A 104,539-nucleotide genomic window follows, 5' to 3' on the forward strand; every position below is an offset into this window, starting at 1 on the left:
GTTATGACTTTGCATACTCAATGTGAGAAAGAATAAATAAATGCGTTAAGTGCAAATCTATTAATTGCACAGCGGCTCAGCTAGATTCCTGGTGTTACACTGGGAAAAGTTGTTAAATTTGATGTCCAGGAGCTGCCAGAGTCATTTCACAGAGAGAAGGTGAATTCACCTGGATTTCCAAGGTAGGTAACCCCCTGCACGAAGCTGGAGGAGGTGACCGAACAGAGCAGGAAACGTTGCCCATCGAGGATCCTTTCTTCTGAGGGCTCTTAAACCTCGGACATGCGCTCGCATGTGCGTGTTCGAGTGATTTTATCACTCTGTTGGAGCAGGACTGTAGAGGCCTGGCCTCAGAATAAATCCACGCACGCTCCAGAAGCTCCGTTAGCATCCCCAGCACGGGGCCGAGACCCGGCGTGCCCCAGCAGGCTGGACCAGTGACCCTGCGGCGCTTCGCGCTGCCGTCTGCCAGATTTTATAACACTCGTGCCTCGTACAGCTGCTGTTCATCTCCAAAGCGCTCTGTGAGCATTAATTATGCCTAAAACGGTGTTTGAGAGGCCCTCACGGTTTGCCCAGAGCCTTGAGATGACCTCCGAAGGCGAATGGGAGTTTTCTGTGCGAAGGGCCTGGTTTCAGACCCGTTATCTGACCCGAGCCATCGCCTCCTCCACGGCACGAGAGGAGCCGAGCCACGGCACGAACCCAGGGACCTGCGGAGGTGGAGAGCGTAAAGACACTCGGGGCTTGTTTTCCAGGCGGAAAATCTCACCTTAGCCTCACCCTCCCCATTTGCAGCGGAGGGGAAGCAGCCTCAAAATCGGACCTTTCTTTTCTTGTGGCTTCTGGCTCCCGTCTGGCAGCAGAAAGGCCGGGGGCTCGACCTGGGGCTGTGTTTTTTCCAGTGGGTTTGGGCAGCGGGTGATGAACGCCACGGAAAAGACGTGGGGCCAGGCAGAGCACCGTCCCCCTGTCCCCTCCCCACGTCCCAGAGCCCGGAGGATGCTGCAACAGCCCCGCTGCAAGAACTTGATTCAGCATTAAAATGTCTTTTTGAGGAGGAAAAGACAGGGTTTGGCTTCGGTCTGGCTGCACGTGGAGGAGCCCTCCCAGGCTGGGGTATTGCAGAGGGCGTTTGCAGAGGGGTTCATCTCTCCTGGGGTCATGCAAGAACGATTTCGGGAGGGCTCGCTGGGTGCCACACGTGTTCGTGCCACGGTGACAGCCGTTACTGGAGGCATTGCAGATTTTTCCATGATTAGGGATGACAAACGAGGTGAGCAGGCTCCTGCAGACAGGCAGAGCGGCTGGGTGCTGGGGGCAGCGCGGGAGCAAGCCTGCACAAACCTGTCCCAGCCCCGGGGGGAGCGCAGCCCTCAAGGAACCTCCTCGTTTCCTGTGAATTCTGCAGATTTCAGCCAAGGAAAGTCTCTGAGAGAAGAACCAAGGAAAAACGTCATCCCTGCTGGTAAGGGCAAGCGTTAATCTCCTGACGCTATGGACTGTACGGGAGGTGGGGATGCCGTGGAATGAGCGCAGGGAGAAAGTGTTCACCCTGGCTGGAGACGTGGGAGCTTTATCCAGGGGTCTCAGAGCTGGCACCCAGGCTGCAGCCCCTGCAGGTGGGAAGGGAGAGGGTTTGCTGCTCGTTCCCTTGGGGCAGTGGCTATGGGGTCAGCAGAAAGCCCCGGCCAGCCGAGCTTCTGCCCACGACTCTTTGACTGCTCTGTTTGCTTCGGATCGCTACCCATTTCTTTCTTTTTACACCCATCTTCCAGCAGAAGGAAGGGCAGGAACGGAAAGAGGGCTGTAACGCCACTTGGGTAGTCTCAGAATGCCTCGTGCCCATTTGCTGCTCATCCTCACAGCACCTTTGGGAGCAGAGACAACGTTCACATGCCCATTTCACAGCACCAGGCACTCAGCACTGCAGAAAAAGAAATCCTTCGTGGTGCTGGAGAGAAAATACACACGGATGGGAGTTGCGCAGATTCAATTTCGTTGCGGTGAGCTCGAGAAGGTGCATTCGGCCTTATTTTTATGCTCATGCGCGACTTGGAGTGACTAATTGCTGAGAACTCCCTCCTCCTGTACGTCTGCGGATGCAGTGATTTCAAAGCACAGCGACTGGAGCCACTGCCGGAGGGCACAGGAGATGAAAACAACTCCTGCTGCCTCCAAATGGCCCCACACGTGTTCCTCGCCTATAGCAACAGACACTATTTGTCCCGGAATAATACATCACCTGTGTATTTAATCTTTCACCCAGGGATGTAAATGGTTTTTCAGTGAAGCTGGAGCTGAGGGATCCCCACACAGCCCAGCCTGGCGGCACTGGGAGGGAAGGGAGCTGGACTGGGACTGTGCTCCCCAGCAAACTACGGCTGCAGGGGATGCTGAGAAGGGACGTGGAGGTGGAGCCCTTCATTTCGAGGCTGTTTTGGACATTTTATATTGTGGATACCTGCCCTGAGCTCGGTGCCAGAGAAGGTGGTTTAAGTGTTGCTGGGTATTTCTACATGGCGCTGCGGATGGAGAAAGGGAAAACCTCAGAGAAATGCTCCCAAAAGGAGGGGTTGCCATGCCACGTGGGTCCTAGGGGCTGTGCTGGGACCACCTGCCGAGCAGAAAACCAGCTGCCAACAGTGCTTTCATGCTAAGATCTGTGGTGGGCTGTGGGTGGAAACATTTGGGAGCCACCACCTCCAAGCCCACAGGGACCCCAGACATCTCCTGCCCAGCAGGGACCAGCCGCCCCCAGCTCCGTGTGCCGGGCGCATCCATGGCAGGGCTCAGCGGTGCCGCCGGGGGCTTTTGGGGACGTCTCCCCCGGGTGCTGCACCATGGCCTCAGCACCTCCCCAGCCCGGCCGGAGATGCCGCGGGTTCTTTTGGGCCTTTTCACCTTCTCAGCTCCTGACTCCGTTCTCAGCCATCGCTACCTTCTCATCTCTGGCAGACAAAGAGAGGATCGCTGAGTTAGCTGTGTCACCAGGGAGAGCTTAAATACTGTGATTAAAAAATTCCTGTCCTCTCGCATAGCCTGCTCAGACGTGCAGGAAGAAACCCTGGCAATTAGACTCCCTGTGCACTGACAGCAGGACAGCAGAGCAGAAGTTCTTTTTTTCTTTTCTTTTCTTTCCTTTTTTTTTTTTTTTTTTTCCCTGGCTGTATGCATCTGTGATTTTAGAGCAGCTGGAAAAAAGGGCCTGTTTGATTTTCTTCATCATGCTAACCTTGGTTTGACGTCCTGATTGCCAAAGCATGATAAATGGAGCAGATTACCTAGAGATTCCCAAATATTTGCTTTTGAATTTATTTATTTATTTATTTATTTTTCCTGAGCCTCATTAAGGCATTAGAGCTTGCAGATTTTATCTATACTTTCTTCTTAGAGCAGAACAGTATTGACATATATTAATAGCCATTTTTTTTTTCATTTGAAATTAAAACCAGATAGATACTTCTCATGCTTTGCTTTCAAATCTTATTTTTAAAAATATTGATCAAGTGTATTTTGTTTTTCTTTTCTCCCAGCCCCGCTGTAAAGGGAAGTCACTAATGAAATGCTTTCAATCCTGGATTTTTGTGCATCACTGGGTGCAGTTTTGTAGATTTAGGGACAGGTTGTAGAAGGATATAATATAAAGATAAAAGAAGAAAGTGGTTTCCAACAGTAACAGGCAAGAAAGGAGATTTAATTTATATAATAATCTATATAACCTCTGCAATCAGGTGGAACAGAGCAGCTCAGACATGATAATATAGCCTGTGATGTGCCTGGGCGCATCTCTCAGTGCTAAATGCTGTTGAAAAATTTCATCCCCCAGGACTTAAGGACAAATGGCCAGAAATATCTCCTGGCTGCGAGCCCCCAGGCACATCCTGAGCTCCCTGCTCTCTGCGAGTGTGGCCGGGGCAGTGCCTGAGGATGACATTTGGGGGACATACAAAAGCCACCCCAACGTACCTGGCGCGGGTTCTGCTGCAGCCCAAAAAAGCCAGCCGCCTTCTGGGTGTTCGCGGTGTGCGTTCTCCTCTTCCTGCACCTGCCCCTGGTCCCACAGAGGTGGTGGGGCAGCGGGAAGATGCGATGAGAAGGTCTCCTTGTGCCACTCACCTGGGGTGGGAAAGTGGTGGGACTTGGAGCACGTCGGGGCGGTGTGATGGTGCGGGAGCTCTCCTCTGGGACCCTGGGGAAGGCGCTGGAGTAAATGGCCCGAGCTTCTCTGCTGCTGTCCTGTCCCGTTGTAGGAATGAGAACTTCTTCATGCAGCAGGGTGGGGACAGAGCATCCTTCGTGTGGCACCACACCGGCCCCAGCCATGCCGAGAGCACCACAGCTGGTGCGTGGTGGAGCCCCGTGCGCCCGCCCCAGCCCCACGCCGTGCGCGTGTCCCGCGGTGCTCCTCCACCTCCTCCTCCAGGCACCGTGACCCCAGGAGCTCTGCTGGCCTGGAAAGCAGCTCCTTTGGAAGGGTTTGCTGCAGTCCTCTCCAGACCCACTCAACGAGCTCTAATAATAACCAACTCCCTTTCTATTTATAAATGAGAACAGCAGCGAGGAGCGAGGCTCAGGCGGCTGGGGCCACCACAGCCCCTGCGCTCCTGCCCCGCGCCACCGGGCATGGGAAAAGGCACTTCCCTGGGTTGTTTCCTTTGGATAAACACTTTTTTTTTTTTTTTTTTTTTTTTTTGCTTCAGCCACTGGCAAAGCAGTGAGGGTGTGGGCATGCATTTGGGAGGGTGGGATTTAAGGAAAATGACAGAAGCACCTTTGTCCCCTAGGTGTGTCCCTCTGGCTGCAAATATTGGACCCTCAGGACCACCATGGCCCCTGGCATCGCAGCAGCTGGCAGGGCTCAAAGGGGAGGCAGGAGAGCCCTCCTCATTCCCTCTGCTGGCAGGGGGGGGTCTCAGGCTCCATCTGCACCCCCCCCTCCCCATCAGGGCTGGCACTGCTGGCGAGGTCTGGGCACGTACTGAGCAAACAAAACCCCTGGGGGAGGTTTGCCGTGCGGAAGAAGTGAACATCCCTGCTGGCGGTGGCTGCTGAAGCTCTGGGGGCACCAGCCATGTCCACAGCTTCTCTGGTCCAGCACTTGGAGCTCCCCCTTCCCACCCGCAGGGCCTCGCATCCACCAAAAGGCACTGGTGGGGAGCAGAGCAGCGCAGCGCAGAGCAGCGCAGCCCGGACTGCTCGCTCCTAGGAGAGGCAGCGGTGCCACCTCCAGCGCTTCAGCTAAGGGATGCAGCGTTACCGCCGGGTTGTCCTCAGACGCAGCCCAGTCCTTGCAACCCTTTTCACCTCTCCTCCTGCCCCTGCAGCCTGTGGAGCTGAGCGCTCCCCCCGTGCTGATGCTCGCACCCACAAGGCGAGGGTATCGCTGGCATCCTGGGAGATGCTCCTGGCTGGGAAATCAGGGTAGGAGGTGGTTGTGTGCCACTCCTAAATCTCTCTCAGACAGTGCATGAATCGGTCCTTCATTGCCCTCATTTCTCATTAGTGCTGCCTCCCTAACACAGCTGCCCTGTGGCGGGTGGCACACTCCGTTAGGGTCTGGGTGACAAAGCGATCCCAAAGCGAGCAGGCTGGGGAGGTTCCCTGGGGCAGCACGCTGCAGCAGGCCACCGGAGCACATCCTGACGGTGAGGACAGGGAGAGCCGCCCCTAGGGGATCCACTCACCCTGCGTGCCCAAGCAGACGGGTCCGCAGCATGCAGCCTGCACACCTGGGCGGGCGAGCAGCCGCCGGCACTCCGCGTTCAGCGGCGCCGCACGCACACGGAGGGACATTTCTTGCCAGAAGATGGCAGAACAGCCCCTTTTTCCCGCCCCAAGTCCCAGACCTTACCCCAAATCATCTCTCTTGCCGTGCGCACGGCGCGCGTGTAACCCAGCGCCGCTCCCCAGGCTCCGTCCCCCCGCCGCCGCTGGAGCGCCTCGCCCCTGCCCGTGGGCTCGGCCACGGGGGCTCGGGGCTCCAGGGGACACGGGGCGGGCTGGGAGCGGGGCCGGGGCGGCGGGGATGAGCTCCGAAGGGGCTCGGGACGGCTCCGCAGCCCTGCACCGCCGCCGCGTCCCCGGGAGGTGGCACAGCGCGAACGGAGGTGCTGGGGGCGGCCCGGGGCCGCGGCACCCCCGGGGCGCAGCCGAGGGATTCACGGGGGCAGTTCCAGGAAAGGAAAGGAAAGGCCCGCATCTCGTTTCTCGGAAGCCCATTGTGCAAAATTCTTCTACATGGAAAAAAAAAAAAAAAAAAAGAACAAAACCTATTTTGTTTTGAGGGAAGTGAAAAACTGAGCGCATTTCGCCCCGCTGCAAGCACGCAGCTGTCCGGACATCCACTGCCGGGGGTCCCAGCAGCCTTTCCCCCGTGAGCAGAGCCTCTGCTGACCCCTGCTCCTGCTCCTCTCATCTGCTGCCCTCGTTCCCTGCTCCCACAGCCCACCTGGCATTGTGCCCCTTCGGCTTTTACCAGCCCCCGTTAATAAACCACACGGTGCAGGACCAGGGGTGTCGGGGCTGAGCGAGGACAGCGCCTGGCCTCGGAGCCTCCCACCTCTGCGTCCGCTCACTCCCAGGCCGGACCAAACATCTTTTCCCTATGCTGTGCTCGTCTTCGCTTATGGGAGCACTTTTTAGGCACCTGCAGCTGAGGAGATGCAGCTGGGAATGGCAAGGCACTGTTTTTGTCTGACCATTGGCACCGTTCCCTTTCCAGGAAAGGCAGAACAGCGGAGGTACGATCAGGAGCTCAGTCATTTGGAGACCAGAAGAAAGATTTGTTTTCAGCCAAACACTGGCTGCAGAGCTTCTGCTGCAAACATTGCATTTCTAGTAAATTATTGACCATGTTTCACTCGGATGGATGATTTTGGAAGGCATTGATAGCATTGGCACACCGTATACTGTGCCGCTTAGCCCAAGCCCAGTTTGTAACCAAAAAAGGGCGATTTCTTCCCAGAAATTCATCCTTTCCTGATTTTCCCTTCTTGTGTTTTCACGTTAAAAAGTAATGAAACACTCCGTCGACAGCAGCTTAAAGGGGTCCCAAGAGACCAGGGACATCCCTCTGCCCCTCGTTGGGTCCTCTGAGGGCAGGAGCGCAAGGACAGGGCAGGCACCGGCTGCTCCCCGGCACCTAGGCTCAGGGGTGCCCTGGCCAGAGGAGCTTTAGCAGCTCCCCTGGGTGCCTTTGCCTTGAATTATTTTGGCCAGGCACCTTTTTAGTGCCAGCTAAATGTCTAGCTTTCTCAGCACCCTTGGGGCTGCAGGTAACTTCATGTCCTGCCCTCCAGCCTCAGACCGGAGGGGTCAGAGCAGGACACCCTCATGGATGGCACAAGGGGGTGACGCGGAGCCGTTGTCCCCTGTCCTTCCCACTCGGGGTCCCCAGCTGTGTGCCCTGTAACTGCTCCAGCTCGTCTTCCAAAATCTTCCAGGAACACCCCAGCACAGCGTGCGGCTGTGCTGTGGGTGCCAGATGTCAGATTGTGGCCTCGGAGGATCACAGAGTCATAAAACCATGGAACATCCCAAGAAGAGGGGGGGGGGGGGGCACAAGGATCATTGAGTCCAGCTCCCGGCTCCACACCTACAATTAATTTACTTTCAGGTTCAATTTAGGGAGGAATTTGAGGAGCTTCTTCCTTCGGGAAGAAGCTGCAGGCCGCCCTGCTGGGTGCAACCATTCACTCGTGGGAGCCCATTTCTTGCTTTTCGGTCTCTTATGACCAGCAAATACAAATCCTGGTGTGAGATGCAGAGGGGTGAGATGGGTTCCTCAGCTAGGGGTAGCATGGCTGTGCTGCAGAATGCTGCCGAGAGTCTTCTGTCCTACCCTGAGAGGAGAAGAATGCGGTGGTTTCAAGGCCAGTTATTTTTCAGATTAAAGCATAAAAAAAAAATTAGAAAAAAAATTCTTGCTTCTTTGTGTTCTTCTTTCTGAATTCCTACTTAGCATCCTGAAAGCCCTTCAGAGGATTTGCATTTAGAACATGAAATGAATTTCTCACAATGAGGCCAAAGAAAAGCGAGGCGCGTGGGTGGAAGGAGCTGTGGCCCCTGCCAGCAGCCAGCGCCAGCAAGTGGATGTCCTCAGCCGCCTCAGGTGAGGTCAAACCCAGCAGAGCTCTGCCTCGAGTCCTCCTCATGTCCCACAGCCCTTGCTTTGAGGTTAAAAAATAGATTTAAATAAATAACCATTTAAATAAATGGATGTTGGGACTGGTAACATAGGGGCAATTTCCAACAGCCCAGTGCAGACCTTGCCTCTCAGCCCATCTGTGGACACAGGACTTACTTAAATAGCTGAAGAAACTTAAAAAAGACCCTTATAACTCCATCCTTATGGCACCATCCTCCCTTCCTGGGTGAAGAACCGAGAGGAAGGAGCTATTCCTGCATGCCCCTAGCCCATGGGAAGTCTTTGCCTTTGGCGTCTGTGCCTCCAGCTCCCACTGAAATCCATCTGACAGTCCTCACCCGATCCCGGGCTTGCCCACAGACAAAATACTTGCAGGTCTAGATGACTTCTGATAATTTCAAATAGCCAAAATTAATTTGGAAAAGCAGAAGGGCCTGCGGGAGGGACGTATCCAGTCCCCGTGACCGCAGACCCCCAGGTGCTCAGCTCCTGCCCAGCCCCATCCCCTCCTCGCCCATCCACAGACCACTGCCCCATTTCTGTGTCAGGACACGGAGAGGCACACGGGCAGACAGACACTTCCATTCTGCCTGGAACACAAGTTCGTGAACTCCTGTTATCATTAAAGCACGATTTAATTAAAACATCATGCCTTACACAATCCTCTCCCTCTCCGCTCTTTTTTTTTTAAAAAAAACGTTTCCTGCGTTTTCCAGCTGGACAAGCTATCCCTCTGCCTGCTTTGAAGTAAATATTTTGTTGGGCTTGGCTGCTGTCGCAGCCACACATAGCCTTCTGCCTGATGTTTTATCCATCTGGTGCTGCAGGGCTGCAGAGCAGCTTCAGCCTGAAGCCTCGGAAGGGCGCAGGGATGCTGCGGGGAGTTAAGGAGCACCAAGGCAAGGGAAGGACTGGCCTTCTCGGCTTTCACGTGCACGCTAATTCATGCCTTAAAAATGAAATGCTCTCAGCGGTGCTGGTTTGGACATCCTGGCACTCGCTGGGGAGTGCACCCCAGGCCGGCTGAGCCGAGGACCCGCTGCAGCCCGTTCAGGGGGCAGCCATCCAAGCCCCGTTTCCTCTTTTGTCTCCGGTGAATGGAAAAAGCGGCTTGGCCTCTGCGATGTGGGGGCTGCCAGCATCTGCCTTGCCTCATTCCTCGTGCTGCAGGAACATCTGGCCCTGCGCGGGGCGGCCAGCTGCGGGCAGCTGTGCTGCACGGGAGGGGGCTGTGCTCACTGGGACAAAGCCTCCTGGGGGCTTCAGGGGCTTTTAATTTAATTTAATTTAATTTAATTTAATTTAATTTTATTATTCATTTTATTTTATTTTATTTTATTTTATTTTATTATTTTATTTTATTTTATTTTATTTATTTTATTTTATTTCATTTCATTTCATTTTATTTCATTTCATTTCATTTTCATTTTATTTCATTTCATTATTTCATTTCATTTTATTTCATTTCATTATTTCATTTCATTTCATTTCATTTCATTTCATTTCATTTCATTTCATTTCATTTCATTTCATTTATTTCATTTCATTTCAGTCTTTCTTTGCTTTATTTCATCTATATTTAGTTTTATTTTATCCACATTCTGTTTTCTTTATACTTCGTTTTACCAGGGATGCTCTGGAAACAGGATGTTCGATGCTCAGCCGAGCCATGAGGTCTGGAGACGTCCTGCAGGACACCAGCCCTTTGCGCAGCATCTCTCAGCCTTTACCCTCCTCCGCAGAAGTTTGGCTCACTGATATTGTGAAGCTTTCATTGCTGTTTCTCCTGAAGTTCCTTGAAATTTGAAAATTACCGGCCAGCACCACGTTTCTCACCTAACCCGAAGACGTGGGCCGCTCCTGGATGTCACTCGGGGGTGGCAGCGGCAGGGCGAGGTTTGAGGTTTGTCCCCAAGCCCCTCAGCTCAGGGCAGGGGAGGGAGCGAGGCGGGGGTGACCTCTGAAGGGAACGTTCAAGAAGCCCGCTCGCTTCTAGGAAATCGCGCTCTTGTCCTTTTTTTTTTTCCTGATGAAAATGCTAAGTGCTCATGAACTTTTCGAGCACTTTTGTTCGTTCCCCGCTGCCAGTTGAGCCCGGCTTTGTGCTGGGGACAGACCCCTTTTCTCCAAGCGCTGGCCGCGGCCCAGCTCCCGGAAATCTCGACGTGGTGCTGGCGATGGCACCGGCCCCGTCCCCCTTCCCTGGGGGCCCACATGAAGCCCCAGCCCCGACCAGCTCCCTGTGGGGTCTCTGTGGGTCTCTGCCCTTCTCCTTGTGCAGGAGAGGATGGAGCCAGCCCCAGCTGCTTGGCCTTCCCCTGGAAGCACCAAAGAGCACCCAGAGCAACCCGCCAGCCCCGTGCTACCAGGCAGGTTGGGGGCCGTTACTTAAAAAAAAACACCCAACTGTGCAAGTGCTTTTGGAAGGAACAGCCCCGGCTGGAGATGCTCCAAGGAAAGGAAAAGCCCAGTCCAGCCTCAGCAGTGCAGTTGCCCCAGGGAGATGTCACGCCTCGGTCCTTCCCTCTGCTTCCCTGGCTCCCCGTGCGCCCGGCTTCCCCTCGCCATCCCCCGGGGACGCTCTGGGCCAGGACTTGGGGCAGTTCGCTGGGATTTTGTTACTGTTTGCATCATTCAAAGGCCTCCAAACGGACCCTGTCTCCTGGCTGTGATGGAAAAGAGATTTCCTGGTTAAAGGAGTGAGGTCTGCGTGTAGGGACGGTGATACGGAGGGGAACAGCAAAGTGTGATATAAACTGCTGTGATACGGAGAGGGTCACTGCTTGCAGAGCCCAGAGCTCCCCACAGCCACAGAGATCCCCAGGGCACTAAACGAAACCCTTCCCTTTCACCGAGTTTGCATTTTCTGGAGCCGAGTGCAGGAGCAGGTGACCGAAATGCTTGGGGATTTGGCATACCCCATTTCCCAGGGGCGGGGAGTAAAAGCGAAGTGGTTGTGCAAGCGGGAGGGAACAAGGATCCCTCTGAGCGAGCGCCCCGAGCGCCAGGCGTGGTTTAGGGCTGGGTGTGCAACCTACACAGGCGGCGATCGCGACACAGCCACCAGATTATGTAAAGAAATTTGGATTCATATCTTCTACGAGGTTTTTAGCTCTAGCAAACGAGCTGAGTGCAGGCATAACGTGTGCCCAATTTTCTTTTCAGGAGGAAAATCCTCTCATTTGTCTTTACACCAGAGGAAATGAATCCTTCCAAAGAGCTGACTCATGGAATCGCTGATATGAAGAGCAGGAAGGGTTTGTTGGATCAGGCACGGGGATGTTGCATGTAAGAATTATATGTGATATATATTCAAACTCTTCTCAGGGCTGCCGTAGAGCACCACATCATTTCCCATGTCACGCCACTGAGACACTTCCCATTGCGTGAGAAGAGCACTTCCAAGTTTAGGGGCCTGCACTTTGCTTGCCCGCAACAAACCAGATCTGTTGGGTTTCGGAGGACAACTTGGGTGCTCCCAGGGTCGGCACCACTGCTCCTGCAAGGTCTGCCTGGCTCCTGACCTTGGCCATACACCGTTGCCCTCCTGGGACATCTGGAAACACCCAGGACACCCAGGGAAAGCCACCCCAGCCAAGCCCCTGGCAGTGCTGGGGTGCTGGTGGACCTGCACCAGTTTTGATTTGCGACATATTTATTGGCCATTACAGCAAAAAGCTAAAGCCATTAGCAGGTATAAGGTTGATTTTCAAGTGCAGAGCAGCTCTAGAAGGAAGTTCTATAGAGAACTGGCAGCAACTTTGCTTTCCAGAAAGACTAACAGCAGCTCCCATCCCTTCCCTTTCCAGAAACTCTGCAAATGTACCAGGACTTCCACTTTTCACGGACAATATTTCTGTGCTGCCGCCGTAACTCTCGGTGGGTTGCGAGCCTTAAATCCTTTCCTGCCAGAGGCTGTGCCAGAGGAGCTCGTCCCCCGTTAACGCTCTCATTTTCACACGCTGCTCCTGCCCTGTCCTCTGAAGTTTTTGCAGCTGGCAGCTCTTCAGCTTCCCCTCGGCTAGCACAAACTCACAGCGCGGGTCGTAACAAGCTGCTGACAGGAGGCTGCTGCTCCGGGGGCGCGAGGAATGCTCCGACCTCGACTGCAAAGCGGCCAAGGCGAGCGGTGACCCTGGGGGCAGCTGCTCGCAGGCTCAGGACCCCTGCCCAAGTGACGACAGCCCGTCGGGGGGATCCGGCCGCTGGCTGGGTGTGTGATGGTCCCTCGTGAGCAGCAGGGCAGATTTAGCAGATATTTCCCCTTCGCTCTCTTACTGCCCACCCGTTTGCTGATCCGGGACTTTCTGGCTGGAGGTCATTTCCACGAAGCACTCGGTGAAAACCCAGCTCCACTGCCGTGAGCTGAGCCCAAGTTCTGGCAGTCCTGAGCCCTGCCCAGGCTCAGCAGCAGCTCCTGCAGCATGCAGCTTCTCCATCCCCTGCCCTGCCAAAGCCCCTCAGCCCCACTGCAGCCACCTCCATCCCCAGGGGGAGGAGGTCGAGTGCGCTTAGCTGCTGCCGGGGGTCCACAGCAGTAATGACATATGAGGGTGTAGCTGCAGTTTCTACAGAGACATTTATTGGAAGGATATAAAAATACAGTGTAAATTTTAATAAGATGTATTTAAACGTGTCTCAGGCACAGTCCCACGCGTTGGTGGGAGACGAGCCCAGGAGATTGGCAGCGTGTCCGGACCCCCTGCTGCACCCAGATCCACCGAGCAAAGCAAAGCCTTGGTCCCCAGAGATGGGCCAGGACCCTTCTCTCTGCAAACCCTTCTGGCCCCTCTGCTCCCTCAGCCTCTGCTCTGAGCCGCTCCCTTTGACAAGAGCTCTCACAGCGGGCAGCATTTCATCAACCAGCCGTCAGAAATTCAGCCTGGGGCAGGGCTCGGTGCTGGCACCCGCAGAGTCCAGGTGAAACACCGTAAGAAATGCCCTTGGCAGAGCTCCTCCTCCTCCTGGTACACCAATAATGACAGTAAATACGTGCGATATCACACCACTTAGGTTAATACGGAGTAATGTGTAAATGAGCATCGTGGCTCTCTAACTGTCCTCCTGCTGCAGCTGTTTCCATTCAAAAGTCCCATCCAAAGCTAGATCAAAATTATCCTTCTCTTGCTCTCGGGAGAGTTCCAAAAACACCTGAAATGGGCAATATAAAGTTTGGATTACTTCTCAGGCCTAACCCTGTGATGCACTTTTGCAGGAGGTGCGGCTCCTGCAGTTTCTTGCCTCCTGCCTCAGCGCTGGCCCAGCCCTGGCTTTTGTTCCTGCTCACGCCTTTGCAGCACGTCCGTCACCTACCTGAGCCAAAGTGTTCAAAGAGAAGCTGTATTCCTCAAGGCTGAAGTTCTGCTTGGCTGTGGAGAAGTGGAAACAGAGCTGAAAATTACCAGTCGGTGCTCCACCTTTTCAAAAAGCCATCATGCCTTGCTCTTACCTTCCTCTAGCTTGGAGAAAGACTGGGACAGGGGCAGTGCGTCTTCCATTGGGACCTTGTAGACGAGCAAAGAGGGGAACCTGGGAGGAAAAGAAGAGGTGATTCCTGCTCTGTATTGACCATTGTCAATACATCTTTTTTTTTAAACCAAGAAAAATGCTTTTTTTCATGTCACACTATGAGCTGGACCAGTGGGTGTTTTATTGTGGGGACGGCAGCAGGGCTGGACTTGGTGACATTGTTGGACCAGATCCACACAGAGGGACTCTGACCCCTCTGCCTCTCTTCACCTGAAATCCTACGTTTGGACACCGCACTGGGCACAGTTTTGGGGAGGAGGCAATCCTGGAGCCTCTGTTCATCCCGTATTTATACTTACCGCTCCTGACGGGCTGCACTCGGGAAAATCCTCAAAATCTCAGCGTGGAGGAGATCCGTGCTCTCTGGGTCCTTGACTTTAATTTCCAGCAGGTAGCCTTTGCCAAACTTGCTCTTCAGGTACTGAATGGAGCCAATGCACCTGCAGGGAAGGAGCGAAGCATGATATAAGTGTGAAACCTTTGATGCCCTTCCCAAATTGTCCTGCAGTGGGGAGCACTTTGTAACGCCCATGGTGGTGGGCTCAGGAGGCTGAGGTTGGAGGGGAAGCCCCTGTTGGACCCAGGGGGGCTGAGAAATGTTTCCTGTCCCGGCCGTGCCACTGCCCACCGTAGCTGTCCGGCCACCAGGATGGCCACGCGGTCGCACACCGCCTCCGCCTCCTCCATGTAGTGCGTGGTCAGAACGGCCCCTGTCTCCTTGGTTTTCAGGGCAGCACGGATCATTTTCCTGAGGACACAGAAAAAGAAACACATAGAAGAAAACCCAACACTCCCTAGAAACGCCAGACCTTTTTTCTTAAACCTTTTTGCCCCTCCAAATGAGCCTACCCCTAAAACTAACATAAAAGGATATAAAAACTTTAGACTGATAGTACTTTGAAATAACGAGAACATTTTTTATTTTTGACTCAGTTACAATTATGGATTCTCCTAAACCCATATACAACCGTCCTAAAATCTACAACAAGGATAAATTCAAAAGCAACAGGGCTTCTCTTTCCTTGCTCATGCTTTAATTGGGGAGAACCAGGAAAAGAGAGATTCTGCTAAAACCACTGGCCCGAGACGAGCAGCACTAACCACAGATGAGGTAAAATGCCCTTTACCTAACCCTACGCATCTACATCTACCCACCAGACGCAGCGCTGCCCCTTGGGGTCCATGCCGGTCGATGGCTCGTCCAGGAGCAGCACCGTGGGGTTGCCCAGCGCACACATGGCGAAGCACAGCTGCAGAAGGGAAAGGGGTTGGGGTCAGGTCTGCTGCGGTCCCCAGCACCCTGTCTGCAAAGAGCTGCGGGCAACATCGCGTTGCTTATGGGCACCGAGCCACTGGCTTGTAGGAGACACAAACTTAGAAGACGCTGGGCGACTTCAGCCCACCATGGGATGCAATGCGATGCGCTCCCGGGGGCTGGGAGCACACGCAGGTCCCACTGCTCACAGAGGGCATTTTGCAGTGCTCAGCATAGGAACAAAAAATGCACCTTTCTGGTTATCCCGGCAGATAATTTTCTGGCTGATTTCTTTAAATAGTCTTGAAGCTCCAGAGCATTCACTATTCTGCGGGGAAAGGGAACAAAGGAAAAAAAAAAAACAACACATCAAAACCGATGTTTTTGTTATTCCCAATTGAATGCTCTAATCAGAGGTTTCCAAAACAATAAGAAAACAGAACTTTCTTCCCCTGGTTCTTGGCTCCTGTTTGTTTTCATAAAACATTTATTGTGTTGTAAAAATGTGAATGAATATTTGAAGCAGAGTGCACTGAATAGGCCACAAGCTCTTTTCTAAGAACAATCATTCGTGTCAACAGCATTATAAATCCACTCCACCTTGCCGGTGTCAGCTCAGCAGGCAGTACTTAAGCACCCTTCTTGTAGTGCCAAACAATAAAACCCGAGATTTTAGAAATGCTTCCTGCAGATAACGTACTTAAAAGGGACGTCAGCGGTAAATCTATCCCCACCAAACACACGCAGGCAAATTGGAGATTTTCTCATCCCGCTCACTTAATCGCAGCATTTAGCACAAAACCGCTTTTGCGGATTCGTTTCCCGAATTCCTTTCAAGGTTTCCCCTGGCTCACAGAGGTCTTAGACCTTCTGGTCCCCTCCCTGTGCTTTAGGACGGGGGATAAAACCTTGACCAAGACCTGGAACCACCCTGCCCCGTACCGGTTGACAGCAGCGGCCGTATCCTCCTTGCGCACTCCTTTCACGGCCGCGTAGACCTGGAGGTGCTGGTGCACGGTGAGGTCTGGCCAGAGCGGGTCCTCCTGTGGGCAGTGCCCCAGGTGGTCCTGCAGGCAGCACGTCGCTCCTTCTCGCCTCCGCAGCAGCACCTGCGCAACCGCGCCGCCCGTTTCACCTCGCCCAGCCTTGCCCGGACCCAGGTGTAGGGCTCGGAGGAGGGCTAGGGGGCTGCAACGGGACTCAGTGGGGAGAGAAACCCAAGGAGCAAAGGGCTGATTTTGCAGCCCTCGGCTACATGGCTCCTAAATATAGTCACGGTGAATTCGGGGAGATGCAAGCGGTTGTTAAAGCTAAAAGCGATTCACAATAATTTTTATTAATACATTATTTAATTTAATGGCACAAAGGGTTTGCTTAAAACCTTGATCCCTCATACTGCTTTGAAGAAAATCATTCAATAGCTAGCTGCAAGCTTTGCACTTGCACTTTTTGCGCACGTCTATCCCTTCTCTCCAGACTCCAGGTGCCTCCTACCTGCCCAGCAGTCGGTGTCGTCTCTCCAGCAATCATCTTGATAGCTGTGCTTTTACCAGCTCCGTTTGGCCCCAAAAGTCCTAATACTTCCCCTGAAATCAGGACAAAACATTTCTTAGTAATACTCACCATTTAACAAATGTATCAGGCCCAGTTTCATTAAAAAAAAAGAAAAAAAAAAGCTTAAAAGAGAGTATATGAATAGCAAAAATCAAATAAAATTAAACAGCTGTATAAATGTATGCTCTGAGAGTCCATAAATTACATTTCAACTCTATAGCCAATGTGAGTCTGAATGCTGCTCCCAGGTCACCCAGAAATTGCAGTGACTGCTGTAGAGGGGTTATGGCCTTTTAAATCAAAGGTAACTAATTGGATGCATCCACGTTGTTCATTACTGCATCAGCCACAGTGCAGGTGTGCCTGAACCATGGAGCAAACAGATTCTGCCTTTATGTCGTGGCTCAGATAACTGAGACTCTGCAGAGGATTATCTCTTTGGGTATGATCAGCATCCAAAACAGGGCGAGTAAAACAGTTCCAGTTCTCACCTTTATTAACACAAAAGGAGATATTTTTGGTGGCCATTTTCTTCTTCTTCTTGAAAACTGAACCTGCTTTCTTTGTTTTATATTCCTTGCACAGATTGCTGACGATAATAACTGATTTCTGAAAGCAAGCAGGAGGAAGAAAGATCAGTCTGTTATATTGGGGAGCATTAATCCTTCAGTAATATTTTTCCATTTTAGAAAAGCAAAACAACTTATAAAGATCTTTGAATTTGATTTGTAGTTCTCTGAGAATCTGAGGAATGCTCTTAAAAGATTTTTTCTCTATCCTGATGGGACCCACTCTGTCCCTTTGAGGGATGGATTTTCCCAGTGAGGAGTAATACAGCCAGAACATTGACTTGCCCTTATTAATCTTGTTATTTATTTATTTATTTTAATCAGAAGTCCTATTACTGATATCAAATAAAGAGGGAAGGACCACACTCGGTCTTACCTCCTCCTGACTAGCAGCTACCATGGCATTTCTCACTGCTGCTCTTTCAGCTTTAACATCTTCATCCTCCTCTTCTTGCTCCTCGAGATGCTGGTGGCTGCTCTCATTTCTCGGGGAAATTCTACAAACCCAACAGGTTCATCTTAGCATTTTAGTCTTTACCCTTGTTTTTCACCAACGCGTTTTGAATGGGCCAAGACTGGTTCAAGGTTTCTTGTGTTTTTTTTTTTTTTTTTCCTTCATTATTTTCTGCAGGGCTTTCTGTGTTGTATGGAGAAGCAGGCTGGTACCTCCTCACAGCACAGGCAGCACCAAGCGGAGACACTAAAAAGCTTGAGGGCTGTTTTATGCTATCATAACATTGTAGGATTTAAGAAGCAATTTTATTTATAAAAAAAATCACCAGTAGTAAAAAAAGAAGATAGAAACAGGGACATGAAAATCCTGACAGTTGATCTAAATGGCTTCAAGGAAAAGCAGTGTGCCAAGAGATTAGATCTCGCATGTGCCTGGGGTGCATGTGTGTTTATACAAACCTAAATACTGGGTCCTTTCTCAGAACTGTTCTTCCATATTTTATCTCCAAATACCGAAGAAGAAAAATGAAACCCACAGAATGGATATAAGGCTGAAAAATAGAGGTTGGCACATTAACAGCCTTGCCTTCCTTTCTACTGCGGCTGAAGCTGAAAAGATGGAGGCAGTGTTATAAAATAGGTGAGGGGAAAGCACAGTGTGTGGAAAAGCCCATTACCATCTAACTCGGGGTAATCCTGAAGGCCGTGAACTCTGCTATCATTTATCAATGCACGAAACATCAATGGCAGAAGCATTAAGTGAGCTAGGCTTATTTCATTTTCCCTTACCTGTTTCAAAGGAGCAAAGCTATTTTTGCACAGGTGGGCAATCTGTCATCCAGACCCCCTGAGATCCACCTTTTACATGAAATGAGCTTCCTCTTAGCTGAGAACATAGTTTGGGAGACACACATTCCTAAATAAAATTAATCTTAAATGTTTTCTTACTGCAAAGACAGCTATTAGCACGTCGTTCCTTGGACTAGCAGCAATTAAGTCAATGTCCTCTACGAAAATCTGCAAGAATAAAAAAATATATATATATGTGTAGTGAAGACCTGCAGTTTTTTAATATAAAGCTGGCTAGTGTTAGAAGGCTTAAATACAAACAGAAAATACAACAACAATGTATAAAAGTTTCTGATTTACCCGGAATGTTCACCATACAGACCCTTGAACTTGGGCACCCCAGTGCTGTTCCAGAAAATGACACAGCACTCAGGAGATGCATCAGACTCTTTTTGGGGGGTAATGGTCTATCAGGGGAAAACATCTGGTCTCCTCCTCCTCGGGGGCCCAACAGGGGGGGACAGGACAGAGCAGGACTCTCTTCTGTTTGGACTTCTCTCCTAAGTCAGTTATAGCACATCAAAAGTCTTGCACGTAGCTGGAGGGTTTTGTTAAATTCTGAGCTGCCTTTCCACGATCACCCCTAGCTGACATGAAGTAAAGTGCCTTGTGGGTTTTCATAATGCTCACACGCTTTCCATGCAAAGTCAGATGTATAACCTCAAATTTTCTTTTATGGTTGTTCAGGCCAAGTTATTTGGCTTTGCATGGAAAGAATTAAGATTGCTTACCTAATCTACAGGCATGGCTCAACTGCACGAGAAGCAGCCCCTAGCAGTAACGAGCAGCTGGATAAATTACATCTGAACTGACATGGTTATCCAACGATGCAGTCTGATGGTTTGGAAAATCCTACCCACACGAAGAAACTAATGAGTCTTCCCAGGACGCAGCATGCGATCAGCACCAGACTTTGCTTGCCAGAGCAAATGCTTTTGTTGTACAACATTTGTATAGAGCTGTGAGCCTCTCGCCACCCAGTGCCACTGCCTACCTGCTCGCTGTTGATCATAACGCCCAGCAGTGGGTACAGGGGAATCAAGAGAGACATGAGGTAGAGGGAGACACTCATATCAAGTGTGTAATCCATGACTCGGCTGATAATAAAAGACACGAGGCATACCTAAAAATGAAACAAGAGAGCTACTCAGCTGGTACGAAGGGTTACACTCCTCACTGGTCATCACAGATGAACTTTTTCAATTCCCTGTTGAATTTCTCCAAACGGACAAGAAACATAAAGAGAAAAAAGGGTGAGGGTGCAGGAGGCCCTCAGATATCTCTGCCTAAGGGAAGGCAGCTGGCTTGGGCCAGCTGGGGAAAGCCCTCCCCAGACACAGGGCTGCTTTGGGCAGAATAAAACAGTATGGCATCCCGTCCTGTTCCCATCCCAGTCCGTGCCAAATAGCCCACCTGAGCTGCCGAGAATAAAGGAACAGAATGCAAGTTCCCTGTTGGTTTGCTTTTGAACCTTGAGCAAGACCTTTGGGCAGGAGAGCAAGATTTGCAGTGTTTGTAACAAATGGCCCAAATTGTGAAATGAGTCCTTATTTCCAGAAATGTGAGAGCAAAGGGCTGGGGGAAAAGGGAGGGACTGGCACTGAGAAGAACATGGTGATGCTAATTTAGATAGAATTGCCTGCTATAAAACAAATGTCTTTATCTGTCTTGGATCTATACTTGGTGTTTTGACCTCTAGCTCATCTTTAAGAGCTCAAAACACATTTCTGTAAACCCTACATCACGTTATCTAGACATATGCTTACCACTATCAGGATAAAAGACCAAAAATCACAGTTCCATCCTTTGCGAAAGAGGAAGGAGATTAAATAGATGAAGAGAACAATGGAAACTCCGTAGCCCAAAGCACCCATGACCTGCAGAGAAAAGTGCTTTCATTAGAGAAAATGGAGCGATGTCAACAACCAGAAACCTGTATGCAGCAGCATGGTTCGGTTTACATAGTCATAAATTAAGATCAGGGCATTCAGAAATTACCACAATTTGACTGCAAAGCGTGAAGGGATGTATTAAGACAAGCTATACTGCCTTTCATTTCCAGCTGGGGAAATCCTCGTAGGAGGTGAAATGAGGAGAAGGGCAGTAAGGATTTGGGAACCTGTAGGTGTGCCTGCTGAAAATGAACTGCTAAAGTCCTGCCATGGTCCCGCATGCTTTTATGGGGATTTCCTGAAAAATGCTGCCTCCCTAGATGTGGCTGCTGTCTCAGCTACCCTTACTTTTTCTCAAAACATTACCCAAATCCCTCACTAATAAACCAACGACCACCGGGACAGGACGTACCAGCAAGAAGATGTTGCCGATGCTCCCGGAAATCCTGTTGCTCATGGCGAACTGGAGCCCAAACATGGAGAAGAGAAGGAGCCAGCAGAGCGGGACGTCCACCAGCGCCTGGCCACACCAGTATGCCGAGGGGAAGAGCCCCGAGACCCGCAGCTGGGCGCGAGCTCCTGTCTGGGAAGGCACATGTTGGCCAGCTGCACCCGCGGAAATAAGCTTATAAAGCTAATAAAAAGCTGTTCCCATTGCAATACTGGGGTTAAATGCTGAATTTGTTTACTTATTTATTGTCTTTTAGCATTCTGTGCTGGCTCATAGCCACATAGAGAAAAAACCCCTCGAGATGCCCATCGTATTCAAATGTCCTTGTGGCAATACAGTTGTGATCCCTCTGCCCAACCCAAATCTGCTCCATTTCCATGAATTTACCTTGTAATCCTGCAAGTAGCCCATCGCAAAGTGAGGAGGAAAACCAGGGAACAGCAACAGCATGTAAATGAGGTAGAAAGAAACAAAGTAATCCCAGAATCGTGGATTATCTATCTGAAAAGAGAAGAACAAAACATTTGTAGAGAACATGTGCAGCGCAGTGGCTGGATGCCACAATTCATTTTGCTGCATTTCTTGTGGAATACAGGACAATGAGAACAAGGCGGGTGTTTTGCCAAATTTTGGCAGGAAGAAGGTTTTCCCCACAACCACAGCAAAGTGCTTTCACTGGTAAGGAGAGGCAGGTGGTGCAGTGGGAACAAGGAATAAGGAGGCTCACGAAGAAGCCCTCCCAGGCACACTCTCTGCTCAGCAGCCCTTGAGATCCAAGAAAGAAAAAATAAACCTCAGTTTTCCCAAAACCAGCAGTTCTGGCTCCACAGCCCCCACCGAGGAAGGTGGCTCTGTGGGTGCAGACAGCCCCATGCACCTCCCTGCTGCAATCTGGTGGCTCGCTGAGGCCTGGAGCCTTTTTAAGAACTGTTCTTTGACACCCGGCTATCAGACCCTGACACTTACAGAGAAAAAGGGGTGACTCCAGATCCTAATGTGTGCGGTGGAATTGAGAGCTCTCAGCAGAGCATTGCTGATGATGTTCACAAGCACTGGGAAGCAGTTGACGGCCTCCATGTGGCACAAGACGGTGAACCTGTAGCTCTTCAAAGAGCAAGAAAACAAGATGAAAACTCTTGGCCAAGAGAATCCAGGCCTGAAATAACTAATTCTGCTTATGCCTTGCGTGTAAATTGCTTAATTCTTAAATTGTTAGGAAGAAATGGTAGGGCGAGAGGAAAAATCCTCACCTGGTCTTCACGAGACACTTTTATAGCCCCATTGTGTTTCAGCTCCTCTGTGATATTTTCCTGGCTTGTGATTTCCACTGTGAGATCTTGGCTCTCGAGAGTGTGGATAAAGTCTTCAATGCCTGAGCCTGGTGTGAAAGCCAAAAGCAGAGGAATCATAATACTGAGCAACAAAAGAGGCTTTGATGGTTTCCTTTTTGAATCCATGACCACCGAACAAAACCAGACAAAATCTAATGACCAGGGAAGCCAGACAGCACGTCGTGTTTGTGAAGTTAATGGATTACACACTCACTGACTGAATTTTTGCCTTTTTGCCTTTTTTTTTTTTTTTTTAATAACATCCACTAATAGGAATGTCAAAGGTAAAACTCTGGAAGTAGGCTGATCGAGTGTTAGTGTGCCCTTGCTGGAGCGTGGTGCCTGGTAAGGCACACACGCTGAAAAAGCAGAATTTAGGGCAGGAAAAGAACAGGGTCCCTTCTAATCCCATCTGCTGGGATGTCCCTTTTCATGTCGTTGCATCAGGACCTCATCAGCTGCTGAAGTAAAAGTAGGCTTCATTCACAACCCACTAAAATGGTGATTTCCGTGCTCTTCTCTCACTAAAACTTTCACCACCCTTTACACACCCTTCGTCCTACAACCATCAGCCCTTTTCCTTCTTTTCCTTCACGGGAGAGGACAGCCCCCAACAGGACAGGATGACAAGGAGCCTCCCAGCCCCTTCCCCTCACCCGTGCTGTTGTGGACCAGCAGGCTGGTGGTCTCCGCCGGAGCCCTCTTCCCCAGGGGCATGAAGTACCGCGCCGAGGAGAGCTCCCAGGCGCTCATGCTCTGCCAGGCAGCAACCAGGGCCAGTTGCAAAACCAGAGGAAGCAGAAAAACCACATAGAGCAGCAAACTACATTAAGAGAGAGGTGAATAAGCACTCGGAATGCGGGTATTTTTCAGACTGCGTGTGTATTGGGAAGGATATGCTGCCCCAGCATCTCCCTTCGCTTTCTTGTGCCCCATCTGGAAATGCCAGTATGCCAGACTGAAGACTGATGGGGCTAAATGAGCTCAGACACTGACAACATGAGAGGAGTTTTAAAAAGTATACAATTAAAAAGGAAGTCTGAAAGCAATATTTTCCTTTCTCTGTCCGTACACATTTGTTTATTTTAAAATTTCCTTCCCTACCTGAAATAAAACTGTTCCTAAATTACTATTTTATTCAGAGAGAAAATTGGTTTCCCTTGCATAAATCACTCAGTGTAGGAAAGAAACTGCGTAAGAGATACCGAGTATAAAAACTTTAAAGAAAAGAGAGGGAAAGAGAGAGATGGGAGAGGCACGTGTGTGTTTGAGGCAGGTTTTATATTACTGGCACTGGAAAGGAAACTGCTTTCCTCATCTCTAAGTGCAGATTGCCAAGCTCATCCATAGCCAAGACGTGACATCAATTACTCCAGATGCTCATCAAAACACGGGTGTGAAAATCATCCCCCCTGCTGCGACCGCATCCAGCTCCAGCTCTGCGTGAGAGCATCCCTTTGGTACTTACATGGACCGGAGGTTTTTCACCGAACCCTTGAGCTTTAGGAAGTGCACCCAGGCCATGGCAGAGACCTGCTGCCTCCAGAGCGCCGCGCCGCTCACCGTCGCCTTGCCGGTGCCCGAGAGCAGCAGGGAGCCCGGCTCCGTCTCCTCGGGGCACCGCGGTCCTGCTTCTGCCCACTCCTCCCCAGGGACGTGCTCATCTGCGGAGCACACGCAGTTATGTCTGAAACTAGCTTCTACATTGCGATGCGGGAAAAAGCACGAGCCCCCTGGTGATCGGCTGCTGGGGTTGTTGTAAAGCAGCCGGGTTCTTGGGCTGGGGGCTGCGTGTTCGCGGCCGCAGTAGTACCTTCTTGTCCCATTGTGGCTTCTTCTTCCAGCCTCATGAAAACGTCCTCCAGGGTTGTCATGCTAACTCCATAATTGATAATTCCCCGGTTGGAACAGCTGTCGAGGCCACGGAACAGATCTGCGTGACACAGAGACCGTCAGTGCCTTCAGCTTTCCTGCACGAGCACCTCTCGAGGGACCAGACTTTGGTGCAGCTGAAGTCAGCAGGGAAAGGGGTAAAGCATTAACTGCCAGGATGCAAAGCATTTGGAGGGAACCCAAAGCTGCTGTACACATAACTCATGTTTCAGACTATGCCTCCGGGGCAGCAGCAGGGCCGTGGGGCTGCCAGACCGAGCGTGGCACACGTGGGTGAGTGAGCGTCTGCCTGCTGCTGCTGCAGGTACGGAGTGGTACCAGTAACACGGAGTTTTCTCTTGTCACTATTATTTCTTTTACCATCAAGAAAAAATAACCCACAGTAACACTTGTGGCCCAGGTTAGCCTGTCCCATGTTTCATTACAACAACAGAAGAGCATTCATTGCACTATTTGATCTTAACACATATGGATGCCCAAACTGTAGGGAGAAAAAAAAATGCAACAGTTCTGAAGTCCTCATGTGACCCCTGCTGAAGGTCTCCCTCTTGATTTCTCTTTCCTCACATACATTTCTGATTATTTTTTCCCTATGGACAACTCTCAATTATTTTCATACACATTACCTGGGAATTTATTCACGTTTTCTAATGGCAGTTTGTATCTCAGCTCATATTGACCGTGTCCCGAGAATATGACATTGGGGATGTGCTGCTTAACCAGAGATGTCACGCTCTCTACGTTACAGGACTCACTGACGTGGATCCTGTTTGGTTGGAAAAAAAAAAGAAAAACAACACAAAAAAAACACAACACAAGACAGATGGTTAATTTTTATAAAAACAGAACAGAAATGACAAAACACTGTATTTGCTAGCATGGATAAAATCAAAATTCCAGCAAACTTCCTTCATTCTCTGGAGCAAAGTACCGCTTCAGTTAATTTAACTGAGTATGAATTGAGCTCATTTTGCTGCTTTGATGGTTTCCTTGTTACAGTCCTTCTGGTGGATTCCTGTACATGCATATTCCCAGACACCATTCAGCTCTAGGGCCGAAGTAGATACCTTAAATGATAGCCGATCCCCCATTTTTTCTTCAAGAACAGGGAAGAGCCGACACACTTCAGCCTCCCATGCGAGATAAAAGCCTTGCGGTCTAAAGAAACAAAATGTCAAAGGAATTTAAAATGTATAGCAGTGTTTCGTATATATACATAGATATATGTATGTATATATGTATATATGTGTGTGTATATATATATATATATATATATAATTTTTTTTTCCCCAAGGGCAGATCAGTGATGTTCTGCACTTTTCTGGGGACAGACCCCTTTGACCCAGGTTTTCATCCCAGGCAGTTTGGCCTGGGGAAGGCATTCCTGCGCCAGGGATGTTGTTCAGAGAGGCTGAGCCTGTGCTCACCGGCGAGGATGTCGGCCTCGTCCATGAACTGGGTGCTGAACAGGATCACCCGCCCGGCTCTGTGCTCCTTCAGCAGGCTCCACACCTGGTGCCGGGAAAGAGGATCCAGCCCAGCCGTCGGCTCGTCCAGCAGCAGCACCTGCACGAGGGATGCAGTCAGGCACTTCGCTGCAGGAACACTTGCCCACTTCGTGGATTTGGTGGTCCGTCAGGGGCCAGGTCCTGGCGGCAGGAGAGCCAGGCCACCTGGTTTGCAGGAGCAACCATTCTGGGAGCTGCGCAGAGCTCAGGCAGCTCTCTGCTCTAAACTAGATCAGCAAAATTGAGATAAAAATTTGTCATCTTTCTGGCATAACCACGACCACCTTAAAATGACCAAATGGACCCAAATGCTCCCTGCATTACAGAGCCATAGGCAATATACCTGGTAATTTAAAATTAAATTTTAATTAAAAAAAATGAAGCTGTAGGTAATTTACCTGGGGGCTCCCGAGCATGGCTATCCCAATGGATAACTTCCGTTTTTGCCCACCACTGAGTTTCTCAGCTTGAGTGTCCTGAACGTTACTGATGTCCAGCAGCTCCAAAATGGTTTGCACCTAGAAAAGCACAAGAAAGTCCGCTCCCAGCACCAGCTGTCCTTCTGTCCTTTGGGGGCCACGAAGGAGATCCGGCTGGGGCTGGAGGAGCAGCTCCCAAGGGTGCTTCCCGGCGCCTGGCCCCTGCCTGCCCCCCAGGGACACCCCCTGCCCTCCTCGAGGCAAACAGTCGAGTTGTTTTGGTTGCGCCGAGCCCCTAAGCCTGCCTGGCAGAAGCTCAACACCAGCTTCAGTTTTCAGGAGAAGCAGGCAGCCCTCTGAACTTTGCACTGCCCAGCAAATCTTCGCTGAAACGTGGGGCTTGCCGACAGCCTGCCCCTGCCAGGCAGTGATGTCCTCCAGGGGAACACCCCCTTACCTCTCGTTCTACCTCTTTGGACTTGATGCCCTTGATCTCTGCAAAAGTTCGCAAGTTTTCTTTCACCGTCAGGACTTCGAACTGTACGTTGAATTGTGGGCAAATGCCGATCATCTCTCTGATCTCTTCCCTGTCTCCTATTTCAGAGAGCTTGTAGTCATAGATGGTTGCAGAGCCTGTTTATACAAATAAACACGATGGGTGGGAACGAATTGGTCACTACAGCTTCTGAATCAAGCCCATCCTACCCTACCGTTTGCAGTCCTACCTTCAGAAGGCAGAGTCAGTCCGCTGAGCACATTTAGCAGCGTTGTCTTTCCAGCCCCGCTGTGACCGAGTAAGGCAGTGATCTGACCCTCGTAAATGTTTAAAGACAAACCTAGAATAAAAGCAACACCAAGTTTGGGAAGAAAAAATAATGAAGCTTCACTTGCCTCTACTCTTTGTCAAAGGCAAGACAAGTCCAGGAATTTAAGAACTAAGTAGTAATATTCAGTCAGACGTGCATTAAGTAAACTGAGGAAATGTTCTGCAAACCTAGAACAGCTTCTTCTGCCTTTAGCTTGTAATTAACAGAAGAGACAGAAATATGACAACTGAAAAAAGCTTTCTTCTTTTTACTTTTTCTGGGAATGCAAAATCAGTCAGGAAAAACTGAATAAAATTGTAATCGGTTGCATCTATATTTTAGATAATTTTTCAAGCAATACAAATGTTTTATTTCTTTGGCCATCTGAAATATTTGCACAACTGTTTTTCTTCACCTGTAACAGGAATTAATATCACAATTTTCCTACCTCTTAGGGCTTCTGTTTTCTTGTCTTTCTTTTTGTATGCTTTTTTAATATTGTTGAGTCTAAAAGGAAGGTAAGGCAGATATTATTTCAGGATTCCCGTAAACACACTTCCCTGTTGCCCTTTCTCATTCTTATGGGTCTTAGTTTAAAATGACAGCAATGGCATGAGAAGCGTGAGGTCGTGGCAAAGTGACATTGAGGTGCAGCAGGGTTGGGCATGCTCCGTCTGCAGACGTGGACGTCGCTACCTGGCATGCACTGACAGCACCGAGCCTTGCAAAGACAAGGTCAGGCCCACTGCCAGGGATGGCTTTTTACAACAGGCTGCCCTCCAGGCTCCCCTTGCTGTTTATAATGGATGTTTAACCAAGTGTATTGCGAAACAAAACAAAACAAAACGAAAACAAACCCAGCCGTTTACCTGAATTTCACCACTAGTGACCAGCCTGAATGACCTATTTAACTATAACATATTTAACCATTTTCACCCTAATTTTTCTACGTGAAACAGGTTTGCAAAACCTTTATGAACATGGAAACTGCCTGGATGAATGGAAACAGAGCTGATGACAGGAGTGCTGGAGTAGTGGGAGCATTGCCCCGAGCTACCAAGCAAAGGGCACAATTAGCAGTGCCTCCTCTCTCGACCTGATGGCCTCCTTCCCCACGAACGCGGTGGGCACCGGCTCCACATCATCTCCTGGGGGTTCCTCGGGGCTCCCTGCACTGTAGGGTCCCTCCCCGGGGCAGCCCCTCCTGCTCCGCATCCAGTACGAGGGCTTCAGGCAGAAAAAAGGTGGGTCTGGGATGCCGTATTTGCCTGAGAAGCACAGAAAATGACCTGTGGTTAACCAAAGGTATATTCAAAGTGTCATCCCACTGCAAGCATTCTGAGTTTCTGAAAAATACCTGTCTGCCCCCAGATCGGTGCTTTGTCCTGTTAAGAAAAGGTTGGGGATTTTCATCAGTGTGCACAGGAGCTGGGTTAAGCAGGACAAGAAGGGTGGCTTCAGGCTATTTCTAATGAATTCCATTGTTTTTTATAACAAATTAAAATATTGTCCAGAACATAGTAAGACTATTTTCTCATAAACAGTTCAACAGCAGTACAAGTATAAATAGTAATAAATACAATAACCCTGAATACTTTGTTGTCTTTGATTTGGGAATTACCAAAACATGGTAGAGGTAAAGAATCCCTCAGCAGTGTGAGTCCCTCAGCACCCTTTTTTCACCCCAAATCCTATTTTATTTGACTTAGACAATGGAGCAGCCCATCAGTTCCTTGAGGAGCTATTACACACAGTCCATATAAATCAAAACTATAAAAGAGGAAAGTATGGTCATAAGTATAAATCGCTCTTACCCGGCAGAACTTTGTCAAAGTACATGGCTAACAACATGTACAAGGCTGAGTCGAAGATCAGCATAATGTAAGTTGAAAATAAAAAGTATGATTCCTCCATAAGGTTAGAAAAAGAGAAACCTATTCCATATTTTTCCAAATGGAAAACCTGAAATAAAGGACAAAATTGAAGAGAGGGGATTTGGGATTTTTTTCCCAAAATTGCTCTGAGAGGGCCCAGGGCAGCAAATAGCTGGGATGGTTCATTGGCAGAGATAGTGCCCCATACCTTGGCAATGCCAGCATTAAATGCAAATGGACAAAAGAGACCGAGAAACCACTTCAAAGGTTCTGGAAGATTTTCTATCAGCACTGCGAGGCTCAGGCAGCCGAAGAGAAAGGTGACGAGGAACCCCATGGAGCCAGCGAGTTTGGATGTCCGTAAGAGGGAGCAGAGCATGAAAACCATGTGGATCTGTAAGAACAGAGGCTTTCTTCAGACTCTGAAGGAGAGAAATATCCTTACCCAGTGGCATTCCCACTTGCCAGGAAACATCCAGCCCGTCAGACCTCCAGGCTGCGAGTCAAATCCCCGCACTGAGCCAGAGAACCCACTCATTTATTTCACTGAGTGTGACCAAGTAAAATTTACAGTCCTGGCCACGGTGTGCGTGGCTCTGGAGCAATGTTTGGGCTCATCAAAACCTTAATAAACCACACAGTGAGGAAATTTGGTTCTCAAACCCAACTTACACATGCGAGGCCATAGAGGAAAAACAGCAGCAGGACGGCGGGGAAGCTGCTGACGTAGAAAGCCTCCTGCACCACGAGGGCTGTCAGCAGGCAGGACAGGACCAGCACGTAAACGGCATACAGCAGGCTCCAGGAGAGCCTGGAGACAGAAGCCTGCCATTACCTTGCTGTTTAATGAGGAACTGTTGTTACAATTTCATGACAGGACCATTTTGAATTAAAACATTAAGAATTTTCTGTGGTGAACCCATTCATATCTTATGCAAAGCAGACAGCATAGCCCACCTTATGAAATTCCCAGAGGAAAATAATACCCAGCTGCCATACTCAACCCTTCTGGCTTGTCCCTAGAGTACTGGAGAAAACTTAGAAAACCATTTAACTAATTAACATACTGTGCAAGTGCCCAATGTATACTGATTTTTGGCAAACAGACATTTCAGTTAAAACGGAACTCACCAAAATGCAATGTCTTGCAGCCCCATCGTCTTCATGAGTACTTTGAGCTTTTTCCTTTCCCTTACAACATTCATTGACAAGAAGTACATGAATGAAGAGAAACACATCACAATAGTAATCATGAAATAACTGTACTCTAGTGTAATCGAGTAGATGACACTCCGGGACTTCATACGGACACCGGCAATTGACTTCATTTCTTCCCAAACAGAATGATTTGCCACCACCTAAAGGAGTTCAAGGTCAAAATCTTAACATTTAATTTATTTTCTACAGTGAGATGTAACTGTATAATGAACCTCCTTACTCATCAGCCCTAGATTTTTTATTTATTTATTTGTTTTGTTTTGTTTTATTTTATTTATTTATTTATTTTTAATGCAGATTTGTAGACAACATGAGGAAGCAATACAATAAATCCCAATAGCAAGGGGCTACTCACTTGCATGGCTGCACCTCAGCCGGCCTCCCTCCCTTCTTTATGGAGAGAAGTATCCTTCCCTCACCCAGCATCAAGGATCTAGATCCACCCGAGCCTTACACCCCCCAGGGCTCTGGCTCTCCCCCAGGGGACGAGAGCAGCCTGGACAGCTGGGGGTGCACAGCCAGGTGCAAGGGTCCCTACCCTGGTCTATTTTTGAAGGACGATTTGGGAAGGAGGAGAAATGACAGACATGCCTACTTGGAAACCAAATCATCCAGCAGCTGTTCGTGCCACCCCGCTCTCCTGCAAGAATTGCCTTTTCCTTGACATCTGGGAAATCTCTAGACCAAATCGTGGCGTTACGTTTGGTTCCCAGCCTTCGGGACTGATTGCAATTTTGAAGATAAACAAAAGTTAGTACAAATCTTTGCAATGAAATCGAAAGCAGTCATCTTCTGCAGGAAACTGCTGATTCCATCCAAGTTTCCACTGTCGCTGTCAATAACACTCCAGCAGCTGAGTATTTTAAGTTTGTTTGTTTTTTTTTTTTCTGGGGAGTTTTCTGACAAACTTGTCCCTTGCTATTGTCCCAGAACAATTTGTCTTTCCTAGAGAGAGATTAAAATACAAGGAGACCTACTGCAGTTCATAAATCTGATTTACCTCTATGATAGCAGCATCGATGCTGGACTGCAGGGACAGGAAGCCTTTGTACCAATACTTGGGGCTGTCACAGTATCGTGCTGAGAAATTGTAACAGGTATCTGCGAGGATGGGAGGAAAAAGTCATCACTCATACACAACCGTTGATTTAACAGAAGAGGAAAATTGAAGATTCAGATCCTCTACAGGAATCAATAACTTAAAAAAATGACAGTTTAATAAAAGCATCAAAGAGCATGAAAAAACAGCTGGGTACCTACCTATGTATCCAAGGTTGTCATTTGGAATAGCCACGTTCCCAGTAGGAAACCGGAGGTAATAGGAGAAGTTGTTTTTAAATACTACCCCAATAATTTCATTATTCAAAATCCAGGCTTCCTCCAGGGCTCTCTCACTGTCCATTGCCTCTAGCTTTATACCTGTGGTTTGTAAAAAGAAACACTGCAATGAGTTGCTGCAGTTGTGGAAATGAGAGCACAGGCTTTGGGGATAGATCCTACTTTTGTCAGGGTTGCATCTCCCCTTCTCCAGTTTGGCTCACTTTACAAAGTGGCAAAGCTTTTTAGGCAAAGCTTTACAGTGCAAAAACACACCCCAACCTCCCTAGTCATTTAAATTACCAGAATTAGTTTTGAAGAATATTTGTGAAGAAATATTTGTGAGAATAGGGGATTTGGGATGAATTTTCTCTGCTGACCAAAGATACTTGAAAACGACTAACACAAAACATAATAGATTAAATAAAGACAAAGCTATATATTTAAAAGACAGAATTATACCTGTCATTACAGACTTCAAGGCCACTGCATTCATTATCTGCCTTGTGGTTGGGGTGATGGGTGTAAAGGCGATGGTGACGCCAGCAGCATCATAGGCAGGGTCATCTAGCCGCCCGAGGTAGCTGTGTGGCACCTCGGGGTAGGGGATGTGCAGCATGAAGTTGCCCACAATGAACATCAACGGCAGGAAGAGCAGAGACAGCATCCACTCCTAGGTGAGGGGCGAGTGGAGAAGGGAGGTTAATAGCATGGCAGTAATAGGAGCATCTTCTCTGTAGGATCGAAATACAATCAAGAGGCACTCAGTCACACCGGTTTCTTACACATCAATGAACTAACAAGGACTTTGTGTTATGCATGTCACCTTGCTCAGGGAACCCATCCGTGCTCTTGTATGTATCACAAAAGACAGATATTACCAGTTAAAAAGGTGTAACCTCATAAGGCATTCGTTACCAGCAAGGGCTTCTGAAGTGTAATTTAGCTGTTAACATCACAAAAAGAAATTGAGGTATAAGGGAAGGCAGGGATTAGACAATCTTTAGTGGTCACTTTATTATTATTATTTTCCTTTTTTTTTTTTAATGAAATAAAACTACCTGAAAGCTCTGCATTTTCATCCTCCATTTGATAAGTACATTTTTCCACAAGAGAATTTTAGTTTGCTGGAATACACTCAGGTTTCTCTGAAGTCTCCTCATCTTTGAGCCTACAAAAAAAATAAAAAATAAAAAATCGCTTTTGGATAAAACCAAAGCTGGAACTGCAGCAACTGCTTTGCCTCTGCGTTTGTGCCAGGGCACAGTAACTCTTTCTTGTAACTCCGCATGTGTACCAGGACACCCTGCTGTGCAGATCCCACCGCCATGGGCCCTCATCACCCTCAGTGTGTTCCCCATCCTTGCAGCTCAGCATTAAGACACCCATTGTAACCCAATTTCCATGCATCCATGCTTTAGCAGGGTAAGGCTGAGAGGAGTTAACTGAAGTTGAAATCGGAGTGCATGACATAATTGGCTTGGTTGGCCTTAATATCCAAGAAACGACAACTACACAAAGTAAAATTGCCAAACTCTAGTTGCATGTAATTTTCATGTGCTATAGGCTCAACACCAAGAAGTGTTGAGCAACGCCTGGCCATGGTACAAGCTGAGCTCATACAGAAACTGGAGTCAATTGTAGGCAACTGGGAGCTACGAGAGAACAAATTCTTGGAAGTGCATTCAGAGAGCTGCCATTGTTGGGGCTTTTCACGGGAAACGAGAGAGAAACAAACAGCCACGAGTGTGCATTGGTGGGTTGTGCCGAAAGACCTGGCAGCATCCTTACGATCTGCGGTCAAAGGAAAACAGGGATTCGTTGCCTGGATAATGACTAATGCTGGCACGGAGGCAAAAAGCGAGCTGGAGTAACGCTGCAGATGAAGTGTGTCTATGTTAACCATCAGGAAAATAGTCATGAGTAACTTTAATGGCTGAAAGGACAAAGTACCAAATGCAAAAGAACTACGCTCACATAAACAAACTGTTTATCTTCTTCAAGTGTTTATATTAACATTTTTCCCCTCCCTTGTTACTCTCCACGCCATCCACTTGAATATTCAACATTAGCTGATTTCAGGGACACCAAGGTCATATTTTCAGTTTCTCCTCTGTGCAATAAGTGTGCGCCCCATGCAACACCTGGAGCTGCCCTGGCTTTCAACAGGGTCTGGGCCACGGCAGCAGGGTTGCCTTAGGCATGAATGAACATTAATCCCGAGCTCCCGGCCCCGCTGGCAGCCGGAGCATCAGCACAAGTGCCTGAGGAACGGCCAGGCTCTGCCGGAGCGACGTGGTGGGCACCAAGCACTCCAAAAACTGCTGCAAAAAGTGGTGTTTCCCTGTGGGACACACTGGGAGGAGAGGGATGAGGATGTTGGCTCAGTGACAATAATCTGCTATTTCGCCATCACGCTCCAAATGCGTTCTTCTCTTACAGATGCCCTCGTCCAGGCACATAAAAATTTGAATTCAGCCTTTGGTAACCACTTCCAGAATTCCCTGAAATTGTGGAGTTGACCTGAACTCGGACAAGCTGACACATGGCTGGATTGAAGCTTCACACCCAGGAAATCCCGGGTGGGACAGAGCTGGCCACCAGGTCCCATTGTGGATGTCCCACGTGTCCCCTCCCATCACCCCCACCTCTGCCTGAACCCAGCTGGTCCCAGTGGGAATTTTTAGCAGTGAAAGACAGACAGAAGATTTTTTTTAGATTCCATCTTTAGCTTAATCTGCATGTAGGATGGAAATCTGCTCCTCTGTGTGCTGGACGACCAAAAATACTGAACTCAGCTGAAGTGTGCCATATCCTCCCAGCACCAAGAACTGCCAGAAACACACCTCTGCTTCAAACCAAGCTCCATTTTAGTGTTACCCCATATCAAAGCAAGGCTGAAAAGTCTCTGTCACCTTTAAAAGTGACAACAAGCTTAATCACAAGCCTAACTCAGCCTGTTTGAAAGACACCCAGTGACCCACCTATGCATTTGTGTCTCTCCCAGCATTATTTATGCTGTTCCTAATTACTGAATGTTTCCATCTCTCTTAAAGACTGATTTTTGCTTGCTTTAAGAAGAACGCTTAAGCCTTACCTTAGTGGGAAGGTCTGAAAGGAATCCTAAGATGGTTCTTTGCAACGTGCCCGTGGACACGGGGATGCTGAGGCACCCTGGGAGACGCTGGCCAGTTGCTGCAGTGGTGCTCGGAGCTCCGCTGCTCACGCACTCGTTTCTTCATTTGGGCATTTCTGCCAAAAGGCATTCCTCACACGGACCCACGCTTCTGCTCAGCTTCCCCCCCCCCGCCTTCCTCCTTGGCAGATTTTCAGATTTATTTATGTTATAAAAAGCAAACTGAGCATATTGTTGCGGAGTTGCCGAAGCCGATTCTCTGAAAAAGTTACTCAGGAAATTCTTGAGCCTTGGCCAAGGGAGGAAAAATAAGCCCAACAATAAGCCATACAAAAATCCTTCATCTGGCAAACTCTTGCGCTTTTCAGCGCAGCAATGGAGCCTGAAGTCAGCAGCAGTGTTTCGGCACACTGCTGGAGGTGGAGGAGCAAACGCTGCCTGTTGCTTATCTCTGCTGACACCGGTTTTGTTTGCAAACTCAGCACGACGAGCCCTGCTGTGGGAAGAGCAGTGAAGTGCTGCCACCTGGATGGGAACAGCCCTTCGGGCTACAAAGCCTCTCGCAAACATCAAAATAAACTTGTTTTGACTTACAGCCTGCTTCTAAAGGGCACGTATTTGATTTTGTGCCCGGGCTGGGGATGCGGCTGCAGAGCTCGGGGGCCCTTGGAGGAGCGGGGTGTGAGGGAGAGGCTGGGCGTGAGGAGGGGCTGGGGCTGCTGCCCTCGCTCTGCCCCGCAAAACCCTCTGACATTTAAGTGCCTTTTGGATGCTTTAGAGCCAGATCCAGGCAGACTGAGAGGTGGAGTAAGGCAGGACACAGAGCATCCCAGCGCATCTGCTGGGCGTGCGCACCCTTTGAGCCTTCCTTGCAAATTGGGGGTGGTGGAATTAAGCAGAGGGTTGGATATGCCAGGTCCTGCTCAGCGGCTCTCAACCAAAGTTGCATCCTTGCCCATCTCCTTGATAGAGGCACTGGTGTTGGAGCTCCATGCGGAAAGCAGCACATGGGTATGGGGCAGCAGTGCTGGGGTCTTTCCCTGGGGGGAGCAGCCCATTGCTGAGCCAGGGCAGCCACCTGCTGGTACCCACTGCCTGCATCCCTGCCTGCATCCCTGCCCGTATCCCTGCTCCCATCCCCTGAAAGTACATCTGAGGCTGCAGAATGCACCAGCATCATCCATACCTGCCTCATCCGTACCCGCATCAGCGCTCTGCATCCACGCCTGCAGCGTCGCTCTTGTACCCACTCCCGCAGCATCCACCTGGCCCTGGGAGCTTGTGGCGTGGGTGGGGGTCTCGCAGCTGGGAGAGCCGGCACAAAAAGAAGCTCCTGGCTGTCTGAATGAAGGGGCAGTTTCTGTCATGCTTATTTTCTCATTTATTATTTAGAGCCAATTCAACCCAAGCACCAGGAGCATGCAGAAGCAGCCAGGCCCTGACATCCTTTTCTCATTCTTCTCTCCTTGTCCCCAGTGGTGTGGACCAGAGATGAGTCGAGGTGGCTGGAACACACTTTTTGGGTCAAAACCCAGCCCCATGCACCTTCTTGGAAAGCACCGCCCTTCTTGGCCGCACAACACCAGCCATGAGGATGCTGCTTGGGCTTGAGCAAGGCAAAGCTTTGGTGTCCTTGTGCCATGGGTGAATGCAGGTTTAAGAATGAAGGTTTAAGAGCCCTCTCCAAGTTTGCAGATGAATTCCTCCAAGGATGAGCCCCTGCACAGCCCCCGGGGGCTCTCCTGGGACCAGAAACATCCCGGCAGGGTTATCCCTCAGCACATCAGGGAGTCAGTCTGAGCATACGGACAGACTGCAGGCATCGATTGTCAAAGGATAAAGGCTTTATTTATTAAAATATATATTTTTTTCTTTTCTTTGCAGAGCACCTGCTAAGCTCTACATGACATGATGCCGGTAACCAAGTCCCAGGGCTGTATCCGACCCAACACCCCTGTAGCACTGGCTGAGCACGCTGACAGCTTTTCTTTGCGGCTGCAAGGGCTCAGGGCTGGAGCAGCCTCCTCTCCGCAGCCCCCTCGGACACTGCCTCCAGGTCGGGCTCCTCCAGGTCGCTGGTGAGGTCCAGGAATACCTGCAAGGCACCGCAGTAGAAACAGCCCGGTTATGGCTAAGGACTGATGGTACCAATGTTCCTTGTGGCTTGGTTTTGGTTTTTATACATGGAGTTTCTGATCTTGCCTACATTATATCATTTCTCATATCTTATATGAAATATGTTTCCTGTATGTTCAGCTTTCTCATATAGAAAGATTTGAATCAACACTGTTAAGGGCTGATTTTTTTTTTATTTTTTTCCTCTGAAAGATCAGTACCGATTTGTTATTTCTGGAACTTATTTAGAAATCAACAAACTTGATTATTTATTTATTTATTTATTTTTGGATAGCTTTCCAGCCATTTAGCATCATCTCTCAGGAGCATTCCTGACATTTTCATTCTAAATCAACATACCTGTTGCAAAGTGTGCAAAGACAAGCTGTACTCCTCAAGCCTGAAATTCTGTTTAACTGCAGAGGGATGGAGAAGGCTTTTTTAAAAACCAAATCCATATGAGCATTTTGCAAACAATCTTCATACTGAATTGTTTGTTTCCTTATACCTGCTTCTAGCTTGGAGAAAGACTGGGACAGAGGTAGTGCACCTTCCATCGGTATCTTGTAGCTGAGCAAAGAAGAAATCCTGAAAAAGAAAAAAAAAAAAAAGAACCCATCACTGGGTAACTCAGCACCAAGTTTTAGGGGCACTTACAGGGTTCCTGTACTCTTGGGTAAATGACTGAGCAGGGTCAGTAGGAGCAACGGAGCATCCCAGCACGTGTCCAGGCTGGTGTGCAGCCTGTCGGGTAGCCACCTTTCTTGCCGAGCTGCGTGGGGGAAGAGGCGCAGAATTTCGGCATGGAGAGCATCGCTTTGCCCCGCGTCCTTCAGCTTGACTTCCAGGTGGTAACTTGTGCCAAACCTCCTTCTCAGCTCCTCAAGGGAACCGATGTACCTGCAGAGGAGGGAAAACAGTGCTTAAACCATCTTAAGCAACAAATCAAGCAACCGCTGTATATAAGCAGGATATATACTTCCTCTAATTCATCAGCTAAATATATGTGTATATATATAATATATATATTTATATTATATATTTATTATTTATTATATATATTTATATTTATTATATTTATTATTTATATATTATATATATTTATATTTGTTTGTCCTGCCCAAACAGTCTGTCTCTTTACAAAATTATGTTCATTACATATCTGGGACAAATGAAACTAAAGTTTTCTATCAAATTAAATAATAATAATAAAAAATAATAAAACAGATTATAGACTAGAAAGAAGGCTACGCTGATACCCACCGAAGCTGCCCCGCCACCAGCACGGCCACCCGGTCGCACAGCGCCGCCTCCTCCAGGGAGCGCGTGCTGAGGATGGCTGCCCGTGCTTTGCTTCTCACAGCGGTCTGCATCGCTTTCCTGGGAACAGAGGGATCACGTTTACCTCCCAGAGCAGCCAGGAAGAACAGCATTATTTAAAAGGTTTCAGTTATCCTGCTTGAAGGTGACACGTGGCTGCCAGTGCTACATGGCGCTTTGTCATGCATCCCTCCAAATTTTGCAGTTTCAGATAAATCTGTTGTTGAAGAATGACAGCAAGCACTAAGGCTGTATGATGGAGAGTAAGAACAACCTATAATTTTTTCTCATGCTCTGAAGAAACAGGGATTTTTGTCTTTTCTACCAAATGCATTGTTTCAGCTGGAGTCTACTCAGGTTTTTTTGCTGCGCTACCATTAAGATTAAATCCGATGGCTGGCAAAGGCTTGCTGCCTGCTGAGCAAGGAGTCCAGTGAGTGCTACCCAACCCCCTGTGCATCAGGGGGAAAAAGGGAACATGTGGCTGTCCTCAGCCACTGGGGCAGAGCCCTGTGCCTGCCCAGCGGTCCCTGAACCACGAGGGGTAGACCCAAGCTGCTACGTCCCCCATCCCGGTCCTGCTGCAGGGGGGCTGCTCACCACAGACAGCGCTGCCCTTTCACATCCATGCCCACGGACGGCTCGTCCCACAGCATTACGGTCGGGTTCCCCAGGATGCTCACTGCAAAAGACAGCTGGAATGGAAAAGACGTGAGGTCAGGCCGGTGCTTAGTCTGTCTGCACAAATGCACTGAAACTGTGGAGCTGCCTGGGATGTCTTAATCCCTGTAAAGCTCTTAAAAGCTGAAACTTTTGATTGCAAAAAGCAGGAGGAACTATGAAGTAAACCCTCCTCAGGTGTTCTTGGTTAACATTTTAACGTCTCCCCAGAACAGCTTTCCCCAAACACCCAGGCATGCCGATGATCTGAAAGTGGTTTTCCATCCCATTTGCAGGCAGACGCACACCACAGGGCGTGAGGAGGAGATTACCTTGTAAATCCAATTTGTGCTAGCATTTATTAAACACACAATTCTGGGAGAGGGGGAAGTGAAAGATCCTGCCAGGCTGGATTCAAAAGCTACTGACAAAACCAAACCATGCCAGGAAGCCCCTTGCTGTGTGCGCTTCTGGCTTAGAGGGAAGCGACTGCCTTCAAAAAGCCTAAGGACCTTCCACCAGCACATCAAGTTTACAGAAATTTTAAATCAACACTGAATTTTAGCCTTCAATCCAAGATGAAAAACTTTTACAACACCAAGGAGCATATTCTGTTCTCCCTGACACCCGTGCCAGGAACCCAGCGTGTCCCTGAGCCACGACGAAAGCTTTCTGCGTGCCACGCTCAAGGAAGACAAGGCAGGCTTTGCTCCAGGAAGAAAGCCCAATCCAGCACATACCTTTCTGGCTTCTCCAGCAGGCAACCTCCTAGCCGGGGTGTTTAGATGCTTCTGGAGATCCAGGTCCTTTGCCATGCTGTGGGGGTGGAAAGGGAAAATGCCAAAACTCAAGACTGTGAGTGCAGCTAATGGGATAAGCCAGTTACTAATGCAACTGGACCAACGCAGAAGCAAGTTGAAATGTTTTCTGAAGTTTTTCTAGACAAACTAGGGTGAAAGTCTCCACAGACAAAGGATTGAGAATAGTACAAAGCAGCAGGTCTCAGCAGAAAGAGACCCCATCTCCCCAAGGCAAAGAGGCACTGAAGGTACTGCCTCTCGTTCACGCTAGCCAAATTTGTCAGCAGAAAACCCTTTTCCTGTCTTATATCTCCGGAGAGAGGAAGGACGGTGAACTGGAATCATCTGGCTGTGTACCGGCTGATGAGAACAGCTGCATCCTCTTTCCTCATCCCTCTCACGGCAGCGTGGGCCTCCAGATGCTGGCGCACGGAGAGCTCCGGCCAGAGCGCGTCCTCCTGCGGGCAGTGCCCCAGCCCGCCCTGCCCCGGGGGGGCAGCGGCCTCGCAGCCCTGCAGCAGCACCTGCACGAGACACACACCTCTACAGCCACGGGGTGTAGTTTTGGGGTGAATAACGAGCCCTTTGGAAAGGGGGTAATGTTTTCTCCTGCTCCACGGGGAGGCAATGTGGTCCTGATGGAGAAGGAAGCCCAGCATCACTCAAAATCATCTCCAGCTACCACAGCTTCTGCTCATCTGAATCCAGGATGGCGTTTGTGCAAAACCAAATGGTGCTTACTGCCACCACACCGTGGGTGAGAGTACCAGCGTGAGACTCTCATCTCCTAATAATGCTTTTCTATTTCAAACATTCGGTCCCAAATCTGTAATAGCAATGGTATTTCCAACCTCCCCCCCCCCCCCCCCCAGCACATGTCATTAATCATCGTGCACATAATTAAGTGATGGATGGTTACTGGCCCAACCCTGTTCACATTCGTTTTCAATTTCCTGGTTTTGCAAGGCTTTTTATAGAGTGTTATTTTCTTTTAAAGATGTGAACATTTCTTACAGTGCTTGTGAAATATCAAGAAGGGTTTCAAATCCAGACTGAAGATTTTGTGTAGCTCCAATCCATTAGTCTCTAACACTGATGAAAACTAGAATATGCTTTATGTGTATCGACACTTGCTTCTTTCTCCTGTCCATATCCAGGGTTGTGTGCACATAAATCCCCTGATTTAAGGGCTGCGTTACCAGCTTTTCTTATGACATCCTTCATTAATGAAGGCAGCAGGGTTACCCCAAGCTGCTCCAAAGGAACCACCTACCTCCCCAGCGGTCACTGCTGTGTCTCCAGAAATCATGTGCACAACAGTGCTCTTCCCAGATCCATTGGGTCCTAACAGACCTAATAGTTCTCCTGGAACAAATATGCAAGAACTGTTAATGGTGATAAATATTCATAAGACCTTGTCTCCTGTGTGCCAAGCAATGCCTAAAAGTTCAGTAGGAGAGAGGGGTATTCATTAACTTATCCCAGCAAAATGAAGCCCTGAGCAGGGGAACCCAGATGCAGAAGATGCTGCTTGCACTGGGTCTGGCTGCACACAAGGAAGATCTAATAAAAATAAGGTCTCCAAACGTGACTTCACACCAGATAGACATCGGGGATGGGGAAAGAGAGGGGGGCAGCAATGTATTTGAACCTTTTTTAACACTGAAAGAGAGATTTCTGACAGCAACTTTCTTCTTTTTCTTAAACATGGAACAGGCCTTCTTGTCTTCATACTCCTTGCGCAGACTGTTGACAATGATAACCGCCTCCTGCAAAGAGATGGAGTGGGAATAAAAGCTCTCCTCCTCCTGTCCCGTGAGACAGCTCATCTGTTCTTGCCATCAAGCATGGCTCTTTAAAATTTCTAAATTATAAATCCAAGAAACAAGGAAATAAAATAAAATAAAATAAAATAAAATAAAATAAAATAAAATAAAATAAAATAAAATAAAATAAAATAAAATAAAATATCAAAAGCAAAAGCAAAAGCAAAAGCAGAACGTGAATAAAAGCTTTGTGCCAGTCATTGCTGCACTGATTTCTCTCTGCCACCAAGAATTGATGGTCTGGATGGCGAGGAGCACTCCGGGATGCGGGCAGTCCGTCCGTGGAGGTGTGTGAGCTCAGAGCAGGCAGGCACGAAGCAGGGGAGCAGGAGGAACATGAGGGCTGCTCTCAGCTCACCTGGGGCTGCAGGGAGCCCATGGCGCTCCTCACCCTCTCCCTCTCCTCCTGCACTTCGGGGGCCTCCTGCCCCGGCGGGTCCCTGTTCTGCTGGGCGAGGGATCGCTGCCGCCGAATCCTGCGGGAGGGGATGGGGGGGGTCCAAAACCACTCGGGGTTAGCGGGTGGCTTTACAGATTTGTTCCCTGGGCAGCGTCGGTGCAGTGCCCAGCACATCTTTGAGTCCACAGATGGTGGTTGCTCAAATATTCATTCATGATGCGTGTGGGGGAGATCTCTGTGGTATGCGTGAGAAAATAAAGGCCAACTTCAGCTTGTTTTACATCGCTACTATTGACTAGTCCCCTGCTCAACACGTGCCGATGACCTGGTCATATAAATGTACACCAGGGAGCTGTTTCGGCATCTGACTGCTAGCTGAGTCCTGCCTGTTAATGTTTGACAGCTGAATACTTCTACAAATACGTTTTACGTTGGTCATACACTGCTGGTGGCAGAGGAGCAGAGAGGTTAGCAGATGACCCCATTCTGGTGAAGCTTCAGGAAAACTCTGTCCTGCGGAGAGCAATACTTGGTGCATTTGGAAAAGAGGCAAAATGTTGGATTTCAACTTGTACCTACTAATTTTGCCAGCTACAGTGAAATGTCCTGAAATTTCAGCAACAGAGCATAATTTAAAAAGCTCACATCACATTTACTATTTTCACTAGGACACTGCAGTTTAACTGACCTTCTGTTGCAATGCACTGGGTGGGACTGTGCCCGCAGACACACTCAGGGAAACTCCAACAAATTCAGTCTGAAACTGCAATGACCCAAAGGAATAAAACAACTCCTCCCTCCTTTCTCAATTTCCTCCTCTCCGGATAAACTGGTTAGAACTAAAAGGGTGGGCTGTGCTCACACTTCGCAAAATACTTTTGAGCTCACTTGTCCTCTCCCACTGCCATCAGGGGTGACTGGGGGGGCCAACAGGGATGCCCACTGCTCCAAGGCACCCAGGACGCACCTGAAGATGGGATCTTGTCCTGTAACTGTGTCTCCGTATCTCATCTCCAAATGGCGCAGGATAAACACAAAGATCAGACAGTGGACGTAAGGCTGAAAAACAATAACGAATTAGGTTTGCATGGAGAAAGGTAACAACACACTCAATTAATTTTAATTAATTTTACCTATAAATTAATTTTACCACCGACATGTAAGGTGAAATTTTCACCACAAAACCCATGCTTTATCTATGGGAAGACTTATGCCAGCCCAGAGTAAGTCCACCACATTAGAATAGACATCTGTTCCAAAACAGTTATCATCAAATTGCTCCTTACTGCAAAGACAGCTATGAAGATGTTATTCCACGAATCAGGAAGATGAATACTGTGAAACAATATGATGTGCTACAAGGAAAAAAAAAAAAAGAGAATTAAATCAGTCAATTACAAAAACTCCTTAGCACAGCGTGCCACAGCGCAGGACTGGAGCAGGCGTGGGATGTAGGGGTGCATGACTTTTCTGCCGGTTGGGAGAAAGGAGATTTGATTTCTATTTATTTTTCTGGCTTCACACTCCCTCAAAGAGCTGCGACTTCCATTGCTACAGTTAATTCAGAGGTGCCTCAAACCAGCTAGTTTAGACTGACCTTTTCCATCATTTTCTCTCTCTTCCCAGCAACCTCCATCCCTCCAGGTCTCCCGTTCCACTGCCTTCCCCTCCCCTTCCCCCTACCCTGGCTGCCAAAAGGCAGTCATTGACACAGCTTTTTGTATCTAAACAAACAAAAAAACCCACTCAAGTGAAGGATCAGCATTACCTTCCCTCCTTCCCCAGCCTGGACCTTTTCTTCTCCCATTGCCTTTTCTCACTCTTTGTCTTTTTTGCAGTTGTTGCTTTGGGAGAGGAAATTTGGGAAGCACCTCGTGGACGTGAGGATCCCAGCACACCGTTCTGGTTTGCACCACGAGGATCATTATTGAATCTAGTAGGACATGTGCCCTTACCGAGTAGCTCAGCAAGCCCAGCAATGGAAACAAAGGAATCAAAGTGGAGAAGGTGATGTAGTAAACTTCGTGCGAGTCACTGATCATGTAGAGAATGAAGTTCACCTGAAATAAAGTCAAAAAAGTATTTCCAGTATTCAAGTATTTCTAAAACCTAGGCTATTTGCCACTGATTATTCTGGGGTTATTCCGCTGAATATCAGTATGTTTGAAGTGAAACCTCAAGAGGCAAGGTGTGGAAATCAAACATTTCAGAGTGCAGATTCACTTCACTTACCAGAATGAAGATGAAAGACCAAAGGTAGCGATTGCTCCGACCCTTGCGAAACTTAAAGGCGATTAAATAGACGAGGAGGATGAGAGAAAATCCATAACCGGCTGTGCAAACGGTCTAGAGAGAGAGGCTGATGTCACCAACAAGGAGATGGATGTGGATGCACAAAATCCTGCTTACAGCAGCCCATTTTGGTTAAAATACTGAATGCAGCTGGATCCCCGGGTTCCACCGTGCTGGTGGTGGACGCCCTCTGTGAGAGGAGGGAGGGGGATTTGTGGGTGCCCACCCGGCGAGAGCTTACCATGGGCAGGATGGTGCTGGCCTGCAAGGGGCAGGTGTGGTTGAAGAGCAGCACAATGCCGAACATAATGCAGAGCAGGGCCCAGAAGAGCAGGACGTCCACCAGTGCCTGCCCGCACCAGTACGCCGAGGGGAAGAGCCCCGCGAGCCGCAGCTGGGCGCGAACCTTTACCTGCGATGGCAAAGGGGAGAAGGGAGGGAGCTCGGCAGGGCCCTGGACACCGTTCCTGCTCCTCCTCCTCCTCCTCCATCACCCTCACTCGTCCCTGCCCCAGCTGAGCCTCCCTCTCCCTTCCAGGCACTTTCTATTCTTAGCTCAGCTGCTGTTAAAAAGCGCATCGCTCTTAATAAGAAATAATAAAAAAAAGTCTCCTGCCTCCAAAATCTTTGTTAATTAACACTCAAGTTGTTCTGAGCCCACGCTGGCTCCCAGAGATGCAGGCTAACACATTTTGGTACAACGCTGCGTTTGTGTAGCTGCATTTCTTCCAGTACCCTCCCTAGAAGTCAGCACACGAGCTGCTGTCCAGAGACGTCGCATTTGCATTCCCTTCTCCTTGTGCAAGACTGCTTTCAGGACATGCTTTTTACCTTGTAATCCTCCACGCTGCTCACTGCGAAGTGAGGAGGCAAACCAGAAGCCAAAATCAGCATGTGGCTGAGACAGATGAAAAAAACATCACGCTTCACTTCTGGGCTTTGTGTCTACGGAAAAAAAAAATCCAAAATCATCAATGATCAACAGCTGTCCGGGGAAAGCCTAGCTAGCTCAATGCTCATAGCATGTGAGCAAGGGTAGTTACAGTAATTCATTTGTGCTTAAGAACACGAAACAATAAACAAAATCATTTAACATCTTAAAATTTGCAAGAAATATTGGGATTTCTTTAAACTGTTGAGAATAGGCACCGTCTTTTTGATGCTGATGCTTGTCATATGGATGCAGAAGCAAGGGGGAACCTGCAAATATTGCTGCTGTATGCCTCCCTTATTGCCACATAGCACAAGCTCGAATGTCTTGTGGCACTTAAACCCTATTAAAAAAACACTGCAGAAGAAATTCTCATTAAATAGCCCCGGTATTGACTGCTGAGACATGCCCCTGGTGACTGGCCAGCAGCTGGACCGGCTTCCACCCGCCCAGCCCTCGTCACTCCAGCTTTTGGCTATTTTGAGTCATTTTCAGCAAAAAAAGGCAAGGACGCTCACTCTAGAGAAGGGGTTGCTCCAGATGCGGATGCGTGCAGTGGAGTTGAAGAGCCTCAGGAAGGTGTTGCTGAGGATGTTCACGAGCACGGGGAAGCAGTTGATGGGCTCTGCGCCACACATGAGCGTGTATCGGTAGCTCTGAAAGCACAAGAGGAAAGGATGTCACCTTCCTGCCCGTGAGAGGTGCGAGGAGGCATGGATAATACTGAGGATTTTAGAGAAAAGTGATAGCAAATGCAGTCGGTTTTACTGAAGAGCGGGAACTCGGAGACCTGGCTGTCTGCTAATAGGTATTGCAAGCAAAATGAATTAAAAAAGCAATGATTTCTGGAGAAAACAAGGATGAATTGCATTAATACTTTTCTCTAAAGATCACTATAATCCTGAATTCCCATTAACAGGATTACTGACAGTATTTAATGTGTCAAATAAATATTCTCCCTTTTGTTGGGATTAAATTAAATTAAATATTCTCCCTTTTTTGTTGTGTATTTCCCTGTACCCCACTTAGACATATTTGAGACACTCCTGTTGACGTATGGGATGAAAGAAGAAAAAGTATCATTCACCTTGCCTTCCAGGGATATTTTTATAGCTCCATTATGTAGTTGAAGGCTTGTGATATTTTTCTCAAGAGCTATTTCTGGCATTATGCTTTGAAACTTCAAAGCAGCAATGAAATCCTCAATTTCTGATCCTGAAATCAAGTCAAGAACACAAATTAGAATAATTAGATTTTTAATACAGTCTCTTATAAACAAGCTCCCACTTGCAAAGCAGATGTATGTTTAAAAAATCATTTAAAATCTCAGCCAACTTATATTTCCCTTTTTTTTTTTTTTTTCCTGTATGGACAAAACTTTTTAAAGACAGTGAAAGTTTCTATAGTTAAATGATTTTTATTTTATTTTATTTTATTTAAATTGGTTCATTATTTTTTAAAATATAAGCTACTCAGTTATCACCACTAAAACTGGATTTGTTTTTGCTCACAAGAAAACACCTCCCAAAGCCACAGATGCATAAAGGAACGTACAGAAAGAGGAAGACAAGGTTGGTCTATCAGCTCTAAGGGGACTCAGAGTGGTGCAGAAAGTGAACCAACATCACATGTCCTTCTTCACCTGTATCATTGAAGATGAGAAGATTTGTCGACTTGCTTTGAATTTTGCCTTCAGTGGGAAGAAAATAGAAGCTGGCGGTCAGTTCTGAGATTCTGGAGCTGTCCCATAATTGAAATCCAATGACAAGCATAAGCATTGGAAGGATAAATACTCCAAACATCAGCAATCTAGATGGAAAAACAGTCCATGAGTGGGTCCAGGGGAACTCCATCTTTAACCAACAGAGTGACTCACGTGGCAAAGGACAAGGAGAAATTTAAAACTGGGGAAAACTTAAGCAATTCAGAGCTCTACCAGAAGTTCTAACTGTCCTTATTACTGCAACATTCAAGCAATTGCCACCTAACTCTTAGCTTCCAAATACTTTTCCCTCAGTCACCCCAGGGAAGAATCAAATCCTTTGGGAAGCCCCAGGCCAGCACGAGGGGTGCGGGCTGGGCCCCGTACTTACAAGGCCCTCAGAAGCTTTCCTTCGTGCTTTAGTTTTAGGAAGCGAATTCTCATCACGGCGCAGACTTGCTGCCTCCAGAGCGCCATGCCGCTCGCGGCGGGGCTCGCTGCTTCGGGATGCACCTCGAGGCTCTGGTCCCTCTCCTCCAGGTCTCCGTCTGCTGCGCATTCAGCATGAGAAACAACGTTATCCAAAAAGAGCTTTCAAAGGACAAATTGCAAGTGCAAACAATCAGCAAGGGTCTTCTGCTCTGAATAGAGGAATGCTTTTGTCTTAGAAACGAAACTATGGCAGAGAAAAATGGCCATAATTTACCCAGAACGGATTTATATCGGTGAATTGAAAGTGGTTGGACCTGGACTCATGTGTCTACACATGCAATGTCTTCACTGGCCTTGGGAACTGCCTTCTGACTAGTTTCTCTCTTCCCACCTCCTGGTCTGGGCAGTATACCCTTCAACTCCTTTACAACATCACTCTTCAATTCTTGTGCTTAAAAGGCTGTGTAAGTCGAGACTGAATCATCTAGACTTCTCTGGGAAGATAATTGTCACTAAAGGAAATCTGAAATTTTATACAACTGCAATTCTTGACCTGCCAAAAACTGTGAAAAATCACGTTCAACAGAAACTTACATATATTTTTTTTAAACTGAATACACTGTACAGAACCTTAATCATGCCAAACTTGCAAAGTGGAATCAATGTTTTACCTTCATGATCAATGGCTTCCTCACCCTCCAGCTTCAGGAAAACATCAGCCAGGGTTGTCCTGCTGACCTCGTAATTCACAACCCCCTGCAAGAAACCGCTGTCGAGATGGCTGAACAGATCTGCACAACAGAGAGAGCCAGGCTCAGCCCAGCGGCCAAGGCTTCTTTTGCAGAAACTCAGACCAGCATGATTAGCATGATTAACACTTTCTAGCATTCATATCGTCAAGTTCCATAATGTAAAAGGCATTGCAAAACAATTATACTCTTCAGAGGTAGGTAGTACAAAATTCAGAGTTCTAGATTACCACCAGCCTTTGTGGTGGGAGAAACCTCATCCTGAAACCAGAGAAGACTCGGTAGTTTTTAGCCTGTGGATTAGTTGGTGGATTTTCTTTTGTTCACCTGCAGAGTTAATATTAGCATGTTCATTAGAGGCTTTCTTTAAGGCTGATGCTCATGCAGCTCTGGGCTCCCTAATCCTACGCAGCACAGACAAGAGAACATAATTATGACCTTCACAGCAATTTTGCATTCTGCTTCTCCCACCACTTCATTTCCCATTACAACCCTCACGCAATAGTAGGCTTTTGTTACCTGGGAAGCTGTCGGTGTTTTCCAGAGGTAGCAAGCAACACAGCTCATCCTTGTTCCGTCCTTTGAACACAGCGTCGGGGATGTACTGCCTGACCAGGGAGGCTGCAAGCTCAGGGTCGCACGTATCATTTATGCGCATCCTGTTTGTATTAAAAAGCAATTGCTGTAATATTAAATAAGAAAAACAATGCTTGCTTCATCCCTTTAAAAGACAAAGCCAGCAGTCATTCTTCAAGCCATAGGGAAACCTCCAAAACTAGGCAGTGTTTCAGTGGGAATTTTTTAATAGACGTCTGCAGTGCCCCTGGTTTTACCATGCAAGCAAGAAATAGTTGAGGTTAAGAATAACGATCCTGGCCAGCACTGCTAAACCAAGAAGACAGAAATTAAAATCCAGAGAAAAGCAACTTTACATTAATGCCGCTGTACGTCACTCTGGCACCACAGAGCATGTGGAAACTGCAGTTCTTCTTACTCTGGTCCCCTTTTGGCTGCAAGGGAGGTTGCAAAGTCATGTTAGCTACATGCTCCGAGCTTTCAGGATTGGGTCCAAAGAAAAGCAGCTTGCTATCCAAAGCAAGATATTTTTGGCAGCCTCAAAAGTCTCCTAAAATGAATTGTCAAGATTTCTATTACTCTATATAGAAACTCCTTGGAGACACAGCCTCTATGAGAAAATACACACATTGCCTAGAAGCTTTTCATAAAAAGAGTGATGACCAAAAAGGATTTACCTTAAGTGATAGCCAATTCCCCATTTTCTCTTCAAGTACAGAGATGAGCCAACACACTGTAATCTCCCATTTGAGAGAAAAGCCTTCCGATCTAAGGAGGTATTAATACAAAAGATTTAGGGGGGATTTACAGCAGTGCAGTAGATTGACCTTACTCTGCTCTTTCTGAACTCAACAGATATTTTTATAATGAAGTCAGGAGCACTAAAGTCAGGCCAGGGCTGAAAGTTTTTTTTTTTTTTTTAAATAAAAACAAAACACCCAAACTGTTGCCTTCCACCTAAGCACCAAGGCTAGTCTTTTACTTACGTATTCTTACAGGCTTATAGAAAATTCCCCAGGCAGCCCAAGATAAATAAAGACATAGGAAAGATATTAATTGGAACAACACCCCCAATTGCTGTGTGTGTGCCGCTCTTGGTAAGCCCTGGCTTAATGGAGCTGGGCACAGGCTGGGTCTCTGAAGCACACCTCGCTCTCAGACAAGACGCACCCAGCAAGCCCAGACCCCACAGGGGGCTGGTGGGGACCCCCCCAGTCCCACACCGCAGCCGCTCTCAGGGTGGACGCCTGGGCTCACCGGCGTGCGTGTCGGCCTCGTCCATGGACTGGGTGGTGAAGAGGATGACGCGGCCGGCCTGCCGCTCCTTCAGGAGGCTCCACACGTGGTGCCGGGAGCACGGGTCCAACCCGGCCGTCGGCTCGTCCAAGAGCAACACCTGCGAAGGGGAGTGAGATCAAGCTTCTGTGTGTCCATACCACCATTCCCATTGTCACATAGCTTTGTTTCGTGCTTTTTGGGGTCTCGCTCAAAGAATAAAATGCATCCTCAATGGCAGCCATTTTTACTGCTTTTTTCTATTTCAGTATGATTACCTTTTTCATTTAAAAGGTTCTCATTGACCTAGATTCCTTGATCCTTCTGGCAGCCAAGTGAGTCAGTAGGTCAGCAGGCTCTCTGAGTGCCAAGGGCAAAGTACAAATGTCTATCTTCCGAACCCAAATGCAAAGCTATGTGCTAAAACAATACCCATTGTGTGTGTGCAAGTATAACCGGTGCTTACCTGGGGATTCCCTAAAATTGCAATTGCAAGAGACAGTTTTCTTTTTTGTCTCCCATTCAGAGCATCAGTGTGCATGTCCTGAAGGCCAACGAGGTCCAACAGCACTAAGACTTTCTGCACCTTGAGAACGTATGAAAACAAAACACGCAACACTGGTCATATTTTGATTCATACATGGCTACACACAATACAGAAAAACACGACTTCAGGATTTAAAACTTGCCTGCTTTAAGTGGATTTGCTGTGAGGTAAGTTCTGCAAACCTGAGTTCTGACTCTTATCACATAAGGATAAGAAAATTAAAAAATACTTCTCCCCTAAATCAGTGCTGCTCTCATTTCTGCAGAACAAGACACTGGTGGTAATCTAGAATATAGCTTAACAAACTGTCCAAATGTTGCAGGACAGACATCAGTGACCAAGAAGCACATACCAACCTCTTGCTCTGCTTCCTTCCACTGAATCCCTTTGATGTGAGCAAAAAGTCTCAAGTTTTCCTTCACCGTTAAGGTTTCAAAATGCAAATTAAATTGGGGGCAAATCCCAACCATTGCCTGAATTCCTTCCATATCCTGTACTTCAGATACCTCGTAGTTGTATATCGTTGCAGAACCTGCACACAGGAATAAATGAAACAAATTTCATACTGCACGATCCTTCCCGGTTGTAAGGGGAAAGCACACTGTGTTCACACCTTTGCTATTAATTCCAGCATCGAGGGTGTTTCTCACAAAAAGTAATGCTGTTCAGAAATATGTCAAGTCTCTCCCTTAGGAACTAAATTATATTTCCTGTTGATTAGCAGCTCATGGAAAACATCAGGCCATCCAGATGGAGACATAACCATCTGCATATGCTTGCACACACGAGGGATGTGCTAGTGCTGAAGCTGATGCTGAAGGAGCACTGACAATGAGCCAGACGGAGTGACTGAGATAAAACTTGGCTTTTTGCATCCTTACCCCCTTAAGCTTGAAAACCAGACAGCTTCTCCTCTTCTGCATTCAGGTCCTACCTGCTGAAGGCTTGGAAAATCCACTGAGCACGTTTAAGAGAGCCGTTTTTCCAGATCCGCTGTGCCCAAGTAACGCAGTGATCTGGCCTTCATAAATGCTTAAGGACAAACCTAGAAGAGACATATGGCGATATTAGGATGGAAGGTTGTGAGGCCAGCAGACTTGTACACGTAGCTTGTTGCCAAGTCTGACAGAGGAACATTTTATCTTTTGACACAGATCTGGAAATATGTGTTACGTGTTAATATTTAAACTCAAAACATTGATTTTATTTTCTGCAGGGTTCATAACCTTTTATTTTGGCATGACTCAAAAGACAGCACCACAAAAAGAAGAGCCAATAGCCTTTCCAAAATACGAGCATTCATGAATTATTTTAAAGCAGCATATACAGAATTTGCCATCCCCTTTCGTTTAAAAAAAAGACTCATTTTGGATTTTTTTTTCCCACTCTATATAAACCTTTGGGACCACACTGATATTTTCACTGTCACATCAAGTTCTTGTTAAACAAAGGCATTTAACAAACCTCTTAGGGCTGTGCTATGACGATGCCAACCACCTGCATATCTGTGGCTTGCAAACGAGCAAATGTTTAGAGAGCAGGGCTCAGCCCATGACAACAGACATGGCTCCAGCCAGGGACCCAAAGCCAGTTTTTTTTTGCCCAAATGAATTTACACTTTGTGAGGGAGGGCTGAGAGGCGATTTTTCACAGTGGCTCCTGGCTGTAAAACCCACAGCTTTTAAGGAGGCTTCTTCTATTACAGAAGTAATAAACAATAATTTTCCTGGAGTGAAAAGGCAAAGATGATAACCTTACAGAAATTTGCCAGTAATTTACCCCGGCAGAAATAACTATTGCATAATTATGCCGCCAGCATTGTTAAAATGCATTAAGTACATCCAGTGCATTTCAAAACAGCTTGGGTTCATATCTAGTGAAAAACGAAATTAAAGCAATTGCAAAACCTCTCTTACCTCTTAAAGCTTCGGTTTTCTTGTCCTTCCTCTTGTATATTTTTTTTATATTGTTTAGTCTAAAGGAAAGTTAAGCAAGCTGTTACTACTGAATCCCACAATTTTGGCACGCTTCCTCTGCCTCAAAATAAACTTTGAAAACTAGGCGAAAAAAAAAACATTTCTCAACCTCCTCCCCGGGCTGGTCCTTCTCGTCACCGTCAGGGGTAGGGTAATTCCATCGGAAGGGATCACTTGGTGTAATTCACTTGGGAAGCTGCGAGCCATTCCCCTTATCTGCGCTGCTCAGCCAGCTCAGCCTACCCTTCACCAGGCAACCCGGCTGTGCTCTCCGGCCAAACCCAGCGGGCAGCAGCTGCTTTTTGGGCCTGCAGAGCGTTACCTGATGGCATCCTTCCCCTCGAAGCCCGGTGGCATCGGCTCGGTGTCACAGCCGAGGACAGGCTGGCGGCCACCCTCGCCGCCAGCTCGTGGCCCCGCGCCCCGGCTCCCACGCTGCAGCCAGTATGACGGCCTCAGGAAGAAGGCAGGAGGGTACGGCACCCCGTACTTGCCTAAATCGGAAGCAAACAAGGTGAAACAGAAGGCCCAAAGTGCTGTGTGGCAGCTCAGCTTTGTCCACCTACAGCCGCAGAACAGAGCCCTTGGGCGGTGTGGAGGGATGGGTGATTTCTGCAATTTCTGCTCACTCATCCCTGTCTACAACGCAGGCAACAGTCACAGCAAAGACCTCAGTGGTCACCTCGGACCAAAATGCATACAAAAATTAGAATATCCTTCTAAGCCCAATGGTTAGGGCTGCTGGAGTAGACGTAGATGATCTCAGTGCCTTGCTGAAGGATTTAAGGTTCCTTTTGGAGCCTGCTTTTGAGGCCAAACTGGGTAGCTACATGCAGCCAGCTGCTGGGAAACAGGATCCTTCCCAAGCTTTTTTTTCACGAGCAATACTGCAAATCCAGTTTGCAGCCCCTCACACAACGAGGCACAGCCATGGTGCTGAGATGCCATCCTGCAAGCTCAGCAGCTCGCTGCGCGGAGCCTTTTTGGCTGCTCTGTGTAGGTGACAGTTTGCTCTGCCCTGTCCCACCGCTCCTTTGGCACCTCTTCCCCATGAGGGTACTGGGGGTTATAGAAGAAAAATAGAAGGAATTTTTTTTTTTCCCTTACGTTTCTACTTACCAGGCAAAACCTTATCAAAATAGATGGCCAGCAGCAAATACAAAACACTGTCAAGGGTCAGTACGATGCATGGGTTAAGGAGAGGGTACAATTCTGGTGTAAATTCCGGTCCATATTTTTCTAATTTTATAATCTAGGGGGGGGGAAAAAAAGCACAAATCAGATGCAACACTCTCTTTAGCCAGAGATACTGCATGCAAGCTACAGCTATGTCATTGTGGCCTTTTCTTCACAAGAAACCCACGCCCACTTGGGATCGGGTCACTGTCCCTAACAGACATCAACATGCCTGCAGAGCTCGGTACCACCAGCCCCATCCCACTGCTGCAATCGTTTTCCCGAGCTGGAAACTTATATATGTATATATATATATATATATGTATATATACAGAGCTGGCAAAGCTCCTCGTGCAGTTCAGGTTCTAACTACATTTGTTAGGAATTAGCGTGCACTTTTTAGAGACAAATTTTGGTTGTACTAAATATTTAGGGAGGAGGGGCAATTGTGTCTCTATGGCAAATTGCGTATGGCAGCTACTCCTCCAGCTGGCAGAAGCCTGCAGCAGGTTTGCTGTGGGCTGAGCTCCCCTGATGTGCTGGCTTTATCTTGAGCATACCTTTGCGATGCCAGCTATGAAGGTGAAAGGACTGAAGAGGTTAAAAATCCACTCCAAAGATGGGGGCACTTTTTCAAATATTGTCATAAAGCCCAGTAATCCAAAGATGACGTGAAGGACAAATCCCACGAAACTGGCAATATTAGGCTGCTTTAGCAAGGAGCTGAGCATGAAACTGAAGTGAATCTGCAGCAGAGAAAACCAGGAATTAGCAGGATGCATTTCTGCTCGTGATTAAGGAAAAAAAAAAAAAAGAAAAGAAAAAAGAAACAGCACATAAAAATCCAATAAGCAACATTAAGAGACCCAGCTGGGTTCCAGTTGTCACCTAGAGATGCACACAGCGTCTCGCAAGGATTATTTCATTTAGCAGTCAGCTTGGATATTCAGGGCAGCTCTATAGGGACGGGCAGAACAGACCAGACCCAGCTCTGCCTCCCTGGGAGGCAGCCCCAGCCCCACACAGCACCAGCCTTCCCATGCCCACTCATGTTACCACCGCTTCTTGCTCTGATTTTAAGTCCAGATCTCCCAAAATCAAAGAACAGGAATGATATATTAGCCTACAAACTGTAATTAGAAAGCATGGTAACGGAGGAGTTTTTGTTTCTTTCTCCCAGCCAGGGAGTACTCTGCACTCTGTTTTAGCTGCTTCAATTAGGAAATGGAAAAATTCACACATCATTAAAAAAAAAAAAAAGGCAGACTTACAGATGCTATGCCATAAAAGAAATAAAAGGAATAAATTTCCAAAAAGCTGCGATCGAGGGTGACTCCTTTAATCGTGATCAGAGTCAGCAGACTGGCCATGACTGAAATATAAACGGTGTACAAGAGGCTCCAGGACAACCTGCAAAGGAAGGCACAGCTACTGTTGCCTCTGCAAATGTCAGCAGCTGCCAAGACACAGCCAGTGCAAAGTGCTCCCTTCTAAATTCGGACCCGAAGTAATTCCCAAGCACGCCTCCACCTGCAGCTGCCCCACCAGAAAGGAGGCAAGGAGCCTTCCTCGCAGGAGGAGGCGCTTTGTGGCCCCTGCACCACCGAGGAGGGGAGCGAGGAGGTGCCTCACACCCACCCGAGCCTCTGCAGACGCAGCAACACCAGCAAAATGCTGCTGAGCTCTGCAGCCAACATTTCCCATCCCGGTGCTTCCCCAACAACTGGAAATACCCATGCTCAGAAGGCTTCAGAAGCAGAGCCTTCCTGTTTTGGTAGACCCTACACCCCCACATCCTTCATTGTTTTTCTCCAAAATTTCTTCACTTTTTGTTGTTGTTGCTCTCTGCATGTATCAGCCTGTTCCTGGAGGCGTGCAACACCTGGACACCAAGAGCTTTGCTACACGAAGAGTGCTCTTTCACTGCTTTTTTTTTCTTTTTTTTTCTTTTTTTTTTTTTTTCCTTTGGAGAGCTCAATACAACAAAAAACCAAATCCTGCATCAGACTAACATCCCTGGAATCTGGGCTCCTCCAGCTGACAATAAAAGCAGCAAAGGTTTGGCTTCAACGACATACAGAAGCCCCCTGCCCACTCGGTTGTTCCCCCACCTTCTCCCATCGGGCTTACCAGAAGGCGAGGTCCTGTAAACCCATGGCTTTCATCAACACCTTCAGCTTCTTTTTCTCCCTGATAACTTTCACTGAGAGAAAGTACATATACGGGGAGAAACACAGCACGGCGTAAATGATGAACCAAATATAGTCCAACTTGTAGACGGGCTTGATCGAGGGGGATCGCAGACGCACGCCGCTAATTGATTTCATCTCTTCCCAGACAGAACGGTTGGTTTTCATCTGAAGGACAGCAGTGAGCCATCAATTTTATTTTCTTTATTTTCTAAACAGCCAAATTTGGAAAAAAATAGCCTTTCATAGGCATTAAAGTTACCAGTTTTTCAAGAGCGATGTTAAGTTTAATAGGGGCAAATTAGCCTCAAAATTTAATATCTTTTTGTACTGCCGTGTAATAAACACTAATGATGCCTTTGAGCTATAAGAGCAAGCATTGCCTACCAAACAGATGGAACAGAAATATAACAGAAGTAGTGAAGCAATTATAGTATAGCTAAAGGGCAGGAGCTTTACTGCTCTGTAAATACTGTATTTGGAGTTGATTAATTTTTCATGACGGAAAAATTTATCACTGAAAAATACAGTTTGGTCCACACCGAACATTTCACATTTCTTTTTTAAAATGGAGCAATCTGATAAAAATAAAACCTGAAAGATAAAAATTCCAGCAATAGTGTTTCCATTCGTTTTACTTTGAATTTTCCTATAAACCTGAAAATAATAATAAAAAAAAAAGAACAAAGAAAAGAAAAAAGAAAAAAGAAAAAAGAAAAAAAAGAGAAGTTTGGCAACAAAATAAGTTCCACGCCTTTTAACTCCACAAATGGACTGTCACCCTCTAAATCAGCATCAGCCCAGTAATTCCATGGGTGGGTTAATTTTCAACATAACTCAGGAAATCTCTTGCACCCGGAAGAAATACGCAACTTGCCACAATGATCCATCATTCTTTTCACTTTTGAATGACACTAGGTATTTAAGAAGTTAACAGTCATGGGACTTTTTTATTTTTTATATTTTATTTTATTTATTTATTTATTTTTTCTAGTAAAGTTTCTGGATAGCTCTAGAAAGAAAGAATATTTTCTGTCACGATCATGCTTACTTCTATGACTGCAGCATCAATGCTGGACTGCACCGATAGGAAGCCCACATACCAGTACGAAGGAACCTTGCAGAAGTTTGATGAAAAATTGCCGCAGGTATCTGTGGGAAAGAAAGAAAATGAAGCATTTTATCTACATATTTTCACATATATGGGTACATATGCATATACATACATATATATATACACACACGGGTATGTGTGTTGAAAATGTATTTGACCCAAGAGTCAAGAAATCAAGATTTAGTACTACTGAGCCTGGAGCAGCCTTTTTTCTCCCAGAATAACGTGACATGGGGAGTCGAAGGCTGTGGCTCCCTGGTTTCCTTCTAAGTGAACAAAACCTCAAAGTCTAATTAGAATCTTTCTAGAAGCATTTAGCACATACAGCCTTGATCCCTTCTGAGTGGCATGGCAGCACAGAGATCCATCTATACATTTTCTAGTGTAAAATCAAGTTCTCTGGTTTCATTTATTTTTCTTACCAATGTTTTCAAAGGCTTCGTTTGGAGACACCACACTGTAACTCTGAAATCTGAGATGGTAGGAGAAGTCATCCTTAAAAACAACACCAATAATGTCATCATCGAAATTTTCTCTTGTTTCCAGGATTTTCTCGTTTTCCACCTCTTCTATTAAGATACCTGAGAACAAACACCACCGCAGCAGAAACTCTGATTAGCGATGCACCAACACGAAGCAGCAGCCACATCGTGTGCTCTTCTGAATTGGGATTTGGTATGTCCAAGCCGTTTTACCTAGTTACCTGTCATCACGGAGTCTGAAGCCACTTTGCTCATTATCTGCCTGGTGGTGTTGGTTACAGGTGTATACGCCAGCGTCACTCCCGTTGCGTTAAAGGCAGGCTCGTCTAATCGCCCAAGGAATTGATAAGGGATTTCTTGCCGCGGGGAGTGGTCTATCATAATTGATGATGTTTGTATTATTAAGAGAAAAACCCCACAGGTAATCCATTCCTAGGAGATGGGAAGGAAATAAAGGTGAGTGGCAGCACAGTGGTTTGGAAATTGGGTGCTGTGGGAGAGGCTGGTGCTGCTTCAAGGGCTGATCTGCCTGCATGGTCATCCAGACACGAATGCTTTCTTCCTGAAAACGAGCTGTTTCACAGGTGGAGTAATTTTAAAGTATGAGGACTGCTCCGAGTGAAAACCATGTTTTTTTAGTATGGGAGCCAATAGGTGGACATCGTGAGTTGGACATTGTGTTCTTCTGGTGAGCGCAGAGATGGGATCAACAACACGCAGCAACACGCTGGCTTTGTCTCAACCCTTATTATGCTACAATATTTTAGTGTCACGGGAAGAACCGCAACTGTGGACATTTTCCAGAGAGCCACATTACCAGCTGAGGCTTCTCATGTATCACCTAGCGTAAAAACAATGCAGTGCAAAAGCAGTTGGCTGTGGAAATCCTAACTTCCCTTTGGAAGAACAGACACTTGCCTGGAAACTTTCTGTTTTCTTCCTCCACACCAGCAGAATGTTTTTCCACAAAAGAGCCCAGGTTTGCTGGTTTATTTTTGAGGCTGTCTTGAATATTCTCTGCATTTTCCCAGCTAGGATGAAACAGAAAAAAATATCATTTAGGTCATCAGAAGTTAATATATTTACTTGGGTAAACTCCTCTTTAGAGAAATCCAATAACACGTCAAAGGTCCAGAACTTTTCCACGCGTTACAGTTCAGACACCAAGGAGAAGTTCAAAGGAAATGGTGTGGGATCACACACGTGAACACAGAGCTGGGTCAGCCCCAGCTGCCTCGTGCTCATTTCCAGATTCAGCCTGTGTCTTCCTCAAGAGGTTTTGTAGGAAGAGGCTTTTAACTGGCTGTAGTTTGATTCTTCACCTATGTGAAGTTAACAGAGAAAAGCCAATGTGAAAGGATTGAGTGGCTAATGGAAGAAAGAATATATGTGTATATATATATATATATATATTTATTGTTTTCTTTTAATGTGATTTTTCCAAATGTTTGAAATATTCTGGATCTGCGACAACAGCATGAAGGCCAGCTGCTGAGGGCAGCAGTTCTGGCACACACTGCGCATGCAGCTGAGCCTCTGATCATGCATTTCTTGCAGGGAATTTGTGCCATGCCTTAGCCACGCATTGGTAAGCCACCGCTCATCTGCTCCAGATGTCATAACCAGACAGTGAAACACCCGCTGCATACAGACACACACACACATACTGCTGCCCACATCGGCTATAGGGGAAGGCAGCTGCCACCCAGGAGGCCAGGTCAGAAACACTGCTTAGATGCCAGAAATAGCCCAAAAGAGATGCTGCTGCCATCTCCTTTAAGTGGGCTGCTAAGAGGCTGATTTTTTTTAATTTTTTTTTTTTTTTTTTACCCCACCTCTCTTTCACCCTCTCAAAAATAATTCCTGTTTTTATCCAAATGCTATGTTAAAAACTATAAGTCTAATACAGCTGGAGGAGGGCATCGTTAAGAAAATACCAGTCTGTTTCTTTATCTCCTCCTGAATACTGAGCAGGGAAGTACTGGAGTTGGGGAATATTTATCCCAGCTCTAGCTTCAACCACACAGCCCAGCAGCCAACAGCCTGTGCAGGAACAGCAGCAGCCTGCCTGCACGACCTTCCCAGAACGAGAGCTGGGCAGGGAACCTCAAAAACACGTTTTTGTATTTTAGTCCTTCAGAAGGGATGAAACCAAAATCAAAGCAACCTCAAAAGCATTGTGCTCTGTTCCCCTCGGACATCGCTTCCTGGTTTCACAGATCGGGCAGCTGGAGTTAATAAATGATTCCACTACTCCGTTCCCCTCATTGTTTGTTTTGGGAAGGACTAAATATTTGTGTACTCCAGGGGCGATGGATCCCTGTTTACCCTCTGACTATTAGCACAAAGATATCTCCCCGCTCTTTGCCCTGCCCGAAGCTTTCTCTCGCGCTTCCACATCGCAGGCTAACGGCAACTGGGAGACGATTTTGAGGAAGTGCTACTTGCTTTTGGCCAAGCCTGGATTTCACCCGTTGTGAACCGAAAGCAGCAGCGCAGCAGAGGTTGGGACAGTAAGCAGAGGTCCGCGTGGGGGCATTCGGATAACAAGGAAAATACAACGGTCTTGTAAAAACTACGCTGAATCTCTACAGATGTAGCAAACCGTTACAAAAAGGGGGCAAATGTGAAACTAAAACAAAATAAATATCCAATTAAATTTCTACTGGTTTTAATTTTATTTTTTGCTTCTGGAACAAGAAACAAATTCCCCCTGGAAGCTGAAACATGAAGCTAGAACATCAGGCAAATGGCGATGTCTACAAATGGTGCATGAACTTCATCAGGAAGAACTTCAGTTTAAAGCAGATACCCCAAGACACAAAATGTAAGCAGGAGAGATGCTTCTGAAGGATCTGAGATTCAAAGCTTCAGATTCAGAAGACAGAAACCGACCACCAGGAATGTTTTGGGGACAGCAATATTGAGAAGCCTTAAACCAGTAAGAGCATCACTTGTAAAACTGGGTATCTCTGGAAACTTTTCGTTTTTGAGGGCTCAGTAAATGCACCCAAACTTCTTGTTCTCCAGGAACAGGCTTCCTAGGCATGGCAAAAACTTCTGCTGTGATTCTGTGTCTTGCTATGCCAGAGGTAGTCCGGGAAGGCACGTCCCGTGCAAACACCTCATTCCTTCACTTACCATCTCAGGGATTTCCTACTTGGAACATCCTCAGATTTTTTTCCTTCTAATGTAAAACGAACAGAGCATATCGCAACGGACTCCTAAAAAGCAAGCTGCTCCTCAGCATTACTGGCAGGGAACCCTCGGTGCTGGCTGGGGAGGAATAAATGTGCGCCGCATCCCGTGCTCCCACGAGGAGCTGCCGACTCGCCGCGCGCCAAAGCTGAATCCCCACGTGGGGAACGCGCTCCCTCGGTGCCCTCCTGTTTGCGAGTGTCTGCAAACAAAAACCTGCAGCTGGCCCCTACACAGCCTTGTATTTACTACCTGATAAACACGGGGCAGGTTTGCACGGATTCCACTCTAACACAGTTCTTCAAATGAGTTTTTTCTCCAACTTTGAACTCCAGAAAAACAGTGCTAAGCCCGTCCCATACCAAAGTTCAACTCTTTAATTTCCCCAGAGAAGCGAACTTTGAGGATTCCCATCTTTCAAAGCCTTCAGTGCCAATGCAGGGCCACAGGAGGGGAGGGAAGGGAGGCAGGGTCGCCGGGAGCACCCGGTGGGTGCTCAACCTGCGGTGCTCAGGGCGTCCGTGGCAAGAATCGAAATCCATGAGCACCCAGAAAAGCCTCTTAGACTTTCTTGATGTAAAACTCAGTGTTTGTCAGAGAACAGAGCTGGAAAGTAGAGCTTTATGCTTTTAGCATAACACTATTAAAACAATCAGGAAAAAAAAAAAAACCCTCCATAAAAACACCCTAGGTATAGTTTTTCACTTACAGAACAGAAATAGGAAACCCCTTACCTGGTAATGTGTTTTCCATTAGAAGTGTGTCTCCTGCAGCTCAGAGATGTCTGGGCTCTCGTCGTCTCTTTGCGGTCCTGGAGAGGGTTCAATGCTGAGAGGCAGCCGGTGGCCATGCCCCTCTCCAGCCTGACGTCAGAGTCCGGTCCCGGCGGTGTCGACGCTCCCAGCGCTGCGGGGAGGAGGCGATGACCCCGGTGAGCGATGCCTGCAGGCAGCTGCCCCGGGCTCGGAGCTATGAACCTTGCATTTTGCACTACGTCGCGTTAACAGGAGGCATGCGTAGCGTGTAAGATATAATAGCATGTTTCCACCAGGCTTTCCACATGTGCACTCACCAGGCAATATTAGGGAGAACAAAACCTAAATCAGAACATAAACTGAATACCCACTGGCGTGAAAGTCATTTTTAAATTTTAAGGAAGATATTTTGAAAAGTTCGCTTGATTTTGCCACATTAACAACAAAATGACACTTTCCACCGAAGCAGCTCCGACGGAAGACTCCTGACCAGCTCGGCATTTGCTCACGCATTTACCTTTCCCTGGGATTTCCCACGTGCTGCTGCAGGTGCCAGGGAGAGATGCAGAGCTGTGGGGACTGGGATGGGTGAGCTCAGGATCCCAGTCGTGTGGCAAAGAAACCTCGACCCTGCCAAGCTCCTCTGCAGGGAAAGCTTCACTGCCTGCTCCCCATCGCGCCCAGAGCCTGAGTCAGCAAGAACTCCTTCCTCTGCCAGGGCAAACCTTCCATCCTAGCACCAATGGGACTTTTATTTCACGTTTTCAATCTCCCTTTTGTTTTAATAATTTTTTATTTTTTACTCTTTTTTTTTTTAGTTTCCACTCCTTTTAATTGCTTTCCCAGCAGCTGCCACGCAGCTGGAATCAAGATGGGGATTTATCTTTATTTTTATTTTTAAAAATAGATTTCCAATGGATTTGCATTCCAAACAGGGAGGTGAGGAAGCCAGGAAATCCAAATGAGTTGGAAGGGTGTATAGCCATGCGACCACGCAAGTAGTTAAGAGAAAGTAATTTGACTGTCCTAGAACTTCAGCAGCTCGAGGAGACTGCATCTGCTTTGCAGAATTGTGTGAAAACACAGAAACAGCCTGGTTGCTGCTTAACGAGAGGCTGTAGCTCGTCTGTGGCTGCCGATTTATTTATTTTCATGGAATAAGCCCACTTAGGAGAGGAGCGTTGCGTTTTCCTGCACCGCTTCCCATCAGACAACAACCTGGGGCTGCGGAAGGCACAGCAGAGACGCACAGCTCATTTTTAGTAAATTCACCGATAAATAAATAAATAAATAAAAGATTATAATCCCCCATGCTATAGTGCACTTGTACCCAGCACAAAGCGGACCTCCCAGCATGCTTGCAGGTTACGTACAGAGAATGCATTTTAATACAGAGGGGACACCTGCTGCGAGCACGCCTTCGGGTTTCCCATCCCACACGGGTGCTGCTGCTGGCCTCCAGCTCAAGGCAGCCCTTCGGGGTGCCACTGGAGAGGAACAAGAGAGCCCGAAGCACCTCAAAGTGCTGCTCGTGAGGTCTCCAAGCACTCACTGCACACGATTCCTGAGGGGGATCTCAGGGCCAGGCTGGTGTCAGCCCGCCCGTGTCAGGCGGGCGAGACGCTGGGGACAGGCGCTGAGAAGAGGATGCTTGAAGCAACTCGTTTAGGGGAAAAAAAAAAAAAAAAAAGGAGAACTGAAAGCTCCAAGAAACTCTCACTAAGGAGAAAAATCAACATACTGAATTAGGGACTTTCTGAAGATCTTTTAAGGAAACATTACAGGGAAATTAATTCATTTTTCAGCTTTAAAAAGAAGCTTAAAAAACAAAAAAAAGAAAAAAGTCATGCTGCCCTTAGGACACCATTAAATACAAACTAGTATGAAAACCTGGGAACTTTGACTAAACTGAGATTATATTTCTTCGGGGTTGTTTTCCTCCCTGCCACAAGCACAACCCCCTTTCATTTCATTATGTCCTTAACTGACCCACAGGACTGGAGGTGGATGACCTTCCCCTTCTTCTCCTCCTCCTCCTCCTCCTCCTCCTCCCAACCCATCACCCTCAGCCTTTTGCTGCTCCTCGCCTGCAGCGAGCACCCATCCAGCCACCCAGTGAGCCTGTCTTGGGCACGGATCCAGCCGGAAAAATGAATTACTTTTCTTGGTGGGGTGCATTTTCAAGTGGATGAAGATGATTCACCGCCGCAGATGCGCAGCTCCGCGTGCCAGCAGCGCGCAGCTGCTGCGGGGTCACTTTTAGCAACAGCCCGGACCGGGGCTGAATCGATCTGGCTGTGAAACACGACATCCTCACGCTGTTGAATCCCAAGTGTTGCAACACCACAATTCCCTGAATTCAATTAAAAATATGATCTTAAGGCCTGCATTAAAATAACCCTGAAGGCTCCAGCCGTGCTGAATGCCGCGTACTCACCTGCACGGCGCGCTGCGCTCCGGGAAGGAGCCAGGGTTTTGAGACAGTGCCCCTACTTCTAGGGCAGCAAAACACACGCATAATAGACGAGCATTTAACAATCCAATCCATCTTTATTTTGGTAGTACTTTCTGCTGGAAAATGGAAAACCTCAACTTTACAAATACAGCAGAATGGTGAAATAGGAAAAAAAAAAAAAAGTATTAAATAAACTGCAAATGATTCAAAGTGCCTGACTGTGACATCAGGAGTGTTACAAACGTGTTTAGACCCACAACCTGCTGTTTCCTGCTACCAGAACACTGGATGTCAGCTACGTTAGGGTTCACTCACTGCACAGGTGTTTTTAAATACAGGTTTTCTTGGTAACATGAACAAAATCAGACACATTAAATTCACTCGTATAAAAATACATCGTTATTAATAAGACCACAAAGTAAAGGCATCTTCAAAGTTCTGGATACACTGGCTAATTATTCATCACAACATCCCTCCAAAGCAGCTAAGGATCATTATACCTGGGAAAGGCAGCACGAAGAAAACTGGTTTGCCCCAATGCCCGCAGCAAGCCCAAACCCCACGCTGCATCCTCTTCCAGGCGCTGTACCTCCTACAGCACGAACTGGGGCTCTGGTAGTATGGCCAGGATTTGGTACGTCGCTGACAACAGCTGAACAAAAGGACTTAATCTGCAGGAATAAAACCCTAGACTTCTTGGGGTATTCTAGTTTAATTTTGCATATTTTTTCCCTGTTCTGGCAGTTACAGACATCATCCGACACTTTGGAAGACTTTTTCTATAGCATACTATAATTCCGGAGATGTCTTGGGGTGGCACCTTATGCCACATTGAAACCCAAAGCCACAACACCAAAAAGATCCCACCCACGTACACAGTTAACTCAACGTGCCAGATCCTCTGTAGGGGTAGCTGCACGACTACAGCGCCACATCACCTGGGTTACACCGGGCTGAGGAACAGGAGAACCAAGCTGAGGAACGCCAGGTGCCAACAAAGTTTTCGTAGGGCCTGTTTGAAATGTTAAGACAATAAGCTATGTGAAATAGGATGACGTTACCCAGACAGAAATATCATTGTACAGAATTACCTTACGGCCTATTAAGTGAAAGGGACTAAAATTACAAAAAGGCAGCAATGGGGCTGCATGTGCAGAAGGGATGAACTCAGGTCACGGTCCTGGTGCTACCACAGCTCTTGGGCTCACAGCTTCACCGCAAAGCACAATCTGTACCCTCAGCTGCAGCCTGAGGGTACGGAGGAGGAAGCGAGAGTTGTACATCTCCCCGTGCTGGAGTGAGAAACGTTTCCATGATGACAAAGGAAAACAGGTTCGGGCTCTCAACGTGATGAAAAAACAGTATTACACAGACTATGTACAAACGGTTGGGCCACAGAAGTCGTCATTAACCCTCGGTTTCTGAATTTCCTCAAGAAAAGCAAAGGTATTTTCTAACTTTAACGTGAAGACGCACAATTGATATGACTTATGAAGCCAATGTTTTGATAAAAATGCATCACTAAATTTGCTCATTGCAGAACACAATGAACAGTTAACAATCTTTAATTTCACATATAAAACTAAAAAAGTGATGATAGCTTTGTGTAGAAAATAATATATTTTAAACATACATCTGTTGGATCTTGGGATAAAGAACTATGTATTCTTCTCTTCGTAGTGCTTCTATGCAAAGTAAAGGCACTATTCCTACGTGTGAGGTTGTGAATGTGATCTTATTCTTTTGGGTTTATGAAGGCGAATGAAAAACTGCCACGCTGGGACGAAGCACACTATGCTGAGCACACTATGGCATTACTTACTGCGATCACTACAAGGAAGGATTAGGAAATCGTGTTGCGTGTGCTTATGGATTCACCGCCAAGAATGGAAACAGCTAAAAGGGACTGTCTCCAGCCCAGCCGGCAGGATACATGCCGTCGCACCCCACAACAGAACTGGACTGTTTCTGACACAGACTAGAAACACATTTCTGCAAATCCCATAACTACACAGCTATGTCTTTGTACTTTCACCGAGCTGGGGGGAGGGGGAGGGAAGCATCCACTTCTGTGTACCTTGTTTAACCCTACAGTGCATGCATTACACACAGCAGTGCCACCACGCCTGGCAGCACGAGCTAGCCACACCTGCCAGCCTGCAGCAGAAAGGACCACGAGTGCTGGCAAGTGCTGGGTTGTAGCTGTAAGTGAGCAGTTCCAGGCTGGCTGGACACCAAGCTAAGCCCGCGGGGTACTTCAGGACCCTGCCTGCAGTGAATACGGTTACACCGGAGCGATTTTTCCCCCCTCTCCAAAGCAGGTGCATCAACTAAGCGTGAGCAGGGATGGATTAGCCACAGGAACAGGACCTTGTGGGGACACGCACGGAGCCTCGCTGGGCAGACAGCGATGCCTGCAGGGGAAGGATGCTCCAGGGGGGCTGGCGTTGCCCAGATGCCCGGCTTGCAGCAAGGGCAGCCCAACCTCGGCACTGGCAGAGCACGGCGAGCAGCGGTACCGCTGGGGCAGGCACCAACTCCAGGAGATGCCCAAGTGTCCTGGCAGCGTCTGCTCACTCCATGCGAACCAGGAACCAAGCAGCAGAGGAGGAATGTCACAACTGGCAAAATAACGGTGGGGATCCTCACTGCTTCCACCACTACTGCAGCGGCATCGCTCAGGCCAGGATGCTCAGCGTTCCCAAATGCCGTTCTCCTTCCCCGCCCCAGTGCTGATGCTTTCCACGCTCACCCCTGGCAGCTCGGACCCCCCGGCACGACATGGTGCAGGGGATCATCACTTGCACAAAGCACCAGCAGCTTGGCGAGCCGTCGGGATGGCGAGGGGCTCAGAAAATGACCCTGTCCTCCTGCGTCCTCTCCCACCACAGTGTGCTGTTCAGGGTGCCGAAGCTGCTGTCCTCCTCCTCCTGTTCCCTAGCAAGCTCCACAAAGACCTTGAAGGGACATAAAGGAGATGAATGTGCCAGGTTCCCTGGAGGAACTCGCTCAGTCACAACATAATTTATGGTAAAAGCCTTACAAATACAGAACATATTGCTGCAGATCCGAGTCGGAAGTTTTTAGTGTTTTGGATTTTTTCCTCTTTGCTCCTACCCTCCCACCTCAAAACAATGGGAAGGAAGCTGAACCAAATACGAGCTGAAAGCATTTGTCATCAGCAGTAACTAATCCAGATTAAGCAATAATAACCTTCAGTTTTATCCCCTTTTCATAAAAAAATAGCAATGCCTATCTTTCTAAGAAATCACAGTGATAGTTCCACTAATGCCACAATTATTTTTTTCTTTGTTCTAGCCAGCACAGCTGGCCTGACTTATTTTAAAATGAAAGGGGAAAAACGGGAATAAGGGGAACTGAAAGTCCCAATTCACGTTCTGGGGAAGTGCAGTCCCACTTTCCCAACACCAGAGAAGTCACCAGCGGAGCGGCCTCGGGCCCTCGGAGCTGGGCACCGAGCTCCAGCTGTGGGCACAGGGATGCCCGCAGGGATGCGCGGCTCAGGGGCAGCAGACACGAAGCGAATCTGCCCCAGACTGCTGTAGAAACACCATCCTGAAAACTTTAATGCCTCAGCCTGGCACGATTTACTTCCATGGAATGACATTTGCTTCAACATACCTGTTCCAGTGTTGCCTGAGAAAAGCTGTACTCCTCGATGTTAAACGTGTGTTTTACTGTTAAAAGAATTCAAGAGAAAGCATATTTAAGAATACTTCACTATCTGAGACAACTGGATTTAAAGCATTTAAGCTGGTACGTGTGCTTACTGTTGACTTCACAAGAAACAGGGTTGGCAACAGCAATAGAAGAAAGGAAATTAAGTGGATTTTAAACACAAATGCAAAAGTGCCTCTGCACGTGGAATGAAGGGAAATGCATCAGCTGTGGAGACAGAAAGATTTCCGAACATGATGGGTGGCAAGTGCTTAGTTACCTTCTTCCAGCTTGGAAAAACAATGTGAAAGTGACTGTACGTCTTCTCTAGGAATTTTATACGCCAAGATAGAAGCAAAACTGAAACAATCAAAGCAAAAAAAAATTAGCTTCAGGTAAAAAGCAAAAATACAAATATCCAAGTGAACAAAATTAAATCATTTACTAAAGACTACTCCAGGCATTTTGATGAGTTGTCCACACACAAGAAAAGAGGGATGATCCAGCTCCAGGAGAGCAGAGGGGTTATAACCAGTCTGGGAGCACCCTGGTCGGAATGCTTCAGCTGAAAGTCACCTGGGACTGCTCGGTGCTTTTTATGCCCTTCAGCTGAGAGTCAAGCATTTATATTCTACCTACAAAGTGACACACAAAAGCTCCTGCCAGGGCTTAAACGATGAAGTTTTGCCCTTCACACTAGCTCTGACAGAGGTCACGCTGCACCCAGCACTCCAGAAGAGGGACCTGCTTTACCCTGCACACGGGCTTGTGAAAAACAAACTCTCCTCCAAATCTCCCCCATGGGAGGGATGTGCCTTATGCAATGCCTGCAGTGCTCTTTCCGACATCCTCACCAGCAGTCACCAGGAATTCAAAGCTGCTGGGGGAAAGCCAACCAACCCACCCTCAAACCCAAGGTCCCCACAGTTCAACCAAGTGTTTCCAGCTAAGGGCAGGGATTCAGTGCCTCAGAATTTACCCCGTTTCCAGGATGACAGAGAAGGAAGCCAGCACGCAACAGTTATGCAGAAATCTGTTTTTGTTTCTGCTGTGCCACTTTTGCACACATGATTCAGATGCTTGGCCCTGGTCGGTGGCACGAGCACTTCGGGTTTGCTGACTTGCAAAACTTTTTTTTTTTTTTTTAAGCTGTATGGGAATTTTTTTTTGTCAATGTTAGCATTATGGCATTCCTTACTCATTACCAATGAGCTGCTGAGAAATCAGAGACTTGTATTAATCTCAATGTTTTCTGTTTATTTGTTAAACATTACCTTTCCTGACGATTTGCGTTTGGGAAGATGTGCAGGATCTGCCTCTGCAGATACTCCAGCTGCTGTACATCAGGTGTTTCTTTTAATTTCATTTCCAAGAAGTATCCTCTGCCAAATTTACTCTTCAGGTGTTGAACAGTGCCTATACACCTGCCAATTGCAGAGAGAGAAAGGGCGGTACGCGCTTTACTCCACACTCAAAAAGCAGACTAACATCTAACAGCCCCTTTCCATACACTTAATTTTGCTCCAGGTTGAGACAATTGTTGCCTACATTTTTAGAGCAACGCTCCGTGGCCAGCAGGTGCCCCACCGCCCCCCGCCAGCAGTACCTGAGCTGCCCGGCCACCAGGATGGCCACGCGGTCGCACACAGCATCCGCCTCCTCCATGTAGTGCGTGGTCAGGATAGCCGCTCGCTCCTTGTTTTTAAAGGCTGCTCGAATTGCCCGCCTGCAAAACAGGAAAAAATGAATCCCCAGCCAGAACACTACTGAAGCAACAGCAAAAAAAAAAAAAACAACTGGGCATAAAATGTTAGGAAGATACCGGGAGGGGAATCAATAAATAACGCTTCTGTGAAAGAAAACCAAATTCAGTCTTCATTTCCTTTTGCTAACTGAGGTTTTACAACTGTGTAGGTTAAAGACAGCTGAATGTCGGTATTTTGCGGAGAGCTGCACAGGCAGACTGTCCCGACACCAAGTGACCATGCGTTGCACGTTACGTTTCTTCTCTCCCGTTAGGTGTGCAGTGACTCCCAGCAGCCCGGGGCTCGTTTGTGGACTAACAGCAGAGCAAGGTGCCCCACCGAGCTCCCTTGGGTTTGGCACGGAACAGTAACCTTGGGTTAGTGGGAAAAGAGCACCGCGATGCTCAAACCCCTTTTATTTTATGGATCAATACTCTCCCCACAGCAACAATTGAACTTTTTTTTTTTTTTTTTAAAAAGATGACTCAAATCTCATACTCCTTGCATTCCTTTACTTTGAAGATTTCTTTCTCCCAGCTTCCACGTTCTTCACCCTGTCCAGGAGAGGACGCAGTGGGCGTGCATCCTGCCCCCAGCTGGTAGCTCCAGCAGCGATGGGGCTGCTCCCCAGACAGGACCAATTCCCGAGCAGAGAGGAGCCCCCTGCCAGCACGGCACTCACCACATGTGCTGCTTGGCTTTGGGGTCCATGCCGGTGGAGGGCTCGTCCAGCAGCGTCACCCGCGGGCTGCCCAGCATGCTCAGGGCGAAGCAGAGCTGAAAGGAGGGCAAAGGAGCTGGGTAACGACACGATGCCTCCCGCAAGCAGCCGCCACGGCAGCTTTAGGAGCTCGTCCATACCTTGCGTTTCAGCCCGACTCCCAGCTTCTTTGTTGTCTTCTGCAGGTGGTCTTTTAAATCCAGGGCACTTGAGATGCTGTGGAAAGAGAACTGCAGGTGAAAAGCCCAGGTAATGCAGAGTGCGATGGTTCAGCTTTCCTCTCATCATACCAGAAGCAACCAGTCCCATTTAAAGAACTCAATTACAAATATTTGTACAGAAAAAGCAAAGCAATTGGCAGCATCAGAGCTGGGCACTGCTGTCCGTCACAGGCCCCGTGTCCCCCAGTGGAGCCTGCGATGACAACCCAGACATGGCTCCAAGCCCTGGCCTCCCCATCCTCGCAACCCCTGCCAAGGTTGTCACTGGCATTTCGCAGTTTTTAAAAAATAATAAAATACAAAAAACAATTGAATTTTGTGCGGTTGAATCTTTATCTCCTAAGCTACAAACTAAAACTTGACGAATTTGCTAAAATGATCTGATCATAAACTTGAATGAAAAAAATACCGTTAGAAAAAAGTGAGAAAAAAAAAAGCAGTTAAAACCTCAAATGTTTCTATAATAAACTACTTACCGTTTTACAACTTCCTTAACATCAGTCTGACTCATTCCTTTGATAGCACCATAAATTTCAAAATGTTCCTGCAGTGTAATATCTGGCCACAGTGGATTAGTTTGAGGACAGTACCCCACAAATTTAACCGAGTCATCGTCGCTGTTCACTCCCGAAGAACAATCTCCCATCAGAACCTGCAGGAGAAGTGTAACAGCTTCAGTCGATAATATTGTCAGTTTTAGAACTGGTTTTGTTAAAGAGCTAGCAAAAGACAGGAAGGGCAGCAGTAATGACAAATGTTAAACATGGATTCACTTTCTATTTGGTTTGTAGGAAGGATATACCTGCCCGCTGGTCGGCTCAACCTCTCCAACAAGCATGTTAATTAACGTGCTCTTCCCAGCTCCGTTGGGTCCTAATAATCCCAGTATTTCTCCTAAGGGCAGGACAACACACAAAACACTGCCTGTGAGGTCAGACAAATTAATTCACAAAACCAAGAGTCATTTTTGTAACCGAAGCAGCTCAACAGCAAACGATCCAACTCGAACCTTTCCTCACGCAGAGAGAGACGTGTTTCGTTGCCACTTTCTTTATTCTCCTCCCCAGACGGAACTCCTTCCTCTCGTCGTACTCCTTGTGCAGGCTGCTGACCACGATCGCTGGCATCTACGAAAGGAGAGAGGTAGGAGCAGCGATGCTCTGGCACGCTCTGCACGGGAACCATGTCCCCAGGACCCGTGGTGGGAGCAGCCCCCAGCAGCTCCAGCAGCCCCTGAATTCGGGGTTTGGGACTGCAGCGTTACCTCCTCAGCGTTGGGGTTGCTCAGCGCTTCCTTCACCCGCAGCCTCTCCGCCTTCACATCTTCATCCTCGTTCTCGTCGCGCGGGGCATCCGGCAGCTTCCACGTTTTGACTTTTGTGAAGCATTTTCTAAGGGGAAGAAAACAGCACGAGGCCTGCGCTCGGCATTCCGGTGGAGCAAAGCTTCCTGAGAAATCAATCCAGATTTGCTCTCCGATACAGAAAGCTTTTGTGCTTGCCAAACCTCGGAGTAATGTGTTTATGCTGCGCATCCGAGAAGCCCCAAAAGAGTTGAAGGAGCTGTCAATGCTTGCAATTATGCCATTTTAACGCTGAGCTCTTTGTTAGAGCATACATCTCCGATCATACGGTGGGAAGGGAAGTTCACAGCTGCATAGCAAGCAGCAGCTCTGCTTCGCTGGGGGCCAGTCGCTGCTGCCCCTGCGGTGCTGCTCGCCCTCCCGCTGGTGGGCACTCACAGCTGTGCTCTCAGTCATGCATTATCAGAAGAGACATCGAAATCCCCATATTAACCTTAGTTTTATATAGATTGTCCTCAAAATTTTTTATTCTGAACAAAGATAACTTAAAAGTAAGCTAAAGCTGTATTTCTGCACTTATTGAATTTCAGGTAACTGAAATTAAGAGAACAAATTCTTTAGACACTTGGGAGGAGATATAACACAGCTATATTTCTGCAGTATCCCCCATAACTGTATGCTACATATTCCAGTTCAACCACCTGCATGATTTTTAAGAACTGCTTCCTTGGACTTACTCCTTTTAAAAATTCTGCTTAACAGAGAAACACACCTGAAAAATGGATCCTCTCGAATTGTCCTCCCCCCATTCTTCACCTCAAAACATCGCAGCAGGAAGAGCCACACGACACACTGCAAATAGGGCTAAAAACAAACAGAAATTGTTTGTCAGAGCACTGCTAGCCCTCCGGGGATGGAGATCCTACAGGTGACCCTATAGGCAGCCCCACCGGTGTGACGAGAAGCACCAGTTCTTCACCACCACAGAAATGCTGATGGCTCTGAGAAGATGAAATATATCCTTAAGTCCCTGCTTTAGCCACAAAGTGCTGGCAGTGAAGAGAAAAGTCTGCTTTGATTTAATGGCAATTGCTTGGCTTCTAGGAGAGAGACAGACTGTCCCCTGCTCTGGAGTTCGTCCTCCATCGGTATGGACTCCCATAATAATCAGGATTAATAACAGCACTGTTAATTACACTAGTGAAGCAGGAGATATTGAGTTGGTAGGCACAACAAGTTTTACTGATACTGTTCTGCTGCAACAGCCTGCAAAGCAGCAGACCCCACAGATGCTGAGCATGAGATCAATTTTTTACTAATGCAGATGCCCAAAAAGAAGGGGTGTCCCAGCAGGAGTTAGCAGTTTTCTATGGCAAATAATGATGCTTACAGCTATAACTGCCACCAGGAGCCTGTCCCATGGGTCGTGGTATTCTCCATTCTTCTGTTTGTCTGTCCATGAGACCTAACAATGCAAAAAAAAAAACCAACCTGTTTAAGGAAATAATTACCTACCAGAGACTGCATATTCTGCATTGCACTTTATCCTGTGAGCTCTGTGCAGATCCCGATCAATGTGCCAAACTAGCCCAGCCCCACAGGCCGAGCAACACGTGGTTTTCCTTTCGATATTTAATGGCAGACTTGTTTCTTTCCTCGTGTTACACCTGCAACACTCTGCTTGCAGGAAAAAGGTGACTTTTCGCCAGCAGCTGCCCTTCTTCATGCATTAACTGGCTACTGACGGCACTACCCAGGTCCCAGTCACATCTTTAAAGGTGCCCACCCAATTCCAGCCATTTGCAAGCACTCTGGAGAGCATCTCCTTTGTGCCCTTACCTTTATAAAACAGATCAGACAGCCAATAAGGGAATAGATGGGAATGAAGATAGAGAAGACATAATGCAGGGTGGTGGTCACTGTGTAAAAATCCAGAAAAAAGGCCACTTCGGTGACAACCGTACACAGCAAAGCTGCCTATACAAAAGAAAGGAAAAAAAACCACATTTTCATTCAATTCTGACTCTAAAAGTGTAAGTTACTTAATTTGAGGCACATTTCTAAAGCTTCTGGCATTTAGTATATGTCAGTAATAAAGAAACATTGGTAAATGTTTGATTTCCTGTGCATTAAGGACACAGTGAAATGACCAGGCTGGAAAGGCCAGCGTGGCTTTGGAGAGAACCAGTCCTCCCAGTTAACCAAAGCTGAGGGAAAGTTACTCACCACTGAGAATATAAATGACCAAAATTCTTTTGTATTTTGGACTTTTTTAAATGTGAAGGAGACCACGTAAGTGAACAGCACAACTGACGGGACGTAGCCAATCAGGCAAAAAAGCTGCAAAGACAAGAAAGGATTCTCAGGAAGCGTACAGCATGAACCCAGGCTTGAAATTTTTTTTTTTTTGTATGTGTATCAGCTGTGATTATCCTAGGGTGGTACATGACTCTGGATAGAGTATATGTCATTAAATACAAAAATAAATGCACAGATAGGAACCCCCTTAAATGAAGCTCCATGATTACTGTATTTCCTCTTGCTTTTATTTAAAAGAAAAAAAAAAAAACAAAAAAAATACAGGCTCCCATAAATATCTACCTGAATATTTTATCAAATATATTAGGAATTCCACCATCAACCTTAGCATTTTTGCAACAATTAGAACAAGGGATGGATGCGCCACTAACAGATCAGCCCTGCAGCACAATGGTCACACCCCAAACCTGATTAGCACACAGCTACCAATTCTGGGAAAGAAACTGGGAAAATCCGATTCTTCTCAATTACAGCCGAGATCTCAGAAAAGCCAGCTCCGACTATAAAAGATACGACGACTTGTAGCCTCCTCAATTTATTCATATGCTGCAATTCATTGCGGAGCTGGTCTGTGTTCAAAGTCACCGCAACCTTGTCATTAGCAGAGTGCCGATGCAAGCGGCGCAATTATCAAATGGCAGCAACAGCGCAGAGCAAATTGAGCAAAGAATGACAGTGCATTTCCTTGGAAGGTTCTGGTAATTTAAAGCTCTTTTTATTCTGGTTCTCAGTTAAATCCTAAATACACATATATATATATATTTTTTTTTTCCAGGGGAAGAAGCAGTTTTGCCTTTGGTGCATTCAGGCTGGTGACTTTGCACAGGGAACCCTGATCAGGCATTTTCTGTATATATTGTTTTGGAGAACTCTGCTGAACCATCTAAGAAAAACAAATGCTTGTGGAAAATAACAGAACCAAACCCTCACACCCCTGTGTGCCCTCAGGTCCCCACCACCACTCACCACAGCCATGAACTTGCCGACGTAGAAATAGATGCCGTAGTGGAAGGCAAAGAGGCTGCCTATCATCAGGACGAGGATGGAGAAGAACAGCGGGAGGTCAACAACAGCCTGGCCCACCCAGTAAGCAGACGGATAAAGCCCCGCTATCTTCAGCTGTGTGTATGCTTTGATCTGCAATGGGAAAAGAAAATGCCCACGATGGTCATCTGCAGTGGTACACGGGTGGGCTCCCATTTCTTGCTACAACTCACCACTTTTACACAGACACTATCAGAGCATGTTGCCCACTTGTTGCTGATCCTACCTGCCAAAGTACGTAACATTTCCACGAAAAGCAAAAGGGCTTTTCTGAAACCTGCTCTACCCAATGCCACCAACGCCGGAGTCACACCTGCTTTGCTCTGGCTGCCCTGTGCCTTGCAAGGCAAAGGATACTACTTAAAACACCTCTGAAGATCTTTCCAAAAAATCCCAAGGTTTTCAAGATCTCCTGTGTCTACGAATCCACACCCAGAAGTTTACCTTATGGTTTTCTGCATTCTCCATGGCAAAATAGGGTGGCATGCCCGTGACAATGATTCCCAGTAGCACAGCTTCGAAATAGATCTCTAGTTTGAAAACAGTGTCTGGAAGATCCTGAAATACACATCAGATTTCTTCAATACCAGAACATATGCGGGAAAAAAATGCATTTATGATTGGAACATAACTGCAAGTGCAAAAGCATGAGTTCTTGAGCCCACCCTAGCACCAGCTCTGCTGTCTGCCATGAGCTCTCCCCAGCCCTGCTCACCTGGATGAAGGGGTTGCTCCAGACCTGAATGCTCTCGCTTACGTTCAGAGTGCGCAGCAGTAGGTTGCTGACAATATTCATCAAAACTGGCACGGAATGCACCATGGTACTGTTGAATATGATTGTGAAAACATAGTTCTGGAAAGAAAAGTATTTGTTACATTAATTAGTCTGCCTGAAGGGTAACGCCCTGAAAGGGCTCTCCTGTGGGCTTAATTAAACCTGAACAATGGTAAAAAAATCTCTGCACGACAGAGGATGCTTTGCAGGAAGCTCTGTGCTGCTCAGAGTGGTTAGAACACAAAACCTAATTCAATAATACAGTCATGCTCATAGAGAACAAATTATTTGGAATAAATCCTCAAAATGTTTATGCAACTGTTACACTGTGACAAGTGATGCTCCTGCCAATTACAGCCTGAAAAACAATACACAAGGAACTGCACTCATAAGTTCTTGCTAATGCATTTTAAAAACAGAAAAATTTACGTTAGCTAAGGACTGCACTGTCACGCCACTATTAGCGGTTGCAACAAATAAAAAAGGGAACAAGAGATAGAGCTGGCATACTGCAAAGCATTTCCTTTGTTGGAAATTAAATACAACCCCGATATTCAAATCATCCTGACACTCCTTCAGTGACCATTGTGAAATGAATACTTCCAGTCCAAGATACTCATTTTTCTTTACACATGAGAGCACCATGGAATTATACTTCTGTCAAATTGTGTAATTCAGCCAGTGCAAGTAAGAACTAAGTTCATATGCCAGGTCTCTTGTGAAGTAAAATATTTCTCTTGGCTTTTTGTGTGTTTGTGAGGAAAGAAGAGGAATGGAAGTTTTATTAACCTACCATAATTATCATTATGAAAGAATGAATTTATTTTGAGCATATTTCCATTCTGTTAATACAAGTCCTCTTTGCAGGCCTCTTGCATAAGCAATATTATATGACATTATTTGATTATATAATTCAATACTTTAGATATTTAAAAATTTGATCTCCTTATTGATAACAACCCAGAGCCTCAATACACAGAGTGGTCCCCAAACGTTCACACAAACAGCAGAGATGAAATTTCAACCCTATCACCTCAAGTGAACGATCAGCATCAACCTCATCAGGCTCACCCTGAGCGTGCCTTTCAGGACACAGCAACAAAACCAGCCCCTGGCCAGCTGCTCTGGGATATGACCGAACAGGTCTGTCTGTCTGTCTGTCTCACCTGTCTGGATTCAAGGTCGAACACATTTAAACCTGCACTGTGAGGGGCAGCTGAAACGTAGTCGCTGTCATTGAACATCTCCACCAGTACGTTCATGCTCCCAAGAGAGTGGACAATGTCATCAATATCTGAGTCTGGTGAGAGAGAGAAAAAAAGACATCACCAGCTTGCAGTATTTTACATAAAATTATTGATGCGTTTTCAAGTCAGCAGTGGTGCAGTTTTCTCCCTGATGTGACCCTACGATAGCGACCACCCTTTCATTACACGTGCCCGCTAAAGAGAGTCCTCTGCTGTTCTGAGCACCGCAGATGTTTTTGTCTCTGCTTCCCCCGCCACAGCCTCCCCAGAGCTCAGGAAACACTCAGTTATTTTATACCATTAAGTCGCACAGGCCAAATGCAACAGTTGGAAGCAGAGGTGCCAAGGAGCATCATCAGGTTACCCAGCGTTTCAGCTGCACAGGGAATTAGCTAACAGACAAAAATCGGAGGCACTTTGATGCAGTATCTGGAGGACTGAAGGCGTATTATGTACAAATTCCCGAGAGCTCAAAAAGATGTTTATTCCTACTGCCCAGATTGCTGCTGCTAGCCACTCTTAAAACATCTCCAGTTGAAACAGAAAGGACCTTTACAAAGCGCTTTGTAGCAGGATTTTAACGTTGATGTATCCAAGTGTCTCTGTGCCCAGCTCCGTCACACGGATCGTCTTTGTGTAGGGAGCACAGCACCACCACACACGGGAGGAGAAGGGAGATCTCTGAAGTGAACCCTACGACATGGGAGGATTATCACTCTCTACCGTGTCTGGCCACTTAGAACTGCTTGATTTGGATTCACTTCAAGGAAAGTCGTTCCGAACCCAAAAAGTTGCACCCGCCACCTTCCCCCCCTCATCCTGCACCTTCCCCTCCCTGCCCCAGCGGATGCAGCAGCCAGCAGCCAGCCCTGCAGAGCTCCTTCCCTCTCCTACCTGTGGAGTTCTGCAGCAGCAGCCGACTCCTGTACTTGTGATATTCCTCCCCGGGCTTCAGCAAGTACAAATCCGGGGAGAGTCTGACAGGAGCTATTGAATTTTTGATGTAGTGGTGCGTGAGGAACAACAAAATCTGAACTACAAGGAAAATCAGAAAAAGCAACAACCTGAAAGAAAGAAAAGGTTCGGTTTTATTAAAATTCAGCAAACGCAGGCCCAGTTTATGTGCACGTCAGTTAAAACAACATCTCCCCCACCTCAAAAATGCAGCTATTCAACAGCAATGAATAGCCTCACACTTGGTTATGTTTAAATGTAACTACAAACAATAAATAAATCTCATCCTGCCACTTCTCCGGTGTCATTCAAACAGGTTTTGAGATTTTGGTATACATACCAGAAAGCCTCAACACTTACATCACTCTGACACATTTATTTTCTCGCCTGAGACTAAGGAAGTGAACTTTCGCTATGGTGGAAACCTGCTTCTTCCACAGGGCTGCGTGGCTCATCGGGGGCGACCTGGTCTCCGAGAGCATCAGGAGGCTCTGCTCCATGTCGTCGAGTGACTTTGTGTCCGCCTCCTCCTGCACTTGCTGGGAATTAAACACGCTGTAATCTGGAACAGAAGAGAGCAAAAGGGTATGGACTGGACTGCTCTGACAGAACTATGTGGTTTCAGATCGTAGGCCTGGAGGAAGCTCGGCTGCAGTCCATTCTTGGCCCCTGCTATTGAGAAACCACCTCGTCCCACCCCGGCTCTCAATTTAGCCCCAAGTTCAATGATACTAATGTACCCCAAAGCACACAGATCAGACACTGAAGGCAGATGGTACAAATTTCTTCCCTGGGGAGAACAAAACTGACAGCCTACAAGCACTCAGACGGTGCAGCCTTGCTCCAGCTCCACTACATCAGCCCAGGCACATACCTGCGTTACTCAGCATCAGCACACTCAGCTGTTAAACCCCCTTACACCCACTCAAAAACTTTGCAGCACGGATAGTTTACTACTCTGCATTGCAAAAAAGCTCTATAAAGATAAAGGCAGCTTCAACCCTTCACAGCTGACATCAGAAGATCTGATCAGCTCTGGAGTAACAGCCGGCGGTCCCAGCTTTCCAGCTGGCTGAAATTTAAAGGAAGGGAAGAAAGACAAGCTCAGCTTCAGCCTTAGGTGCAGGCTACCAATATTACTGCTCACCTAGAAGGCTGGAAATAAATTTTATGTCATGAATTTCTTGAAAGTAAGCTCCATGAGGTAAATGGAGCACATTATAGTAAGACAGACATAAGAAGTGCAGCTGTGAAGCGAAGAAGTGAGATGTAAGTACACTGTATGAAAATTAAATTGCTGCAGAGACAGCCAGAAAAAACCTTTTCTCTTGATCCTCCCAGAATTTCTCCCCACCCAGCTCACAGCTTGTGTGTGTTTTTCCTGATAAATATTTCAAAAACCTAGGATAACGTGAGGCCTGGGGAGCCCTGTGCTGCCAGACACAGCGCTCTGTGAGGCGTTTTTAATTCTTACCTCCACAGCAAGCCTCCTAGCAGCGACGTGGCACAGCCACATCTACACGACCTCATACTAAACCAAACATGAGGGAGAACGGGAAACACCATGGGCTGCCCCACCTGCTTGATCGATTTCTGCCTCAACTTCCAGCTTCAGGTAGACGTCCTCCAGAGTCGTCATGGAAACGCCGTAAGTAATAACGCCCAAATGGGAATGGGTGTCGAGATCAGAAAACAAGCCTGCAGACAGAAGTGAAGCACACTGGTTGCTCTGGGACAGGATCACAGCGTCCTCCTGAGAGACCTTCAAGCAAGCCAGATGCACTCCGCTTCCCTTCGGCCTTCAGACCGTAGTGTGTAAATGTGGCTACATAAATGTGGCTACCTCATCTTGAAGAACACAGGTTATGGCACAAGAACCAAGGTGGGGACAGGCTCATTTTAGCACAGCACTTTTCATCCTGTGTGGTTAGGCAGGGAAAACGTGGTGTGTGGTGCAAGAAATCAGCGTCCTCTTGAGCTCAGCACTGCCTCCTGGCTGGCTCCAAGAGCCCCTCTCCTGGGCACAGCACTGCAGGACAGCGCATCCCACCTAGATCTGTGCCCAGGTACAAAGAGATTTTACCAAAAAAAAAAAAGAATAATTGCACATTCCAAAAAAAAAAAAAAGTCACCCAGATCTGTAAAGTCTGCTTAATTACGCAGGGGATCGTGGATGATATGTGCAGCTTGGTGACCAAAATTAGGTACAGAGAGAGAGCGCTTATTAGTGCCTCAGGGTAAAAACCACTACCAGGCTCTTGCCAGGCCTATGAAGTGAAGCACTTGACAAAACGAGTAACTTCAGAGCCAATGCCACACTGAAGGGAAACACAAACTCATAAAATGGGAAGAGCTGCTGGACACCCAACAACACTCGCCAGGTCTCCCCAGTTGCTCCTGCTTCCGTTGCAGAGGCACATCCTAACCTCAGCTTCTTCTTAAAACAGTTTGGGGGAATTGAATCAATCTTGCATAAAGATGCTTCTTTTTCAGAAGTATGCACAGTGACTGCTAAAGGTAAAGCTAATAAATTATTAACTGGTTAAGTGTAACGGGAAAAGGGCATTTATGAAATATGAGCCGCAATCACATCCATATTGATTCCCCCTTAGCCTTTCCAATAGTGAAAAGGACACACTGTTTCTTCCATTTTCTGCTGGGAAACAAACAAGGAGCGCTGTGTACAATTAAAATCAGATAATTGCTGCCATCTAGTGAAACTAACACATTTGTTCCACACTCTCTTTCTCTCAACAGTGAATTTCAATGCAGGGCCACAATGCTCTTTGTGGCTCACAACAAGGGGGATTATTGTAGGACTTTTCAGTTTCCTGCTGGAGGCCAGCCCTGGTCACTGAAATGTTCTGCAGTAAGAAGATGCTTGTGCCAGACAACGGGACTCTTGGACAACAGGGTCTTTTCACGTTTCTGCTACAGGCATCTCCTCAGCATCTGCACCACAGCCCCTTGAGGAACACAACAAGGTCCTCACTCGCCTGAGAAACTGGTGAGAGCTAAAGCAAAGACCTCGCTGACTGATCTTGAGCCAAACCACAGCCCAACAAGGAGCATGTATAAATGCACAAAGGCAGAAACGACCATTTGACAAGTACTGCAGGCTACAGCCATGCTTGATGGATTTCCCTTGGATGGCCATCCCACCCTGCACCAATACCTGCAAACTTGTCCATGTCCTTGAGTGGCAGGGTGTACACGAGCTGCTGGTCGGTCTCTTGGAGCAGGCTGGCTGTGGGTACGTGCTGTCTGATCAGCGAGGTTGTAGCTTCTGTGTTGCAATAGGCATCGATGTGCATGCTATGAAAAGAAACACACAAGAAACTGGTTTTAAAAAGGCAGCTTTTGTCCTGATGCCCGGATCAGAAATATTAGCCTGCAGAGCACCATGCATGATAAAAGGGTCCTTCTTGGGGTGGGGGTGCTGTCTTACTGATTTGCACAGAAAACAAAGACGGATGAAGTCACACAAAAAGAATACCTCAAGCGGTAGCCAATTCCCCATTTGGTTTTCAGAAAGAGAGAAGATCCAAGGCATTTTAACATCCCTTGAGAAATCACAGCTTTACGATCTAGAAACAGGAATCAAGAAGGCCCTTTGAGTGAGAGGACTGCCAAGGGGCCCCAGAACCCAGGTAAGTCCTTCACGTAGTGGTGCCTCCCTGGCTGCAGGAGCACCACCGAGGCTCGGTAACACAACCGTCGCTCGCGGACAGGGCCGCAGCAGGTCTCACCAGCAAGGATATCTGCCTCGTCCATGAAGTGAGTGCTGAAAACCGTCACGCGATTCGCTTTTCTGTTTTTCAGGAGGTTCCAGACGATGTGCCGTGAACACGGATCCATGCCTGCAGTTGGCTCATCCAGCAGCAAAACCTTTGTGCAAAAGGAGAAGCGTTTGCAAAGCCATATCTGTGTGCAAGGTTCAGCCTCAGAAATCCTATCTAAATGACAGACACAGGTTTTTGGTTTGAAGCCTGCTAGTTATTTGCTCAAAATACACAGGAGACATCATATCTTCCCTTTGTTTTGAATAAACATATCTCCTGTTGTGACAAATGGAAAAATCACTCAGTAAGTTAATGCCATAATCTGTTTTATTCTATTTCAAGTGCAATTACATTTAGCTATGCATTGACTGTCTATTAAGGAACGCTTAAAATATATGCTTTTAAAATCCCAGTGAACTGTCAGATGTATCCTTTTTTAATACCTATCTAAAAGCAGCCCCAGTTCCTACAGGGCAGAAATAACAGATCTGTAACACAAGAGAGCTCTGTGGCTCTGCTCCCAAGCCAAGGGCTCACGCTGCTTGCAGGAGAGTCTTGCTCAGATTTGCTGTTAGGGGCTAAATATTACCTGCCAGGAACAATATAAAGCTTCTCTGCTCTTTATTTCATAAAGAGATCAAATCCACAGCTACTACTAAGCTAATACTAAGGCATTAACACCTTCAGGCATGGAGGCTGGACTACTGAACCAAAATTACTTGGATTGTTTAAAACTAAAAATAAGGGGGGAAAAAAGTAACAGTTGCTCACAGTATCAACTTATGCATCTTACACGCTAAATGCATTAGTTGGTTTTGAGAAGAAACATCATCACTTAGGTGTGTTAGTAACACACAGCTGGGAGCACTTCAGTCACCCTCACCTTCGGGTTCCCAAGGACAGCAACTCCAACCGACAGCCGCCTCTTCTGCCCCCCACTTAACTTCTTAGCTTGATTGTCTTTGATAGGCTGCATATCCAGATCCAACAACACCTTCTGCACCTTTAAATGTAAGAAACAGATTTATTATTTTAAAACAAGGCTATTTTAAAGCTAGATTGCAATTTTTAGCATTCAAATTCATGCTAAGATTTTATATATTTTGTATGCATTTTAGTTTCCTACAAAAAAACGAACAGTTTAATCTTGTGAAAATATGTCTGTCTGTACTCTGCCTCCATCTGCTGTACTGTAAAGTAATATTCCCCTCCAAACCTGCCTTCAGGAAGCATCTGGGCAATGTAGGGTTATAGTCCTGTATAGGTTAAAAACGAAAACATAAGACTGCATGTATAAGGCTGTCCAAGCGACTTACCTCTTGTATCAAGTCATTCTGAGGTATTCCCTTAATCGCAGCAAACAGGGAGAGATTCTCCTCCACGGTTAGTATGTCGAAGTGGATATCGGACTGGGGGCACACGCCTGCTATTCGCCGCACTTCAAGCATTTCATCAATTTCAGAGACTCGGTGCCCATAGACAGAGACAAACCCTGAAAAAAGCCCAAAACAATCAACTTACTTTTTTTTTCTTTCTTTTTTTTACAGGCAGCCAGAAAGCAGGCTGGCCTGGGTAGTTACAGAGGGGCATGAATTTCAAGTAGACTCTTTCAGACATTATCCAGAGAAAAAAGTTGGTGCATCTTGAGATAATCAGAAGGGATAATGGTTTTCAAAAGCAGGGTGGCCAAAGCTCCCGGCAGCAGGAAGCCTCACCGTCTGTTGGCGGACACAGCCCACAGAGGATGTTCATCAGCGTCGTCTTCCCGGTCCCGCTGTGCCCGAGCAGAGCCGTGATCTGGCCTTCGTAGATGTCGAAGGACAAGTCTAGCCAATGAGGTGGACAGGAGAGAGAGGAGAGGTTGGTGATGAGCTCGTGGCACCCCAAGTGAGTTTGTGCCAGAGAGATGAACTCAAAAACTGACATATGGGGTAAGCCTTGCGCTCTGCTGGGAGGAACGCCCGGCCTCTGTGCTGTGCTGCGGCCTACCAGCGGGGTGGCCGCGGCCATGAGCGGCACGGGGCTTCATGCCACGGGGCAAGGAGAGGGCTGGGGAGATGGGGCAGGCAGGTCGTGCCGCCTGACGACAGGGGAGGAGGAGAAGTGACGGAGACAGTGTCACCAGGCTTTCTTTAGTGAGGGAAGGGCTCCTCTACCGGGGCACCGGTTTATAGATCACTGCCAAAACGGTGAGAAAAGGCGCACACAAGCACGTCTGGCATTCACGCTCCAAGTCCCCCCCCAGTAAAAGAAACCAAAAAGCCCAAACTGAAACACAAAAAGATCACTCAACAATCCAGCTATTGCTCCTCTGCAATCTGATAAGCAGCTTAAAAGCTAAAATGTTCTTACTTCTGAGAGCCTCCACAGTTTCCCCTTTTTTCCTGAATGTTTTCTGAACACAGCTGATTCTGAAAGAAGACATGTCATTTTATAAGCTATTTTAGGATCTTTATATGTCGTTTTGAATGTACAACACGCTGCAACAGTCACAGCAAGACGACTGTGCTAAAGTGGCACAAAACACATCTAAGAGCCATAGAGGCAATGCAAGAGACAGGACATCCTGTCACAGAACTTAATCATCTCCACCCTGGTATCAGAAAACTTTTCCTTGTTGCCTTCTTAGGCATTTCCTATAATGACAGACTGAATTATTTCACATCAGTGTTTCTTTCACACAGTAGAATAGAAGCTTCTCAAGTTAGAGAAGGGCACGGCTACTCCCCAGTAAATTCACAATCTGACAGAAGATTCAATAGACACAATGTGGAAAAGAGGTAATAATATAATGAGACTCTGAAGACATGATTACTGGCAGTTCTCCACCAAAATTAAGCAAAAGAAAACAGGTATTTTCTCTCTGAGAGGTAAAAGCCTTCCTTCCAGCCCTACTGCATTTCAAAACAAAAAACCAACATCACCAAAACCAAACACCAGTTTACCTGAAGGCACAACGTAAAGGATGGGTTTTGGAAGCCTGACCACCTTGCAAATGAGGTCGGGGATGAAATTACAAGTATGAAGAATGGGATGTGCAACAGGGTACAAAAGACAACAAAACCTGTATGTGCAAAGACAATGGGAGAATGATGGGGAGCTGGTGGAGAGACACTATGGAAAGAGTCCAGGAAAGATGAATAAGGCAAAAAATGACCACAGCATCCTCATGTGAACATTTCCATTAAAACTTCAACCTATGGCAGACACCCAAAGAGACATGGAGAGCACGGACAGCACAACACTCATTCTAGTCACTAAGCTCAAAAACTCATTTGAGATTAGTGGAGCCATAAGAGGAGTGAAAACAGAGTTTCTCAGCTCACGTGAGGCTATGCATTTGGACAGTGATGAAAACAAAAACTAAAGGAAAGATTCTCAAAATAATATCTGAGAAACACTAAAAACACAAGACAGTCCAGGTGCAAGACAACAGGCAACGCAAAATGAAGAGTGAATGATGAGACTAAGCACATCTATTTCGCAGTTTTGTTTTACCCTCTTGCCTATGACTGCTTGGTAAAACCACCATGAAGTTCCCCTCTTGTCTACGGAGAACATTAACAGCCTTCGCAGAAACCTAGAATTCAGCTCTCTCCCCCCAAATGTGCGTTACCAGAAAATAAACTCTCCCAGCAGAGTAGGCGTTTCAGCATCTGCAATCACTTACGCCTCTCGCGGCCTCAGTGAGGCTGAAGGAATGGAAAACCGGCCGTTTTTGAGAGGACTCCAGCTGAAGGAATACAACACACAAACAAACCCTTTCTTTAAGCCCAGTGATTTACCCTTGGAGAGCATCCATGTAGCTGATGGTGGGGCTTCAATGAATATGGAAACTAGCTGTGCTGCGTGTGCGGAGAACTCTCCGCAATGCATACCATATGCTATTTGAATCAGCAGATTAGAGAAACAGAAGTAGTTTTGAAATTACAAATTAAACATCGGAGACTCAGGTGATCTGCTAAACTGCACGTGGGGCAGGAATCATACCTGATGGCTTCCTTTCCCTGAAATTCGGAAGGCACAGGTTCAACCATCTCACTGCAACTTAAATTGCCATTGATGCTGCTCTCGTACAGTTCCTTGTAATTTTTTCTGTGCTTTGACCAGAACGAGGGCTTCATAAAGAAAAATGATGATCGGCGTAGTCCATACTCCCCTAGGTAATACAGGAAAAAAGAAAACTTCTTAACTATAACTGTAAATATTCCTCAGCTTTTGGGATTTGGCTATAAAAGCTATGAGCTATCCTGCTAAAAGTTTAGGAGCCAGCCCACATCCAAATTCTGGAGGGACTACACCAGCCAAGTCTACATTATCTGTATTTAAACCATGGTTTCCATCAGTGCTGCTAGCAGGTCCTGGATTTGTTAAATATTTCAATAGATGTGCAAATCTCTTCTTATCTGAGAAAAATCTCCAGTGCTGAAGGAACGGTAACTTAACTACATGCACTAGAAAGCCATGGAGATCACAGGCAAAGGCAGCGGAAGGGCTTAACCCAGGCGTTAGTCACGCAAGGAACAATTTCATTCTACGTTTCATGTTCAATTACTGCTGTCACAAGGAAAGGTTTGGAACAGGCAAAGTAGTCTTTATTTTTTTTATCCTATACGAACAAATTGCAAAGGCTAAGACCCAAGCTAGCCTAGTAAGCAAGCCTTTTAGAAAGATGGAGACAAGGTTTAGCTGCCACACAGAAAGACCATCAATTCTAAGCATGCTAATACTTCCTCCTCCCGTCTCGCAGTTTCACAGAATATAAATTATTTCAGCTAAAAGTATCCCGAGTCACAGTTTAAACTTTACTTGCAAAGAACAGCACCATCTCCTTTCTCCACAGCTAGAATCAAACCAAACACTGCATGCCAACACTGCGGGAAGGAGGAAAGGACCCAGGAGTTCAGAAATACCACCCAGCTCCACCAGAGATTTCAACCAGAGGGCTCAGTACTTTGGGAATTCATGACATTAGCACAGTTCAGTTCAACTTCTCTCATGAACATACCTGGAATAACCTGATCAAGGTAGACAGCTACAAGCAGATAAAATATGCTATCCAGCACCAGTAAGATAAGTGAGATAAAGAGTGGGTAAGGACCATGACTTAGATTTGAGAATGTTGCACCATCTTCATAATCTTCCAGATGCATGACCTGCCAACAAATATGCACGGACCGAGATGTTACACACCCATATTGTATCAGCTTGGCAAGGCACAACAAGAAGGGTGCAGAATGTAGCAACAGAAAAAATCGAAAAGTGACCAAGATCACAGCAACAACATAAAGAATAAAGTTGCTTGATGGTGCGCTGTATTTTACTTGATATTAAAATTGCCAGGGGAAGCTATTAAGGCATGCATTTTTCCCCACCATCTGCTTATTAAATAAATAAATAAAACTTTTAAAGAATATCTCTATGACTACCTACCAAAAATGATGCAAGACAAATGAGCACTACGAAGCTGCAGTCCAAGCAGAAGGTTCTTTACCTGTGCGACACCAATCAAGAAGCTGCACTGGCACAGGGGGCTGAGAACCCACACGAAAGACTTGGGGAAATCTTCCAGCAGGACGACATTCAGGCCCACAAATCCAAAAGCCAGCGTGGCCAAGAACTCAACTATACCCACGTGCTTTGACTTTTTAAATAGAGGTGTCAACATAAGTGCAAAGAATACCTAAGAACAGATTAAAAAAGAAAGGATCAATATGTTAAAAAATATATTAATACAAGGTATAGAAAACTAAATTAGAAAGACCACAGCTTCATTTTGCCTCTGCTAATCAAACAATTTTCCTGGTACAGCCACGACAACATTTACCCAAGTTCCTTCAAAAACAGACAGTCATGAGCAACAGATTTCCCGAAGACGCCAGGTGATGGCACAGAAAAGAAACTGAAACCAGAGAAATAGGGAGCCATGCTGCTGAGTGTGTGTGTACATTCCAGTTAGTAACCCCCCCTTTTTTTTTGTGACAGATCATAAGCAACCAATGTAAAAATATTTGTTTATGAACTCAGACATGCAATTTGTTGTATAAATCAATTCTCTGTTACTTAGGGCTTTAACATTACACTTGCCCTAAGAAAGCGATGTTTGTTCCAGACTGTTTAGTAGAGAGAACAAGTTCAGAGGGGATAAAACCTGTGGATGGGATGGCCAAATTCATCAGGACTAGGTGTACTTACTGAAGAGATGCCATACAAGAAAAAAAGGAGAAATATCACAAAGGCGCTGCTCTGGGGAAAGAGCGAGGAGGCCGTCGCAATCACCGCCATGAGAATGGACATGACGAAGATCAGACTCGTGTACAGAAGCACCCAGGAAAGCCTATGAGCAAAAGTGGAAAAAAGGAACAGAAAGCAGTGAATGCATTTGCAGCCTGAACTACTCACATGCAAAACCAGCTAAAACTACAATTCTTTCACATTCCGGGCAGCTGCACCACAGGCCAGGCTTGCAACAAAACAAGAGCCCCTAAATGAAAAGGGCTCTTGTAAACGTCCCTGAGACTGTTCTGAGCATCAGGGCACAGACATCAGCACCCGCTGCTTCCAGAAGATGAACAATTGGACGATTCATGATTTTTAGTTTTTTTTTTTTTTTTGAAATTGCATGATTAATTTTCTAGTTTAACCAAAAGAGGGTAACTGAGCAGTAGGTTTCAATAATTAAAGAATTTCTATTTAAAATTTAACACACTAGTCATTCCAGTAGCTGCGCCAGGTAATAAAATCCTTCCCTTTTCGACAGCGGTGTTGCAAGCCTGTGAGCAACCCTGACCTCAGCAAACAGATGCAGTTTGTAAGCAGGTAGTAAAAATAACGCATTTCCTCCCAAACATGTTTCTGATTTTTTTTTTCCAGTGGCCTACAGAAGCTGCATTACCAGATCACACCCATTTCACCCGGGGAGTCCCCGAAGCAGAAAGGTAAAACACTTTTCTCAACATCCGCAATGCTCAAGAGCGACACGTGCAGCCTGCTACCGCAGCCGACCAGCACGGCCACAAAGGATCCAACCCGGGGGAAATGAGGTTTGTCACCAAGGAGGCACCGCAGAAAAACAGAACCGAACGTCAGGAAAGGGCTTTGGTACAGAAACACAACAAAAACAACCAGGAGGAAAAAAAGACAGCCGCAGCTGGCTGTTATGGTGCAGTGGGGCACGATGCTAAACTGCTGTAGGCAACTGCTGGGAAGCAGAAAGCAAACCCCTTTTTATCACTACAATTATCAATGTTTTTGAATTAGTATGTGCTCTTATTTGGAAAAAAAACACACAAAGCCAACTGCTTTGTGCTACGTACGACAAATTTCCTCACAGTAAGAAAGCAAATTAAAACTTGTTGTTTAGACTGCTCTTCGTGGCACGTTAAAATTATAGAGTTAGATTGGCTTAATTATGTGTTGGGGAAATGCTGCTGATAGGCTCCGAAGAAAGACTGCGGGTTACCTGTTGATCCTCCAGGAAAGGAGTTACTGAGCCAAAGTGCTGACAACGATAAAAGCAAACTACATAAAAACACCATGCTGCAACTCCTTTAATCCCTCCAAATCTGGCGCTACTTGGTATGGATAAATGCAGCAGCATTACTCTGGTAGTTATTTACTGAAACATTCCTATTTTTATGATATCACATCTCTATGTTAGACTTTGCCGAGCACCTCACCTTTAAGCTGCTGCAATATTAATTTGATTAAGTGAATACAATTGGTAAACTGAAGGTAGGATAGCAGTTTTACTAGAAAGTGTTTTTTTTATATTTCTTCTTTAAAGAATGGGCTATACCAAATACTCACGTACCAAAAGGCAGTATCATGAAGTCCCAATATTTTTAAGAATTCCTTTAACTTCCTCTCCTTTTCTGCCACTATATGAATCGCCAAATAATATCCAAATGGTGAGAAAGCAATTACTAGGTAAATTAAAATGATGGCACGAGGAAAGTTGTCGATTTCCACCACCGCCGCCTCTCCCATAACCGTTGCTCTTGTCAGTTCGAGCTGCTCCCAAACAGATTGATTGGTCCTCAGCTGCGAGGAAAAGGAAGAGCTGTTTTAATGCTGTGGCTGGTTTCACGGCCTTGCACCGAGCAGCAGCACAGGTGCCTGCCACCGAGCCCTGCAGTTAATGCCCGCTCTGATGCATTGGGCTCATCTGGACACAAGGACAAACGTCGGTGTTGTTCAGCAGGACAAGAACATTTCTGTATAAAATATGGCAAAACACGTGAAACAGTCTGCCAGCTCGTCGGACTCAAGCTAATTTTTGGTATGGCATTGTACAGTTAATACACAACATCGCAAAAAACTCAGAACTGAGGCAGCTCACGGAGCCAAGCCCCAGTGGTTTCGTTGCGTTATCTGTTCGGACTGACCTGTATAATTGCCGCATCGATGCAGGCTTGCAGAGCTGTAAATCCTGAGCTCCAGTACGTCACCGATTCGCAACCCTTCCGCAGGTTGGAGCAACTGGCTGCAGAGTAAGTAAGGTGCTTTGAAGAGCAAGCAGCTGGACTTGCAGCTGCCCCAGCCCCAACATAAAGACGGTGCAGCTTGAGGCCGCACCTTCTAAGAGGTGGAAACGGCTTCCAAAAAATGACACACACACACACACACTATCAAACCAACCGAGAAAAAAGAGGGTCTGATTTTCCAGTTCATCCCCCTACGGAGTATGTATAAGCGAGGCATAGTTTACCTCTCGATTCCGTGTACACAGAAGTCATAGCCACCGTATCGGGAAACCTCAGCTGGTAGGACATGGCATCATTGAACACGACGCCCACAAAGTTCGAGGGTTTGAAAGCACTGGCCTCTTGCAGCTCCTCTTCGCTTAAATATTCCTCCGTGATGATGCCTGTGAGACGGAAGAGATTATCATGTTGACTTAGGTAACGGTGCAACAGGAAGAAAAACTGTGCAACGCTGTTTATTAAAAAAAAAAAAAAAAGCCATGCTAATCATTAATGATTTATTTGGTTTGGGATATATATAGAACTGTATTTTTGTCCTAGTAAAGGAAGAATTTTCCTGAACAGGAACCTGTAAGACTGAAGCTCAGTACTGGGGTGGGCAATATAAAGGGAAATGTGAATTCCCCTTCTGAAGGCCCTTGAGTTTTCCCCCCAGTCCTTTCTCCCCACCCTTCATGCTCCAGCAACTTCCCTGCCCCACATCTCCACCACCTGCCCAACGTTTTGTCCTCGGGTACCACTGTGTTTCAAGACGGGCAGATTAACTGGGGCAGAGGGCTACGTGCAAGACAAGAGGGTATTCTGCCACCGACTTCAGCAGAGGACTGCAGCTCTCTGCATGCCAAGAGAAGCCGCAGTTTTTAAGGGAGATGGACTGTGAAGGCAGAAAGCAGATGAGGATACCCGTAATGAAACGCAGGCATCAGGCTGTGCTGCTTCTCAGCGGTACCTTTGAAGTGCGAATAACACCAGGAAGAGATTGAAAGATACCAAACTAAAAATACATCAGAATGGTTTGGGATATATCAGTTCCGACTAGATGTGTCAGCTGTGCACAGCACTTTAAATATATATATGTACTTTTCAAAAGAAAAGGTGAGAGTGTTAATTGGAATCATCATTAAAAAAAAAAAAAAAAAAGTTGTTTTGATAGCATCTACGGGATAGAAAACTCAACCTAAAATATCTGCAGAACAGCATCAACTCCTGAATTTGCACTGGGATGTCACGGACAGGTGTAACCAGCCATAGGCTGGTTCAGGGGCTTTTTGCGCTCTGCATTTGGGCCCTCTGAAACCCTTTTTTGTAGCCATAAAACACTCATTGTCTGCAACAGGAGGATGGGAACCACTTGCAGGAGGCAGTGCCAGAACATTTGCCAACAAAGCAAAAACTGCCTTCACAGTCTGTTCTCTATCTGTGATGGAAAAGCAACACTTTTTATCTTATCATTAGCAGCAAGAGCGAGCTCCCTCTCTAAACATAAGCCACAGAGTGAGATATGTTCAGAAAAAACAACTGCTTAGTTCCGAGTACCGTCTTCGAAGTTATCAAAAGCCACCTTCTTCATGATTTCTCGGGCCATTCTGGTGGGCGGCGTGTATCCGACGACAAAATTCACCAGCATGGAGGTGTCCAGAGTACCGAGGTTGGTGTTGGAGATCTCGCCGTACTTCCTGTGCGGATGCATCATGCTCATCAGAATGAGCCAAAACAAGAAGAAGAGTGGGAAAAGGATCTCCTGCACAAAGAAGGAAGAGACGAATTAAAACTTCCAAGAGCAGCTGTAGAAACAAGAATTACCAATAATTTGTCTGTTATACAAAGCTTAGACAAGAGACTGTGGGCTTAATTACTTGATTGTAAAGTTCCCTGAACGTTCTCGAAAAGTTCCCTGAATGTCCTCAGTGTAACAGTGATTTCAATGCCAAATCCTTCTCTGGCACTGAAGCAGGATTTTAATCGCATGCATTGGTAACTTGAGAAGCCATTTTATGATACAAAGGGATAATTCTGCATGCTTCAAATATCAGCAAGCTTATGCTCTTTGGAAAGAAACAAAACAACCCACAGTCCATTAAACAATTAGTCAAACATTGTACTGACTCTTGTTCACCTCAAAACTCATTGTACACATCACCTGTGCAATGGCTAAACAGTTACAATAGAAAAATCTTCTGGAGAGGTCTAGTCCTGCTATCCTGGCCAGTTCTGACCTCTAGGAGGGGTGCAAATGTTTTTGAAAATGCAGTGAGATTGCGTTATTAATACAAGGATATATTCTGCATAATGCTTATATTCTTGGGAAAATTTTCCAGCCAAAGGATCATGAAATTCTTTATGAAAAAGCCTATTTCAAACCAAAACTCAGAGCAGACCACGAAGCTTCAGAAATATTGTAATAAAACTGAGCATTGCCCTCGACTCAGGAACCACTTCAGTGCAGAATAACCGCAGACAGGCAGCCAGCAGCCAGCCAGCACTCCGCTCACCTGAACGCTGCTTTTTTTTGTCCTACATTTAACAAGCCAGTTCTTGAACAAGAGAGCTCTGGTTTGCCTCCATACTCCTGCTTCTCTCGGAGCATCTGGTGCCATTTTTCAAGTCTTAAGAAAAAAAAAACAACAAAACAACAACAAACTAACATGAAGTAACAAGATAATTTAAAAAGCAAAAGCCAGGCAGCTGCATCATTTAGTATCTCTAAAAATGTCCACTAGCGTGTATGTTAGATGCCTGCTACATCAAGAGATTGATAGTACTCATTTCCAACAAGAGGGCACATTGGCTGGGGGAGACCTCGGGATGCCATCTGAGCGATCCCCACCCAAAGGCAGGGTCAGCTCTACGCAAGCTCATGGGATCCAAGCCAAACCGGGCTTATTTTCGTTTTATGACATACAAATTAAAAACAAAAGTACTTATCTCAGAACATAATTCTTGTGTCCAAGATGGGAGCTGAGGGCAGCCAGCCAGACCGACGCATCAAAAAACAAGAGACACCTCACCCCAGGCTAACTGTTCAATTTACCATGAGCAACCCCTTTTACTCCTGGAGCGGATCCAGCACTGTTTATTCTCCTAATTTACCTTTTCATTAGGCCAGCTGCATGCTGCACTGGTGCTGAACGGGAGCTTTTGGAAAAACTGAAGACGATTGAAGTTGCTCTTCCCGTTCCACCAAGATGTGGCTGGTGAGCAGCTGCCTTTACCCCCAGCAGGCTGCTGTCAGCGGCTCGGGGTCACGGTTCCGTGCACGTCCCTCTCCATCTCCTCACCTGCAGGTGGAAATACAATCGTGAGCTGCTCAGCACCGACAGCAGAATGGGTGCAGGGTTCCACCGGGCCTGATGACTGAGCTGCTCCAAGCAGCTGTCACCACCACTTCCAGCTCCACATGTCCCACCTGCTGCAATGCCTACAAGCCACAGGTGAGCGACTGCATCTTTTCTCAACATTTCGCCCAAAACCCAGTCTTAAATGTTAAGAATTTATCTGCATTCCAGGCTTTTTCGTTACTGACACTTCTCCAACAAGCAGACTCCTGTTTTTGGTGACTGCACGCTGGGAGCAGCTCTGTAGCAGGACATGCTTTCTCTGTTATCTTTCAGACAACACACGGTTTAAGCTTCCTCCCTCAGCAGCATATTAATATGGAAATCTATTTTTGGAGTGCTGGCCTCATCTAACTGAAGAAACACATGAGGTTGCTCAGATGTCAGCACTGCTGCCATCAGCTCAGCTTGAAACACTCCGAGCAAACTGCTCATACGCGGACAGCGGCATCGGAGCACGTGTATCCGATAAGAAAAGAGGGGTAAAGCCAGCTGCTGCCACCAAACCTACCGCGTGCCCCTTCCTCAAGCTCAGTGCAGGTGGACTGCAGCAGTGGGGTTGGGGTCCTGCATAGGGCCGTGGCTGTAGCAGGCACCAGCGGCTCAAGGACCTGCAGGAGAGCCGCCAGCACAGCGCTGAAACTGATGCCTTGGAAGGGAGCCCGCCTACCGCCTCGAGTGCTTCCAGTAAAAGCCCAGGGAACCTACTTTAAAAATTAATGTTTCTTTGATTAAAAAAAAAAAAAAAAAAAAAGAAATGCTTAAATACCAACTTATGCTAATAACTAACCCTTGTGGGAGATTGCATACAGCACCTCTAGATACCCTCAACCAAAAAATAATGCAAAATGGCGGCAGAGATGTAGAAACAATCCAGAAGAGCAGCTGTCGCATATAGGTCATAAAAACCAAAGTGCTTCTTTCCTCTGCTCGCAACACTCTTTGTTAAGTGCCTGGACTTCCACTGTTTGCTCTCAGGAGCAGATTTTAAGAGCACTTACAAGAGGAGAAGCTCCACTGAGGTCCTTACCGAATGCTACGCGGCTGCATTAAAGCAGCGAACCCTTCCCTCAGTCCCACTTCACTATTTTAATGAAATACAGAAAACTGACAGAGCTGATTTAATCACATTCAACCACCGAGGCCATTTGCTGCTTCTTTAATTATTTTCTACCCATCAATAAAAAAAAAAGAGAACCCAAACCAAAAAAAAAAAACCAACACCAACAATAGCACTTCCACATCTTCATTGGAACGCTTCCATCCTTCAATTTACATCGCTTAGGTTAGAGGGAGAGTCGTTTTAAAATTGCTAATTCATTTCTTGGTACTACCTCTGCCATCTCCAAAGAAGCTGGTGAGGCTACGTAACACGCTACTGAGAGCGCTGAGGAACCAGCACTTGAATGGTGAAGAACCACAGCTGGGTGAAAAAGCCTCCCCAAAAAGTCCAGGCCAGGAAAATGAACACGTAGGCTGAATAGGAAAAGAGAAAGGCTGCCAAGGCATTTATCTGAGTAAGTGCAATAGACAAAATGAAAAGATTCTTAACCTGCAAACGTCCCCATCAATTTAGCCACTTCCCTGTGGCCTTGCGCTGATAGGAGAAGCGGCTGAAACACAACTGCTCGTGGGCATCTCAAGGAAATTACTGCATTCATACTTTTAATTCCACACTGCAGATGCTTGTGCTTCTTACAGGGGGAAAAGGACGATCAGCTAATAGGAAGGCTTCCCTCTCTTCCCTGGACATCAAGCTCACAATCCTCTTTAAGGGTCAACCTCTATGCTCGACAGCTGCATGTCACATTTGGTTTTAATTTTTTAGGTAAAAAAGGGGGAGCCTCAGCCAACTGAGCTGTGGCTCCAGGAAAACAAAGTCTGTCGGTGAACAGCAATACCTGCAGAAAGGCAAGAGCACAAGATCTCGTTGAAAGAAGACAATAGCTTAAACGATACTTAAGAAAAACTCCAGATGTGCTCTTTACTGGTCTTACACCATTTCAGCTAAATGCTAAATTTATGCTTATTAAAAAAAATAAAAATAAAAACCGGGTTGAATTTCCTTCCTGGCCCGAAGCCCCAGGGAAGCAGCTGTTTCTCGGGCTGGCGACCCCAAGCGCCCCCCAAAAGCCCCCAGCGCAAATCCCCCAGCTCGGGGGGCGCTGCCTGCGGGGGTCCGGCCCCCCCCGGCCCCTTCCCGAGCGGGTCCCTCGCGTCACGAACAAATGCGGGACGCAATACGCGGTGCACAATGAAATGAGCAGTGCATAAGGGAAGAATGCAGAACGAAATAAACACGCCACAGCATTTACTAGACAGCGATGACGCGCACAGGTGCAGCAAAACTCCTCCTCTTCCTTCCTTTTTTTTTCTTTTTTTTTCTTTTTTTTTCTTTTTTTTCCTTTTTTATTTTTTCCCTTTTTTTCCCCTTTTTTATTTTTTTCCCTTTTTCCCTTTTTCGTTTTTTTCCCCTTTTTTTTTTTTTCCTTTTTCTTTTTCCTTTTTTCCCCTCCTCCCTCCCCCCCCCTTGTTATACCCCTTCCCCACCTCGGGGGTCGACCCCCCCCCCCGGTGCAGCCACCGCCGCCCCCCACCTCCACCCGCAGCGGGGATGCCCGCTCCCCCCGGCACTCACCGGCTCGGCTCGGCCCGGCTCGGCCCGGCCCGGCTCGGCTCGGCTCGGCCCGGCTCGGCCCGGGAACGCCGCGTTTGCAGCGGGGCCGCAGCTCGGGGCCGTTCCGTGCCGTAGCCGCCGCCCCGGGGCGGAGCGGGGCGGAGCGGAGCCTCCCGACCGCGCATCCCCGGGGGGTCCCGGGGGAGCCCCTCGTGGAGCCGCCCCGCCGCTCGGAAGGCGGGGAGAGCCAAAAAAAAATGGGGTGCTGGGGGGATGCCGGGGTGTCCTCAGCACGCCCCGGGGGTTTAGGGGCGAGAGGGAGCCGCCGTGATTGATCCCGCGCCGCTGCTTCCTACCTGCCTGGGGAGAGCTCCGCTGCCTGCTCGCGTTATCAGAAATGGAATTAAAGCGTTGGCAGCGCTGCCCTGCATGCAGACGCTGAGTTGTGGCTGGGTGTCGTCGCCCGCCGCGGCTCGCTGGCGCGTGATGGCTCCCGCCGAGCCCTTCCCTCTGCGGCGAGCGCTCTCGCCATCCTCGGGCCAGGCCTTCGCCTTAGCCCATGCCCGGCCGCGTGCTGCCCAACGGGATGCTCGGACATCCAAAACGCCGAGGCCCGAACGGTCCCAGCACGGCGAGAGCGATCTGCCTCCCAGTTCCTGGGGGCGGCCGAGCTGCAAAGGGAAGGCAGGGGTGTCGCGGAGGGCTGCGGCAGGGACGCCGTGGGTGTCTGCAGCTCCCGGTGCTCCAGCAAGCACCGGCTGTGGGCAGCAGCCTCTCCCCCGGGAGAGCGCGGCGTTGGGTGGGGGATGTTTGGAGCCAGCGCTTGGAAGCCTCTGCCAGAGCTGGGTGAGGAGCTGCACGAGCATCGTGTACGCCTGCACTGAAGTGCAGCAGTGTAATGACAGCCTGGGCTCAACATTGCTACTTGAGATCAGGAGTCTGCATCCGTGTCCAGAAGAAGAAAAAAGATCTCAAAGCACCATATTTAAGCAGAAAGCTCGGTTTACAGGTGTGGCTAGCATGGCCATGCAGAAGCCTTTGCATTCACACTTTTACCTGCACCGACTGGAAATATCCACAACTCATCATGTACCTTCTGCAGGTTTTGCTCCCTGTCGCATTCCCCCCGGACCCCTGGCACCTCTCCCCACCTCCCCTCCGCTCCCCGCTGCCGCCAGCCCCAGAGCAGCAGAAATCGCATGGGCTGCGATGGACAGGTTTTGGGGAGCTGGTTTTGGGGAGCTGGTTTAGGGAGTTGGTTTGGGGGGAGGAAGAAGCTGCTTCCACCAGGTGTCCTCTGAGAGCAGTGTGGCTCTGGGCCGGGCAGCATAGGGGCCAGGCTTTTCGGGATACCTCACACACACAAAATGATCAAATTCCACCTGATCTCTATGCTAGCAATCCCTTAGGAAAAAAAAAAAAAAAAAAAAAAAAAAAGCAACAACCATCAGAAAGGCTTGTTTTAACTGGAAACATTTTTTCTTCTTGTTTCCACCTTAACAAAGAGCAGTAGATACAAGCAATCTAATTTAAAAAATACCCTTTCTTTTGCTTAATGAATACTGAGTAAATACACTGGCACAACTCGAGCTTCAATAAAAAAAAATAAAAACAAAAGCAAACTTCTTATCGTCATCCAACTAGCATTAAATAGCAGAGAAGCCCGGCTGGTGCTGAATTCTTCTGGTCACTTTGATGTTTGTTGTGGTCTCTTTTTATGCTTGAAGAGTTTTAACCGCTCATATTTATGTTCTAGCTGCAGAGTTTGGAGCTCCTGGGCTCTGCCACGTGGGAAGATAACCCCCCACAATATATTTTGTGTTCAGAGAGGGGACACCTCTCGCACCGGGTGCTGCTGGAGCCGGACAGCCCCGGAGCCCCGCGCGGCACCGACCGTGCCAGGGAGTCAAACCACAGCGGGGAGAGAGCCTGCGGAGAGCAGTTACCACCTAACGTAGGGCAATGCTTTTCATCTTCAAAGCACATTGAAACCATTACCGAATTAATTTTTCCAACAGCCCCGTACGTTCGAATGCCCCAAACACGATCTCCATTTGTAGGTGCAGAAAGGCAGGGGTGATGTAATTTGTTCGAAACCAAGAGGAGCCCGCATCTGAGGCGGGGATGGGCACTGCTCAGTGCAAACAGTGCTCACCAGCAACCTCTCCAGCTTTTACTTCTTAGCAAAAGATCTTTGAAGACAAAAGAAAGCGATTCCATCTGTTTGACTGGGGTGAAGATCTAAGCAGCCAAACCCAGGTAGTGGCACCGTGCAACAAAACCACGCGAATGGCTGGGCGAAGGCTTGGCCGTACAGATTCTGTTTTCTTTTAGGGAAATTAGTTTCTGCTTACTTCAAACGGCGAGGCTCTCCCTCTGCAGCAGCCTCTCTCCGTCAGTACAAAACAGTCCGTGACAAACAAGAGGTGAGTTCGCACCTGGAGACATGAGCGTTAGGGAGCAGAGACATTTACGCATTTGTTTCAGACTTTGGGACGTTTCTTCCCGCTGCTCAGTGCAAACACGCTGCAGTTGAAAGAGTTGTTGCTTCCACCGAGTTATGTGAGTTTGATGACAACAAGTAATTCAGACGTGAGCCTGAGCTGAGCTTCTCGAAAAGGCGGGGAGATGAGCAGGGGCGCACCAAGACCACGCTTGGGGTGCAATTTGCTGCCATCCTTGGCCGTGGCACGGCCCCACCGTGTGTCTTCGCACCCCTGGCCTGTCTGTCCTCAGCCTCGGGTATCTGTCCCCAGGGAAGCAGAGGGTTCAGAGGGGACAGGCTGAGCGGGGTGCTGCAGAAAGAAGCCACTACTTGGGGCCGGCACAGCCCCGCTGAGGCTAACGGCAGCGTGATTGCTGGCACTCAGCTCCTTCTGCGCTGTTCCTGCATGGCGTAAGTGGAGTTTGGATTTGGAATGCAGAATTCCAATCTTCAAATGCACCTTGACCACCTGAACTCAGTATTTTGCCTGTGTTTACGCTGTCCCCCCTTTGTTTTTTGTACACAAATGCCCGCTGGCTTGTGCTGAAGCAGGGGGAATTTTTTCCCACCCTCGTGGCTCCCGTGTGCGGGGAGCTCTGAGGCTGCCGCAGCGCGTGCCAAGCAGCACCGTGCCCCACCAGGCACAGATGACACCTCTTCCGCTTTCTTTTTGAAGGATCTTGTGAATTGCAGAAAGCCGTGCACGGCCGCCGGGCCCTCGCTCAGGGAATTCAGTGCACGGGATGTTACGGAAACGGCCGCTCAGTGCTCTGCAGTCCTAATGCACACAATGCGTTTCGGAAAGGAAGCACGAAGTAACCGAATTTCCTTTCTTTGAGTAGGCAGTGCCTCAGCCTGTAATTGAAAAAGAAAAAAAAAAAAAAAAGAGTTAAAATTGCAAAGGGCCATTTGTAAATACTCGGGCCGTGTCCCTGCTCAGCCTGCTGGCGGAAGGGCTGCGCGGTGCCTGCTGCACCTGGCCGTGCAGCAGGGCCGGAGGCAGACGCCCACGTCAGAGCAGGTTTTATTGCTGGCAATCAACGGGGAGTTGTACCCAGCCCTTCCTGCGCTGCTTTCAGAGAAAAGAACGAGTTCAGCATCTGAGACAAATGGCCCGAGCTGGAAGCTTATTCTCGTTTCGGTGTGGTGGACGTGTCCCTTCTGTCCCCCGTGACGTTTATGTCACGGCTGGAGGGAGCACGCCTGCCCCGAGTGCTCCGCACAGCCAGCAGAGAGTTTGCAAAAAAAACCTGGAATGCTCAAATGATTTTGTCCAGCGATGCAGAACCGTCAGGTGGGCAGCTGCTCCCTCACTGCTTCTCTTTTTATCAAAGCTTTGCAGAGCCCTTTGAGAGGCAGAGGCCTGCCACAGAAACTGCTCAGATTCAAACCCAGATAAACCCGAGCTCTGGTTTGCATTTTCCTTTGGACTCACCACCTGCTCGTGAGCTGACTCGAGTCCTGCTCCTTGCCCGCCGCCTGTTAATGTTTAGGCCTATTTTCTCGTGCGCAGAGCTGGCTCGTGCACTGGTCACGCTTGTGCCTGTCCCCCGCGGCAGGGACTTGGGGACTGGGACCTCGGCTGCTGGGAGGCCTTGCTGTGCCATCACTCTGCTGAGAGTACCTTCACTTTCCAGAAAGCACTAGTACAAAAAAAAAAAAAGCATTTATACTGTAGATCATGGATGGTTTTCTCATGCAATAAGAAGGCATGGATGTACTCAACCAACAAAAGCCTCCTCCTGCATCCAAAACTGGAAGAACTGCTCTTCTAATTCCTCCAAGGATTGCTGCTACAGACTGTGCCAGCTAGAACCAAATTACGTGCAAAACTCGAGTTCCCCATCGTGTCCCACTTCTGTTTGGAGCCAGCACGTCCCGTGTGCCCGGTGTTGCTGGGGAGGACAAAGCCTCTGTGCTCCACGCATGGTTTTTGGGGACTGCAGGACAGCGTGCAGAAGCTGCGGCTGCCTCCCAGCTCTGCTCACTGCTGTAGCTTTATCCGGATAGAAACAAAGCAAAGCTGTTAAAAAAGCAGGCTGGCTGGAATTTTGGGGGTTTAATTAATCAGACAAGTTGCTGTAAATGGCTAAACTCAGAGCGCATCCTCAGCTACAGGGTAGTTTTGTCTATAAACTCTTGTTCCATCCCCCAGAGCAGAAGCAATGGCTTGTAAGACAGAAAATACACTCCGTATTTACTGGAAATGATGTGCTTGCATCAATAAGCCTGCATATAAGCATAAAGATGATGCAAATGCATCATCTAGTGCTAGAGCCCAGATTGCCTGCCTGGGAAGCCCTTCAGCAGTAAATCAGAGCACCTAATTTAGTGGCCTGCCTCGTTCTGTGAGCTATAAGGAGACTAAAATTGAACTGTGCAAACACCGACCTCCGTCAGCGGTGCTGGCCTAAACCTTACCAAAAGGCTTGGATATTCATGCCGGGGCAGAATTTAGGAAAGTCTGGATTTGCTTCTTGCTCCTGTCCCACCCGCACTGCCGGGTCTCCGAATGATGCCTGCAAAATCTTACCACCACCGAGCCTGAAGGTGCTGTGCATGACCCCAAAAGACATTTAAACGCCCCTGGCACAGCTGGCAGTGCCCAGCGTGTCCACAGGAGCAGCGCCAGCCCTGCAAATCCAGCAAGGCACGGGCTGCAGGCTGCCCTGAGTGCTCCTGAGGTGCCCGAAGGATGTGTTTTGGTCAACTGCTTCACCAAAGTAATCAGAGAAGCTCTTTTACATACGTATATATGTATATTTTACATAGATATAAATTGTATACATGTAAAATATGCATACAAATGGAGTGCAGATAGGAGGGAGTCCAAACAGGAAACAAACAAGCAATATTTGCAGCATCCAAACCCACACCAGCATGCAAAGGAAACGCGGCTCCCAGGTGAGTGATTTCCAGCGGTATGAGGCTGCTTAATTTGTCATCAGCCGCATGTTTTTCAAAAATAATGGTACAACATCCTACCTGGCTTACATGGCATGGCTCTTAGCAGTCTGAGATAGAGCACCTTCATCTCTACCCCTCTTCTTTAGCCTAAAAGAGACCAGCACCGCCCTCGTTTTGCCTGGAAAAGCATGCTAGCCCATGCTCTTATCCAGCGGGGGTTGTAGCTCTAACACTTTATTATTTCTTCAGTTCCTAAGCTGTAAGCAGGTTTTGTATATCGGCCTCCACCACGTTTAAGAGCTGTGAAGCCCTCAGCCCCTGGTCAATGCCCCTCTGGTCAGTGTCCCCCCGAGCTCCCCACCTGCCCGGGGGCAGCGCGCTGCTGGCTGCGGTGTCCCCCGGCACTTCTACCCATCCGAGGTGGGACAACACGTGGCATGCAAGCGGCTGCAAGGGAAAATGCCGGGGAAAAAAGTGGCAGAGGCAAGGCAGAACAAAAGCCACGGCGGAGCTGAACCCTCAGGAACTCTGCTGGGCTTTCACAGCGCTCCCAGCCTGCAATCCCCTTTAAATCGGGGAACAAAAGAAGGGGGGCGATCGCCCGGCACCATTCAGGACGAGGAGCAGATGGTCTCTGCTCCCAGAAGCGGCCGTGCTTAGGACGGCTCATTGTTTCTCACCTCCTCGCTCGTAAAGCATTTTTCTCCTCCTCAGCATCTGCACCCGCTGTTCGCCTTGGCCCTTCCTCAAGCTCCGTCCCCAGCCATCCCCGCGGAGCCCCCCTCTGCCCAGCTGGTCCCTCTCGTCCTGGAGAAACTCCTGGGGCAAATTCACCTGCTGGAGCTGAGCCCAGCCCCATCTGCCTGCCCCACGGCCAGCAGAGCACTCATCCTGCTCAGCACCAACACTTTTCATGCTCTGGAGGAGAGGTGAGGTGTGCGCGCTGCGCCCCAGCAGCAGGAGGGAACCAGCTGGTGTCCACCCGTCCTCGTGCAATCACCTCCGCTGGGGCCGACCTCAGCTAAAAAATGATGGCAAATTCCCCAAGATACTGCCCAGGGGATAGGATCGCCTTGGATAGGATAGCTCGATGTCTCCCTGCCGTGGATGCTGCCCGGCCACGCTCCTTCTGCCTGAATCCTTCATGCACGAAGTGTATTGGTTTTGGAAGGTCCCGCTTCCCAGGCACCGTGACTGCTGTCCTGCCATGCACAGGGTCATCACCCAAAATACACACCGGTTTTAGGGTAATAGTGGCAGTGCCTCTGCACCCCGGGGTGCTGGGCAGAGCGTGATTTGGAGCCCAAAAGCCCCGGCACAAGGAGCTCAGCGGGGCTGCAGGCACCCCGTCGCTCCTCTCCATTCTGCACTGTCTGCGCCTCAGAGGTTACAAAGCACGCACAGCGCCGGGGGCTGCACCTGCTAAACTCAGTGCAGCAGCCTGCAGTGAAGGATTGTGGCACAGGGAGGAACATATCCCGAACACCCAGGTGGCTGAGATGGAAACACAGCGATAAAGAAATCCCGGTGATGGTCATGGAGGAGCAAAGCAGGAGGGCTCCGAGAAGCGGCGCTCCTCGAGCCGGCATTGTTTGTGGACGCAGCGCCGGGATTAATTTTTGGCCTGTAGATTATTTACAAGCAATCATTGGTGCAAACACCGAAAGCGAAGCCTCTAATTGTATTTTTACTGGACAAAACCGCCCCATGGCACAGCGTGCCTTCCAAGCGCCCTGATCAAAGCGCGGGCCGGGAAGTGCCGAGCCTAAAACAAATCCGTACCTCAGTGCAAAGCAGCTCTTTACAAATGCACAGATGAGATTTTTCAGTTGTATCCTGAAACCATGGCATGTTTATCTTTTTTTTTTTCTTTTTCTGCAGCAAATTCATCTCTTAGCAATGAGGGAGCAAGCTGAGGGGAGGAATAAACAAACCATAAACATGCATAAAATTGAAAGGACGACGTAGAGACAGTCGGTGCTAGAGGAAAAGTTATGGCCAGGCTTGGAAATCAGATCTCTTCGTGCAGCCTCGTGGATCCATCATCCAACGAACTTTCTTCCCTGCGAGCTGATCTGTCTCCGGGAGCTTTGATTTTGTGGCTTTTTGTTACCACTGCTTTGATGCGTGAGCATCCCAGGGAGGATCCGGACCTACTCCCACAAGCGCTGGAGCTGCACAGGCACATGGGGCATCGCAGGGAGCATGGTGGGGAGACGGCAGCGGGTGCTGCAGGGGCTCCGTCACCCTGCTAAATGCAACTACCCACCTCCTGTACGCGTCCTGCAGCCCAGCTCGCGAGCTGCTCTCCAAAAAGTCACTGCCCAGGTATGCAGGCGGCAGGACACCGCTTATTGCCACAACAGGATGATTAAAGCGATGCTCCTGGGGAAGGTAATTAGGTGCATTGGGAGGCACAGCCTTGCACAAGGCTTCTCCATCTGCCTCCCCGCAGCTCCCAGGTCTGCAGCCGCTGGAGGACAGATCGCTCCGCTCTGCTTCGGCGTCTGCTCCAGCGAGCTAATTGCTACGCGGCAAATCGAGGCGTCTTGCTGGAAACAAAACCTGCAGCCAGCAGCTCCCACGGTGTTTAAAAAATGACTTAACAAGTCCTCAGAAGGCAAAAGGCCTTCGTTCCTTCCCCCAGCTCGGAAGCGCCGCACGCCGGAGGAGGAGAGGGTGTGAACAGAAGGGCTGGGGGCCTGAGCCTGCTGCTGGGGAGGAGCAGGGTGAATCCTGCCTGGAACAAGGGGAAGTCGGGCACAGCCTGAAGGATCTAGAGCTTGGAAAGCTCTACAGAGCTCTACGACCATTCCCATTGCCCAGCCCAAGGGAAACCCACCGGAGAAGGGGCAGCGCTGCTTCCCACCTCGGGTGCCCCTCCGGCAGCCTCTGCTCAGGATTTCGCACCTCTGGCACCTGCATTTCGCCGGGTATAAACGAGCATCTTTGCCACTAATTCAGCTGGAAATATTTTTAAAGCACACGTTTCTTATCACTTATGTGTTGTTTATTGTTGTTGTTGTTGTTCCAGTGTTCCCATAATGAAATATTTATTGTAAAGGGCTGCTTTAGGAAGGCCAAGAGCTTTTATTTCCCTAGCGACTCTCCAAGCGGCCCACGTGGCTCAGGGCCCTGCAGAAAACCCGCCGCAGGCTTGGGACACGCTCACTGCATCTGCTCTGCCCGCAAGGGAAGAAGACAAAAAGGCTGCAAATCCTTAATGCTGCCTGATGTGCCTAAGAGCAGCCGCGAGGCCGCTGCCGTGCTGCGCACAACGGTGCGGTGCCCCTGGCACCGTACGAACACAAGGACGAGAGGGTTGTCTCCGGTGGTGCCTTAAAATCTAAAAGCAATGGGGACAAAACGGCATGCATATTTTTTTGCTCTTTCCGGCACGTTTTTACACCCCCGTTTCTCATGTTCACTGCAGAGAGCAGGACAGCACGATAGGCTTCCCCGTCCTGCAGGGGGTCAGCAGCACCTGCCTGACCCCACCACGTTGAGGGGGCAATGGGGCTGCCTGCAAGGGCCCTGCTGGTGCCACCTCCTCACCCCCCCGTTGCCTGCATCCTGGCCATGCCATCCCACTGCGTTCACCTCCGCCCGCAGCCAACCCCCTGATCATTTCCCCAGTCCCACAGCAGCCCCAGAATCCACCCGGGAAGTGCCCACGCTAAGCAGCCACCGCCTTTCTCCCCACACCCGGTAACTTCCAGAGCAGGATTGTGCCAGCAGCAACCGCGT

At 47.7% G+C, this 104,539-nt stretch overlaps 3 protein-coding genes across 6 annotated transcripts; all 3 read right to left on the minus strand.

The window, feature by feature from the left end:
* Positions 1–12,709: 12,709 nt before the first annotated feature.
* Positions 12,710–34,686, minus strand: LOC106034745 (ATP-binding cassette sub-family A member 10-like). The gene is made up of 39 exons (XM_048064421.2): positions 34,165–34,686; positions 32,129–32,238; positions 31,530–31,740; positions 31,011–31,169; positions 30,751–30,851; positions 29,664–29,890; positions 29,205–29,343; positions 28,741–28,926; positions 28,473–28,620; positions 27,755–27,926; positions 27,107–27,165; positions 26,578–26,688; positions 26,310–26,485; positions 25,832–25,951; positions 25,353–25,491; positions 24,993–25,083; positions 24,552–24,691; positions 23,846–23,965; positions 23,501–23,696; positions 22,689–22,855; positions 21,952–22,079; positions 21,668–21,805; positions 21,089–21,202; positions 20,663–20,833; positions 20,125–20,235; positions 19,353–19,481; positions 18,458–18,526; positions 17,969–18,060; positions 17,433–17,553; positions 16,979–17,096; positions 16,428–16,519; positions 15,876–16,042; positions 15,186–15,261; positions 14,834–14,928; positions 14,307–14,426; positions 13,978–14,118; positions 13,599–13,678; positions 13,463–13,518; positions 12,710–13,300 (listed from the first exon to the last, which is right to left on the minus strand). Exons 2-39 carry the CDS (start codon positions 32,228–32,230, stop codon positions 13,202–13,204), a joined length of 4,881 nt encoding a protein of 1,626 aa, XP_047920378.2. The 5' UTR covers positions 32,231–32,238; positions 34,165–34,686; the 3' UTR covers positions 12,710–13,201.
* A 1,339-nt stretch (positions 34,687–36,025) lies between these two features.
* On the minus strand, positions 36,026–61,375 carry LOC125182842 (ATP-binding cassette sub-family A member 9-like). 4 transcript variants are annotated; one of them, XM_066980004.1, is made up of 40 exons: positions 61,236–61,375; positions 60,698–60,869; positions 57,684–57,796; positions 56,987–57,197; positions 56,706–56,864; positions 56,221–56,321; positions 55,111–55,337; positions 54,252–54,390; positions 53,541–53,726; positions 52,924–53,056; positions 52,127–52,298; positions 51,745–51,803; positions 50,763–50,873; positions 50,185–50,360; positions 49,748–49,867; positions 49,264–49,402; positions 48,684–48,774; positions 47,950–48,089; positions 47,353–47,472; positions 46,641–46,800; positions 46,190–46,356; positions 45,635–45,762; positions 45,066–45,203; positions 44,448–44,561; positions 43,858–44,028; positions 43,557–43,670; positions 43,280–43,384; positions 42,611–42,679; positions 42,292–42,383; positions 41,283–41,400; positions 40,750–40,867; positions 40,372–40,463; positions 39,456–39,622; positions 39,039–39,114; positions 38,239–38,333; positions 37,582–37,698; positions 37,078–37,218; positions 36,827–36,906; positions 36,679–36,734; positions 36,026–36,298 (listed from the first exon to the last, which is right to left on the minus strand). In XM_066980004.1, exons 2-40 carry the CDS (start codon positions 60,714–60,716, stop codon positions 36,209–36,211), a joined length of 4,824 nt encoding a protein of 1,607 aa, XP_066836105.1. In that variant the 5' UTR covers positions 60,717–60,869; positions 61,236–61,375; the 3' UTR covers positions 36,026–36,208. The 4 variants fall into 4 exon arrangements, with proteins under 4 accessions (XP_066836105.1, XP_066836106.1, XP_066836103.1 ...); XM_066980005.1 differs by lacking the exon at positions 61,236–61,375 and having other exon boundaries at positions 46,641–46,797; positions 60,698–61,072; XM_066980002.1 differs by lacking the exon at positions 61,236–61,375 and having other exon boundaries at positions 60,698–61,070.
* Positions 61,376–63,248: 1,873 nt separating this feature from the next.
* On the minus strand, positions 63,249–95,944 carry ABCA5 (ATP binding cassette subfamily A member 5). The gene is made up of 40 exons (XM_048064419.2): positions 95,757–95,944; positions 92,539–92,726; positions 91,941–92,054; positions 90,985–91,189; positions 89,673–89,831; positions 89,350–89,447; positions 88,776–89,005; positions 87,158–87,299; positions 86,457–86,645; positions 85,971–86,118; positions 84,953–85,121; positions 83,315–83,373; positions 82,678–82,788; positions 82,279–82,454; positions 81,846–81,965; positions 80,930–81,068; positions 80,677–80,767; positions 80,356–80,495; positions 78,759–78,878; positions 77,541–77,742; positions 77,121–77,290; positions 76,146–76,279; positions 74,920–75,057; positions 74,649–74,762; positions 74,127–74,297; positions 73,068–73,181; positions 72,681–72,818; positions 72,232–72,306; positions 71,614–71,705; positions 70,803–70,929; positions 70,548–70,665; positions 70,341–70,432; positions 70,015–70,190; positions 69,458–69,533; positions 69,279–69,373; positions 68,458–68,577; positions 68,126–68,275; positions 67,132–67,211; positions 66,816–66,871; positions 63,249–66,130 (listed from the first exon to the last, which is right to left on the minus strand). Exons 3-40 carry the CDS (start codon positions 92,043–92,045, stop codon positions 66,023–66,025), a joined length of 4,947 nt encoding a protein of 1,648 aa, XP_047920376.2. The 5' UTR covers positions 92,046–92,054; positions 92,539–92,726; positions 95,757–95,944; the 3' UTR covers positions 63,249–66,022.
* Between the last annotated feature and the right edge of the window lie 8,595 nt (positions 95,945–104,539).

The sequence above is a fragment of the Anser cygnoides genome, chromosome 19, assembly GCF_040182565.1.
Source record: "Anser cygnoides isolate HZ-2024a breed goose chromosome 19, Taihu_goose_T2T_genome, whole genome shotgun sequence".
NCBI lineage: Eukaryota > Metazoa > Chordata > Aves > Anseriformes > Anatidae > Anser > Anser cygnoides.

Bases quoted from the DNA above. Each gene is read 5' to 3' on its own strand.
- LOC106034745 (XM_048064421.2), bottom strand. From the start codon at position 32,230: ATGAGGAGACTTCAGAGAAACCTGAGTGTATTCCAGCAAACTAAAATT. The intron at 28,927-29,204 runs GTAAGTTGGGTT...CTGTTCTTACAG, and splicing joins TCCTCTATGGCCTCGCATGT to ATCCACATGGTTTTCATGCT. The intron at 22,080-22,688 runs GTGAGGGGAAGG...CTTTCACACCAG, and splicing joins GCTGGTCCACAACAGCACGG to GCTCAGGCATTGAAGACTTT.
- LOC125182842 (XM_066980004.1), bottom strand. The intron at 50,874-51,744 runs GTAAGAGAGGTT...TGTCTCTTCTAG, and splicing joins GAAAACCGAAGCTTTAAGAG to GTTTGTCCTTAAGCATTTAT. The intron at 48,090-48,683 runs GTAAATCCTTTT...TAATACAAACAG, and splicing joins GGAATTGGCTATCACTTAAG to GATGCGCATAAATGATACGT.
- ABCA5 (XM_048064419.2), bottom strand. From the start codon at position 92,045: ATGGCACCAGATGCTCCGAGAGAAGCAGGAGTATGGAGGCAAACCAGA. The intron at 89,006-89,349 runs GTCAGTCCGAAC...TTTTCCTCGCAG, and splicing joins TCGATGCGGCAATTATACAG to CTGAGGACCAATCAATCTGT. The intron at 75,058-76,145 runs GTGAGACAGACA...TTTTCTTTCCAG, and splicing joins TCGACCTTGAATCCAGACAG to AACTATGTTTTCACAATCAT.